We start from the raw sequence: 124,424 nt of genomic DNA on the forward strand, positions 1-124,424 counted from the left end.
AGTCAAATGGATTGCCTTGTAAATTTAAGTTTTATTTTTATAATAATTACATTAACTATTAAAATAGTGAACAATATTCAATTGTATGAAAGTTGATTACAGTGTAAATATTTATACAATGAATGTATTTAATTTAAATTCATAATAATAAAGAGTTTAATTTTCATATATTATTAGTATTTTTAACCAATTAAAAAGTATCCTAAAATGTGATTTTTTTTATAAAAAAAATCAACAATCTTATTAGTTACGGGAAATTGTGGCTGATACATTGCGGTTGCTTTAGGCTGAATCAGAAAACCTTTATATTGTGGGTGATTAGTTACGGGAAATTGTGGCTGATGACGTGCAGTTAAGGAGGGAGTATAACAAAAACTGCTTTAAACTTCCATCAACCGATCAAATAGTGTCCTTCATGAATTTCCCTTTTCATCATTCTCAGATTCTTTCTCTCAAAATGGCGATCCTAGCACGCACACTCATTTTTATTTCACTCTCCGCTCTCTCTTTCTTCCCAGTTTCATCTTCTGAACATCCAACTTCAGGTGTTATCAGAAAGCAAATGGTTTTAAATTGCGGGAAGTCAAAAAACTTTTACATTGTGGGAAAATAAGGTTGATGCAACCACAATTGCAGTTATGATGTGATTGTGGAGTGTCAAAATACATTACAATTGTGGACCGCAATTTAAAACCATGCAACACTTTTTCATCTTTTAAAAGAAAATAGACATAGTTTTGCTTGCGCAATCCTTACTTTGTTTTTGTTTCTTGCATTTGGGAACAGACAGATCAAAACTTCCCCTATTCGCTTTTAGTTGGTGGGATGACAAGGGCACATTCTTGGCCGGTGACACAGCAACCATCAAAGTCAAAGTGCTTGAGAATGCTGATAAGATTGACAGAAAAACCTTCAACCCCATACTAACCGTGAATGGAAAGGAAGGGAACAGTTCCTACGTGTCTACCGTGTTGTCAGATTTCAAAGGAGACCCAAATGAGTGGAAGATTTCCTTCACCCCCATCAGGGTTGGATTGTTTAATTTACTCATCAGCGATGACCGTTATAAAGTTGATGATTCTTCTTTGCATTTCCAAGTTGAGCCAGGTTTACTTTTTTAGACTTTTGTTTAATAGAATTGAATGATGCATAGGTACTTAGGTAGGTAGGTGTTAAGGGAATTAAAATTAACTACCCTTGTAAATCACTTGAAGGATTCCGCTGTTTTAAGAGCAAAAGAAAAATATGCTTAGAATTCAGATTTGAGTTTTAAAACTAGTTTATAAAGAATGGATTGATCCCAACTAATTTGGCCATATTACTAATTTATGTAAGATCTTTAACACACACGTCTCACATCGAAAATTGGACATAAGTTTGCAAGAATGAACATCTATGGAATGACTCCATAAATCCTCATGATAAAATTTAAGAAATTTAAAAATTTTAAGTCGAAAATCAAAGTTAAAGAAATTCATCTTTAACAGGTGGAAGCATCAAGATAATGTGTCTAAAAACACAATACTTTTTTCTTTATTTCATAGTGAGAACAAAATTATGTTTCTTCTAGACACATTTTCTATAGGTCTTCCAACAATTGGTAAGATATACTTTAATATCATCTCACAATTTTAGTTTGAACTTAACTCCATCTTAAAAATTAATTTATAGGATAAAAGTTATCCTCTATTTACATACACTATTTTATCCATGTCGCTAGACTAGTCAAGGTGGGTTCTCGAACAAACACCATTGTTTTGGAAAATGGTAGTGCAGATCATTTTATCCATTCTAGTTTATACCTAGGTTACTTTGGTTTTTAATGTGCCACATAATAATGCTTGATAGTTGATACTATTTTCCTAATGAAGGGAACATGTACCCATCTCTATGTGTTGCATCATGGAAGGGTGTGAGACATGAATTTGAAGCTGGTTCAAAAGCAACAATCATGGTACTCCTTAAAGATGCATTTGGGAACAGTATCTCTCAGACGGCTGAAGTTTCTTATTTGCCTGATTTTAAGTTGTATGTGCTGCATGAAAATGGTTCTGTTGCAAGTGCTCCAGATATCTCAAACATAGGGTGGAATGAGTTTGATTATGTAGTCATTGAGTTTGTTGTGACGATAGCGGGAAAGTTCTCCTTGAGCTTAGAAGGAGGAAATCAAACCTTGAATGGTTCTCCATTGCCATTGAAGGTTAATCCAGGTTGTGTGCTTTTGTTTCAATGATAATTACTTTATACCGTATTTGGACTAATGGACTACTTGATATATCCTATATGTACATGCTTGAGCTTGATTGATACACACAATGTTCTGACATAATTAATGATGAGTATATTGTAATTCATAGTGTTGCATTCAATTTATTATTACAACTTCATACGTGCATGGGGATTGCTTCTTCTATATATTATTTCATTACTTCTTGAAAATCTACAATAGCTTGACTTCTCTCTCCCTCAAATAACAGGAACTATAGATGTCTCTAACTGTATCGCCAAATGGAACATTGAATCACATGCATGGCAATTGGCTTCCAAGATGGAAATCTTTATACATCAGTTAGATCAATATGGAAATTTGGTTTCTGGACTGTATCCTTTTGATTCTGAAGTTGTTGAAAGAGATACAAACTTGTCAATACCGATATCAGATCTTCACTTTGAGGAAGTGGATGCTGGAATTCAGTTGTTTTCGTTTAGCAATTTGGAGCCAGGGAACTTCCTGCTGACAATATATGATTCCAAGCATGATAAAAGCATTTCCAATATGCCATATGTTTATACTGTATTTATTGGTAAAGTTTCATGTCAAATCTCTTAGAAACTTTATTAGATCTTGTGACATTATTTCTTCCATTTTGTTCTTGCATAATCATTTCATCCTTTGATTTTTATCATTTTCTTCGTTTAAATGTAATTTCAGTTTCATGTTCCTTTCCAAATAGGTTATTGTGATGGTGTTAAAAGTGTTGTTAATGGATCCGGTTTAAATGATTCAGTAGCTGGTGTAAAGGCAGAATTCTCTGTTTATTTGAATGACATTTATCAATATCCTTCCCCTATTGAAGCAAACATACTTCAAGTACAAATTTTAAGAGAAAATGACTCCTACAGCGCTTCACCAATCATATATCCTATGCTAAACAATAATGGTACTTTCGAAGATAAACTTTGTTATATTCTTTTATGTATTTGGTTATTGTAATTTTATTGTTATAATTGTATCTTTATATCAGCGAGCACAATAGCTTCAAGAGTGAGATATGATGGAATTAGTCACATGGAAGCCGCCCCGTCACCTTCAATAGAGCTTGGCAACAATGTAAGGAAGACAAACATTAATTTTTGGTGCACAATTTAATACTTGAGACTCTTACTAAGATCTCACCATGGTTTCAGCCTAATGGGAGCGAGAGCTTTGTCATGGCCAGTGCTTTTCATGTGAAATACATACTAGAAAAAAGTGGCTTTTATGATATTAACATACATTGTGGGAACATATTATTGAACGAGGGACATTCATTCAGGAAAGAGGTAAAAGCAGGTACTATGATGCATGAAATGATAAAAAAAAAATGATTTCATAAGGTTTGCATAATCTTAGATTTAAAAAAGCTTAAATATTTTTTTTGTTCTATAATTTAGTATTTTTTCATTTTTGTTCCCGAAAAAAATTATTTTAGTCAATGTAAAATGTGTTTCTTTTTTACTTTTTTTTCTTAAAGAGTTTTAAATGATATTTTTTTATTGTTCAATATATTTTATTTTTATTATTCAAAGTGTTATTTAAAGTATTTTAAAGATAAAAAATAAAACAAAAAATATTTACTGTGACGAAAATAAAAAAAACACTAAATTACCTAAAAAACATATTTAAACCTTAAAAATACATTTTTTTGCACTTGATCTCATGGTATGCCCTCCTTTTTTTGTGAATTAAATAAGGAGGATTTACTTATTTGCACGGTAATCAGATTAAGTGTGTTGGAAAGTCTACACCAAATACTAGAGTGAAGTTTATATACCTAATAGGGTGTTAGGAAGTTCCACATCATCTGTCTCAGTTCTTGGGGTGTAGTTGACATATCTGTTGGACAACTTCACTTAGTGTTAATTGATTTTAAGTTGAAATCTAATATAGGGAACATCAGTTAATCCTATAATCAAGTGGGATAGAGTTCGATTGGTGTTGTCCTCATTCTTTTAAATAAAAACTGAATTTTCAGCACAAAGTATCATGCATTGCATTATCCATACTTCAAGCCTAGAAGATTCCTGCATAAAGGAGTAGGTTAAATATAAAAAGATTCATGAGTGCTTAACTCAAGTTCAAAATATTTCCATAGGATATATTTTTATTGCATAGTTTATCTCAGTTTTGCTCGGTAATTTTCACATATATTTATAGTTTTGCTCACAAACACTTCTCATGAGTTTGCCTCTGGCTTGCTGCAGGTGAAGTAAATGTTTCCCTGTCAAGTGTTGTGAGGTTTTCTTCAAAGGTGCCAAAGCTGTCGAAAAATGAAATAGTTGTGCAGCTTGTGGATTCATATTTAAATCCTGTCCTCTCACAGCAATCAAGGTTGAAATTGGAGATTGCTGCTTCTACCAATAGTTCTGGCTTTTTAACTTTGGACATTAAGGATAATAAGGATGGATCATACAGCTGCAGCTATATGGCCAAAGATGTTGGCACTTACGAGATTTGTGCTTCCTTTGATGGCAAGCGTTTCTTGTCATGTCCCTTCAGTATCAATGTGTATAGCAGTAAGTTCAAACAACATGCAGCTTATGATTTTATCATTGTTATTATTTTGGTATGTATGCTGCTTAATGTTAAAAAGTTACATATATGCTTCATAATTATATTGGTATAGATGAATATACTGTTGTCAAAGGGGCTATTGCTTTGTCTAAGATCAAGTTGTCAATCTTTTTTGTGTTCTTTTCTAAGATTAAAGGGGAGGACAAATTTTTCATTTGAAGTAAACATTTTCCTTATTTCCGAATTTTCTAAAATGAGAAATAAATTATCTTATAATCTTTCGGTCATCAATTCAGTTTTTAAAGCATTTATAATTCTTGAAATTTAAAAAATAAAAATTAACCATGATTTCTGCTATCCTCCAAACTCCTGATTCCAAACATAAACAGGGGAGATAATCAATATTTTTCAAATAGTTATTTTCTATACCCCTTCTATTATCTGACCGATTTTCAGACTTAGTCAAAATATGTCGATTTAACCATTTGTAAGTTTTAAAAACTTACTATAGTGACTGTAGGTGGATGGCCAAAATGGAGAAATTACAGTATGATCCAAAACCACCGCATGATTATGGTCGTGGCTAATTTCCATGACACATAGTCGAATTGAATTAACTCTTTCTCGTAAATTAAAATTTTTGACTGTCACATGAAGATTGGCATTTGGCAGAAACCACATACTTGTGGTGGTTCATGTCCAAGCAATAATTTCTTATCAAAATACATATTTCTATTTTATTATTTATTTTTTAAAGAATATGATTTAAGGATTCTTTTTCTTGATAACTTACAGGTGAATATTTTCCAAAGGCTAACAATGATACAATATCTCTTTGGGAGGATCAGTCCATTGCCCTTGATGCCTTAGCAAATGATTATTTTGCGGGTGATAAAGCAAGTATAGTTGAATTCTCGAAAGTAAGATATGTTGTCATTTCATTCTGAAACCTCCTCTTAGCCTTCTTTTTCATGTTATTCTATGTTGATTCTAACTTTTCCCAGTTGAAAGATCCTAATCATAATTATCCTTTGATGTTCTAGCAATACAGTCAATATGAACCTCAATATTTATTTACTGCATGATGAATAATTAATAGTAACTTGCTTATACTTGTGACAAGCTGTTTAAGCATTACAGTTCTCAGTCTTTTTTATAGAGATATGCTTGAAGTCCTTAATAATTAGTAATTTAAATCACGTTATTTACTACTTTCATCTTTGTCTTCATATGCATCAGGAATATGATAAATCACTGTTTCTTTTGTATTTTTTCAGCCAGATCATGGTTCACTTATGCAGAATGGAAGGATCTTTCGTTACACTCCTTATAAAGGGTATTATGGAAACGATTCCTTTTGGTATACAATTTCTGATATAAATGGAAATCTTGCTACTGCTTTCATGTACATATCTGTTCTCAATGTTCCACCTCAGTTTGTTTCTGTTCCAAATCAACTGCAAGCAACAGAAGATTTGATAAGCCCTAGATTTGGGTATGTATAAGCAGCATATATATAAATATTTTTTATGAACTTTATAATTGGAATGTCCTTATGTGTATGATCTTATTGTGCCATTCTTGCAGTGGTTTCACTGGGTTTGAGTTAACTTATTCAAATCCAAAGGAGAATATTTCTGTCAATCTTAGTGCACAATCTGGATGTATACTTCTGTCTCCAGTGGCAATGCAATTTGGGCAAGTAATGTGGAGCAAACTTACAATTTATTCAGGAAATGAAACAACAACCAGTTTAATAATAGAAGGCTCTGTGGAAGTAATTAATTTTGCGCTTCAGTCAATTCAATATCTAGGGTATTTTCTTTTATATATATATATATATATATATATATATATATATATATTTGTTATGTTTAAATTTATTGAAGCAATGCTCTTGTTTGGAAAATTTTGTTCATTCCAGTGATACAGAAAGTATCTATAAATTGATAATGTATATCTGCCTCATGGAACTGTACTGCACTTTGATGATGACACTTGGCAACATGTTTAATGTTTACAGAGTATTTTGTCACAAATAATTTATTATCTGCTTATAGATTCAAAATACTATCAACACCATCAAAATCTTTTCTTAATACATGGTACCAGTTAGGCAGTTACATAAATCAAACAATATCACTCACGAACCAAATCCTAGGAAATTCCAATTCAATTTATCTTTTTCCTTCCCTCTCTTACCTCTAACTTGATAAATCTATCCTCCATCTAATCTGCCCTTTCTACTTTGGTTTTTATTAGTCTTCTCTGTCCAACTCTGTTTGGTCTAAGAAGTAACTTGACATGAGTGAGTTGTAGAAAGTAAATGAATCCTTTGGTATCAACAATGTGGCAAGTTTCAAGGCATTTTTGTGCCATAAATTTGATTTTCAATTATATATGTTATTCTTATTAATCCTGATATTTTTTGTTCTTCAGAAATGAAAATTTTTATGGTGGAGATACCATTCAAGTCTCTGCCAGGAATAAGAATGGGGTGAATTCATTAGGTGTTCCAATATTTGTTGATCCTATTAATGACCCTCCATTTATTAGAGTCCCATACTTCATCATATTGAAGAGTAATGAAGATGAGACCCTTATCTTTGACCAAGAGAAAGACAAGTTTGACTTTTTCATTGGAGATCCCGATCTTCTTACCTTCCCTGGTATATACTTCCACCGTTCTTAATTATAAGGCATTGTTGACTTAAGCTTATTAATAAAGTTGTTAAATTTTATTGTTTGGTCATTTAATGCATGGATAATCAAATCCAGAGGCTTGTGATGTCAAGTCATAAATATATAGACATCAGATGCAAAAGCTGTTAAAGCAAAAAACTGGTAGAGTGGTAGTGGTCGTTATACTGTCGAGATTTAGTAATTGTTTGTTTAGGTCTAACTCAACCCCAAAATGTAACTCACTTATATATTTTATCTTGACTTTATTTTTAGTCAATGTGAAACTTGGATTTTTTCCAATAAATATGCCTTTATAAGGATAGCAACTATTTAATTTTAAGTTTATTTTGTACTCTAATTTAGCTAGTGAGACTAGTAAGGGGTTAGTAGCTTTTTACTCTCTTGGAAAAGCAAGGGAGTTTTTTATTGTCCATTTTCAGATCCTAAAGTTTGGGTCTGAGTTTTTCATCATGACATAAATTATAAATATCTTGAATATTTTGGAATCTAATAAAGTAAATGCCTCTCCATATAACATTCTGCTGATGGGTCTTATCAGGTGGTCAGGCTCATTTTTTTGTGACGTTCTCTATGGAAGTAAATGATGGATTCTTAGTAACAAACCTACCAGTTCATTTGATCAACACAACTGAATTGAAGCACAGATATAATTATCAGTGGCAGCCTCTTCAGACATATGTTACTATCTCAAAGCACTTTATTGTCAAAGCTCATGGAATCAGATTTCTGGGCACAGTCAATGACTGCAATAGTGTTATGCAGCAACTGTTCTATCATGTGAGTGGTGTTTTTTAGTTTTTTACCCTGAAGTTTGAGAACCAATCACGGTCTTCAATATAATGTTCCCATCACCAGTTATATGTAAAATCATAGACAAAAGCTTATGGCTAGCAGAAGCACTACCTTCCGTTCCTTCATCACGAATTCATGAAAAAATAAATTCCACACACTGCTCAGTAGATTGGTGCACAGGTTTGGATACATTGATAAAAAGGATTATAAGTTGTATATAAATACAGTATTTTAATTAATGTAATTTTGGAAATACTGTAATTTGACTAAGAAACATATTTTTTTAAGAAAAAAGTGGCACTGACCAGTATCTACTTTCCAAAGCACCCTAAAGAATAAACAATAAGAAAAGGTTGCATAGAAGTTTATTAAATGCCTAAAACTGTTATTACATAAATCGTGACTGTGTAAATATAACACCTTTTTTAATTCAAGACCAAATTTAGTGAAATTGGAAAGAAATAAATTTGTAGTTTCCAATTTGCAGAGTGTTATGGCAATAATACTAATATATTGGTAGAATGTATCAAGGAAACCAGAGATTTTTTCTTGTCACTTTTTTTTTTCTTATTTCATACAGGGAGGTGAGCGTGGAGCTGTGTTAACATTGACACTAAATGACATGGGGAACTATGGATGTTATCCAGATTGTGCAGAGGGAATGTCAATGCCATTATATACTGAAGCTATAGTTAATTTGATGAGAAAACAGCCAATGAGTTCATTTCTTGCTCACAGTAAGTTACAGATTTCATAAGCTTAGTTGAGTTTGAAGGATTTATCAAAATTCAAAACTTATTGGCTTTAGGGTTCACAGCAAGGATTTGATAAAATTTATCAATATTATTTCTAGAAACAAATAGAAACATTTAGTTTCCAATTCATGGGCACTTAAAAGAATTAGAGTCCATCTTATCATAATGTATAGTTACATGATTTCCATAATCAGTTTATCAGAAATAGAAGCATACATGCAGGTATTTTATTTCTATGACTTACAAGCTCATTCTATTTGTGGCAAACAGCCTTAGGATCAATCATTGTCATTGAATTTGTCATCATGTCCTCTCTTGGAGTGCTGCTTCTGTACTTCACCTGTAAATGTGCAATTCTTCTTGCACAGGAAAGAAGAAACCACGAGAAAAGGTCTTCAGAGCTATCTACTGCACAAAGTTCCCACAGAGAAACTGTAAGAGTACAAATATAGCAGATGAATTACAATTTGCACATAACAACATGACAATGATTTTGTTCATTGTTTTTTCTGCTCTAAGGAAATTGTTAAAAAGATCAATTCAATTGTATTGGCACAGATACATCTTACATAACAAGGGTGTGTTTGGAAACACGTTGAATGGAAGAATTGCGTGTTCCAATGCAAAAATAAGACGGACACAAACACATACTAAATGATCCGCTCCCAAATAATAGACATTAGACACACAATATTCACATAACAAAACATGTGAAAACTTAACTCTGAGGATTCATTTTTTCTTACATTCTTTTGGATAAAGCTATATTTGACTCATTTGTTTTCTCTTTTGCTTTTGTTACAATTACATGAAATCTGACGATGTTGCTACCTATGTCACTGGCTGTTGATCAAGTACTTCCTTGCGTTGCTTTGGTATGCAATCCTCAAACTTTCGCCAACGTTAAGTTAGTGTGCTGCAGAATTGTTATGATTGTTGTGAGATTAGGAGGATAATTATTTTGAAAATTACACATACAAGCAAAATACAAAAAGCTTTTAAGAGACTTAGAAGAAACACAGCTGGACAAATCAATCAAGTTTGAGCATATAAAACACGTTGGCAGAATTTATTTCATGATTTATAAACTATGCATGGAAAAGTGAAGGAGGAAATGGTTAATGATTTTTTATAGTAGAATTTGTGTGCAAAATTGAGCTTACTACTCTTTACTTTACCTTCAATATTAATGACTTCAAAGATGGAACTTTCAGGTGCTTTCGTCTATTTCAAGTTGGAGAATCTAGAAAAGCAAGAAACCAATGCTCTCCAACAAGTGCAGCTCAGCATACAGTTGTGCCTACTTCTACAACTCTTGATTTTGAGAGAAAGTGAGAAACCATACCTTAAAGTAAAGCTTTTACGCCTTTTTGTTTGGCCTAACTGCAAGATATTGTATTGCATATTTATATTAATACTGTGAAGATATAGATTAAATGTTTTTAAGCCTATTTTAAATCGTAGTTGAAGCTTATTTAAAGAATCTTTACTTAAGTACTTACTATATATTTATGTTGGGACATCAAACTATAACATTGAAGTTTTTGAAAAATTTATATTTTGATAATTTGGTTTATGAAAGATAAACTTTAGTTATTTAACTATTAAATTATTTGTTATTATTTTTTAAAGATTATATATATGTGGGGGGAATAGGATCCGTTTACACTAGGTGTAAATTTAAAAACTCACCAAATCTTGTCCGTTAGTTTAATGAAATATGATAGTTTATATTATTTCACTTTCAAAATTAAATAAATAAATAAGTGAGTCAGGTGCAAATAAATTTTTGAGAAAACGTGTTTTTTTGCTTTAACAAAAAAATGTGTTTTTAGTTTTTATACTTTTCAAATATTAATTAAAGTTTATATAATTTTATATCAACAAATTTTGTCCTTAAAAAAAACATGTGAATTTTGTTTTTAATTTCCTCAAAGAATCCATCATTTTTTTAAGTTAGAAGGGACTAAATTCATATATATTTCTTAAAGTTAAAGAATCAATATGAAAAAGTACACATACCTTGACCAAATTTGACTGAAAAACACATTTTTCCCTAGATTTTTTCCTATACTTGCTTATTCAACATACTCACATAACAAATACTTGTACTAGTATAGTGTTGATTTTAACTCAACCTTCTCAACGCGCGAAGCAGTTGACAAGAGATTAGTATGTGTCCTTGTCATTCTCACTCTCAATTAAATATTTTTCATGTTCTATGTTTTTCCTTTTGTTTTGATGTACATTTCACACACTAAAAATTTATCTCTTAACCATCTTTTATCTCTATTTGTTTTTTTTAAACAGCCACTACTAGAAACTGGGATTTCAACATCGGTCAAAAAGGGATTCAACAACGGTGGATAACCGTTTTTGTATGTAACGTTGTTGAAATTACAAATTTTCAACAACGGTCCAAAATTGACCGTTGTAGAATTACATTCATTTCTACATCAGTGCCTACACCAGCACCGATGTAGTAACCTAAGCTTTCTACATCATTGCCTATGCCAGCGCTAATGTAGTAACCTGCACTTTCAACATCGTTTCTCGCCTTAACAACGATGTAGAAATATATTCGATTTCTACATCATTGCTTACATATATACCCATGTAAAAAAAATTAACAACCTATAGAGTAATTAATCAATATGCTTGATGTAATAATTGTTTATATATAAAAACTGAGAATGAGTGGTAAAAATTATCTATATTTTTAATAATCAATAAATATAATAAAATAATAATTAATTAATTAAAACCTAACAATGAGTAATAAAAATTATCTATATTACTAATAATGAATAAATATACTTATATAATATTAAATTAAGTAAAAGCTAACAATGAGTAATAAAAATTGTATATACAATGAGTAATGTAAAATGCTTTTATTTAGTAACTGGATTTAATTAAATTGATGTTAAAAGAGGGTTAATTAATTACCTCTGCATTTCGTTGCCGCACTAAAGTACTAAAAATGAATAATTGACTGAAGGTGATGGCTGAAAAATTCTCTGTTAGATTGATATAATTTCATCAAGCATCAATGCAGAGCCATAGACAAACTATAGAGTGGGTTCATTTGAGTCTTTCTTCCAGAAGAATCTTCGAATACCCATTCTTGAAAGCTGCAATCTGCAAGCATATACAGCTTGTCAAATTTATTAGGGTATATATGTATATATATATATCATTTGTCACCTTAACATTCATAATGTTTGAAGTGGACTTTTCCACCTTATTATATATACCAACAATAATTCACACGCCGCTCCCTGCTATAAATTCTATCAGCATTCCCTCCCATCTGCCATCAATTATCATCATATCATATAATATTAATATATGGATTTCCGTAGTTTTAAGCAGGTTGTGGCAAATTTCATGTTAGAAGTGAGAGGTGGGAGAGTGAGATTTGATCCTGACCGTATATTGATGAGTGGAGGGGCCACAGGAGCAAACCAGCTAATAATGTTCTGTTTGGTTAATGATGGAGATGTTTTTCTGGTTCCTAGTCCTTATTATCCAGCGTATGTGCCCTCTCTTTCATCACGCCTATTTTCATTCAATGAATCACACTATTTCACACCCATCAAAACGTTAAAAGTGAACACAAATTAAAGCAACCACAAAGAGCAATAACTATTTTGTCTTCATTAAAAGGGTATATACCTGGCGGTGGCTTCATTGAAGTGGTGCTCAGAATTGTAAATTATTCAACAAAATTTTAGTTTTTAACCATATTAAACCTTATTAATCGCGTGGATGAAAATAGTGAATCAACTAATCAAGCCAAAGTTCTGGCATGAATCCTTAACTATAGTACCTGATGTTTGGCTATTATGAACTTTGTTCCAAGCTACTCGCCATAACTGACAACTTGACTTGAAAGAATGTTACTGTTGCCCCCAGGATCACGAATTTCATTAGTGGTTATGCTTGATATGCCCTCTCTTTCATTAGCGGTTATGCTTGATATGCCCACCTTTCATAGCATATGTAATAATTAATACCATAATTTATAATAAAATGATGATATAAAATTATCATGTACATTAAATTCTTTAAATAATTTGTTTCGAAGTTTAGTTTGAAGCAATATTCTTTAGCTAAAAATTAGATTAGACAAAAAGAGTAAAAATTGTAACTACAAAACAACTAGCAAACTTTGTAACCAAAATAACTTAAATAAACACTTCAACATGCAAAAATTGCTTATATACCACATAAAAACACAAACTCAAAAAGAACTAGAGTGATATTAAAATAGTCCCATATAAAAGTTACTTTGTCTTCAGACTAAATGATGACCATCATATATCCAAATTCATTCATAGTATATATAAATGGTTAAAATAATTAGTTCAAAAAAATGTCATCGTGAGACATTGGCTGTTATCAAACAAGGATTCACCAAATTCATGAACATGAAGGCTAGGCAGTGATTAGAATCATCATCATTGAGGACTTTGCATAAGTGTTTCAAAATAGTCCTTCCGTTAAATTTTAAAGTAACGCTGTTAGTGAGGTCAATTTTAGTGCCACGTGAACTATCCAACGTGGCACTAAAGGATGACATGGCATGGCATATGGACGTGCCTCTTAAAAGATGCCACGTCATTTTATGATAACAAAACGAGTAAATAGACAATTTAGTCCCTGACTTTGTACCCTTGTTGCATATTAGTCCCTAACTTAATGAAAAATTCAAAATAGTCCTTATCTTTTGCATAAGTGTTGCAAAATAGTCCTTCCGTTAAATTTTAAAGTAACGCTATTAGTGAGGTCAATTTTAGTGCCACGTCATTTGATGATGATAGAATGAGTGGCTTCTTCAAATCTGATGGTTCTGAACCAATTGAGGCATATATACGAAAAAGAACCCACACACACTTGCACACCAATGGGCGAGGTCTGCATAACCATTCTCACAAGGAATCCAAGCAGAGGAAGAAGAAAAGAAAGAAGAAGAGAAAAGACCAGAGGAATCAAAAGATGACAAGGAATCCAAGGAGAAATCTGCGCCACCAGAAATCGTGCAAGACACAACCTTCGCAATGCATGGACACTTTAAGCACGATTTCTGGCATTTTTTAAGTTAGGGACTATTTTGCAACACGTATGCAAAAGATAAGAACTATTTTGAATTTTTCATTAAGTTAGGGACTAATATCCAATAGGGGTAAAAAGCCAGGGACTAAATTGCCTATTTACTCATTTTGTTATCATCAAATGACGTGTCATCTTTTAGGAGGCACGTCCACGTGCCATGCCACGTCATCCTTTAGTGCCACGTTGGATAGTCCACGTGGCACTAAAATTAACCTCACTAACAACGTTACTTTAAAATTTAACGGAAGGACTATTTTGCAACACTTATACAAAAATAGGGACTATTTTAAATTTAATATTAAGTTAGGGACTAATATGCAAAATGGGTACAATCTCAGAGACTAAATTGCCTATTCACTCCTAAAATAAGAAGTCAAAATTAATGAAAGACAAATCTGTAGCTTCTACAGATACATCGCGCTAAGGTAAGGGCCTTGGGCGATCCATACAATGACTTTGGCCTCAAAATTTTATCACACAACTATAACTAGGTTCACAAATATTACTAAATACTACTAAACACTTAACTATAATGTTCATACTTTTACAAAAAAGCAAAAGTATGACCAAGAGGTTCAGCATGGGTACAAAATACTACTAAATACTACTACATACTACTAAATACTTAACTATAATGTTCATAATTTTCTTCAAAATCACAAGTATGACCAATAGGTTCAGCATGGGTAGAAAATACTACTACATACTACTAAATACTTTGATAAAAGCATAAAGTGTTCTTCCTACAACTTCACATAGGTTCAGCATTGTTCAGAAATACTACTAATTAAATACTCAGGGAGATAGCATGCACCAATGCCACTATGACCAAGAGTCTAAGTAAGTTTCGAAAATCAAAATAGTTAGAAGAATGTAGATTATTCCAAATACTCAGAGGAGTGTAATACCGAGTTACTATTTGCTTGTCAAGGTCTATCTTCACCAGAAAAGCAGTTCCATACAAATTAGCACTAGCATAGACATTGCCTCTGCATCACTTCATTTCTCTTGCTTACCTAAAAATAACAAAGAAATGCAAAACTGTTGAAGGGTTGAGCGGAAAACAGACCCGAATTTGACTCCAAAACAGTTCGAATAAAAAAAATCAGCTTCACGAACATCAAATTTTAATAATTTCTTCAAAATCACAAAAAGTAGTTTGTTTGCTTGTTTGTCTATTTTCAAAAAAAGAATGAAAAGGGAAAATAGCTACAAATGTAAAAGAGGGGCCAAAAACAAAGCTTACAATAAAACATGGGTTCAGTCTACGGGTGAAATTGTAGGAAGAACACTGGAAGGGGTGTGCTGATTTACGAGAGTCTACGGGTGCGCTGCCGCGAATAGTGTGAGCTAAGTATGACCATCGTAAGTCGGGGTGAGCTGATTAAAGATGATGAAGGAGTCACAATGATTGAGGAAGGGAGAGCTGAGTGACAATGCGAACAGAGTGACAAAGGCTAGGGTGTGCAACTCAGTCTTTAGAGGTTACGAGAGTGTTGTTCGAGGCACGTGACTATAATGCTGCGCCAACCACGACGGTGTTCACCAAACGAACTTCGCTGAAGTAATGTTTCCGCAATTCAAAGACGGGTTTGTACATCACCGTCTTTGTTTGCTAACTTTATAATTATCAAATTGTCACTGCTTATTATACCACATCGGTTTAGTAGGACCGATGTGGTTAGTGTGTCGTAAAAACCAATATTTTTAGTAGTGAGCAAAAACCCATATATAATAAAATAGGTACCAAAAGAAATAATACAAAGTCGCTACATAGGTCCCATATATTATAATAATGGACACCAACAGAAAACTCCCTCCCTGGTAAGGTTTAATGATCAAAAGGGATAATTCTTTTTGGAATTTATCAAATGGGGATAAATTTTGAATTAATACCCAAATAAGTTATAGGATTTTTATGACTTTTGGTTATGAAGTTGTAAAAAATTGACGACTTTGCTTTCTTCTTTGACTGAAGTCGTAAAAACTGAATGACTTTAGTTTTTTATATGAAGTCGTAAAATCTTTTACGGCTTCAAAGTCACTACATTTTTTTAATTATTTATTTGAAGTTGTAAAACGTTTAATGGCTCAAGCTAAATTTTTTTAAAAAAATTAAAATTAATTTTGAACAACTCTAAATTAGTTTTAATTTATAATTTTGTATATTATTTTATTTAACATTTTTATATTTTTGTATATTATTTTATTTAATATATTTTCTATATTATTTTATTTTTTTATATTTTTTATGTTTTTGTTACTAAAGTTAAGGATTATTATTTATTTTTTAAATTAGAAAAATAATGTAAAACAAAAGACTTAAATTTAAATAAAAAATAAATGACTTGAATAGATGTTGAAAAATATTTGCAAAGTTTATCAGCAATAATCAGTTTCATCTTCTTGGGAGCGAAGATAAATAACCTCAATATTTGGGTCCGTGTTTTATATATGATCATTTGAAGCAACGAGACATAACAAGAAGGTCAACCACTAGTCGTATACATAATGAGAAGAACAAACAAATTTCAAATAGGCCTAAGAAACGTTCATTGTATAGAATGAAGGGCATAATTGTAGTAACTGTCCATACAAGCAAGTTGACGATTCATATTGTTTCTAATTTTCAATTTTATGTTTGTGTTTAATTTGTATTGTTCATTTTATATTAATGTTTTATGTTATTTTTATTTTAACAACTATTTTTATTACTAAATAATTTTATGTTATTTTTAATTTTTGTATGAAATTATTAGTTTACTTAATGATAAATGTAAAAAATAATTAAAAATAGTTTAGTAATATTTGATAAGTTTTAAGTTAATTTAATTTGTTAATATCAATAATTTAAAAATAAAAAATAGAACAAATTTGAAGTCATGGCATATAAAAAAATTGAAGTTGTTCAATTTTTACGACTTCAATAAAAAAACAAAATCAACAATTTTTTACGGAGTGAATAGGCATTTTGGTCCTTGCCTTTGTATCCATTTTGCAAATTAATCCCTATCTTTTTGAAATGTAAAAAATAGTTCCTATCTTAACATCCGTTATGCAATTAAGTCCCTACTGTTACAATCTAATTTCCACTGTTAGTCATATGTCTATGTAATAGTTGATACACCAATAGTTGATACAACAATAGTTTTTCTATTTATCTCTGTATCACATTACTCATCACTTCTCATACTTTTTTCTCCTTTCTCTCTCATAAAATATGTCATACAATTTCTTGTACAGATAACATTCTCTATAGAAAAGTGTAGCTAAAATATTTTTTTTTCTCTTCAAAGATCTAAAACCAGTTTTTTTCTTGCTTGTGCAAAACTGCAGCTATTGTTGTGGAAGTCTTAGTAAACTATCTTATACAAGAAAAACTATTGATGTTATTCATTTTGGAAGCCTCTTGGATGTTAAGTACAAGAAGACTGATATTTTTGGACTTGTGATCCCTACTGAAGAGGAGGGAGTCCCCTCGGAAATTCTAGAACCTAAGAACATAGTTATGGTCCTACAACACTCATTTTCAATCATTACAACTAATTTTTTGTCATTTTCAAAGTCTTTTAACATAAGTTGGTAATTTTCAAATTTTGTTTGATTGTAGTGGTCAAACAAGCCTACAAGGAGACACTATTGAATCTGGATGGATTGTTCAAGAACAATTTTGAAACATTCACCTATGGAGAGAACAACCAAGTGACAAAGGAGATTCTTGTTGCTGGATCAATCATTGATGATGCTTAATTGGAAGATCCCCCCCCCCCTTCGTTAATTTTTACTAATTTCTATTGGTTTTTCATTCTTTGGTTATTTGGATTTGAAAGAAAGATGATACCTAAGTACAAGATTGTCATCATGCCTTGAAACAAAGAAGAAAGTCTTGGAAGTCTTTTTATTGTAGCTTGCAAATCAAGTCTTGTCTTGTTCTGTTTGTTTCCTTTTTTGTTTTGAAGAGAAGTTACCTAGGAGATGAAATTACCACGACATGCTATAAAACCTAAGGTTGTTTCCTCTCTAAATGTTTGCTAGCTCGTGTAAAAATTTGTTGCTAACTTAGTTCATGAATGTGCAGATCGACATTTACTTGAATGTGACTATTTTGTTGGTTATTGTGAATGTTGGATGGCATCTCAGCTTGGCTAGGTGTTTTGGGACATACTTTAGTTTATTTTTGTGATTATGTGATTTTACTTGGATGTGGTTATTCTGTTGGCTATTGTAAATGTTAGATATCATCTCATCTTTGTTAGGTGTTTTGGGATACATAAATACTCTTATTTGTTTTTGTGATTATGTGACATTCCTAGGAAATGGAACTTTGTCCCCTTCATCCCTCAGATGGAGATCTAGAGGAGTTTAATTAGTCCATGCTTGTCAATTTTTCATGTTTGCTCCAATGTTTCCAAACTACTAGATCTTTTTTTATAAAATAAGGCAATTATTTTATTGAATAGACTAATTCTTTGAACTTGTAAAAACCTTAGACGATTAACTTACATATATACAATTGATATTCATTTTATCTAAATAACTAAATAATAATAATAATAATAATAATAATAATAATAATAATAATAATAATAATAATTTGGAAACATAAAACATCCCAATAGATAATGAGCAATGTGATTTTTTTTATTATGTGACTTTACCTACGATTAAAGCCTATAAGTACAAGTTAATGGTTTGTGTCTACTATCTTTCAATAATAGGCATAAGTTAATGACTTTTACCTACACACCATTGTGAATTGTAAAAATCACGTATAGTGAAAATTAAATGTAATTGTAAGTGAAAGTAAGTCCATAGATAAAACCTCTACTGACAGACTATAATTTGTCACTGTACACCCACTCAAAGTTGACAGCCAAAATGTCTTAAGGACAAAGTCTTTAATACATTTACCTATGCATTTTTAACATTTAGTGATGGTTTTTGTTTGTAGGCATAGATCATTTTTCTTTTAGTGTGAAGATGAGACCTGTTAATTTGGTTGGAGTTTATCATTGGCACCTTTTGTAAGTCAATATGATATTTGTTGTTTTAATTCTAATTATAAAATAGGAACAGAGAAAAAAATGATAATATTTCTTGTATGATCTTGATGTTATTTTGATTTTGAACATGAAAGTATATATATAACTTTATAGCTTTTATATTTGCTTTTGTTGATTCAATTAGTTTTTCGATAGTGTTCCATTCTAACCTCCCTCTCTTTCTCTCTTTCTCTCTCTATGTGTGTGTGTGTGTGTGTACATGATCTATATTTGTATTAGGATGTATACTGGATATGACTATGACATTCAATGAACAAGGTGTTATGTGTTGAAACTAATCCTCCTAGTTTGGGAAAAAGATTGAAGATTATAATTATTTCTTGTTGTGATTATTCATTCAAATGCTTGTACTTCTTACCATCACCAGAATCAATATCTTTTTCATCATGCTTGAGGCAAGGAACACTGTCATAGCCTGTCCATAAAAGTTAGAGCATGCTTCTTGATTGCCATGGAAGATTATGAAAGAGCCCTCAGTTATTTACTATGTAATGTGCCAAAAGATACTTACATTTTATACATAGTTTCATAAGTGTTAGTCCAGGAGGTGATTTTCAGTTATTACATCTTCTCTGCTTTCAGAATGAATGGAAACTGATAAGTACTTTGTCAAAAGCTACCTACATTTTATACATATCTATTTGTATTGACACACCCATTTATACACAAATACACACAAAAACACACCAACTTGTTGAACTTATCTACATAGTTGGATAGGATTTTTAGATTTGACCTATTTAGTTCTTCCACCACCAAAAAAATGTGTTTATATTTAACAACAAATATCTAGTTTCCAATGATTGAGTTGTCTTGCCTTAATTTAGGCAAGAATTTATGTTAACTAGTGAGGTTAAGTAGTACTCTAGTACTTAGTCTTCAAGATGAAGCCTACAGAAACCGATGTTGTAAACACACATTTTACATCGGTTTTAGCCAAAACTGATATGGTAAGCACATTCAATATCACTTTTTACTATATACGAATTTCAGCATTGGCTTTGAGAGAAAGCATTCCAGAATACACAATTTTGATCACCTTTCAACATCGATTTCAACCAGAACGGATGTAAATAATGATTTTCAGCATCAGTTTTTTAAAATCGATGCTCGAAATGCCAACTTTCAATGACAACCATTTTGACATTGGTACTTGAGCTGATGTTAAAGCCCTTTCATGTAGTGGCATTGTAATTATAAGTTGAATTCCAATTTAATAAAATCGGTGATAACACAAGTACTAAGGTATTATTTAATTAATTTAACTAATATATTATATGTATAAATATACTATATATAATTTATTTAGTAAAATACATTTGCATTTTGTGTTTTCTACAAATTACGTCTAATACCCCTCAGCTAATGGTAACGACTTAATGATTCTAGAACAAGAGTGTACAAGTAATTCAAATAGACTATGGCACAGTGGAAAAGTTATTTGTGTCCGTTGGATTACCAAGTTTAAAGATCTATTAATTTCAATTTTCTTCTTTTATTTTTGTCCTATTATTTTTTTTCTTTCCTTCTTTCCCAGAATACCCTTTAATCTTTATATCATTCTTCCCTACTTTTTTGTTTCTCCTCCATCCAATCTTCTTGATTGGAAAATGGTACCCTTACTACCCCTCCTCTTCGGGCACCACCCTAACCCCAAACCTAAATCTCCGTCGCACCATATTGTTTCGCAAGACATGTTGTTTGCTAAGGGGTAGCATGCTGGGCTGCAAGCACACTCCCCACATAGGAGTCACCAACCACCATTCTGGAGTCACTGGAACCGCCATGAAGGAGCCACCAGCCACCAAGAAAAAAACACATGTGTTGAAGGGTGAGACTCTTCCATTACTGTGTGTGACATTGGCACGTCACATGCCAAGACGAGTTATAGATCTACAAACGGAAACACTGATTGTCGGTGAGAAAAGCAACACAAACGAAAACTATGGATGGTGAACCCTTCAAAACCTTTGACTTTGACCTTGTCGACACAGATTTGAAGTTTCTATCACTTTGTTTTTCTGTTTCTGATTGAGATTTTTGTATTAGACTATTAGTTTCTTAAATTTGTAGATCTGGGACTGGATGTGAGTTTAATCAAGACTTGATCGAGAAATTATTTTCATTTTGCATTCTCATGTTGTTTATAGATCTGTAATATGTAATGTTTGTAGTTTAGCCTCACTTTCTATGTTCATATCAATGTGGGGGTGGTGGTGCATGGTGTTACCATCGTTGTCGCCGTGACAACCATTTGTGGTTGTGGGGTAAGGAAGAAGGAACTCGCTTTTAACAATGACATGCGGTGGTTGGAGATAAGTAGAGAAGAGGAAAAGGGAAAAGGAAACATTGTCCCTAGAAAGTTCTTGATTCTGATTTCATTCAATTCTTGATTCATAAACAATTTTCCCGATACAATAGTTGAATATTTGGATGGGGTGACATTCACGTTTGGTGGTGGCATCGGAGGAGTGGGAGCGGGAGAAGAAATTTATACCTATCCAACACTAAGGCTGGGGAGTTGGAAAGAGTTGAACTGTGGGTGAGAAGAGAGAATCATGGACAAATTGGGAAAACAAGAAAAATAACAAGAAAAGAAAAAAGAATAAGAACAAAATATCTGAGCCCTTTTATTAAATTGAACGATAATAATGAACTTTTGTATGGTGCCCAAGTTATTTCACTTGTTCACCGTATTATTTCTCAAATAATGTAGAGGCCGGTATCAGATGTAATAATTTGCATAAAACATAGATGGTGAGTGTAGTTTACTCAAGAAATGGTTTTGAGAATGGACGAATGACACTACCAATGTAGTGTTGCCATCTTACAACAAAGACATTACAATTTCAACCGATGTTCTAATAAAACCCTAATTGAGCTCATTTTTTTTTCTAATTTTCCAAAACTTTTTTTTGTAACCCTAAAATATACTCAATTTGACCTAAATAGAACAAAAGTCAAGTCTTAATTGACGAAAAGCACCTAACTGAATCTAGTTTAGCTTATTGAGTCTATTTACCCGATTCGGTTCCATTTAGGTTAAACTCAAACAAAATTAACTTGTGTTCATCCCTACTTCTCAACAAGTTTTGTGGAGTATGACCATCTGGCATCCTTGCATCCCTCTATCAAGGTCCTTTCCTTTTATTAGAGGCTGATTCATGCGAAGTTTCTTACTGATGAGAATTTACAACATAGGGGTTGTGTTGTAGTTTCTAGGTGTGATCATTGTGGCATTAACATTGAAATAACTCAACCTTTTTTTCTTTTCATGCTCTTTTGTTGATGAGATTGGGCACCACTGCTTAGGTCAAATGTTTGATTGTAGCCTTGACACACCAATGTCTTTATCTCTTCTGTTGTTCAGTAAGAGAGCAAGCATTACAGAAACTCTACCACTCTCGATGTGGTGAGGTTCATTTGGTCTAGCCGAAATCATTCTTGACTTCAGCAAGGTCTTTTTGTCAAGCATGAAATTTTGAACAAAAATTATTGCTGCAGTGGCACTCATTACTAGGAATCATTCATTAGGAACCATGAGAAACACTATGGCTGACTTTGAGTTCTCAAGCAATTCCATGTGGAAGTTCATGTGAATAAGGCTTCTAAAATCAAAGAAGTAGTTTGGTCACCTCCTCTCTCGGGATGGATAAAGTGTAACTCTATAGAGTAGCTAGAGAGTCGCATTCTCTTGTTGCGTCTTGTGACATTTTTAGGGACTCTTGTGGGATTATGGTTGAATGCTAAACTCTTGGTTGCTATGACTGCTATTGTAATGGTGTACAATAAATGTTGGCATCAATTGTGGCTTGAATGTGGCTAGCTTCATGATCTATGTGTTTAATTTTCTAGAGCTAATACGTTGGAAGCTGAGAACCACATGGATCAATTGTTTAACTCTTATGAAATCCTTGCAGTTTGTAGTCTCTCACATCTATAAGGATGGTGTTATTTGTGTGGATGGTCTTGCAAATTATGGGTTTATAAAATTGGTTTCACTTAGTGGAATTCTATTCGTGGATTTCTTAGGGAGGTTTCTTCCCAAGAAAGATTGTATTTGCATGGTTATGGGTTTTTGCTATTTTTGTTCGTAGGTTTGATTTTGTCCCCTATGATTCTTTGTATTTTTTTCTTTTTCCTTTGATAATAAGTTGGCATGTTGCATATGATCAGTGGAACCTTTCGTGCAAACCTATAGGTTGGATTTCAGTCTGATTGTGATGTTTAAGCATGTTCTTTTTGCTTAAAATATTTATGTTATACGGAAAAAAAGATAAAATCAGTTGATATTATATGCCATACAAATAGCATAGTGCCCAACAAAATTGTTAAGTGAATGACACACAACTTTGATACGAATTACAACTGCAAGCATTAATGGGCTAAAAAGATATGAAAAATAGCATGTCACTGAGATCATATCAAATAGTGATTACTTCTTGAATGAAGCATTTATTAAAAATAAGTATTTCTTCATAATCTTTCAGTTTCTAACTTCATTAATTCCTAGCATATATGCAGTTAAATACATGGTAGCTTCCTTTGAAGGGTTTTGTGATTTGCATTTGCAGGAGGCGTTAATAAGAAATGGATAATAGCAAGTCAGCTGCAATGAAAGGCGTCTGGAGGAACGATCTTTGGTCAACTGAGATTCTAATAACAATATTCATGAGCGTCAACATTGTGGACCTTGCAGTTGCCTCACTGGTCTGCAAAATGTGGAACACAGCTTGTCGTGACCCATCTCTTTGGGGAAAAATTGATTTATCCACACTCAACAACTCATACTTTTTCAACATACCAAATAATCAACCAGGAGCTTACAAGCGTACAAGTGGAAAAATTACTCAATTCTTAAAGTATGTTCTAAGTCTGAGTAATGGAAATACAAATTGCTTAGTATTTAACTACAATGTTTAGTTGACGGATGAGCAGTTCATCATAGCTGCTAAAAGGTAACATTTTTCTTATTCTTCATTACCCTTTAATTTGTACATGCATTTGGGCTATTAATAATACAACCTTCTAAAAAAAAACCCAATCAATATTAACTTTCAAATCTAAATTAAATACTACTTATATATATAAAAGATGTTTGGTATATATTATAAAGCATGCATGTCTTCTTATGTAGGACCCCAAATCTGAAACAACTAGTTCTACCAAGGAAAGGTGACTTTTCAAGAAAAGCAGTGCATATGGCAATGAAGTCATGGGGAGGCCTTGAGTCCATTAACATTAGCTCTGGTGTCCCCACTGATTACATATTTCCTGCAATTCACGAATACTGTAAGAGCGTCAATGGGATCAAATTCCATTGTGAATTTGAAGAAAAGCACGCAGAAGCCTTGATTGAATCTACCCCTAACTTGAAGGTGTTCAGCATTCGGTCCACGGTAGTGAGCATGAAGGCTTTGAGGAGTGTGCTCACTTCCGTGGAACATTTGGAGGCAGTGAATATCTATCACAGCTTCATTATGGATATGTCGCATGATGAATTCAGTATTTTTGCAATTCAAGATCTACGTAAGTATCTGCCCCCATCAAAAGGTTATCTATTGTGAAGAAGCATCATGCCTTAAGTGTCAGTATGAGCGTAGCATTGCACTTGGTTCTTTTCTCTACCGTGCACTAGATATCTGGCGGGAGGATGAGATCACCTCTTTGGCACATTAATTTATCAGAATATGCTTTGTTACTGTTGCATCAAACTTGTTACTTGAGCTTCAAATAACTATATTTCCTAGACATTTAATTACCTTTTGTTGATTCCTGTGCAAACATGTTTACTTGTGCTGTTAGCCTATCCATTTACTTGGATAAGACTTTGATTTTTAAATGTTAATTTTACTAAGGATGTCCTCCTATATAAGTACTTATATTTTGAAACTATTTTCATGTGATGGTTGTGCTGGAAATGGGTTTGGTAATTTATATTTAATTATTTTTTAGAAGGAGTAAGTTAGCAAATTATAACTATAAATTTTCTTAAAATACATTTGGATGTAACTTACTAAATTTTTCCTTTTAAAAAGTAAGTGTATGCTAGTAAATGCGTATAATACTTGTTAACTTACACTCAATTTTTAAAAGAAGTAAGTTAACAAGTTATAATTATAAATTTTCTTAAAATACGGTCAGGTACAACTTACTAATTTACTCCTTCTAAATAATCATTACTAATGTACATGGTGTTTATTATTCGTTTGTATTTTTTAACTAAATAATTTCTTTTTCGGCAATATTTTTTTTACAAATGTTAAATTCTTTATTTAGGTAAAATAAAATAATTTACATAAATATCATGAACTAGCAAGCCATATTGCTAATTTGAATTTTAAACATTCCAATTTCTCAATTTGGTGTGTATCTTTCACAATAACAAATTTTATATGTTACTATAAACAAAAATACCGAAATTTGAATAATCACTTATGCATTTCTAATTAAAAAAATCATGCATAATTTAATTTTTGAATAAAAAAGTAAATATTAATTATTTCCCAATAGCATTATCTTTGAGTTACTTTTTTATATGAATTTATAAGAAAATGTTTGCTTAAAAGAACACTGAATCTAATATTAAAAAAAATGAAAGACATTACAGAAAATTACACTCATACTCTCATTCTTTTAATAAATTACACTCGATATCCCTCCATTATTTGATGAACAAAAACCACCTAATAGTTTTCCACGTATAAAACTGATTACCTTTTCCCCCAAACATTATTGAAACTTTTATACTTGCATGGTTGCACCTGTATGTGTAATTTCTTACCATCCATTTTGTTTTATTGATATATTATTGTATTTATATAAATATATAAGTACATTGAATTTTTTTCTTATATAGTATTAATTATTATATTTGCAAAATATAATTATTTATTAAATTAAAAAAGGTAATGATAATATATATTAAATGTATAAAACTTGAATTGAATTTATATATATATATATATATATATATATATATATATATATTATTTATTTCATGATTTCTACTTAGCTAACTTATATTTTTATAAAAAAATATTTAATAACTATATTTCATTATGAAAAATGAAAGCACAAAATTGTAACTATATGTTGAATTCCAATTATTTATAAAATTTGTGATAACATAAGTATTAATATAGGATTTAATTAATTTTATTAATATATTATTTATATAAATATATTTCATATTATTGATCAAGTAAATCACATTTGCACATGTACTTTTTACGAATTTTGTCTAATATCCTTCAGTCAAGGGTACAATCTTTAGTGTTTTCTACGAATTGTAACTACTGCAAAAACAATTTATTACGACGCGCTAATAAAGACGGTCCACAAAAACCGTTTTTGAAAATAGTGCAACTATACAATTAGTTAATAACGAAGACGGGTTTTAAAAAATGCCTTAAAATGATAAGTTTAAGGACGGTTATTTAAAAAACCGTCTTTGAATGGTTGGCTTTTCAAATCCCCATTTTCCTCTCTCTTATCGAACAATGTGCGCGACCCTTCCTCTCTCTCTTATTCTCGCTTTCTCTGTTCATATTGAAACCCTAAATGAGTAAGCAGCATGACTCCTCCCTCTTCGACCAAGCGCCACAACAAGATCTCCATGATGGGTGTCGGCATCGTGGGAATGGCTATCGCGCATACCATCCTCACTCAGGACCTCACCGACGAGCTCGTCCTTGTCGACACCAATGCCAACAAGCTCCGCGACGAGATGCTCGATCTCCAACATGTCATTCTATTTTGGAATTCTTTTATGGGGTTCCCATGGTGGCATGGCCGCTTTACGCAGAGCAGAAAATGAACGTGTTTCTGCTGTCGGAGGAGCTTGGGGTGGCGTTGCGCATGGCGGAGGAGGATGGAGAAGTTGTGCAAAGAGAACATGGATGAGGGTTTTGATATTTGAAGCCTCAGCTAGTGGCAATCTAGAGGCAGAGCGTCTATACAAGCAAATGTGTTGTCACTGTGTTGATTCTCTTTTTCTTCTTATTCTTCTCTTTCTCATAAACACTATCTTTGTCTCTATTCCTGCAAGTGTTCCTCCACCGCCCCCGTGTCCACCACCACCTACAAGGTAACATCAACATCTTCCTTCTATTTCTCCGAACACAAACAAAACCAAAATATCTAAATAATTAAATTGAAATTTTAAGAAAATGGGTAATTAGTTGACTAGGACCTAATGATGGATAAATATGTCTCTAGATTGGTTAATAGTATCGTGAAGACACTTTTTTTCTTGTGTTGAAATACTCCTTTTTTTATCATTTGAGTTTGATAATATCTGATATTGGCTCTATTCTTTGGCTTCTTAGTTGATTTGTTTGACGCGGACAGGTATATAGATGATGATCAACTTGTTGTGAACTTTAAGAAACAGGACCCTTGTTGTTAAAATAATTTATGGCAAACCAAAAAAAATTACTGGCTGAGTCGCGGACAATGTCGCTTTCTTTAAGACGTTTCGTGGCACTGCCAAAAATTGTGCAAGAAGACTATCAACTACAAAGTCCCCAGGATAAAGCAGCCCAGATCACTGTATAAGATTCCCACTGTACTAAGGGAACTTTTCTAGAATTACACCCTCTTGTATGACTTGAAAAGTCACTCTAAAGCCACCTGAAAATATGACTTGAAAAGTCACTCTAATAGCCAACCGAAAATACGACTTGAAAAGTCACTCTAATAGCCAACCGAAAATTTAGTGCGATAGAAAGAAAGAGGGAGAAGTTTGCCGGAAATGCATCAGCTGAGATTTGGGAGGGAGAAAGAAAAGTTGAGGAAATGCTTCTCAATTGGGACAAGAAAAAATGAAGAAAGGGGCTCTCTATATATAGGGAGTGAAACACTATTCAAGGGTTTACCCTGAGCGATGTGGGACTTGAAGCTTTTTTTTTCTTTTTTTTTTCAAACTTTCACCCATTGTCACCTTTGTTCTAACAATCCCCCACTTGAAATTTGAAAAAAAAAATTCGAGGATTTCATAAAATTGTGCATAACCAAAGGTGTCATACAACTTGAACCTTTGCATAGTGAGTAAGATTCAGATTTTACTAGAGTGACTTGAAGTCTTAAACTCTATCTCCGACATCAAACCACACACAACCTTTTCATAGGTGTATTCTATAAAGCCCGTGCGTTAAACGTCATGCACGTCTATCCCGGTATAGTGAACGCTCTAGAAATTTTTGCCCAAAATTTCATATGAAGCGGCCCCCACTTCCACATTCACATAGGTGAGTCTATCAAGAGTACTCCTGTAGCCTAGGTATTCCACTCAACATAAAGTATAGATCTCATGAAGAATTAAGAATTTTTTCATAACTCATCCTCTTGTTACTTCAGGAATCATGCTACTTTCACTTATAACAGCATGTTCATCTCATATCACTTCATAACTTGTTATTACCCATTGAACCTAGTTCTTGGGATCTCCAGTCATTTAGGTCGGGTTACCATCATGAATGATCATCGTAGTAAGGGTAATAGTCCCATTCTTTTATAAGTGTTATGGACTTTCTCTCTAGCTAACCCTTTCGTCAAAGGATTTGCTAAATTATCATCAGTGCATACGTGATCCACTCTAACAGCTCCTATTGAGAGTAATTCTCTAACAGTGTTGTGCTTACGACATATCTGTCGTTTCTTATCATTGTAATAACGGTTCTCAATTTTTGCAATAGTCGCACTACTATCGCAATGGATCAACACAGCTGGTATCGGTCTTTCCCATAAAGGAATCTCTACAAGTAAGCTTCTTAGCCAACTTGCTTCCTCACTAGCAGTTTCTAGTGCTATCATCTCATATTCCATAGTGGACTAAGCTAAGATAGTCTGTTTCTTTGACTTCCAAGAAACAGCCTCACCAACTATGCTAAATATATAATCGTTGGTTGCTTTGGAATCATCTGAGAGAGTGTTCCAATCTCCATTGTTGTATCCTTCAAGTACAACGGGAAACCTTTTATAATGTAATCCAAGGTTTATGGTTCTTTTAAGGTACCTCATTACCCTTTCAATAGCGTGTCAATGCTCCATACTAGGTCTACTGGTAAATCTGCATAATAATCCCACAACATAGGCTATGTCAGGTCTAGTACAATCAGTGGCATACTTAAGGCTGCCAATGATACTTGTGTACTCAGTTTGTCGTATACCTTCACCAGTGTTCTTAAACAGTTTTACACTTGGATCATATGGTGTACTAGCAGGTTTACAGTCAAAGTAGTCATTAATCTTTAAGATCTTCTCAATGTAGTGAGATTGATCCAGAGAAATTCCCTCTTTTGACCTGGTAATCTTAATACCAAGGATTACACTTGCTTCTCCGAGGTCTTTCATATCAAAGTTGTTACACAACAATGATTTCACATCGTTCACTACATGAATATTTGAACCAAATATGAGAAGGCATCGACATATAGACATATGATAGTACAAATATTATTTACAGATTTGTAGTAAATGCATTTGTCACTTTCATTCACCTTAAACCCATTCGAGACTATTAAGTTATCAAACCTTTCATGCCACTGCTTAGGTGCTTGTTTTAGACCATACAAAGATTTATCTAACTTGCAGACTTTATCTTCTTGTCCATGAATCACAAACCTTTCAGGTTGCTCCATATAGATTTCCTCTTCCAATTCACCATTTAAAAAAACAGTTTTAACATCCATTTGGTGTACCACTAGACTATGAATAGCAACAAGAGATATTAGCACCCGAATAGATGTTATTCTAGTGACTGGTGAAAAGGTGTCGAAGAAATTCACATTCTCTCTTTGGCTAAAACCCTAGGCTACAAGGCGAGCCTTGTATTTATCCACAGTACCATCAGGTTTTAGTTTCTTTTTCAAGGTCCATTTACAACCAATTGGTTTGCAACCAGGAGGCAAGTCTACTAAATATCAGGTCTTGTTAGATTCTAAAGAATCCATCTCATCATTAATGGCTTCTTGCCAGAAGTCAGCATCCAAAGAAGACAAAGCTTCTTGGAGGTTTGATGGATCCTCCTCTAATGTATAGGCCATATAATCGGGCCCATAGTCTTTAGCAATTCTTGCTTTCTTACCTCTTCGAGGCTCTATTTTTGGTTCTGGTAGTGCAAGATTTTCACTACTAATAGTAGGAAGGCGACTGGATGAAGTACCACCACTATTCCTTAATTTAAAAGGAAATTTATTTTCATAAAAATCAGCATCATTTGACTCTATGATCACTTTTGTGTTTAGGTCATAAAACCTATACGCTTTGTTATTAATAGCATAACTAATGAACACACATTCATAGGCTCTACTTGTGAGTTTAACCCTCTTGGGGTCTGGGATCCTTACATAGGCCAGACATCCCCAAGTTCTCAAATAGGACAAATTTGGTTGTCTTTTCCTTAATATCTCATAGGGAGATGTCTTGCTTTTTGATTTGGGGATTCTATTTATCACATAACAAACATTTAATAAAATTTCACCCCACCAAAAAGATGTTGCACTAGAACTCAACATAGTAGCTACAACTAATTCTGTAAAAGTTTTGTTCTTTCTTTCAGCTTTATCGTTCATTTCAGGTGAATATGGAGCAATCGTCTCATGTATGATTCCATGCAAATTATAAAACTCATTAAACAATCTAGAATCATACTCTGTGCCTCTATCACTTTGAAGTTTCTTAATTTTCTTATTGAATTGATTTTCAATTTCTGTTACATATAACTTAAACATGTCAAGCGCTTCACTTTTATTTTTCATAAGATATACATAAGTATAATCAGAGCAGTCATCAATAAAAGTGATAAAATATCATTTTCCATTTCTGGTCAACGTTCCATCAAATTCACATATATCAGAATGTATTAAATCCAATGGCTCAGATTCTTTAACTACTGATTTATGTGATTTCTTAGTTATTTTAGACTGATTGCAAAAAACACATTTTTCAAAGTGATTTGAAGATAGCTTTGGAATAAAACCTAAGCTACTCATGTTAGATATGCAACAACTATTTATATGACAAAGTCTAGAATGCCAGATATTAAAATCACACAGAAAGTAAGCAGAAGGAGAAACTTTATTAATATCAAGATTCAATTTGAACATGTCATTAGTGGCGTACCCTTTCCCTACAAATACCCCATTCTTGGTCAAAGTAAATAAATCTACACCTATGGTCTGAGTAAACCCAGCCTTGTTTAAAAGAAAACCAGAAACCAGATTCTTTCTCATCTCTGGAGTATGCATCACATCTTTGAGGATCAAATTCTTTCTAGAGGTAAACTTCAGTTCAACATCTCCAATTCCAGCAACAATAGTGGTGTGGGAATCACCCAGCAGTACTTTCTTATTTTCAACATCTGTGTATGTTTTAAACATAGCACGATCATAGCAGACATGGCGGGAGGCACCAGCGTCTACCCACCATCCATCTGATCCTCCAATCATATTGATCTCAATTATCACAGCTATGTATGGCTCTTGAGTCATGTTAGCCTGGGGAGCACCTATCATTGAAGGATTTCTGCATTTACGTGCCATATGTCCTGGTTTGCCACAATTGTAGCAGAGGAATGGTTCACCAGGATTATTCTTGGCAGGTGGATGTTGTCTAGCATATTGGACCCTTGGGGGGTTCTTGTTGCGGTTGGAGGTATTGTTCACATTGCGGTTCTGATTCTTAAAGTTTTTGCCAGTAGGCTTCAGGACTGCACCTGTGTTCTTCCTTTTAGTGTTGTTGTGAGACACAACCAACACTTCATCTTTCTAATCTTGTATGTGTGCCTCTTCCTCAATGCGTAGACGTGTGATCAGAGACTCCAAAGAGAATTCTTTGGTCTTATGTTTTAGAAGGTTTTTGAAATCCTTCCAGCCAGGAGGCAGCTTGTCTATGATGACAACAACCTGAAATTACTCATCCAAAGTCATACCCTCTGATATGATATCATGAGCAATTTTCTGTATCTCATGGGATTGAGACTCTACTGATTTATCATCAGTCATTTGACACTTGAGGCAGCAGCTAACAACATACTTTTTAGTCCTAGCTTCCTCAGAATCATACTTCTTTTCCAGAGCCAGCCAAACTAACTTGGCAGACTTATATGGGCTATAATAATCATAGAGATCATCAGCTAACCCATTCAGAATGAAATTCTTGCATACGTAATCATTTTCATTCCAAAGAGCTAATTCCATAGTCATTTTATCCTTCACTTCCTTCTCAGCATCTTCAGGTACCACTGGAATATCAGTGTTCAAAACATAGGCAATTTTCCTCATAGTTAAAGAAAACATCATCTTTTGTTGCCAATGTTTGAAATGATACCCTTCAAACTTAAAAGGTTTGTTGAGGTCATTGTTGTTTGAGCCAGTAATATCTACGGTAGCCATGGAAGAACCGAAACTCGTCTTAAAATTGTTGTTAAAATAATTTATGGCAAACCGAAAAAATTATTGGCTGAGTCGCGAACAATGTCGTTTTCTTTAAGACGTTTCGTGGCACTGCAAAAAATTGTGCAAGCAGACTATCAACCAAGTCATCTTATAACCCACACTTCCTATATCAGAGAGCTTGCAATCAACAAGGGCACTGTTAAATTGTCGTGTTTGGTTTAAATCAACAATATCTCTACCCACCTTCTGCTCTTGAGATAAGACTACATTAAAGTCTCCAATCCAGAACCAAGGCATATTCCATTCAAGCTTCAGATTGCCCAGAAGATTCCATGAGAGGTGTCTATCTAAGCCCTTTAGATACCCATAGAACAACAAGATCACATATCAATATCCATGAGCCCCCAAACTTGTAGAAAGCATCTATAGGTCAAGAGACAAAGAGCAAATGTCTAAATTAATGGACTCCTTCCATAGAACTAGAAGGCCTCCAGCCCAAGACCTTCCACACCCCATACAATCTATACTAAACAACGTCAACAATCCTACTAAACCATGCAATGATTGAACCTCCACAAGCTTCTTTTAGGTTTCCATAAGGAACACCAAATCGGGAGCTTCCTTTTGGATGAGATTTTTTAGGGCTCGCACTACCCCTGGGTTCCCAAGCCAACGAAAGTTCCAGCTAAGGACTCTCATTGGTCCCGATGAGACTGGACACCAGCCCCCTCCAATAGCAAAAAATGAGATATCTTGTTTTGGTGGGTCTCTTCCACCTCTATTGCTCCTCCATGGCTAACTTCTTCTATTGATCTCTTTGTGCCTTATAAAATAAGGTAACTTTTAGAACTTGGGGACTATTCACGAGCAACCCTCTTCCACTTTCGAATTGAGGTATATTGTTCCCCCATTTTGGTAACTCTAGCTAAACAGAGAAACCCTCAAACACATTTGTTTCCTGCTTATTTTCCCCCTCATCCTCCTTTGTTCTTTCTATTTGTATCCTTCCTTTCTGCTCCTGCTTTTGTCTCTTTCCTCTCCTACCCTTGTAACATTTGTCTCTCCACACTATCGAGAATAAGCGAGACCTTTGGTCCCTCTGAATGGATCAAATTAAGGTTTTCTAGATAAGCCACTTTGGTTATGGATGATTCCTCTTCATTGACATTTTGGGGTCCACCTCCTTCATTATCACCAATATCCCTAAGCACATGGAGGACTATGCTACTTTCTTTATTCATAATGTTTAGTTTCTTTAGACTGCCAAATGAAACATCATGTTGGGTCCAAGCCACAATATTTGGCCTCATAAAAGTCGATCTTAGGTCAATGCCAATTGGTAAGCACTGGGTGTCATTCTCCTCCCCCTCTACACCTCCTTCTTCACAGTCTCTCAACAAATGGTCAATCCTACCATAGACATAACAAAAATTTGCCAACCTCTTGTATTTCAGGGGAATCCATCTTGCATCTTTCTCCCCAACTTTCACTCTAGTCCCCAGATGTAAGGGTTTAGAAACGTCAAGAAGGACCCAGATACGAAAGAAACTCCCAAATCTACTTTCTTCTTTCTCATCCCAATCCACAACTACCTAATTGCTGAACCTATGGCCTCAATAATTTGCTTGTTTCAAATGCAAATGGGGACATCATGCATTCTTACCGAAAAAGGGCAAGCCTTTAAAGAAACATCCTACAAGGTCTCATCGAGTTGTAACAATTTTAGAATGAAAAGCCTTTTGTCAAAGTTTTACAAGCTCCCTTTGAGGATAAGATCCTTGTCACAAGTTTTGAAGAACATAAAAGTAAACAAGTTTCATCAATGTCATGGATTTCAACCCCTCCCTTCACTCTCCAAGCATAGGCCATAGTCATCTTAAAGGCCTTTGCATTGAACGTTTCAATAAGGGCCAACCTCCCCATGTAACACCCTATTTTTTGTAAAATAAATTAAAAAGAGTTTTATTTAAAAATTAATAGAGTTTTAGAAAAATAATGAAGTTTTTGTAACTAAATAAATAAGGAGAAATAATTTTATTAATTAAAATAATGGTTTTAAGATAAATAAAATAAATATGTGTTTTTAGAAAATAAAAATGATGTTTTATTTGTTCGTTTGATAAGGAGTAAAATAGAGTTCATTTTTATAAAATAATAAAATAAAGAAAAATAGAGTAAATAATAGGCTCAGAGTACCCTATCTATAAATAGAGACATATTAGGTTAGTTTTTTTATTTACGATATGTTTCGACTCTCTCTCTTTCTCCCAAATTCGTTTTCCCTTCCTCCTCTCCCAAAACTCTCTCTTTTTCCTGCATACACCTAAACCTGTCTCCATAAAATTACAATCTGAGACTGGTTAACCGTTGGATTATCCTAAAATTTCAACATCACCTTTGAAACGCATTTTCACACATCCCCACCGTTAGGATTTACGAAATAATGTTTGTGTAAAGAGAAATTTCCCTCGCACAGAGATAGTAAAATTGAGAATTCAATCTCTTCTCCTTCTCTCTAACTCTTGGAAACCCTAGTAGAGAAACCAGAGTAAAAGCTTGAGGGATCTTAGGGAACCGCTATCACTGTCATATTACACGCGTGAGCCCGCTTAGAGGTAAGGGATTGATTTATCGCAATTGGGGTTAGAATGAACATGTGTATGGATTCTTAGAGGATCAAATTGAGGTTTATTTTGAGATGTTTAATGTATTGTTATTTTTCCTTTATGATTATAATCATGATATTGTAATGTATGATGGCCCAATTGATTCCTTAATGTGAATTGGTTGATAAAATTCAGTGATCTTGGTGTTTTTGTGTTTTTTAACTTATGATTTTGATTCTTTTAATTTTGATATGATTATGTGAAATTGTTTGAAGGGCTTAATCGTATGAACATAACATATTAATATTATTACTGTGTGACATGTATATGATGCATGAGGCATGATAATGTTTTGTCTTAAGATTATGCAAGGGTGATGAACTGCGTGTAAGTGACAAGTTGAGTATGTGTTAAATTATGAGATCACACGTATATTAAGATATTGTATGCATTAAGTTGTGAGCTATGAACTATACAATCACACAACTATAACACCATTTAAAGGCGACAAGTTAATACGCGATGAGTTTTATGATGAGCTCCACTGTAGGAACCCAATGACTCTAATCACTTTGAGGCGCGACAAGTTAAAATGATTTTGAAAACAATTGAGTAGTTGCGTGTATTGCATAGTTCATAGGTAAAGTCTATGTTTGTGCCATTTATATATTAATATTGTGTGATGTATATATATCCATAAGGTGTGATAACATGTTGTTTTGGGATTATAACATTTTGATTGAGATTGGGTATATTTGTTGCATAACGTCTGTGTAATAATCATTGTAACTTGTTACGTGATGGTGGGTAATGAATTGTGTGAGTGTGATGTTGTGTTGTACTTGAGATGTGTTTGTTTTGAACATGTGATTAATGTGAAGGTGTGGAATGTGATTTTGTGATTAAGTCCTTGGGACATGTGATGTTACGCAATGAGTGGTAAAATGATGCGAATTATGCTAAGTTGAGCTTGTTATACTTATATTATATAAGTATGTGTTTTCGTTTATCTCTACCTGTTTAGGAATGTGATAACTCACTTACTTTGTGTTGTTTGGGTTTGGATCCTATGATGATCTTGAACCTTGTGTTCGTGGGAGCAGATGGTTAGGTGGATGACTTTAAAGAACCTCGTACTAGAGGATCTTGGGACATAATGCTCTGATAGGATGGCATTGGGGCATGTGTTTCTATATTATTTGTATAATGTTTTGAAAATGTTACTTTATGTTGTTCCATTACTTAACTTGTTTTCTTTTTGTAAAAAATAAAATAAAATTGGGTAGCCTTGTTTTGGGCCAAAGATGTTTTCATACACTTATTTGATCAGTTTTTAATTTTATGATTAACTTATATGTGAACCTTTTACCCACGTGAATTCTTTTATGCTTAGAAAAATAAAATATTTTTCATGTAATTTCATATTTCCATATATTTTATTATATAAATATGTGTATTGGGGTAAAGGGTGTCACACCCCACCTCCCACGTTTCTCCTTGTTGATCATCACTGTTATGGACCAATGTCTCAGGTATCGTAATAACCAGATCATCGTCAATTAGGACAGCTAAGGCCATATCCTTATCCATAGCACTAAAGGGCAACAACCCTACAAAAGAGTAAGAACTTGGTCTTTGGCATAAACCTTCATAGCCACCACTAAGGAAAAACCCTAGCAGAGCAAGAGAGAGAAATTGCTAGTTTCTTAAATTCTAACACTATTTGGTAATTGGTACAAAATGTAGCTTTTTTAAAGGCTTAAATATGTTAGTGCTCCCTAAATATATACTCGAATTTCATTTTTGATTCCTGATAAACTTCTTCATTTTCGCTCTCTAATATTTGAAAAGTTTTGTTTTTAATCCCTACCATTAGGATTTTCTGTTAAATGATGATGTGGTCATTAACTTTTTGAAAATATAAGTTGTGACAGTTTCAAATCCACCTAAATTCATTTTGAAATTATAATTATAATTTATTGCTACTAAAAACCACCAAAATCAATTAAAGTAAAAATTACGTAAGTGAATGCATTGATTCACTCAAACGACACCATTCCCTGAGAAAACCCCATCAATTCCTCAAACCACACACACTCTCTAGTCTTTCTCTCACTTTCTCTATTTTTGCGATGGAGAAAGTTTAGAGCTTCGCCTCCACATTAGAATCAAACTCTGATGACAACCACAACTGCCACCTGACAAGCCACCACCTCCCGCTTCACCCCTCACGAGTTCATAACTCTCACCCCTCGCAACAAAACACCACACCTACCTCATCGGCCTCAGCCAATGCTCCTCATTCCTTGCCCGACACATCCACATGTCGCATGACACTGCCTTCTAACGACTTCTTTAGATCTATGCCACTCCAACCCTAACACCGCCCTCCTTGTAGGTTGCATGTACAATTTCATCAAATCTACACCACCCCAACCACTTTGTTATAAAACCCGACCTTGGAGGTATTGATAGTCAAGAGGAAGGATTTTGCAAAGTGAGGAAGGATGTTGTTGATTAAGAACTCCATGGTTGGGATAATGGATTTTGATTGTATAATTTCAAGTACATGGTGATTGAATGTTGTCATGTTGAGTAATTGTGTGATTGATGTTTTATGGGTTTTGAATGTTGAGTAATTGTGTTTGATGTTTACTAGGTTATGAATTTTTGTTTGTGAAGAGTGGTAGATGTTGGTCAATGGTGTTGGTGATCCGATTTGATGATGAATAGTATGGGTGGTGTTTGATCTATGTTTGCTTTGGACATTAGTTCTAGTGTTGTGTTTGTAATGAATAATTCGTAATGAGAAATAAAAACAACAAAATATTATATGGAATCAAACAAAATTTAAATGTGTCAAAGAGCACTAACATATTTAAGGCTAAAAAAAACTAAAATGAAAGTTAGTTTTTAAAAATACAAAATTAAAATATTTGAATCATGGGATAGGACAGCTAAGCAAGTAAATTAGTTGTGGCTAAATATTGCACTTCGATTTTAGACGACTTCCTTTCTTTTTCAAATAACCTTGATAATGAACACCCAGCTAGATTCCTCTATCTAAAGAAGTTATTCACACACCATTTGAGTTAATAATTGCCAAAGAACCTTTTTCCAATGAACTTTGCTCGTTGATCTAATTTGATGGTGTCCAGCATTGATAAAAGGAATGCAAGGTGTAATTCTATCAGGCATAATTCTGATAGATGCAAAAAGGGTCATCGTTGCAGACGGATCGCGTTTCCAGTACATCCAGAACCATTACTTTCGAATGCATTTGTTGATATGTAACTCTAACGCTAATCTATTGAGTAGATAGTACTTGGGTGATTCAAACCATGCACCAGGAACAATCATAATCCTTAGTTTCCCGTCAGTAGTGAACTGGTGCAGGTGTTTGGCTATGCTCGATTTAACAAGAAACAAGATTCTCAATAAATGATGGATTACAATTTGAATCCAAGATCAACATGTTTGCCGTGTCTAAAAACTACTCTCTAAAAAATAAAACAATATAAACAAGCCTAAACTTTAGCTCATCGATTCATGAATTTGCTTAATTCTACAACCCTACTAAAAAAATATTAAAGAAATTCTAACCAGACTGGTGATTTTGCTTAAATTTTAAGGCATTGAATAAGTACCATTGGCTTTAGATTAAAGACATTAAACAAATCCCCATTTCCTTAGTAGTCCTGGGTATGTTTTAACTCGAATACTATCATGCATGCAAACACAGCTAAGAAATCTAAATTCGCTAGCGAGCAAACTACAACATAATAAACCCTACTCATGTCTCACTAAATTGCATATCATTCAGACATCTAAAATATGCACGAAAATCTTAATGCAAAATATTTAAATGATCTTGCATTAAGCCACACACACAGATTTAGCAATCAATGGCCTGCAATGAACATGGCATTAAAAACTGTTCTTTTAATATAACAATACTTTTACACTCAGGACAAGCAAAATGTGAGAACTGGCCTCAACAACCCAGTTTCCCATATCAAATATGATGACTATACAATGCAAAGGAATTTATGCCTCTATCTTGAGAAGGGAATTGAGGGAAGTACTATTGAATCGCTGAGCAAGTCCTCGAATCACAAGAACAATAACATCCCGAATGTGTCGGGAGTGTACCATCAAATCTGCTTCATTCTCGCTGTCCACTACTATACGCAGACGGTGTTGATCATTCCTGAAAAGCTCCACCTGATACATTTAAAGATCAATAAAGAAAATCAAGCATATGATAACCCAAATTTAAAACTACATACATAATCGATAAAGGAAAATGAGTTTTCTGAGGAAACCAAACTTACATGAAAGGGAGGGGCATAACTACCACGAATTTCTGTAGCTGGAAAAGAAGTCTTAGTGGCAGGCTTTACCACCTTGACTCTTTTCCTGTTAATTTCGAGGATACGTCTCTCATATGTGCCCACTGATGAAATCTGAAATAGAAATTATGACAAAATTGGTACTAGTCCCTTTTAGACTTTTCCACCACTTAAAAAATGAATACATTAACATCAGAAGACTATAAGGTACCTTTTTTGAGGTTTGGTCTTTGTCACACAATACCTGTCACAGAAGACAAGTAATGAGCTTATGAAGGATAAAAACTAAGGTAAGAAGAGAGAAAGGTACAAAGCTTAAGAAGACCAAAGTTGAGATGGAGAGCTATCAAATTTTAGATGATATTATTCAATGAACTATATCTCAAACTCAAATACAATGAATCAATGAGATACAAGACTCCAAAGGGAAGAGACATGCCAGCCAATCTATCCAAAAAGTAGTTTTAACATTTCAGGTACTTGGACAAAATGGTTTATACAAGAAGGCTTCTTCTCCTAAAAATTATGAAAGGTTTCCTTCAGAAACCAGAACTCCAGTAGAGCTGCATCTTGGAGCATTTAACCAACCACGTGGCCACACTTGAGTAACCATCAAATTATTTTTCTTCCTGTATAATTAATTTTTAGACATTTGTCATAGCTATATAGGTGTCTTGTTCCGATAAGCACATATCAACTTAGTTGGACTAGAATCTCCAGACAGAACTTAATAACTAATCATCCACACAGATATATCACAGTTTTCATTTTATTGATATACCTTGGGATCTTTAATTTCTCAGAATTGGTTCAAACTGCATAGGGACCAATCCTGAGTTGTCTATGTATTTTCTAGTACCTCTGGTTCTTAATTAATATATATCTATTTTGGCTGATAAAAAAAAAATTTGATATACCTTGGGATGGGGGTAGCGAGAACATTTAATCAACAAGAATTGCTGACAATACACTCTTTAACACACTTTCTACTATTGATTGAAATTACTAAATCACAAATAGAGGTTTCCATTAAATAAGGAGAGTGAAACACACAATCTTTTGATTTCCAATAAATTTCAGCAAGTAATAAAATGTGTTTGAAAGTTTGTATTGTATTACAAACATTTCTCAATCAACAATACATTTTCAGACTATGCCAATGACAATAAAACCAAACTTTTATATACATATATATATATATATATATATCTCACCTCAAACTTCACTGATCCAAGTTCAAGGTTCTGCTTCACTTCTTTAAGAACATCAGGCTCTGCATTTAATTAAAGATCAGATACAATGTTAAGTTCAGTGTGGAAATTCCTAGAAAAATGCTAGAACTGAAGAATTCCAACTATCCATATCCACAAACCAAAGAAGCAAAACTGCAAAAGACGGTAGAAAATATAGAAAGATGAAAAGATATGCACAAAAAGAAACACCAGTGCATGTGGAATAGCTGCACTTGCAACTACAATAAATGGCAAGACTGGGTCCCACCCAATTATTTGTAATATACACATAATTTTAGATGTGTTGGGGAAGAATAAGAGGTGAACCCATTTGTTGGATTCATAAGAAGGGACTTGGGCTTTAAATCACGAGAGTAGGTTTGATCCTTCAAGGATTAATTGAATTAGCAAAGAACATTGAAGGTTTATGTTAGGACTGAGTCCAAGCAACAATCTGTAGCAGAAAAAAATTTGGGTTTGCAGGTTTAATATAGGAAAAGGAAAGGGTCAAAAAGTTGTAACAAACACTTAGAGGGATAGGAGAGTTAGTTAGTTCTGTTACTTGTAAAATTGTAACTCCTATAAATAAGAGTCCTATCTTTAGTAAGAGGGACAGAATTTGAACTATACAGTTACTGGGCTATTGCCAGTGTAAAAGGAGAAAGATTCTTCGGGGGATTTCTCGTATACCTTGGCTCTTGAGTTGTTCTCTCTCTATCACCAATAAGAAAGCTATTCCAGTTTTTCCTCTGTTGTGTGCAATTTTTACCTTGTGGATTCTATTTTTCCTACTTCAGAAAGAAGTTCCTAACAGTTGAATTGAATATAGCCACCAGGAGAGTGGTCAAGTTAAGTGATTAATCAAAAAGGAAATCATTGTGTGAAACCCCAATCCTAGGAATCTTCCTATCATTAATTTTATCCTTTTTAAATATTTGTTCAATTTTAATCTTATCTTTATGTTGAATTTAATCTTTTTCAACCTCAAATATTTTCTTGTTTAATTTTTACTCAATTTGCAATAATATTTAAGACAAACACGCAGTCAGTGAGAGCAACAAGACCCATACACAATCCCACTTGGTGTCTACTGTCTAGGAAGTAATATACATGAACATCTAAGTACAATAAATGTCATTATTTCCAACAAGAGGGATTGAAGGCTGACACCCATTAGTGCAATAGGACCACGGATTAAAGGTTGTAGTTGTGGGATCCACAAGAATAGGGTTTGATGGGAATAGTCCAACACCCATTTTTCTAAGGGTATCAATACTCTGGATGAATGCCTGTTAATCATATTTAATAAATTCATTAACATTTAGCTAAAACTAAAAATGAACAAAATTTTCAACACTCAACCTGGATTACTAATGTCAAAGATAATTTAATTATACACAGACTATGTCATTGATTAGATAAAGAATTTCAGCTTACCAACTGCAATTGGCTCTGTGGATACTGAAATTGATTGTCCTTCTACTCCATCCTCTCTTACAGGAGTATAGATGGCCACCAGCCTATAGCCAACATCATCAACATTCGCTTCATACATTCTGCCAGTTTCTCCTGTAGTTTAATCATTGAAAAGAAAAAGCAGTTGGATTAATGAAGATGCATAACAAGTAATATAAGCAATGGAAGATGTTTAAAGGAAGAGAAAAGAAGACAATGGAATTTGTGTGTATTACACAGCAGAGAATATTATCCTCTATATATATAAATTAGAAAAGTTATCTTGAATGAGTATTTCTAGGAATTATTCTTTAACAAGAGTGTGTTTAGAAGTCTTTCTTCAATGAAAACATTTTTAGAAATTTGTCTTAACCTCTTATCTCTTTCGATCTATCTTTTTCATCTTTATTTCTAAATTGAATTTCAATATTTTTTTTAAAAAACTATCAATAATTAAAAATAACCTTGTGTCACAATATAAATTGTTTATCATAAATCTAAAATACAATTTATATGTTTTAAAATACTTATATTTATCACAAACTTGAACTATAATATAATTTATATATTTAAAAGTATTTTTTTATAGATTTTAGTTATATAAAATAAACATTTAACATGTGCATTGCATAGGCTAAAATACAATGAGGGTATATATTTAAAGGACTTGAAAGAAATCTAAATTGTACTTTTGACTTGAGTTTTTAGAGAGATTACATATGGTATTTATTTTATTCACGGCATGTCACATAATTAAGGAAATAAAAAGGAATAAAAAAATACAAATCATATCAAATCTGCCTAATTCTAAGAAATGCAAATCAGTCTAATCATAGTAATAAATCTTCAGTTCAGCCTAATTTTAAAAATAACTTAAATTTCCATAATTATATTTCTAACATTTCCCCTCATCATGGTGAATGGATATATATTATTCCTAGCTTTATGTGGAAAGTCCTTTGGTGAATATAGGCTAAGCTCTCATTCGAAAATAACTTTGTATACCAGTACCTTCTAATAGTGGTTTCAGTTTATCAGAGGCACGACAATGAAGTCTACTACCAAGTGCTATAATGAAGGCAACCTATGAAGAAGGAAAATGCTACAATGAAGGCAGTGAAAACAAGGGGAACAATGAAAGTGCCAAAAGTTGCAACAAAGGCAGCAAAATGGGAAAATGAAGGTGACAAATGTTGCAATGAAGGAAAGTTAGACAAAGAGAAAAAGCACAATGTAGGTGCCAAATACTGCAATGACGGCAGCAAAAAAGGGGCACAATGAAGGTGTCAAATATTGCAATGGGGGCAATAAGAAAGAGACATATCAACAGAAACTAAGGCAGCAGCCAAACAACAAGTGAATCTTTTGAAAGAGAGATCCAAAGACTAAACAAGATCAAAACAAAACAGCAAGAGCCAAAATAGTTGTAAATGTCCATCAACAAACAAAACTAGATATACAATGTAGAAAAGGCAACAATGGCATGAAAGACAAGAAATTTGAAGATGGAAACATAAATATTCTTGATTAACTTAAAAGTTTTGTAGCTTTTCATAAATTTTGACGAACAATAGAAAGTGTATTGCTAGCACTCTTCATCAAACAATAGGACAAGGTAAAATTTCAAAATATGCAATATGTTCCCTGTATTGAAATTCAATCACGATACTTCTTGATTTCTTTAATTGGAAACATATTAGTTTTAACTAACTTTAAGCATTTAAAATACCTGGTATAGAGATAAGGTCAGGACTTCCAACCATTGATCTAAGCCATTGAACTCTACTTTTGCCTTCCTTCCCACCACTGTAAATGCCATGAACAGCATAGAGATTGGTATGAAATCCTCTTCCCTCAATCTCCAGCTTATGTATTCTAGGGATCCCTAAGAATGCACACATAATACTTACACAAAGGGATAATAAAAAACAAAAATTTTGAAGGAAAATCAATCACAAAAGAAATCGCAATAAGTTTAAAACACTACAATCTTTATTACATAGCAAGCTACAAGTATTTTAGTGGGAAATGATAGGACGAAGAATCACATGGCTGGGCATCAGGCAATCCAATTTCAATTTTCCATTTACAAAACCATTGTGTATTTCCTTTGAGAAAGGGAAGCAGGTCCTTGATGTGGGCAACATGAATGCCTATAAAGTATTTCAGAGACAAAATCCTAGTTGGAACTGTATGTGTAATAAGGAGTTTAAAGCACTAGCATAGTCACTATCAAAGTCTGAGATCATCATGCCATCAATTGACAACATACGAAAAATGTTCAAAACCAGGCATGTGGACATTCCAAAGGGGCAGTGCCCAGGGAATTGTGGTTTGACATTCAAGGAGCTATTCACATACTGCTACTAATCCAGTCTTAATTGAGAGGCAAAGCACTGAGGTTGTTTACCATTTTCATGTTGAGAAACTTTAGCAGAGACTGATTTCTATAGCATGTTCACTAAAGCTCCCGGTTGTAATCAGGTTAATTATATTTTTAACAAGTATATTTAGGTTTATTAGGAAGGGCATTGTTCATGCTACATTTGTAACTGGTCTTGTTCTTTTCATATAAATACATAGATAGGAAGCCTAACACATATCAAGTTAGTGCATTCCATTATCCCTCTATATACCTCTCCTCTACCCAACTGACTCTGTGTTGCTGTAGACAGGTCAAGAAGACCCAACTAAACAGGCAGACTAAAGACATTCTTGTGGGTAGAAAATGCAAAGAGGAATAAAATTTTAAAGCAAGACTGCTTCAGTATTCAAAGCAATTACCTGGCAATACAGGTTTTGTCTCAATGCATACCGCCTCACCTGACCTTCCAAACACATCAGTTACAATACACTCACATTTCAAATGATGGCCAATATCCTCTAGCCGCACCTTATAGGAGCAAGAACTCTGATTAGGTAATGGATCAAATGAAAAATTGTCTCCCACTTCTGATGAACAAAACCTGAAATGATGTTAATGTGATACATATAATCAGCATTGATTAGAAGCACTGTTGAGTTAATAACTAGCATTCTCCTGATAATAAAAAAGAACCACTCCAATAATTGTTAATTGTTAAATATTCATGCCATCACCCAACAGCTTCAGCATTTAGGAGAATAGATCATTGACATGGGAATATGAAACAAACTCTACTGACATGGTCAATAGTACGATCCTTGATACCCTCATACTCTTCTAAATTAAAAGGAACTAGATTTAGGCACATGCATTGCACAGAAGCAGTAAAAAAAGGTTAAATTTAGGGTGCATTTGATTTCCATTTTTAAAAACTGTTTCTAGTTTTCAAAAATTAAAAATAGAAAAAAAATTGATTGGTAAAAACAGTTTTTAGTTAGTTTAATATGTAAATAGTTGCAGGGATAGTGAGTGTCGCCTGCTACCATATTTCTGTTTCTTTTTGTTGGTAGATATTTGTTCCTCACATGATATCATTGAGCCTTGCTTGCTGCTGGCTGCTGAGTCACTCAGGCCCTGTACAAAGGAGCCTCACTGCTGTGTCACTCAAACCCAGTATATATTTTTACTCATGTGGTGCCATTGAGATGTAAAAAGGAAAACATCTTCCAGCTTTTTCTCTCTGTTAGAGTTACATGTAGAGGTATATATAGACCTCTGTTCTGTTATCCTAACAGAAAACACAGATTCTAACTAACTCTAACTGATTCTAACTAACAATAACAGAATATGCTGTTAGCAAAAGCTAACAGCCCTTACAATTAGCTTACAGAACTGTTTTCACAGTTGTACAATAACATACTCCAATACTATCTATGAATCTGGATTTAGACCTAACTCAAATTTAAAACCAGCTTGTAAGGCCCCCACATATATATACTCTATCTGGGTACTATTTCTAACCAATGTGAGGCTTGAGTTTTTCCAATAATTTTATTTTCTATTTTACCAAAAACTAGTATTTTCTAATTAGATAACTTATTAAAAAATGAAAAGACATCACTTCCCATAGTGATCATTTCTTTTACCTACTTATTTGGGTATGCTTTTAAACTACTTATCAGTACTTAAAGTTGCCTATTACATGTCAACTAATACAAATGATTTTTTTCATTTAATCTTGACTATTCAAAACAATTATTGGTCATTAGTTTTTGGTACAATATTTCAAAATTATTCAGATTATTAATTTTGTTGGTTGTTAAGATTTTTAAAGTATTTTCATTCTAGCTGTTATCTTTTGTGTAGCAGCCACTCCGTGGTCTGCTATCTAGTATAGCATTTAATTTTAAGGTTGGCTTCTCTACACTGCCATCTGAGATTACGTTTAGTGGTAAATGAATCTCCCCTGGGAAATAAACATTAAATTTGTTAATTGAGAAAAATATCAGCATGCTGCATCAGTATAAAGTATATCTGCATACCATTGGTATCTTATATCTTTCTTGTACTTGCTCCAAACATGTTGTTGAGTCTCACTATTTGGAATCACTTCAACAGCTGTAAGTACGTCACCTTCAACTGCCTTTCCAGTCAGAGCAAGCATCTCCACATATGGAAGCTCTAGAGGAAAATGCAAGAACCACACTTATTTTCCATGAACTTCAACATCTTGAAGGACAAGGTGATTCACTATTTAAAATAAATGCAATGTAAGAAAGCAAGACTTGCACAAACATGGGAAATGGACAATGATTACCTGGGAGAACAGTGTTAGTTGGATCCGATAAGACAAGTTCCCCCGCAACTGAATCTGAACGAATAGGTGTATATCTGGGGAAAATATGATGAAAAAGTTAACGTTGGTGATATTCCAGAGGTGATTTCGGTAGCTAACACTAAAGAGACTAAGTTTTTATGATGGACTATAGCTACTGAAAAATGTGCAGAAAATTTAGAAGAGGAAGAGTAGAAAAGAGACAAAGGACTGTCGCAATAATTAGATATTTGACTGATATGGCATGTAAAGATGTGATACAACACATTACAATCATCCTCTTTACACTAATAATAAGGTCAAGCACCATTTTAATAATACTAGCACAAGCCCAGCCCGCTAATAGAATAAGATTATTAACCCTAATTAAATTAAGTGGCAAATTAGGGAACTCTGAAAGTTGCTTCTTTCAGCAATCAATCATCCAATAATTTATACAATCTAAAGCAACAAGGACTTAAAAGATGAAAAACCATTTCTTCTTTCACACTTTCCAGTTGAAGTTCAGACAACCTAATATGTTTAACATGGCATACCATACACTATCTTCAAGGTCAAACATAAAAGGCTGAAAGATAATATAGAATAATTACCCAAACAACAAACGATAATTGTAATCCGAATCAGTAACTTCATAGATTTTAGAATTTGGCCGATTAATCAGTTCAATGGTTCCTTCATTATTTTCTCTATACCAGCTAAAGAGACTTTCGCCTTCATGTCCACCAAAATATTCACCTTCTCCAGAATAAATTCCCGAAGACAACTCTTTCACGCATACATTAGAAACTACTGGAGGAGCTGCAAATTATTAAAGGAGTCAGACAATAAAATGTGCTAAATACCACACACATTAGATGTCAGTAAGGCAAACAAAGGCTAGAAGAAATGAAAATCTAAAGCATAATACAGCTTATCACATGCACAAATAGCCAGATACACACAAATTACAGTGAGCACACCCTACATTAGATGTATAGGTACCAAGCTGTGCACACCACCCACAACAAAATAATTTTCAAACCATGTGATGAAAAGCTATCATCAGACAGTGAATAATGAACTTCCAGCAAAAAACCATAGATATACCAGGGGAAACTGGGGTACTGCAAATTGAAATCAATGGCTCCCCACATTTTCCATCTGCACGAGTAGGCACCCAATACAGAGCCAAATAAGCTCCAACGTCTTTAAGTAATGGTTTATATGTTCTGCCATAACAAGGAAAATATACACAAAATCCTCAACTTCAGGTACAGTTTCTCATAGAAAGCATGAACAACATATCAGTACTTACGGCTCTGTCCCACATATTACAACATCAAAAGCATTAGATATATCTAGTAGTTCAGATCCTTCAAGTTTATGCTTTGTCTGATACCAAATATACTCTCCAACCCCTTCATGTCCACCAAAATATTTTCTCGATGGCATAAGCTCTCTGTCCTCGCAACAGTCAGGAATTACAAGTTCCATTCCCTTAGGATCCGCTGTGCAAAGGGGATAATAAAGAAATTAGATTATAACTATCTCACAAAACATTATAGAATTAAAAAAAAAATATACCTGAAACAAACTGTTGAAAGACAGAGAAACGAGAGGAATTATGAGAAGCCATATTACAAAGAAGAAAACACTATTTATAAGGTGTGGGCTAGAAAGTAAAGGGCTGGGCACAATGACAATTGTTCTAAGTTTGATTTTAAAAATGGTTTTGGCCTTATGGAACAGCATAAAAGAAAGGATGTAGTAATAGAAAAAACTCAAATTCTGTTACTCAGGAAACTAAAGGACAACTTTTTGTCCCATGCTAAATATTACCAAACAAAAAGACAAGAATAACTGACCCACCTTGTCACTACTTTAACCCCCTCTCTCTGATCATATTATTGAATATCACAAAAGTTAATTACAGAGAGATATTTATAGGACTCTGAACTAAGAGACTACAGCTGTTAATAGCTAAGAGGGAGGTGCTGTTAGCAAAAGCTAACAGCTCTTACTAAACTGTTTTAACAGTTGCACATATATACACTCTAACATGCAGAGTGGTTACCAAGGAAAACCATAAATGCAGGGATTACCAAGGCTTGCATGGCATTTCCAGTAACCAAACAATCTAACATCAGAAACTACCTTGGCCTTGCCATCCACTGTGACCAACCTAAAATCATGACTAATGCCAAGGCTTTGCAAAAATAACAGCTTGGATTTTGGCTCTATTCCTAGGAACAGTGGCTAACAAGGATATAACTGGAGTTCCATGAAATCACCAAGGCACTCCAGCATCATAACCAAACCAAAGAACAAAAATCATCATTCACAATCAATCCAATATCAATTCATGCAATATACTTCCTCACATAATCCAACACGCCACCAGAAAGCTCCCCATGTGTATTTCTATACAATCTCTACAATCTTACCAGGAGAGGGGGGGGGGGTGGACAATCTTACCAGGAGAAATCAGATCAGACAATATGCTCTTCGGGCTGCCTCTGATTCCATCTTTGCGCACAGGAGTATAGATTATTTCAATGCACGCACCAACATCCTCGAGAGTCAAGTCCAAAAAATCTGCTAATGATAAACATTAAGCATTTACTTTTGCCATCACAAGTAGAGAACACTTAGCTGACAAAACAACAATAAAAAGGTCACCATTGCTACTTAATTTGTCTCGTAAACCATTGTCTTTTACCCTAAACCACTCATGGGTACAATCTCCTTGCTCCCTGAAAAGCAAGCAACAAAATTCCTCATTGGATAAAGTAACTATATAAATAAAACTAAAAGTATAGAGAACTTATAAGCAATGGATAACAGAATCCTGACCCTCCAGTATACACAGCATTAAAGTTCAAGCGCTGCCCTTCTATCATTGATCCAAGAAATTCAAGAGAATGACAAGTTGGGGAACCTAAATTTGCAAGTAAAAAATAGTTGATTCATTAAAATTGTCTATCCATGAAAACATAGATGTCTGAGAAAAATTTGTACGTCTTTTTGAACAATATAAAGCTTCAAGAGCACACTAAGAAAATAAGAAATGCTTAGTACCAGGCATTATAGGCCCAATTTGTTCAGACAAAACCATGGGTCCACGAGCCCAATCGCTTCGGACAGGCTCGCATGAAACAGAAATAAAGGAGCCAATGTCATCAATCGAGGGCATATACGATGCAACGGTGGCACCCGCAATTTCCTTTTTTGTGCCATCTGAACTGGTCTGCATATAGCCATAAAATAGTAAGTTGATCAACCAAATTATTAACTGACTAACTATAAATAGTATCATCAAGACAGTAACCACAATAAAACAAGATATGGAGGAATGTGCTATTAGGAAGTCTCACATCACCTGTCTTAGTTCTTAGGGTGCAGCTTATATATCTGTTAGGCAACTTCACTTAGTACCAATTGGTTTTAAGTTGAAATCTAACATGGTAGGTATCAGAGCCTATAACCCATCTTAGTTCTTGCCTATTCTAGTAGGCTTGCCTGTATTGGCAAGCATCTGTGGAGGGGGGTGTTAGGAAATCTCACATCGCCTGTCTTAGTTCTTTATTTTTTTTTGCTCAGCAAAAATAGATATATTTATATATATGAGGAGTACCAGTGGTACTAAAAGTACATGATGAAGATTAGGTAGACAGCTGGTTCCTTTGGTTGTTACAAGGAACCGAGCTAGTCCACTATAAAATATTACAAATGTCCAGCACCTACAATCCCTTTTTAAATACAAAAACCTTCTCTTAGATTAGTGGACCATTGGTTAAAGTGTAGTGCAAAATCTTTCTCCATAGATTTGAGCCATGTCCAAATTAGGAGTACTGCATCATCCAACACTTTGCTTCCACTGAAGGTTTCATTTTGAAAAACTATCCTATTTTTTGCTGCCAGATGGTCCATGTTAAAGCAACCCACCAACACTTCCATCTTGTGGATTTTATTCCACCAACATTCCCATTTCCATGTTACAGAAAATGATCCCTAGGATTTTGCAGGAATGCGCCCACTAAGTTAATCCAAGACAATGACTCCCACCATAAAGGTAGGATTTTGCTGCAATTGAAGAATAAGGGGGCTGCATCCTCCTCATTATTGCTGCAGAATGGGCACAACATGTCATTTACCATCACTTGTCTCCTCAAGTTTAACTTTGTTGGTAATCTATCTCTAATTAGCCTCCATGCAAACACTGATGATTTTGGTGGGATCCTAAGTCTCCATAGCTCCTCAAAAAACACCATTCTGGTTTTCCCCCATTGATTCTCCCCATAGCAGATCATACGCCTGTCTTAGTTCTTAAGGTGAAACTTATATATCTATTAGACAACTTCACTTAGTGCCAATTGGTTTTAAGTTGAAATCTAACATGTACTACTTATGCCACAATTATATGGCAACCACATGGAAATTTTTGTCTCCTGCTTTATTATTTTACAATATATTAAGGCAGTTTCTAGAACTTGAAACTAGAAAGATTTGAAAGGAGGAAACTGTAGTTAATTTTATTTCTAATTTTATGATTACAAAATGGAGGAAATCACTCATATATATAGACTTTATGACATTTAATCCAGGAACCTCAATGTAATATAACCTCCATTTGTGTAATTAACACGAGTCCTACCATAGTCACTTGTTTTCTTTTAACAATAACAACTACAAACATATGGTAAGAACCCAATAAAGGAGCAAACTCTTGACAAGTTGGTTAGGGACATTCCAATACCAAAGATTTATAAAATATCTAAGAGCAAGGAAAGTAAGAAAATCATCAGCAATTTAAAGTTTAATTAGAAAGATAAACGCAAGTTCACTATTGTCATTATCAATAAATGTAAGACAATACCTTACTAGTTCAAACATTCACAAAATAAAACCTAAGACTTTAATCATAATTAAAACTTATAAATTCATATCAAAGACTTTGACAACAAAAAGTTGAGGTTACAAGTACCCTAAGCCAGCGGTAAACTGAATCTCCCTCTTCACCACCCCAATACTTTTTTTCAATTCTTAGAATTGTTCCTTCAACAGCATTTCCAACTATGTGTAAAGAAAGCAATCTTGGGCTTCCTGATCACCAAAAAAAAAAAACTTCACTAAATGAGAATAAAAATATACAACAAATAAAATGACCTTAGATAAAGCAAAAAGGCATCAACAACTCATGCAACCAAAAAAGTTAAGCAAATCTTATCTATTACTATTATCATGCATACAGTGTGGATGAAATCATTCAGTGAGATGGAAGAGTTCAAAGTATCATATTCTTATTTACGTTTTGCAGATAATAGCTTACAATTAGAATATTTGAGAAAAAAACCATGTGACTAATCAGTCAAAACAAAAATATATATTTACACTACATACTATATTAATTAGATGAGAAATATTGCCTAAATTAGACATAATCCCTAATCATCTCTAAGTCAGTAACTGCTAATAATACTCAAATTCATGCACTTAATCTTGCATTTGGATCTTAGATTATTCAGGATCCTTTTTCACTTATTGTTTTTATCTGTTTCTTACTTATCACTGTTCATTACATTTTACCTGAATAGCTTTTTTCGAGGTCTAAGCTCCCTAGATGGTCAATGCTTTTGTTTGGACATTGGAATTTGATATATTAGGATTAACTCCATTGACTTGCACAGACTAACAAACCTAGAGCCATTTTCCCAATTTTGGCATTGTGCTTCAAAAACTCACTAGAAATAATGTAAATAGGGTAACTATGGGCTAAATGTGTTCAATACATGATTGTCAAACTCACAAAACTTGGGCAAGTTTACGAATTCAGGGTCACAAAAATGTGAGGCCTTATTAGGAAAATTGGACCTTGTCAAACTCAGGTAAACTCAGTTGGGATTGTACAAAATTGGTCAAACTTTCAATTCCACACCTAATTCAACGAGTTTGCTTCAAGTAGACTCAGGTGCAACCACAGGCACTAAAAGGCCAAAAATAACTATTTTGTAGGCTTTCTCCCATTTTTCTTAATTTGTTTCAGTCCTATGATTGCTTCCTCAATTCCTCTTTCCATGACACCATTTTCCAGTATTGTATGCCTTCACAATCAGCATCTAACCAGTGACCATTGTGCATTTATTTCTCTAACCAGACTATGGCAACACCAATCTCTCCTCCAAGCACCCACTCACGTGCTTCAACCCATCCCTGTGATCTGGGTGACAAACATGACAGCTTGGTTTCTTGCTTGGTTGTGAAAAGGCTGCAAGGGCTTCATTGCTTGGCAGCCAATCTGAGACAGAATATTATGAACAACGTATCCTTTGGCCTCAAGGTGAACAAGGTTCCTTTGTTCTTATTCTTCTTTTTTTCAGGAACTTACAGCGATAATTGAGAATTGAGAACATCAAAATTGTGAATCTGTCACTAATAGTTAATCAGTGTGTTTCATTAAGAAATTAGAATATTAATTATGGAAACATCAACAATGGATTTTTGTAATACTAGGTAACTAATTACATGTTGAGTCCACAAACCCTCCACCAGTGTAGGTAAGACTCTCAAGTTTGACTACCTTATTATACATTTATAGTAACTAGAGTAACTACAAATCCTTGTATTCAAGATCCACAGTATATGCAGTATCCTCCACAGTGTAATTGAGACACAATTTTCATTGTCTCTTGTTTTTGTCTTAATAGTTCTGAAATAAATGACTACCTCAGTTTGTTTTGCAAGGTAGGATGGCAGCTTTTGTGTAAATTATTCAGACATTTTAAAGAGTACTGGACATGTCTACCTAATTAATAAGGCCGATTTGTATATTTTTTTTTTGCTCAGCAAACATAGATAATATATATTAATAATGAGTACCAGTGGTACTAAAGTTACAGTATTTTGGGGGCCAGCTGGTTCCTATGGCTATTGGTAGGAACAAAGCTAGCACCGCAGCACCCTGCTACCTAACCCGTGCTACAAAAACCATCCCCCAAACTCCCAAGCTAAGTACAGAAACCTAGTGATAGGTTGGTAGTCCATTGGTTGAAATGAACTGTAAAATCTTTCCAATAACAATAATCATGAATAGGAGAAGAAAATAAGATGATAAATTAAGCTTCTCCCATAAGTTGAAATTAGCTTATGTAATCTAATTTATAGAAGTTATCTTGTTTAGCTTCTCCAAAAGCTGATTTTATCCATAAGTTAAATTTAAAGCTTAATTGATTTACCTTTTTATTATTTTCTACTATAAATGCTTGTTAAAAAGTTTATCCAAACAGAGCCCAAGTCATGTTCCTAATTCAATGTAAATGTTCTTTAGGTAGAAAGGATAGAGAGGCTTTGCAATATTTGCTTTAGCTATAGTTTGGTATACTTGGAAGAAGTATAATACCAGAATGTGTAGCAATATTAATCTCCCTCCACATATTTTATGGATAGACTTGTTTTTCTCCAAATAAATATTTAAATTTTTTCCTACATTATACTTGCAAAAGGAATGTACTTCTCTTCAAAGCTGGTAATTTTATGTATAATTTCTCTTGTTTGTAACTTATGAAAGATGGAGGATTCTTGATCCACCAGTTTATGTATCTTTTATCTCAGTAGGCACTTTTAATATTAAAAATCTCTGGTACCCATGTTAATGATGTGAGTTTCTTTATATATTATTCAAAAAAATAGACCAAATATGAATTCATATTCTGCAGCATAGTCCCATAAATCTGTTACCAGGGCGAACGCGCTCCTGGCCCATGCAAATTCTTAGGTCACCTACAACACCGTCATCACGTACTGGAGTACACTGGAATGAGATGAATTTTCCAATGGCTTCTTTGGTAATATGATACTGAAGTCCTGAAACCCCTGGTATCGAAGAACCTGAATCACCTTCAACCTGCACACACATACCAGAAGACATTTAGAACATAAATTTTAAATTTAAAGGAAATTTGTCACTAATAGGAATACATTTCTATTTATTTCAGTAGGTCAAACCTGCACCTATTTTCTGATCCTTTTTACTCGATTAAATTTTTCAATTTTTTTTTTTTGCTCAGCAAAAATAATAATATTATAGATGAGTACCAGAGGTACTAAAATATACAGATTTAGAGCCATATTACAAGTAGTTTTGGACAGACAATGATACAGTAGCTGAAATATCCCAAAAACTACTCAAATAAGACTTGGAGCTATACTCTAAACCTATGTTGCTGTCCTAAGAAAAGCATCTTTGAGATTTGAAGACCATTGATTGAAATGTAGAGAGAAATCTTTTTCAAAACATCTGAGCCATGTCCATAAATTAAACACTGCATCATCCATTAATTTATGAGCGTCAAAATTAGCATTGGAGAAAATGATGCTGTTCCTATGCTTCCAAATCGAGTAAGTGAGAGCGAACCACCACCACTGCCATCTTTTTCCCTGCAACCCTACGGAAGCTCCGAAGATATGCTGACTAAAATGTTGATCCGGCTGATAAGGGAAAACACCCATCATATTTACCCAAGACTGTGACTCCCACCATAGAGGACTAACATTACTGCAGTGGAAGAATAAGTGACTTGCAGTCTCTTCCACAGATCTGCATAAGGGACACAAGTACTCTTGTAACTCAACCCGCTTCTTTCTCAAATTGGCTTTAGTTGGCAGTTTGTCTTGACTCTTGAATCAACCTCCACGCGAAGATAGCCACTTTCAATGGGACCCTAAGCTTCCATAATTCCTTGAACTTTCCATCCTGCTCTTCTCCCACTGTGACATGATGAATTGCCTTATATGCACTCTTAGTCGAATAACAGCCACTAGGCTCTGCTGCCCACTTCCATTGGTCACTTAATTCCGGCCTGATTGTGAACCCTTCCAGCTGTTGGAGGAAAGCTACCGCCATATCTATCTCGCTATCAAACAAAGGTCTCCTCCATTGAAGATTCCATTCCCACCCACCTTCTTTCGCAGCACCTATTTGATGAATGAAATGATGTTTTTGAGCTGATATGGTATACAATCTAGGATATTTATCAGCCAAGCAATTGTCTCCGCCTATCCACCTATCCTCCCAAAACTTAAACTTGTCCCCACATCCGACCCTCCACAATATCAACCTATTCAGCTGTTGACCTTGATTCATGCTTTGATTTACTATCTTTAGATCCCTCCACCATGATGATTCAGTACTAGCCCTCGAAGCTCCATCAAGACTCCTCCATCCTCCATACTTCGATTCAAGGACTCTAGCCCAAGTTTCCTCCTGATTCTGAAACATCTCCCATTTCCATTTTCCTAATAATGATGTGTTGAACGAGATGATATCCTTGACTCCCAACCCACCTTGTTCCTTTGGCAAACACACCTTTTCCCACTTGATCCAAGGGATCTTATTTTGATCAGCTGCACCACCCCATAAGAAGTTCCTTTGTAATTTGGTTATCTTGCTAATCACCTGCCTAGGGACCCTGAAAAAAGATAGAAAATAAATTGGAATAGATGTTAGCACTGAATTTATGAGAATCACTCTCCCCCCGAAAGACAAGTGTCTCTGTTTCCATCCTGCCAGTTTTCTCTCACACTTATTAATTAAAGGTTCCCACGTCTGACATCTTCTAGGATTAGCACCAATAGGTATGCCAAGATATGTGAAAGGAAAAGACATCAATCCACAATTGAGATAACTGGATGCACCATAAGTCCACTGCTCAGGCACCCCAAAGGCCCCACAACTACTCTTGGCGAAATTTATCTTTAATCCCGATGACATCTCAAATGCACGAAGTATTGCTTTGATTGTTCTTACGTTCGCTAATGTTGCTTCTCCTAAAAATATAGTGTCATCTGCATACTGAAGCAGGCTAATCTCCACCTTCTTTGAGCCCACTAAAAATCCCTTATAGAATCCTCCCTCAATTGCTTTGGTCATTAGACCGCTCAAACCTTCTGCAACAATATTAAACAAAAGGGGTGATAATGGGTCACCCTGTCTAAGACTTTTCTGTGGATAGAACTCCTTCGTAGGGCTTCCATTTACCAAGACTGAGATGGAAGCTGATTTTAAACATCCCTGTATCCACTGAATCCACTTCGGTCCAAAACCCAATCTCCTCATCATGTATATCAAAAAATCCCAAGACACTGAGTCATACGCCTTCTCATAGTCCACCTTGAAAACCATGCATGGTTTTTGACATCTTTTGGCCTCTTCAACTACCTCGTTTGCAATCACCACACTATGAAGCATGTGCCTACCTTGTATGAATGCTGACTGACGATCACTAATTATGAGGGGCATAACTCTCTTCAGTCTATTAGCCAACACTTTCGCGAGGATTTTATAGGTACATCCGATGAGTGAAATAGGTCTATATTCATTCAACCCTTGAGGGTCCGCCACCTTCGGGATTAAAGCTATGAATGATGCGTTCAAGCCCCTCGGGAAGACTCCGTTGACATAGAACTCGTCAAAGAATCTAAGAAAATCTGGTTTGATGACCTCCCAAAATTGCTTGATGAATTTGAAATTGAACCCGTCCGGGCCCGGACTTTTATCACTTCCACAACTCCAAACAGCCCTCCTTATCTCCTCTTCTTGAAAGTGCTCCACTAACATGGCATTCTGATGGGAATCAATGGTATTGAAGCTGATCCCATTCAGAGTTGGCCTATCAAAATCTGTTTCCTGGAACCTCTGTGAAACGCATCAGACAAACTAATTTACCCAGAAAGTATATTAAGGAGCTTTCAATCAATCATAAGGAAAACACTGAATGTCCACCCAGGAATTTTACAACCAGCACCCACCCATACACTTGATTAACTACATATGTAAATATGGTTAACTTCACTTCACAATTAAGAATAAAGGAATATGATTGTATACAACTTTCAGAAAGTGGGTTTTTCATGAGTTTAGTTCAACCCTACAAAACCGGCTTGTAAGGTGAGGATTACTCCCCACTTATATAGTTTATCTCGACACTATCTTCATTTGATGTGAGACTTCAACATGTCCCATTTTTCCTCATGGCTCTTCCGCCATGTGGGACTATCACCACACCTCCCCTCACGCAACCCTACAAAATCGGCTTGTAAGGTGAGAATTGTGGGACTTTCACCACATCTCCCCTCACACTCAAGACTACCTGCCTAGAGAACCATAGGGATCCATTTAGGATAGACTCTGATACCATGTAGAAAGTAAGTTTTTCATCAGCTTAGCTCAACCCTACAAAACCGGTTTGTAAGGTGAGGATTACTCCCCACTTATATAGTTTATCTCGACACTATCTTCATTTGATGTGAAACTTCAACATGCCTCATTTTTCCTCATAGCTCTTCCGCCATGTGGGACTTTCACCACAACAACTACTGATGTGGTTAACATCAATCACTTCTAAGGCACAATTAACTACTATTAGTCATTTCAATAACCACATAACACAATAAACTGCTTTAGTAGAAATTTATTATAGGAGTTGAAAAAAAAATATAACTAATTCAAATAAATGCATAAGAAAAAAAATCATTATTAAGCTTTAGTAAATATTAACTCAGAAAAAGCAATCACTAAACGTCAAATATTCTAGTATACATAGCAAAAATGGTAGGGCTGGCATAGTGAATAGAAATAGAATCCTTGGTTTATAACTATATTTAGCTCAAAAGTCAAAGCAGGCAGTTCTCAGGCAATTACCGTTGAGTTTTGGTGCATATTGTGAAAAGTACCATACATGAGCAAGAATTTACATTGTTGCAAAGATAAGGATTGGACTCCCATAACATTAATTAAATAAACTAGACATAAACTGTGGAACATTAATGTAAGTACATACCTCGTGAATATACCAACTGTATATACTCTTTCCTTCATGACCTCCAACATATCCATATGAAGCTGTCAGTATTTCATCTTCACTGTAATCTCCAATGATAGATAAGAAATTCAAGCTTGGGGGAAGAGCTGTAAGAAATGCAGAAAGTTATGTTAGATGCTTATAGGAGTATACTTACTCGGTGTAGTGTAGTTTTTCTTTCTCTGTAAGCTAAAGCTGAGTCTAACTATAGTCTGTAGTTCGACTGCTGTTAGTTAGACTTGAAGCTGTGACTTATGTGTGGAAAAAACTATTCTCACACTAGCTTAACTTTAGTGAATTCAAAATAACATATTTATATACATCAAGGGGGAAAGAGACAGCTTGACATGACAAGTCATACTGCTGTCTTCTAGAACAAGATAAGCAGGAACTAAGTAAGCTAAGCAACATAAAATCTATCAAAAGATACACATAATTATAACAGTTAGGACAGCTGTGTTACAGCTGTCTCTAACTAACTTGGGTTAGATGACAGTTACAGTTGTATAACTGCTATATACACTAAAGTATAATCAGGTTCAAGCTGGATTGAATTTCCTCAATAAGAAATCTCTTACATTTTCTCTCTTCCCTCTTAAATCATTTAACGCTGGTTTGAAAAGAAATAAATGTGAAATTTGAGGGAAAAAACAGTTAATGTAGATTATGGGATTTATTTTCCTGTTACCAAAAGGATTTATATTCTCAACAGATCAAGAACAAATGGGAGTGAGAAGAAACAAGTACACCTACTCTCAACTGCTTTATCAGATATTACAAATGCTGGTTCACCGGAATCACCATCAGGAGTCATGGGCGTAAATTTTGCCACAATGTAATAGCCAACAGCTCCAAGAGGTATGCGGAATGCCTGAATAGATCAAAACCCAACAAAAAATTGAAACTAGATGTATAGGGGGAAAATGGTGCCACGAATTTGAAGAATCATTTGTATCACTATAGGATCCCCCCCCCCCCCCCAAAAAAAAAAAAAGAAAATAAAAACCTACTTTAGCAATTTTGGAAGTACTTAATGCTTCAAGACTGTTTTCATCCAAAGTTGACAAACTTGTTTTATACCACTGAACTCTGCTGGATCCTTCAGTTCCTCCAGTTACAATACCAGTTGCAGTGATCTTGCTATTCTCTCGTAGATCACCAATTATTTTGACATTCATTACTTTTGGGGGTGCTGAAAACAAAACAAAGCATTATAGCCATTCTAACAGTCAGTATAAATCAGCAGCATTTGAATATTTTAAATCGTCACCGGAAAACATTTCATCATGTTACCAAAAGAATGGAAAAGAACTAAACACATAAGCAATAGAGTATAAACATAATACATTAAAATTCTTAGAAAAATGAATGCTGCTGCCTCAAATGTATAAAAATTATTGTCAGAATGCAAAGTGGGAAAGGTTGAAGCTTTCTTTTGTAGGATGGAAACAGGAAAAATCCATAGAGGAAGATATGAAATTGAGGACAATCAATATAAAGCAAGACGAGCACAGAGAAGAAAATACTAATAATTCCCTTACAATAGAAGGATCAAGCATATCAATATGCTGAGATCAAAGCAAGATGAATAACTCAAACCTATCAGAGTAACAGTAGCATTAGATTGTCCAGAGCCAACAATCACACATTAATTGAAGATGAGTGTCAAAGACTAACTCTCCCAATGGCTTAAATTAATACGTGGAGGCTCGGGATGGTTTTATAAATCCATTACACCCCATCATGTGAGAGTTGATTGTGCTTGATACGTTGACAATCCATAGGCTCTTTGCACGTTGTATAGATATTTAAGATTGAGTCAACAAGGAATGACCTCCTGACTACTGTACACAGAAGCTTTCATATAATTCCGAAGGCCAATTCTCCTAAAAGCTTAGGAGAATTGGTATATGACAACGAACTTAATACCATTCTGAGACCAAAAAATGGCACCAGCTACTAGTAAAACATTATGTAATGGCACTGACAGAAAAAACAGAACCAAAGTACAGGAGACATTGCTAATACTCATCAAGGTACCTTGTTTCACAACAGGAGACATTACTGAGATAGATTTTCCTTCCTGACCTGAAAGATACACCATTATATTACAAAAACACACCACAAGTATTTGGAAAAGATTCATCAAGTCTGGATGCTAACCTTCAAAGTTAATGGGTATGTACACAAAAGCTAAACAACAACCAACATCTTCTTTGGTCAAGGTATACTCAGATGTACCCGCTGACACTAACAAAAAACCTCTGCAGAGATTTGTCACAATTAAACAAGAGAAAAGAGCTTAGTAAAGAACAATAAGGGACTAAAGAAAATAAAATTATAAACTAAATAAAAGAAGAAAGGATCCCCAAAGCATTGTAATAAATGCAACAACACACTTTCAAATATGCAAAAGCACAAATCAAAAGTTTAGAATAAGAGAATTTATTTTTTAACTTGATACTTCCATGCCCTTCAGTGAAGAGAATACTGACCCAGAATCCCTGTTTTCCCGCAACCATTCAAACTTGCTAGGACCTTCCCTTCCACCAAAATAATCACCAACTCCTTTAATGGTACTTCCCTCAACAGCATCTCCAACTATTTTCACATTACTGACAGAAGGAGGAGCTGCCATATGAGAAAAATATGACAATCAGAAAGCAATTAGACAGTACCATGAGAATTGTGAGGTTCAAGAATATTAGTGACTCCATGATCTCACTTATCTATTTTTGAATCATTGCCAACTTTATACTTCCCTGTCATATAATTAATCCGTTCAGTTTGGACTATGAGCAATTTTTTATTTATATTCCCCAATTTATTTTCAACTCAATTAACTCTCTAGTTTAAAAATTAATGCAATTCAATCCCTTAAGTCAATTTTCTTTTACCTAAAACACTCCAACTCTCATTTTGTATGCTACATCAGGTTTAAGAACTTTAACAACTTTCCACTCCATTGGTGCAATTATCTAAGAACTTAAAATGGGCCTCAAATTATCACACAAAATGATTTTTCAATCATAACTCATAAGAACCTGTTGTTTATATAAGAATTGGTTCTTACAGCAGGAAGCCGTGTCAGCCCCCACCAATAGTGATTCTCAGTATCAACAGATTCTTAAACTTAACAACCTAACAAGAACTGCCATTGAAGATGCTCTAATGTAATAATAATCAAACCAAAGAGGAAGTAACTCGAGCCTGTAGCAGAAGAGCCAAACATGTTAAATGAAGGTATTGATCAGCAACATGTAAGTGAGTTCCAAGACAGAGGCCCAAAACACAGAGTCTCTGAAGCATATGACGAATTAAAAAGTATAGAAGAAAGCAATTCCCAAGTCATGGAAGAAGCCAAACAGCAATGGCACCTTGCAAAAATTATAGGCATACAGGCTGATATAGAACAAGATGAAGGTATTCACAGCTTTGCTAATATGGAGTCTCGGGACAGGAAAGAAGCTATGGAGCTGGGGAATAGGAATATTCATAGATGAATATCCTTTCCTACAACATTAGAGGGTTGGGTAGAGGCATTAAATGGGCCTCTATCAGGAATTTGGTGGGGAAATTCAAAATTGATCTTCTCTGTCTTCAAGAAACTAAGAGGGAAGCTATGGATAAAGCTTGCTGCCAATCTCTGTGGGGTCAACCTGATGTGGCTTGGGAATGGCAGCCTGCTGTGAATGCTGCTGGGGGGCTTCTTTTTGCTTGGAATAATAATACCTTTCAGGTTGACTTTCGTTTTTCTGACAAGGATTTCATTATGCTAGGTGGAGTCTGGCTGCCTAAAATGCAAAGGGTGGTTGTGGTTAATATTTATGCACCTTGTGGCCTTCTGGGAAAGAGACAGTTCTGGCAGAATCTAAGGAGTAAAAAGATCCAATCCCAAGACACATGTTGGTGTCTTGTAGGGGATTTCAATTGTATTAGGCACCCTTTAGAAAGAATGGGGAGTAATCACAGCAGTTCTAATACCAGCACTATAGCTGAATTTAATGATTGGATTGCTGAGTTGGAGGTTGATGATATACCTTGCATGGGAAAGCCTTTTACTTGGGTTAGGCCAAATGGAACCTATAAAAGCAAGCTTGATAGAGTGTTGGTCACTGATGGGTGGTTAGCTAAATGGCCAAATAGTTCTCAATTTAATTTGGAGAGAAACTACTCTGACCATTGCCCTATTATTTTGAAATCTAAGAGTATCGACTGGGGCCCTAAGCCCTTTAAGGTTTATGATGCTTGGCTAAAGATCAAGGAGTACCAGAAGGTGGTGAGGGATTGCTGGTCTGCCAATCAGCCCATTGGATGGGGTGGATTTGTTTTAAAAAACAAGCTCAAGATCCTCAAAGCTAGATTGAAATTGTGGAGTAAAGAGAATACAGCAGACTTGTGTAACAAGATGAAGCAACTTCAGCAGAATCTGAATGACCTGGACTATGTCATCCCAGCCTTCTGTCCAACAAGTCCAGCAGCTGAAGAAACTTCAAGCTGAGCTTTGGGAAAAGGCTAACCTCTATGAATCCACCATGAGACAGAAGTCTAGAAGCAAATGGATTAAGGAGGGGGACAACAACAGCATGTATTTTCACAAGTTAATCAACCACAGCAGGAGGAGAAATACCTTGAGAGGGTTGATGATTGATGACTCTTGGGTTGAAGATCCTAACCTCATTAAGGCTGAAATCTTACAGCATTTTCAGAGTAGATTCCATGAATCCCAGCTTCATAGACCTACCCTGGATGGGGTCTCCTTCAATGCTTTAACTCTTATTCAGAGGGATATTTTGGTTGAACCTTTTAAAGAAGAGGAGGTGAGATGTGCTGTGTGGAGCTGTGGGAATGATAAAAGTCCGGGGCCAGACGGGTTCAATTTCAAATTTATTAAGCATTTTTGGAAGGAACTAAAACCTGAATTTCTTAGGTTTATTGCAGAATTCTTTGTTAATGCTTCTTTCCCTAAAGGAAGTAACTCCTCCTTTATTGCTCTTATACCTAAGCTAAAGGATCCCCAGGTTATTAGTGATTTCAGGCCTATCTCCCTCATAGGCTACATCTACAAAGTTATTGCTAAAATACTGGCTAACAGGCTGAGAAAGGTATTGCTAAAATGCTGGCTAACAGGCTGAGAAAGGTCATGCCTCAGCTTATTGATGAAAGGCAGTCAGCTTTTGTTAAAGGGAGACAATTGTTGCATGGAGTTTTGGTGGCTAATGAAGTGGTTGAGGAGGCTAGGAGGTCTAAGAGGTCTTGCATGGTTTTCAAAGTGGACTTTGAGAAGGCCTATGACTCCGTGTCTTGGCAATTTCTTTTTTACATGATGAGAAGAATGGGATTTCATGAGAGATGGATAAGGTGGATCAGGCGCTGTCTCACCTCAGCTACTATGTCTATCCTTGTGAGTGGCAGCCCCACTACTGAATTCAAGCCTCAAAGAGGGTTGAGACAAGGGGATCCATTGGCCCCTCTCCTATTTGATTTAGTGGCTAAAGGCTTGACAGGTTTGATGAGAGAAGCGGTATCAAAACACTGCTTTACAAGTTTCTTGGTGGGGAGCAATAAGGTGCCTGTGGACGTTCTTCAATATGTTGATGATACTACATTCTTTGGAGAAGCATCCATGGACAATGTCAAAGCTGTGAAGGTTATTCTCAGGAGTTTTGAGAGGGTCTCTGGATTGAGAATTAATTTTGCTAAGAGCAAATTTGGAGCTATAGGTCAGTCTGAGGAGTGGTGCCTTCATGCTGCAGATTACCTCAATTGTGCTCTGCTCCAATTTCCTTTCTGCTATTTAGGTATTCCTATTGGAGTTAACCCCAAAAGAAAGGTGGTGTGGGATCCTATAATTAGGAAATTTGAGGCTAGGCTGAACAGGTGGAATCAGAGAAACATCTCCATGGCTGGCAGACTCACTCTTATTAATGTTGTCCTAACAGCATTACCTCTGTTCTACTTGTCTTTTTTTCAGGGACCCTAAAGCAGTGATCAATAGGTTATCTGTCATTCAAAGACTTTTTCTTTGGCGTGGTAACCGAGAAGGGAAGAAGATTGCCTGGGTATCTTGGAGACAATGTTGTGCTTCTAGAGATGTGGGAGGTCTGGGGATCTAAGATCTTAACATCCTAAATAATGCTCTCCTAATCAAGTGGAAATGACTGATGTTTCATCAACCACACCAGCTTTGGAATAGGATTTTGATCTCTAAATATAAAGGCTGGAGAGGATTGGATCAGGGGCCTCAAAAATATTATTTTTCTCCCTGGTGGGCTGACCTAAGGGCTATTAATCAACACCAGAATATGATTGCTACCTCTAATCAATTCTGCTGGAAGGTGGGTAGGGGTGACCAAATTCTGTTTTGGGAAGATGCTTTGGCTGATGATGGGATTCCCCTCAAAGACCAATTTCCAGAATTATACCGAATTTCCTCCCAAAAAAACCTCATTATGGCTGATATGGGATCCTTCTCCGAAAGTGGGTGGGAATGGAATCTCCTTTGGAGAAGAACCTGTTTGATAATGAGATGGGAATAGCTTCAAAATTCATTGACCAAATCTCAGCAATCAGGTTAAATAGCAACTTGAAGGACACCTGGGTTTGGAGAGCTGACATTAATCGAATCTTCTCTACCAAATCTGCTTACCAAGTTTTAAAAGATGAGCAGCCTTCTGAAGTTCAGTATTTGGCATTCCATCAACTCTGGGATATTAAAATCCCTCCGAGAGCCTTGTCCTTTGCATGAAGATTGTTATGGGATAGACTTCCTACTAAGGATAACCTAGCTAGGAGACAAATTCAAACAGACAGTGACCTTTGTCCATTCTGCCACAGCAAGCCTGAGTCTGCATCCCATTTTTATTTTTTTTTTTGGTCAGCAAAGATAATATATTATATATAGGAGTACCAGAGGTACTGAAATACATAAGGGGGGTAACCATGGTAATGGTTCCATAATCAGACAAAATAGTCTGAAAAGGAACCACTCTATAGAACCCAAAGAAAAACATAAGTAATAGCTAAAGTAAACCTCTAGTAGTACAAAAAAATTGTCTAATATTGCTGGACCAGTAATTAAAATGTTCTGTGAAGCCTTTCTCATAATTCCTAAGCCAGGTCCAAAGAATGAAAATTGCATCTTCAAACACTTTGTTTGCATCGAAAGATGCATTAGAGAACACTATGCTATTCCTTGTCTTCCAAATGGACCAGGTTAGGGCCAGCCACCAGCCCCTGTGGTGGGAATTCTTATCCTGGGCGAAGGAAGTCAGAATCATCCATTGTAGACCAATGGATAATTTCCTCCAGCATTCACCTACTGCAGGAACATTGGCTACTGATAGAAGATGGAAAATCCGGTGGTTGGCAGCTACAAACTCAATCTGGAAGCTCAGAAATGATATGATCTTCCATAGTCAATCCTTTGATATTTCTAAGCTGGCAGATAGTACTCTTTTCCTTATGTGGACCTGGTTGAAGGGGTGGGAAAGGGATTTCAATGTCCCTTTTCTTCATCGGTCCTCAGCAATGCCATTAGCTTTTAATTAATGCTTCTAGGAAGGGCAGGGTTTGTGGTTTGTTATTGTGATGGTTGTTTGTTTGTTTTGTTCCTTCAGAAGTCAAACTTTCTTTGTATCATGTAGTACCACTGGTACTTTTATTCATTAATATAAATTATCTTTGCAGTTCAAAAAAAAACAATAAGAAATCATAATTATTATTGACCATATATTCTAACAAGAGCTAAATCTGTTAATGAATCTAGATTAGTATTTTGGCAAAGGCTACCAAGCATATTCTAAACAGACCTACATGAAAAGCAAAGAACACAAAAATAAAAAAAGCAATCCTTACCAGCTTTTACAAAATCTGTATATTTGTATTGAGGTTCTCCTTTAGCACCTTCTTCTGTTACTGGCGTGAACATGAAAACTAAACTTGAATCAACATCATCAATGGTTAACTGATATTCTTCATCTTCTGCCCCAACAATGACCACAGGACTGCTATTCCACTTCCTCCGTAACCAACTAAAGCAAGAAACAAAACAAGATAAATGGAATAGTTGCATCACACCATTTTTATAAGGAAAAATATTTTGTACATAGTCTTATGGTATACAAATGATACAAACAGACACATGTACAAATACAAGAAATGTAATCTCACCTAGCAACACCTTTTCCTGGAGTTCCACCGCACCATGCAACCTTAGCACAACCCCTAATGATACTTCCTTCTACCAGTTCCCCATACACTTCAAGATTTACAACCTTCGGAATTCCATTCCCTGGAGAAAATAGAAGTGCAAAATTATTCATGATGCATGAAGAATGTACATATTAAGAAATTATTAAAAGAACAGGACATTGATATGGAACCCTGAAATCAGGAAGTTCCTTGTTCTTTGAGTCTTTGACCAGTAAGAACGACACATCAGTCAACAATAATTCAATAAACTTTGAACAGTGTAATAGAATACATCATAAATTAATAGACAGCTCATATTTTCTCTGCATTTAATGATAGGGAAATTAATTAGGAAATCACACACTTAATACAAGTAGGATAGATACAATGGAGAAAAGCATCAGGATTATTTGTGATCACAATGTACATACCAAGCTCAAAGGCAAGTTTGATTGTACAGCTATATGTCTACTACACTCTATGGTAGGCAATGTTGTTGGGCTTTGAAGGAGCAATGTGAGAAAGAGGTAGCAATAACAAAAATTAGTGTTAAGAAGGATGTGTAGAGAGTAGACACGAGAAAGGACAAGATATGACATGATTGTAAACGAGATCTTGGTATAACACCAATTGAGGGAAAGATGACAAAAAATTAGTTAAGGTGGTCTGGACCATAGAAAAAAGGCCACTAGAAGCACTAGTGAGAAAAACATATTGCATGGTTTTTAGTCTTGTGAAAAGAGAGGAGACCAAGAACAATAGGAAACTTATTACAGATCTCATAATAAATAATATCTCTAAAGATTTGGTCTTTACCAAGCCAAATGTCATTCTGTGATTCATGCAACCAACTTAATATAGTGGAGAAAGGGTTTTGTTGATGTATATTTTTCTATACATTAAATTTTGATACATAAACAATGTAGTGTTTCACACTACCAATTTTTAAAATATTTTACCAAAAGTAAAAAATTATGGTTGCTACAATGAGCCTTCTAATCTATCTGCTCCCTTTTAGTCTCTACTATTTCTCATGTCATATAACCTCCCCACTTCACCTCTTATTTCAACTCTTGCTTCCTCTCCATCCCTTTCTGTCTTACCCCTGCTCAATACCAATCCACTCCAACTCATCTAACTCCTCTAAGGTAGTATTTTGATAACGGATTTCATATTTAAGGAATTTAAAATGCATGGAAATTTAATTATTTCAATTAAGTTCTTTCATTTTTAAAATAATTAATTTGAATACATCAATTTAAATTTCCTATATTTAAAATTATTTGTTTATATAAAATATTTTAATTTACATCATTTGTAAATATTAAAAAAGATCTCTTTTATTATCCAATTGCAATCATACATGTTGGAAAGCCACCTTAATTGTGGTCCCCCTTAGCTCACCTTAGTTGTTGGAGGTAGACCTAGGCATAATGGGGGTGTTGGAAATCTCACATCGATTAGTGATACGGTCGAGTTATAAGTAGGTCTCACCTTCTTACATGACCTTATTACATCCACAGCTTCTCTGAATTTTTCAATACCCTTGCATGTGCTCTTTAAACAATTCCCTGATTACAGTTTTCTAAAAACATTTGTTGTTCTTGTTTTCCCTTACTCAGACCCTATAATAATCACAAACTGGACTTTAGGTCTCATGAGTGTCTCTTCTTGGGTTATTCTACTTCCCATCAGGGATACAAATGTCTTTCCCCTTCTGGTAGGATCTTTGTCTCTAAAGATATTGTATTATTTAATGAATTTAAATTTCCCTATGCTACTTTATTTGAGTCGCTTCTTCTCTTAATAAACTATCTTCATCCTCTTCCACTTATCAATTTCCATCCATACCAATCATAGCTACTAATCCTCAGCCTGATCAATCAGAATCTGCGGCTGTTCCTCTTCAGTCAGAAACTGATACTGCCCCTGTTTCAGTCAGTAACTGATGGTATATCAGATCAATCAGAAACTGATACTGTTCCTGTTCAGTCTTCTGATACTGAGCAAACAGATTCACCAGTGACTGATAATGCTGTCATACCCTATCTTTCTGTTCCTTCATCATCAAACATTAATACAACAGAACCTTCATCTTCAAACACTCCCCCTTCTCCACCTAGACCAGCCAATACTCGACCTATACGAACTAGATCCAAATCTAGTATTCACTTACCAAGAATAAATCCTTCCCTTCTTTTAACTCATTGTGAACCAAAGAGTGTGAAACTGGCCTTGACTGATCCAAATTGGCTTTCAGCCATGCAACTAGAATATGAGGCTTTGATGAAGAATCACACTTGGGATTCAGTGCCTCTTCCATCAAACAGAAAAGCTATTGGTTGTAAATGGGTTTTCAGGGTCAAGGAAAATGCAGATGGCTCTATCAATAAGTTTTAATCAAGTTCAAGGCTTTGATTTTTCAGAAACCTTTTCGCCAGTAGTGAAACCAGTCACTATTAGGCTTATTTTAACTCTAGCAATCAGAAATCAAGGGATTCTTGCTCAGCTAGATGTAAATAATGTCTTTCTTAATGACTTGCTTAATGAGACTGTCTACATGTCTCAACCCCCTGGTTTCCAACAATCAAATCCATCTTTTTTTTTTTTGGAAGGCAAAAGATATATATATTATTAATAATAGAAAAACTAGTACCAGTGGTACTAGAGATAGATACAAAGCACCAGAGTGCTGCCCTCCAAAAAACCCATCCTAAACCATGAGATTAAGGAAACCCAACAAATCTATCCAAAGAACTTCGAAATATTGGAAGACCAGTGGGTGAAGCTAGTATTGAAATCTTTATCTTTAGCCTTGAACCAGGACCAAAGAAGGTAAATGGCATGATCCATGACTTTATAGGGGTCGAATGGGCTTCCTTGGAAAATCAGATTGTTTCTATGGTGCCAAATAGAACTATTCAAGGCAATCCACCAACCACCCCTAATATCCTGATTTACAGGATCCCCAAAGCCTTCACAGAATTGAGTAAAGTGGCACTTTGGATGACTTGGCAGGGGGCCTACTACCCGGATCCATCTCATGGATTCCCACCATAAACCTTTTGTCAAATTACAATTGAAGAAAAGGTGAGCCACATCCTCCAGTGCAGTACCACACAAAGGACAGTTTTGGTCCTGGATATTAATGTCTCTTCTTAGGAGATTTTCCTTGGTGGGGAGTCTATTTTTAAGGAGTCTCCAACAGAAAACTGTTGCCCGAGGGGGAATTTTCAATTACCGAATAAAGCCTAGTATGGGCTCAAACAAGCCCCAAGACAGTGGTTTGAGAGGCTGCAATCTACTCTAATTCAGTTTGGTTTTGTGGCTAGTAAGTGTAACCCCTCTCTTTGTTTACAAGACTGCATCTCACTGTATATTTTAGTTTATGTGGATGATATCATCCTTACTCACAGTTCCACTCGGCTGATTCAGCACCTGACATCTCAGCTTAATTCTAAATTTTCTCTTAAACAACTTGGTCTGCTAGACTACTGTCTGGGAATTGAAGTTAAGACTCTTCCTAACAAGTCATTGCTCCTCACTCAGAGTAAATACAACAGAGATTTTTAGCATAAAACAAATATGGCAGAGGCTCAACTACTTCTTCTCCTATGGCTTCCAACTGCAAGCTCACTAAAACAAGCTCAGATCTCTTTTCTGATTCTACATTATACAGGTCTGTAGTGGGTTCTTTACAATATTTGATTATCACTAGGCTGAGATAAGCTACTCAGTCAACAAAGTTTGCCAATCCTTTAGATTCCCACTGGATTACAGTGAAAAGAATCCTAAGATACTTGAAAGGTACAGTGCTGCATGGTCTTCATCTTTATTAAAGATATGTTTTGTAATTAGGAAATATCCATAGCTGATTATTAGGGATTATATCATTATTAGGGAATATTATGTTTCCATATATTGTAAATCAATGTCACTATAAATAAAGGATCATTTGTATGATACAAACACACAATTACAGAAACCAATTCAATATTGATGTAAACCCATTTGCACAAGGGTTGAAGATGGATCTTCAAAGGTTTTTCTTTTTTTCTTTTTTATGAAATTTATTGAATGAGAGAGAAAGTGACGAGTTTATGGAGGGTTGAATGCAAGGTATTTGATTCAAAGTTTGAATGCGTTTGGATGAAAAATGAAGACGATAACAATGGTGTTCAAGTGAGATTAAAGAATGAAGGTTTAGAAAGATGAAGAAGGAGAACGAAGAAGGGGGTTGGAAGAATCACTCCTCCGGAATTGGTGTCACACACAAGGTGGTGTTCCTTGATAAACTAATTTCTTGAATCACTCAAGTAACTAAGGAGATTCACTCTCACACTTTAAAAGGTAATTAAAAACTCAAATTCAAGGTCTATCTCTTTATTAAAAAATGTGCAGCCTATAAATAGGAATGACATCAAGTTGGTTACACAAGTGAAATGATCACCAATAATAGCAATTGATGATGTCATTAAACCTAATTAAAACTAGAATTGATAACAACAATTGATGGTGTCAAATATGGTATCAGATTTTTAGAGTGATTTTCCCTTTTTTCCTTTCTGCCGCAGCCCCACCTTTTCGCGTGGTAGTGACATTGAATACCACATCCTCCACTACGTCCACCACCACTACATCCTCCACAGTGAAAGGAGTAAGAGACAAGGGCAAAGGAATTCCCAGTAGACATGGAAGAGGGTCCAACGATACGTGGAACAGAGAGACGCAACAACTACTCTTTCGTTTTCCTCCACCGTTGAAAATGTTTCTCTAGAGGTTCCACCTATTGTTCCAATGCCAACCGTTGCTCCTAATCCACCTCCATTGCAGGTCTACTATCGTCGGACACAGGCACCACTGACAACGCCACCTATTGATCCTCCAACATCATCTCCTACTACAAATGCCCTTCTACCACTGCTGCCTACACATAAATATCCCATTGCACTATGCAAAAGTATTTGGTTCACTCGTAATGATAATCCTAAGTATGCCTTTACTCTTAAATGTGACCATTTAACTCCTTCCTATTTCTCTTTCATCTCTTCTTTGGATTTTGTGCCTATACCTAAGTCTCAGGTGAAGCCATGGCTGACCACAATTGGCAACAGGGATGTTGGCAGAAATGGTTGCTTTGGATGCCAGCAACACATGGGAGCTCGTTCTCTTGCCTCCCAATAAATCCATTATTGGGTGTCGTTGGGTGTATATAATGAAGATCACAGCCGATGGCACAATTGATCACTACAAAGTTCGCCTGGTAGCTAAGGTCTATACTCAAATTTCTTGTCTTGATTATGGTGACACTTTTTCTCCTATGGCCAATATCACCTCTGTTCGTCTTTTTCTTGCTACAGCTGCCATCCGACATTGCTCTCTTCACCAGTTGGACATCAAAAATGTCTTCCTACATGGTGACTTGCAAGAAAAGGTGTACATGGATCAATCCCCTGATTTTACAGTTTCAAGCGACTCACGCCTTGTCTGTCGACTTCGACATTCTCTTTATGGCTTGAAGCAATCTCCTCGTGCCTGGTTTGGTTGTTTCAGCTCCACTCTGCTAGAGTTTGGTATGACTCATTGTTAAGTTGATCACTTGGTATTTTCCCTCCATTCACCATCTAGCATGTGCATCTCTAGTTGTATATGTCGATGGAATCTTCATCACTGGTGATGAATCTGATGACATTCTCTGCCACAAGTTTCACCTCCACAGTCAATTTCAAACCAAGAACTTAGGTCCGCTCAGGTACTTCCTCGGAATCAAAGTTGTCCAATCCTCATCTGGCATAGTCATTTCTCAACAGAAGTATGTTGTAGACATTCTAATCAAGACCAGTATGCTTGATTGTCGTTCGAGCAACACTCCTATGGATCCTAATGTGAAGCTTCTTCAGAGTCAAAGGGAGCCATTGAAAGACCCCAAAAGATATTGTCGTCTAGTCAGCAAACTTAATTACCTCACTATCACTAAACCAGATATCACATTTGCAGTTAGTGTGGTTAGCCAATTCCTAAAGGAACCATGTGAGTCATTGGAATGTTCCCATACGTATCCTTTGATATCTCGAGAATGCACTAGGTTACGGATTAATATTTGAAGATAAAGGCAATGTCAAAATTGTTTGCTATTCTTATGCTGATTGGCCAGGATCACCATCAGATAGGAAGTCCACTTCTAGATATTGTGTTCTCATTGGAGAAAACATGATCTCCTGGAGAAGCAATAAGCAAAAAGGCTAAATCTAGTGTTGAAGCCATGTACCATGCTATGGCAATATCTGCATGTGAGATTACATGGCTCAGGCAGCATCTCCAACAGTTAAAATTTGGAGACACTCAATACTAAACTAATATGTGACAATCAAGTTGTTATTCACATTGCGTCAAATCCGATCTTCCATGAACAGACTAAACACAAAGATTGACTGTCACTTTGTGAGAGAAGGTGCTTTCAGGAGAAAGCATCACCGACTTTATGAGCTCTAGTGACCAACTTGCAGATATGTTCACTAAATCCCTCAAGGGTTCTTGTGTTGACAACATTTGTAACAAGTTTGGATCATATGCATATGCTCCAGCTTGAGGGGGAGTACTAAAGATATGTTTTGTAATTAGGAAATATCAGTAACTGATTATTAGGGATTATATCATTATTAGCAAATATTATGTTTCCATATATTGTAAGGTTTCGACATTTTGTTCAATTTTGTGATGATTTTGGGACAAACATAAATCAGAGTAGATGGAGTGCTTGGTGGGTTGCCCTAACTAGCACTATATGGCAGCACAGGAATCTTTTGATATTTCAAGAAAAACCTTTTGACTCATATAAAGTCATGGACGAGGCTTTGTACTTACTTTGGTCTTGGCTTAAATCTAAAGAGAAAGGTTTCGACATTAGTTTTAACCACTGGTCTTCCAACATATCGGAATCCTTTGGTTAAGCTAAGTCGGATTGCCTTTTATCGGGTTAGCTTGGGGTTTTTTGGAGGGCAGCACCAGAGGTGCTTGTATGTCTGTTTTTCAGTACCACTTGTACTGCTTTGATCAGATTAATAATATATATATATTTTGTGCCTTCCAAAAAAAATATATTGTAAATCAATCTCACCGTAAATAAAGGATCATTTGTGTGATACAATCACAATTACTGAAACCCATTCTACAATCTTAAACCTGCTGTTTTGGGACAACCATATCCTCTTAGAGCCTTATGTGATGCAGATTGGGCTTCTGATATCGAAGACAGAAGATCTACTTTTGGTTCAACTATCCACTTTGGTCCTAATCTCATATCATGGCGGTCCCAAAAGCAGCAAGTTGTTGCAAGGTCTAGTACAAAGGCAGAATATCAAAGTTTAGCCCAGACTACTACAAAAATATCTTGGATTGAGACTCTTATGACTGAATTGAAAGTTTCCTTCAGCATACCCATGATCTTCTGTGATAATCAGAGTGCAGTTGCTATAGCTCACAATCATGTCCTTCATGCACGAACCAAGCATATGGAAATCGATATCTTCTTTATTAGGGAAAAAGTTTCGACCATGGTAGTCAAAATCAAGATTTTACTCAAGATTGGGAAAGGGAGTATGGATCATAAATCGAAGGATCGTAACATGAATTGTAAGATCCTACAAAATTTATGAAATTTATATATATCACATATAATCATATTGTTAAGAAATCCCACATCACCTGTCTCAGTTCTAGGGATGCAGCTTATATATCTATTGAACCACTTCACTTAGTGTCAATTGGTTTTAATTTGAAATCTAACATGGAATCAGAGCCTATAGCCCATCTTAGTTCTTGCCTATTCTAGTAGGCTATCCTGTATTGGAAGGCCTCTATGAAGGAGAGGGGTGTTATCCAACATCCCATTTTTCGTAAAATATATTTGATTTATTCATTTGATAGAGAATAAAATAAAGTTTATTTTTTATAAAATGATAAAAATAAATAATAGAATAAATGATAGGCTGAGTACCATAGCTATAAATAGAGACATGTGAGATCAATTTTCAAACTGATGATAGTTTCTACACCTCATCTTCACGTCAATTTCGTTTTCTCTTTTTCCCTCCCAAAACCCTCTCTTTTTCCCGCAGACCACCAAACCTATCTCAGAAAAATGACGATCCCGGACTCGTTCACCGTTGGATCATTGTGAAATCTAAGCATCATGTTCACAACTCAATTTTGAGCATTCTCACTGTTGGGAATTACAAACAGATGTCGGACCTAAGAAAAAAACCCTTTTTATCACAACTTTTTCTTTTCCTGCAGAAACCCAAAACTATCTCAGTAAAACTACGATCCCGGATTCGTTAACTGTTGGATTGTTGTAAAATTTTAATGTGGTTCGAGATTCAATTCCACACACCTTCACCTTTGGGATTTGCAAAATAATATCCATGGAAAGAGGAAACAGTATCGCACGAAAACAGTACAAAATGAGAGCTTCAATCTCTTCTCATCTCTAACGTTTGAGAACTCTATCAAAGCAATCAAAGGGAAAAATTGAGGAATTTCAGGAAATTGCTAGAGGTGCCGCTATCGCTGTCGGAACACACATAAACCCGCTTAGAGGTAAGGAATGAGTTTATCGCAATTGGGGATTAGAATACACATGTGTAGGGATCCCCTTAGAGGATTAAATTGGGTTTATTTTGGAATGTTTATTGAATTATAATTTTTTCCTTTATGAATATAAATACAATATTGATGTCTTGATACAAATTGGTTGATAAAATTGAGTGTTATTGGTGTTTTTATTTTTATACCTATGATTTAGATTAATTGATTTTAATATAATTGTGTAAAATTATTTAAGGGCTTATACTCATGTTGTGATAAACCTTTTGTACAAATTGTTATATTGAAATTATGAAATGGTGATTCAAATTATAAATATGTGATAAATTGAATCTATGATGAATGGTGAAATACATGTGTATTGAGATGTGTGTATTGAGTTGTGAGCTATGAATTGTGTAATCACACAATTGTAAGATCATTTAAAGGCGACGAGTATTGTGATAGAATCCATTGTGGGAATCCGATAAGTTAAAATAATTTTGATAACAATTGAGTGGTTGTGTGTATTGCATGGTTCATAGATAAGTGTATATGATTCATGAAATATGATAACGTGTTAAATTGATATTATACCATTGTAATTGAGATCGAGTGTATGTGATAAATTGAGTATGCATGTGATTGAGATGTTGTGTGCATTGAATTATGAACTATGAATTGTACAATCACACGACTATAAAACCCTTTAAGGACGACGAGTTAATGCTAAGTCCCTTTAAGGGCGACGAGTTAAAACTATTTTGATGACAATTAAAGAGTCATGTGTTTTATACTGTTCATAGATAGAGTCTGTGTGTTAAAATATTTTCTAAGTTGAACCTGAATCATGAGGGAGAGGCCCTGACGGACTCTTTGGAATGTAAGCCTTGGGAGTAAATACACCTAGTTTGAGTGCTCCTTTAAGCCTATGTTGATCCCATATGGTTGAAACATTCTCACAAATCAGCGTGATCCTAACTAATCTCCCTATGATTTTACTTAGTGAGAGTGGCCTAACTTACTAGTGTGTAGTTTATCTTGTCATGTACTCTTAGGCGCCCAACGTGATTTTTCACTGACATGATATCACATTACATATAGAACTAAGTCTTAGTGTATATGTTGTATAACACTTGTGTATTGATTGATATTGATTGAGTTGATGACATTGTGTTTTAATCCTTGAGTATGTGAATGTTGTGAAAATGAATGAAATGTGTTGTGTTGTGATTTGATGTTGGGCGACAAGATGGTGAAATGACGTAAGCTATGTTTAAGTAAGTTTTGTTTTGTTTATATGATATTTATACCTACATGTTATCTTGTTTCTCACTATTAGTTAGGAATGTGATAACTCACTCTCTGTGTGTTGTTTGTATTTGAATCATGTGATGATCTTGAACTTTGTGTTCGGGAGAGCAGATGACTAGATGAATTGCTTTAAAAAATCTTGTGCTGAAGGACATCGGAACACAATGCTCTGATAGAATATGACATTGGGGGCATAAGTTTCTATATTAATTGCATGATGTTAGTTTATTTTATTTTACCTCACTGATTTAGCAAAACATTTTTTTTGTAAATTTTGACGGCCTTGTTTGGAGTCGAATATATTTTATTAAGTTTTATTTGGTAATAGTGAAATGAATGTGAACCTTTTATCCACATGAATTTATTTACCAATATATTTTTTATATATTTTATTTATTTACATATATCTCGAAGTAGAGAGTGTCACACGCATGTTGAAAGAGATGAAAGGGAGTGTTGAAAGAGATGAGAGGGACACTGAAAGTGGTGAGAGGGAGTGAACAGAAAAAGAAAAGAGAGAATTGGGGATAGGATAACGTTTAATGAAAGAGAACAAAGGGGAATTGAAGCTATGAATGAAAGGACCATGGGAAGAATGAGGGTAGGAGTAATTTTGTTGATTGAAAGAGAGACTTAGATTTTGTAGTAGTGAGGAAATTATCACTCACACAGCTTAACTTTTATTACATTCAAACAACATATATATACAATGAGGGGAGAGACAACTTGACAAGACTTGACAAGACAAGACACTGTTGTCTTCTACACCAAGCTAAAACAGAGAAATCTACTCTAGAGATACACATAATTATAACCCATAAGACAAGACATTGTTGATTTCAAAAACTTTTAACTGAATTTGCAACGTTCCAATTGATTTTTAAAATGGTGTAATCGATTACAATATATTGATAATCAAATACCAATGTATTTGAATGTTGAAATTCAAGTTAAATTGTGAAGAGTCACATCTTTTCATAAAATGTTGTGTAATCGATTACATAATTTTGGTAATCGATTACCAGTAACAAGTTTTGAATAAAAAGTCAAGAGATGTAACTCTTCTAATGATTTTCAGGTTTTTCTCAAGGTTATAAATCTTCCAATGGTTTTCTTGACCAGACATAAAAAGTCTATAAAAACAAGATCTTAACTTGCATTTCAAGAACTTTTTCAACTGCAATCTCAGCTAAGTGTGTTAGTTAGAGTTAGTTAGTAGGTTAGTTATTGACAGCTGACTTTGAAAGAAGTGTAATAAGCCTTGTTTGATGTTCAAAGCTGACTTTGAAAGAGCACATGACTCGGTGTCCTGGGACTTCCTATCATATATGATGAGGAGATTGGGTTTTTGTGCCAAGTGGATTGGCTGGATTGAGGGTTGTCTTTGCTCAGCCTCGGTGTCTATTTTGGTCAATGACAGTCCAACTACATAATTTATCCCACAGAGGGGCCTTAGACAAGGTGACCCCCTAGCCCCGCTTCTCTTCAATATAGTGGCGAAAGGACTTACGGGTCTGATGAGGGAAGCTTTGGACAAAAGACTGTTTTCCAGCTTTATGGTGGGGAAAAATAATGAGTCAGTCAACATTCTGCAATACGCTGATGATACCATACTCTTTGGCGAAGCAAATATGCATAACGTGAAGACTATTAAGGCTGTCTTGAGAAGTTTTGAGCTGGTTTCAGGTCTAAAGATTAATTATGCCAAAAGCTGTGTTGGTGCAATTGGGAAATCAGAACTATGGCAGAGGGAGGCAGCTGATTATCTTAATTGCAACATGTTGTCCATGCCTTTTATGTATCTGGGTATCCCCATAGGGGCAAACCCGAGGCGTAGTGAGGTCTAGGATCCCATAGTTAGGAAATGTGAGAGAAAACTAGCCAGATGAAAAGAGAGACACATATCCTTTGGGGGGAGAGTCACACTCATCAATGCAATCCTAACCTCTGTCCCTATCTTTTTTTTTTGGAAGGCAAACATAGATATATATATTATTAATGATATCAGATCAGTACCAGAAGTACTGATAATTACACGTAATTACATGACACTAAGAGTGTCGCCTCCCAACCAAAACAAACCCTCCAAAAGTCACTACAAAGGATAAAACATCCAACCCAATACAGATATCCAGCTGATTTCTATGCTTCCATATAGAGTTAGTCAGAGCTACCCACCATCCATATCGACAAGATTGATTATGCCCTACTGCATAGCCCTCACAAAATTGAATAAAGTGTGCTGCTGGAGATGATGCAATGGGGCCAACCATCTGATTCCAGCTCATAGATTCCCACCACAGCCCTATGGTCATTTCACAATTGAAGAACAAGTGATCCACCTCCTCTTGAGCATTCCCACACAGAGGGCAAGAAGTGTCCTGCATCTGCACAATTCTTCAAAGGAGATTTCCTCTAGTGGGCAGTCTATCTAGGATAAGTCTCCAAGAGAAAATCGCAGCCCTTGGGGGTACATTCAGATTCCATACAATCTTCAAGATGTTGGCCTCCATAATTGGGGTGCTGGTCTTCAAAAGTCTGTAAGCAGACTTAGTAGAATATATACCATTGGGATCAGCTTTCCAAACTCGAGTATCCTGCATATGAGGCTGAATTTGAATGTCAGTAATTGCTTCCATGAATGTGACAGCTGTATGCTGCTCATAGTCAAATAAATTCCTTCTCCACTTCAAGTCCCAACACCACTTGCCTTGGGAAAAGATTCCCATGTTGGATATGGTATTGTTCTGCTGCTCACTAATCAGGAATAGCTGATTGAATTGCTGTTCAAGTTTATAATCTTCCCCCAACCAATTATCTTTCCAGAATTTTATTTTTTCCCCTCCTCCCACCTTCCATACCATCTGCTGCTGGATAATTCTGAACTCAGGCTGTTGATATAACTTTCGAAGGTCCCTCCACCAATGAGACTGCCAGGATTTATCCCTCCCACTGCTAAGATCTGACCATCCACCATATTTAGACAATAAGATTCTAACCCACAGCTGATTATGATTAGAAGATAAAGCCCATATCCATCTACCCATCAGAGCTGTATTGAATTTAGAAATATCTTTGATTCCTAGACCCCCATCCTCTTAGAGAGACAAACTACTTCCCATTTCACCCAAGGGATTTTTTTATGCCCTTGAACACCCCCCCATAGGAAGTTCCTTTGCAAGGAGACAAGCTTGAGAGCTATTCTTCGAGGAAGCTTGAAAAAAGATAAAGTATAAATAGGGAGGGCAGTGAGGACAGAATTGATGAGAGTAACCTTTCCAGCCATAGATAAAATTTTCTGGTTCCATTTAGACAGTTTATCTTCATATTTCCTGATTAGCGGTTCCCACACCAAGCTGCTGGTGGATTTTGCCCCAATGGGAATGCCCAAATAATAGAAAGGAATCTCCATAAGTCTACAGTTCAAAAATTCTGCTGCCTCATGAATCCAGTTGACCTCAGCTCCAAAGATCCCAACTTGACTTTTTGCAAAGTTAATCTTCAATCCAGATGCCAATTCAAAACCCCTCAGCATAGACTTCAAAGCAATAACATTATCCCATGAAGCATGCCCCACAAATACTGTATCATCTGCATATTACAGAATATTAACTTGCTCATTTTGCTTCCCTACTTGAAAACTTGTGTACAAATTCTTCTCTATTGCAACCCTCATCATTCCAGTTAAGCCTTCAGCCACTATGTTGAAGAGCAAGGGGGCTAGGGGATCCCCTTGTCTCAAACCTCTAGTGGGAGCAAACTCCTTTGTGGGGCTGCCATTTATTAGGATAGATATAGTGGCAGATTGTAAACAGGCATTGATCCATTTTCTCCATGTAGAATTGAAACCCATCCTATCCAACATGTAATCCAGAAAAGACCATGAAACAGAATCATACGCTTTCTCGAAGTCTACCTTAAAAATCAAAGCTGGCTTCTTACATCTTTTAGCTTCCTCCACAACCTCATTGAGAATCAAGGTTCCATGAAGGATATGTCTATCCTTTATGAAAGTTGATTGTCTTTCATCAATAAGGTTAGGCACCACCATCCTCAGTCTATTTGCCAATAATTTGGCTATTACTTTATACATGCATCCTATAAGGGATATAGGTCTGTAGTCGTTGAAAGTCTGAGGTTGATTTGATTTTGGAATTAAGGCCAGAAAAGAGGCGTTACTGCCTTTAGGGAAGCTACCATGCACATGGAATTCGTCCACGAATCTCCTAAATTCTGGTTTTATCACCCCCCAAAACTCCTTGATAAAATTGAAATTAAATCCATCCGGTCCAGGAGATTTATCTCCTCCACAGCTCCAAACAGCAGCTTGAAGTTCTTGATTTGAAAAAGAAGCAATCAGTTCCTTTGGCTGTGAGTGATCCTATTGAAGTGAACCCCATCCAAAGTAGGTCGACAAAAATTTTCCTCAGAGAATCTTCTAACAAAAAATTTGACAGCTTCATCCTTGACCAGTTTAGGTTGCTGGACCCATATTCCTTCACTGAAAATTCCATGTATATTGTTATGATGTCTTCTGAAATTGATTGTTTTGTGGAAAAAGGCTGTGTTACTGTCTCCTTCCTTGAACCACTTAGCCCTGGACTTCTGCCTTAAGATGGATTCGTATGCATTTGAAGCCATCCACAGGTCATATTGAATAGATTTCTTAGACATAAGTTCAGCCTCAATCAAGCTTCTATCACAAGCGATATTATCAATATCATTTAACTGCTGTCTCAGCTGCTGAATTTTCTTGAATTTGACATCCCCAAACTCTCTGCTCCACTGCTTTAAGCTGGATTTTAAGTTCCTCAGCTTATTTTTAAGCACAAATCCCCCCCAACCAGCCTGCTGATCTCTGGTCCATGATTCCTTCACCAATGTTTGATATTCTTTATTTTTGAGCCACCAATCCAGCACCCTAAAGGGCTTAGGGCCCCAATCCACCATATCTGTTTTCAATAATATTGGGCAGTGGTCTGAAAAGTCCCTTGGAATTACATGTTGAGAGGAATCCGGCCAATGGGTCAGCCACTGATCTGAAACCAAACATCTATATAATATGTTCTTCACAGATCCATTGGGTCTGAACCAAGTAAATCTGCTACCATAAGATTTGATCTCCTGCAATTCCATATCAGAGATCCAGTTATTGAATTCAAAGATATCAGAGCTATTTCCCATTCTTTGAGATGTGCCTATTCTTTCCTCCTGACTTCTAATGCTATTGAAGTCCCCAAGGAGACACCAAAGACCATCAGTATGAGAGATTCTTAGCTGTCTCAACTCTTCCCACAAGGTTCTCTTCCCCTGTAGGTCACAAGGAGCATATATATTAACAATGTATAACCTCTGATCATCCTTCATCCATCTACCTGCAAGCATTAGGAAGTTGCTGCCTTTCACCCTGCTGTCTACTTCAAAAATAGAATTATTCCATAAGCATAGTAATCCCTCAGAAGTGTGAACTGAGGGAACACTATCCCATGAGACATTAGAGTCCCCCCATATGCTCTGGCAGGTAAGCTTGTTGAAGTATTCCTTCTTAGTTTCCTGGATGCACACAAGGTCCACCTTGTATTTTAGATTGAGCTTTTTAATAGCAGCCCATTTGATCCCCCTGCCCAAACCTCTGCAATTATATGACAGAATTATCATTATCAGTAAAGTTTACTCCCTTCTCAACTGCCATTGTTTTATCTCTGTATTCCATATCAGCCAGCACCTCTTTGATCTGATGAATATTGCCCTCATAAGTCAGCCCCATTTGATTTATAAGCTCCCATTGTTTTTCAGAATTGAATGGTTTCTCCGTGTCTGCAAATTCTTTATCCAAGTCTTCCATAACCTCCATTTGGGCTTCTTTCTTTCTGCCCAATTTTTTTCTTCTGTACACTTGCAAAGTATTACTTAGCTCCTGCTGTTGCACTTTAGAGTTAGCAAAGGTGTTATTTTGGGCCTCGGGGGAGGTATATGAGGAAAAGTCCAAGCTGGTTTCAGGCCCAATAAGTTTTGGGTTATGAGGTGGTGCGGTCTCTGGGGCAATTAGACCGTTGGAGCTATTAAAGATATTAACATTTCTCCCCAGCTTTGACACATGCTCAAAATGGACATTTTCAGAAGCTCCTACTGCTGAGCTGGCCTCAAACTCTCTTTTCTCATCTAAGTTGACCTGTAACTCTGCTCTGGGAATTTCCTCTTCCTCGTCAACTGGCAGGTGTGGTATGTGTTGACCAGAGATGGATTCAAATCCTTTCCTCTTTAGGTCCGGTGTGCTTTTCAGAATCTGAACTAGACAAAGGTCCCTTGCATGGTGGTCTTCACCCACTGGGTCAACAGCTATGTCGAGACCAGTGGGTAAAAGGGTAGAAAGCGGTTCGCGCCTCTCGCCTTCACAGTTTCCGTCCGGTGATGACGGCGCCGCCACGACTCTCCAAGATCGGACACTGACAGTATAGTCGTCGTCCGATAGAATCTCCTCCGAAGACTCCCATGTACTCCTCTCACGACACCTATTACTCAGCCCGTCGCCGCCGTTCTCTTCCACCATGTGAACGCGGTAAGTTTCTCCTCCGGCGTGAACTTTTACTACCTGTTGTATTAGCGGTGGTCAAGGAGTCCTAACCAAGACTCTAGCACGGTCGAGTCTCTGCATGTGTTCGACGTCGTCGTCTACCTCCACCAAGTCACCTACCACCGCCACCATCTTACGGATGTTGTCTATCGACCACGTGACTAATGGGATACCCCAGCATCGGAGCCATATCAGCCTGTTTCCGGTATGGAGCTGTGGTTTCCATTTCGTCAACGAGTAAAACAAGGATGAACCCTGTTCGATTTCTTCTGCCATGATCTTCGCTGCTCTCGTGTCGGAGAGACCGAGAAGAAGGACCATGTCATCACCCAAGTATTTGGGCGACACACCTGGTCCCAGTTTCCATAATACCTCGTCTTCTAAAAGCTCGAAGATTTCTAACTGCTTCAGTCTTCCCACCCACATATTTTCGTATCGCCGTATATCTCCCTCCGATATATCTAAGGTTATCTGAGGTTGTGGTCCCCCATAACTAACCAGCTTAGCATCTGCAATTGTCCCAGGTGTGTTTCTGTCAGACGATACGGCCATTGCTTCTACATATGTCTTCTGAAATACCTTGTTCCTCGTTGTCCTGAGCGGTGCTTCTTTTTGACCATGAACAGCCACTCCCTTCCCCTTCTTCGTAGGAACGATCTTGTAATGTTCCATCATCGTCTGTCCTCTTCCATATTTCGGAGCGTTAACATGCTTTTCAATTCTTCTTTTATCAGAGATCCCTTTGTAGCGTACAAAACCGTACCTCCTCCCTTCTCTGTTTCTCCTCTTAGGAATGAAAATCTCTTTTACGTCTCCCCACTTACGAAAATGAGTCCACAGCTCCGTTTCTGTTACCTCATCATGAAATCGAGTGAAGTAAAATGAAGTAATGTCTGTTCTATCTCTCCAGTTCCTTCGTTGAGGGTGGTCTTCGTCGCATTTCCCACTCCTGCCATGACGACATGGTGGGAAGTTCCGATGCTTCCTATGACTCACAGTCGTCCACTCAGACTCCTTCACCTCCTCATGCACTCTCTCAGAGTTTGGTTCTCTCCCTATGTTCCACTCTCTCCCAGTTTTGGATTCTTTCACTACGTATCTCTCTCTCACAGTGTTTGGGTCTCTCTCTGGGTGACGCTCTCTCTCTGGGTGTCTCTCTCTCACTCATCTCAGTGCATACCAAGTCAACACATTCTGAGAGAGATCAAATCAAAAAGTCAGCTTGCAACCGGATCTACTGCCAACGGCTACTCCACCAATCAAAATGAAAGATCTTTCAGCAGCTTGGAGGGCCTAGGAAGGTTTGCCTTGAGTGATGAGCTGACGAGCCAATGTGAGCAAATCGCGAACGACGCCGTTTTGGCCGGAACTCGATGCCTGCGGCTGAGGCTGCGATGATGATGCCTCTTCTATCCCTATCTATTTTCTTTCTTTTTTCAGGGTACCCTTAAAAGTGGCTGATAAACTGGTGACCATTCAACGGAGGTTCCTATGGGGTGGCGGCTCAGACCATAGAAAGATTGCCTGGGTCAAATGGAGAATGGTGTGCTTACCTAAGGATAAAGGTGGGCTTGGTATAAAAGACATCAAAACTTTCAACACTGCTTTGTTAGCAAAATGGAGATGGGAGATGTTCCAGCAGCCTGGCGAACCATGGGCCAGGATTCTAGTCTCTAAGTATGGTGGCTGGAGGTCTTTGGAAGAAGGGAAAACAGGGGGCCATGACTCAATATGGTGGAAGGACATCATCAGCACTCACAATCTGCAACAAAACAGGGCACTTATGAGGGAAACTGAATGGAGGTTGGGTTGTGGTGACAAGTGTCGATTCTGGGAGGATTGCTGGGTTGACAATGATGTACCATTGAAGCTAAAATACCCTCGGTTATACCAGATTTCTTCTCAGCAGCAGCAGACTATTATGCAGATGGGGAGTTTTTCGGGTGCAGTTTGGGAATGGCAGCTTAATTGGAGGCGTCCTTTGTTCGACAATGAGATAGCAATGGCGGATGATTTTATCGGGAAGATAGCACAGCAGGAAATTCTTCCACACAGACCTGATTTCTGGTGGTGGAAACCTGACCCAGGAGGCAAATTCTCATCTAAAAGTGCATATGGACTGTTGTGGGGAGATATAATGGAGTCTAATCAGGAGGTTGTTTTTAAGGAACTTTGGAAACTCAAAATTCCACCTAAAGCATCAGTGTTCGCATGGCGGTTAATTAAGGATCGATTACCAACAAAGCTGAACCTCAATAGGAGACAAGTGGCGGTGAGTGACACGATGTGCCCATTCTGCCGCAGTCATGAAGAGGACGCTGCCCACTTGTTTTTTAACTGCAGTAAGATCCTACCTCTTTGGTGGGAATCATTATCTTGGATCGGAATACTGACTGCACCTCCACAAAACCCAAGGGAGCACTTTATGCAGCATGGGCAGCAGGTTGTTGGGATCACAAAGTCTACAAGGTGGAAGTGCTGGTGGGTTGCAGTAACGTGGACTATTTGGCAACAAAGAAACAGAATAGTCTTTCAAAATCAAGGTTTCAACGGTAGCAAAGTTATGGATGATGCCCTACTATTACTTTGGTCATGGCTCAAGTCCAACGAGAAAGATTTTACAGTTCATTTCAACCAATGGACTACCAACCTATCACTAGGTTTCTGTACTTAGCTTGGGAGTTTGGGGGATGGTTTTTGTAGCACGGGTTAGGTAGCAGGGTGCTGTGGTGCTAGCTTTGTTCCTACCAATAGCCATAGGAACCAGCTGGCCCCTAAAATACTGTAACTTTAGTACCACTGGTACTCATTATTAATATATATTATCTATGTTTGCTGAGCAAAAAAAAAAAGTTATTGACAGCTGAATAGCTGTCATAACTAACTATCTAAGCCTATATATACCAAGTTGTAACACACCTCAGTGGTCAATAATATTTTTTACTTGTCTTTTCTAAAGATTTTCTCTCTCAAAACATCTTTTATGTTATGTTAGAATTCTATTAGATGTTAGGAAGTCCCACATCGTCTGCCACAATTCTTGGGATACAGCATATATATCTTTTAAGATTGAATCTAACAGATTCAGACTCTAGTTCAAGAGCTCAAGGTGTTGGTTTTCACTCCTATCCTCTACTCTGATAACCTTAGCATTGTTTCCCCCTCATATAATGCAGATCTTCACTCAAGGAAGAAACATATGGAACTGGATCTGTTCTCTCAGAGAGAATATCATTGAAAAGAGCATCAAAGTCTACTGCATCCCTGTTCAAGATGAGTATCCAAGGATCTATCTTCATACAGATTCTGTGAACAGCCTGACAAATTGTGTTCTTGATCAACTTTTATGGACAAATCCACACACACAAATTTTATCCACAACTATTTTCTCTCACTTTCTTACCCTTTTTCTCTCATGGTTTCTAACGGGCACATTTTCCCCTTCTTTGAGTGTATCTCACACACACACACACACAAATCCATTAAGTTCAGCACAAATTTTATCCACAACTATTTTCTCTCACTTTCTTACCCTTTTTCTCTCATGGTTTCTAACGGGCACATTTTCCCCTTCTTTGAGTGTATCTCACACACACACACACAAATCCATTAAGTTCAGAAATTTGACAAAAGGAAACAAGTTATTTGATACTATTTCACACATCCTGATGCCTACAAAGTGCAGTGCACAATAAAGCTTCAGCTCCCTCATACAAACAATAACATAAAGAGAATATAAATGTTGTTGCTTCAAACAACAATAAAAGCAAACAGGGATATGAAGAATACAAACAAAAAAATAAGAAAGGAATCCACAGTACATCATTTTTAAGTAAATATCATGTGCACTTCCACAGGTTCATGATAATAAGTATGTGGGAGAAGGGATTCCAAACTCATTTTAACCTTTGGTCAACTAACTTGAAGGATGAACTCTCTTAGAGGGGTTTGACATATCTTGTCAGCTGTATTGTATTGTACTTGTCTTTTAGTTGGGTTTCGCTTTTCATTGCCTATGTTTTCTGTTGTACACTTCAGTACACCTAGTACTGATTCTTATTTATAATATATAATATAAATTTTTGCTGTGCAAAAAAAAAAAGTATGTGGGTCACTTTATTCCTATAGTTAGCTGTTCATCTAAATTATACATTATATACAGAAACAAGACAAACCTACCTCGTGAAATACGAGAAGAGATGGCAAATATAGGAGGATACACCATTTCTCCTAAAGTGAGAGAGCATTCCACTTTCAGAACTTTACCAATGTCATCATGCTTTGGCCAGTAAACCTAAAAATCATACAAATGTCATGAACACAAATAACATGAACAAATATACAAGAGAAGCAAAAATATGAAGCAGTGATAATGATGTAATCAACTCATTACCTCATCAGTAGCCTCTGGAATAGGGATAAAATTTGAAAGTGATATATCACCACAAAACCATTGATATTTTAAAACTAATGGTGGGTCTGTACTAGCTGCACCATCATGAATAATTGTGAAATGACAACGACACATATCTTCTTCCACAGGTTTATCTATGGAGGCTTCTTTGAGAAAAAAATCCAGAGGAATATGGTCCTTCCATTTCTCAACTAAAAAGCAGAAAGTTGACTCTGCAGCATGCTCAGGGCGATTAAACTCCCAACCATCTCTAATGCACAAAGCTGTATGTGCAGGATAACGCTTTGCTAGTGCCACTTCCTCACGAGAGAGATCTGCAAAACTTTTCATATTCAATAAATAAACTATCTTAATACATGATATAAGAGCTCAATGATGCCAGTAGAGATCACTTAAAGAAACATATATGGCAGGTACTCCTTAACCTATGGTAAAAATTATTTGTCTATCGGTTCAACCAAAAAATATAGATACCAAAGGCTAAAAACCTTACTATTCATACCTCTATCATTGAATTTTTTCAAAGTAGGCCCAACTAGTAATATTGAGGCTGCTTCCAAATGAGGCATCTTAAGTATAGGATTCTCCTCTACTCGCAAATGCTACAGTGCATAAAAAATCAAAGAAAGTAACATTAATTTAAGTCTCTGAAAGTTACTTGAAATTGAAACATGCAGGTTAACTACCGTGTTTATCCAATTTTAAACTAGTACCTATATTGTGAAAGTTTCCAACTAGATTGCATAAGTACCAAATGTTTCTCACATGACTAAATTAATGCATAAATAACGGCCAAGGTGCAAATCCAATTAGAAACATTTTGGTAATAGTAAGAATACAAAATAAAATGAGTTTATTTTTGATAAATTATTAGTATAACGATTTTTCATTGTAAGCCAATTAGAAATCACCCTAAATATGACTTTTAAAACAATTATTATAAGTCAACAATTTTCAAATATATGACAATCCATGATTAGATGACAATGTAAAAAATCTTTACATTACCAATGTATTCCAGTTAAATTCATAAAAAAAAAATTAAAATGTAAGGAGGGACTAATTTAAAAACTTGGTGAGAGAAACCCTTGGCCAAAAACACAACTTTAGTCACCCCTGCATAACAGAAATATTTATAATTTTATTTTAAGAAAATAATATTCTATACTAAACTAATGTTTACAATCTATATAATGGTTACCATCATGCCCACAATGGTTGGTTAACATCAGTCAATAATCAAGCAAGGTCAACAAGTTGGATCCCAATAACTCTGATATCTACCTATATTATATATAGACAAGGAGCCTTGAAGTTCTTATAGTCATTGAACTAAATTTTAACTTTACAATGTATTTAATGAACTAAATTACTGAGAATAATACTATTTATATATAATTTTAATAATAACATATTAATTTTAATAATTTTAATATTAAAAAGTAACATTTTACTTATTATACAATTTTTTAAAAATTAATAATTAAGGATAGAAATTATTATATAAATTATGTGTGGATATATATATATATATATATATATATATATATATCAATATATATATCAATATACTTTATATTTTTATTTAATTTTATTCAAATCTTACATACTATAATAATAATAATAATAATGATAATAATATACTATTAGTTTTTCCTATCAAAAAAATATATTAAAAAAATTAGTAACACAAATAATAATTCTTATAAATAGAAATTACTTTTTTCTTTTTTTTTTTTTGCTCAGCAAAAATAATATATTAATAACTGTTAAATTACTTATAATAGTTAAATGATAAGATTAAAACTTGAAATATATTAACTGTTATGGTTAACAAACTTTATTCGAAATTATATATTAATAACTTTAAAAATATCCTTTAAAAAAATTTACAATAAATACACTTAAAAATTATTAATTAATTACTTGTTGAAAAAAACAGGCAGTCTAGAGTGCCTTGTGCCTTAATCGTCTTCTTTTTATTTTTTTGAGTTAGATGTAGTTGTAATAACTATCATGTTGGAAAGATATTTGTGGGTGCTTTTCAAAAGTAATTGAAGGGTAAATTAGGAATAGTAAATGTGTACACGAAATTGTTTATTGCCTTTATTAATAGTTATAGATGACACACAAAAATTAACCAAAAAAAAATAAACACACAAAATTTAAGTACATGTAAACATTGTATTCACAATAACAAAAATGATCTTCCACAATTTTAATGTAATTATAATTAATATGCTACTAATTTTTTTTAAATTGATAATTTTAATAGTATACATATATTTTTTTAAGAAAATACTAAATACAAATATAAAAAATGTATAATTTAAATGAATTTGTGCAATGCATGGGTTTAAAATATAGTTAATAATCAAAATCAAAGTGAACTTCAACACAAGGCAGGCATGTATTTCTACACCCTCCAAAACCAAAAGGGCTTTCATGTGAAGTGGAGTATTAGACATGTTAACAAGAACAATTGACCATATGAAAACATAGGTTCCTAGACAAAGGGAACCAATGATAAAATTCTTGACAATCATAGCCAAAATAATGAAACATAGAACCTAACCACACATCACATCGACCCATACAGTTTACTTGGTGCTTTTTATCTAAAAAAACCAGCAATTCACCCAAACAGAAAAACACAATCCATAAATTAAATAAAGATTAGTGTCCAAAACTCACTAAAGTAATATATGTTTTCAAGAGATTACTAGGCATTTCCCATGTTGATCTCATGAAGACTTAGTTTTTAGTTTTGGTTTTTGATATATTTTTGCAATGCCAAACAAGTTTAAATAGATGCAGCATTTGTATTAATTGTTTTAGTCTAGGCATGTATGTTGTAGAATAGTTTAAGTTTCTTTCAACATGCTTAGATGGTTATCAAGTGTGATATAAGATTGAATTATTCACTATGCTTTTAGAGCAATTCATGTTCAACATAAGTTAATCGATTACAAGTTTGTGTAATCAATTACATTGTGTTAGAACAAGTATATGAACTGACTTTATTGAAATTTAGCTAAGTTCCATCGGGATAATCGATTACAACATATAGTTCTCTATTACAATGCTTGTTTTAAGGAGAAGGAAGTCTATGTACATTGAGATAATTGATTACCACTTTTCATAATCAATTACATTGTGTCTAAAACACTTAGGAATCCCTCTAGAAGTCAAAATAATTGATTACCAGATTTCATAATCGACTGCGACTGCTTCTAAAGAGTAATGTTTGCTATCTGTTGATCGAGATAATCGATTACCAGTTGGTGTAATCGATTACCACAATTCTAGAAATGCAGAACAAAAGGTATTTAATCGATTGCAAGATTTGGTAATTGATTATTACGGTTTTATCAGTTAAATCTATAAATACCCTCTCTTTTGACTCTTTTTGCATAGGAAATCCTTTTGCATTCCCCATGAGAGACAATGATGCCTAAGGATCATGCAATCTTCATCATGGATTAATCATCATGGTTAAAGCTTTAAGAGTTTCAATCTGCACTATTAAGTGTATTCTATCCTTTATATGATTTCTTTTCTTCAAGGTTAATCTTGGTTGGGTTACCAAGCATAGAGTTGATAGTGTTTCAACTGTTAGGGTTTCCACTTGTAGGGTTCAAGTTGGAAGGGAGTTTTTGAATTTCTTTGTGTGTGCATAGTCTTTGTAATACATTGAAATTCATAATTGAAACATCCAACTAGGGTTGACGGGTATAACTGGATATAGGTCCATAATGACTGAACCAGTATAAATCTTGTTGTGATTCTCTCTTTCTCTTATCCTAGTTTTGCAATCAATGATGTTAATTGGAATTGTAATAAGTTTTTATTCAAAATGCTGCTTTTTAAAGGTTTTGTGTTAACTGGTTTTCTTGGTTCATAAACTATTTTGAGAAAACATTGATTCACACAAAGGGGCTTATTGGTTTAATTGAATATTAAAAAGATGCGGTAAATTTTCAAGGAATCTATTCAATCCCCACCCCCCCCCCCCCCCTTTTTTAAAGATTTCCAACTCATCCAACATCCCAGACTCCCACAAAGGCTAAAGATAATTTATCAAACAATAACACAGAATGATAAACTATGTCCAATAGAAAGTCTACTAGAATAAAAGTGGGATGATGTCTGATCACTAAGTTAGATTAGGCCAAATAAAAATGGTTTCCTACTAACCTCAAGAACCGGTAAATATGGGAAACCCTTAAGAGTAGAAATTTTGTTTTTGCTGGCAGCTAAGACCTGCACCAAATTATTTCATTCAAAGAGAATTCAGTTATACACATGCATACACAAAAACACAACAAATACATATTGACAATACTCCATACAACTGAACAACCTGGAGTCGAGGTTGGCTAGCCATAGTAAGAGACTTCAACTTATTCTGAGCTACTGACAGGAACTGCAAAAATGAAAGATATATAAAAAAAAAAAAGATGAACACTGAAGTTGAAGACCACAATAAGATCTGAATTAAATTTAAATCACAAAGATAGCAGAGTTTTTTAAGCTTGCCTCCAAATTAGGAAGTTGAGGGAGACTTGCCAATGATGTGATTTGATTTCCAGCAAGATAGAGTTGCTGCATACAAAGTTAAGGATTTCACACTGCTATTATTAAATAAAAATTCACATCTTTCAACTTTCCTATCTCAGCCATAAGACAACATCATCCACACATAAAAAGGTAAAATTAAATTAAATACAATACAACATACCTGCAGTACTTTGCAATTTTCAAGAGGCTCAAATCCAGGTCCCTTAAATTCATTAAAACTCAAATCAAGAACCTGAAAGAAAATAGTTTCTTTCAATCAGTCTGTAACAATTATATTTGAGATTATTCAAACGTAACACCCCAAATGTAAATTATTATATAAAACCTTCACTCTCGTCAATACTTCTACTCCTTCCAGTGTAGACAAGAGATTATCTCGGAGATAAACAAACTGCCAATAAGAATCATAAGTTAAGTGCTATGAATTATGAAAAATCCTCAAAACAGAAACAAACCAGGTACAACAAAATACAACTTGAAATTCTGTCCTTTACACTCTGAATGCTTGAGCTAAACTATGGAAAATCAGAAATTTTGTTTTATAATCTTAAAGAACAAAACCTAAAGCCATTGACAGAAACAATTGCAGTTGAACCAACAACTAACTCATTCTAGTATTTCAAAGAGGGCAAACATTTGGGGAAATGGTATGTATTCGGCTAAACCAATCTGACCACAATAAAATCATAGTTATCAACTGTAGATAGCAGTGCATAACAGCTTGCTCTGAAAATACTATAGCAGGAGGAAGAATGACTGCTATTTTAAATATCATAATACAAACTATATAATCTATGCGGCACATATAAATACTCAAAAAACATATAAATACTAAAAACCAAAAAAAAATAAAGAAATTCATGATAAATATAAATATTAAGTCACAATTTATACACACAATCACCATCAATCTAGGAGTAGTAAGAACATAGTAATGAAATAAAGTAAAATAAAAACTTAAAGATGGTGAAAATTGAAATTAATATAAAAGGAACATAACAAATTAAACAAAAATTAGCAAAATGAAAACTGGGAAGTCTAAAGGAAGAAGAAAGAATGAAACACAAGAAAAATATTACTGTTGTAAAGTGTGAAGGAATTGAGATCAAAACAAAGGTAATATTTTATTGAATGGTCAAGGAAGGAGGGTTTCAAATCCAACTATTTCTAAAACAAAAATGCATTAACAAATGGGAGAGAAAATACATTTTACCCAAAAAACAGAACTAAACAACATTGTTTCAGGGGTAAAACTAGGTTTCATAAGCCTATATGACGTTATAGCACATGAAAAACTGCCATTTTGGCCACTATTGAGGCTACAATTGCTGCTATTTGAATCCCATAGCAGACACTCCACTCAGCTACTCTGCTATAGAGTGCTAATGACTACTAGAAATAACATACAAATAATGCACTATGATGCACAGACACTTTTTGCTTATGGAGTTAGAGTGTTGAACACACCAACACCTGTATAATAAGTGTCAAACACTCCTCATCAAGTGCCCACTTAAAAATTAAAAAAATTATGTTCATTGGTTCGAACACTGGAATCAACTCCATATGGATGGACACTGCTAAAATTTTTATTAAAACATTTAAAGTAGTCACCTTGAAAAGTGACAATATTAAAAAAATAATGTCTATCTGCTGGAAAGTCATCTTAGTTGCAGTCACCCCTAAGCCACAATGTCTCAAAAAAGGCTACCTACAAAGGGGCTGACTAGAAAGATTGAGTTAAGCTTCATGACGTGGAGCCACAGAGATATCAACTTTTAACAGGTTGAGATCTCCCATCAACTAAAGATTGGCCTAAGCAATGCCTACAAGGCTTGAGCAATCCTCACCTTATAAACTGGTTTTTTGTGGGGTTGAGTTAGGTCCTTAATCCAAAATTCTAAAATAGTATAAAGAGAAAAGAAAAATGACTAAAATAATCACAGCGACAAATAGAGAGCATATTCATATAAATCTATTCATGTGACGATGCTCATTTGCCATATAGGACTTTAATAAAATATGGCCATTACCTGGCATAAAATAATTATTTTACAACACTGCTATAAACAACTTTGAACATGTTCTCTAAAATAAATAGTGGGCTAAACAGAAGAAGATACATTTACCTCTAGGTGTGAGGATAAGTTTAATCCACTGGCATTGAGACTACGAACTCTGTGTCCTCTAAGATCCAGTCTCTAATATAATATCAAGATGAATGAGAATTAGATAATGACTGCATCTGAAAACTACATCATAGTTGCTCACAATATAATAGAAGTTTAGCTTCAAATAAAACATGAGATACCCACAACTGCACCCCCACCCCCCAAAATGGAAGGAGGCAACAAGGTAGGGTGAGCCCATTTCATGCTACCTAAACCACTCAAATACACTTAACACCGACTAGTAATAGTTACTCAACAGGAATAAAATATACAACCCGGTCAATCAAACTAACTTCAACAAGCATGATTGTGCACGCTACTATATTAACTCCAAAATGGAGCCTTTGCCCTACTCACATTCCAAAAAAATCATTCAACTAGTATGCATAATTCCTTCTTTTTTCAGCAATTATTTCACCTCCATTGTTCCACACCTATGCAGCTATAATTCCTTCTTCCTATTCCTTCCCCAATCATTCCACTTTCACATGAAACTCAACAGTAACTCACTAATAACATCCTAAACAGAAAACTAAAAGTGCCACCATAATCTCAAAACTTACCAAATCATCATTGGCCTTAATCTCAACTTGCGGAAGAACAATAAACCGAGAATCCCTGCTATCAGCAGTGCTTCCCTTCCTCCTCCCAGACATCGCCGACGTCCTATCCTGCGACGTCGACAGATACCCTGCCTTCAACCCGCTCGAAACTGTCGGCGACGAAACCCTTGAAACCGTCCTCCGAGCAGAACCGCTGCTGCTGGCAGTGCTATCCACCGACGAAGAACCAATCCTTCTCGACAACGACGAAGCCGAAGTCAAAGCCGACAATGCCGGCTTACTCACCGGCTTCTTCGCCACCTCCACCTTACTCGCAACGGAAGTTCTCGAAGCCGAAGCCGGAGCCGCCGGCGAGGCCACAGCCGGCTTCACAGCAACGCGTGAAGAAGTCACCGAACTTCGCCGGAGCTCCGGTAGCGACCTCCGCACAGGCTCGCTCCCCGACGAAGCACCGCTCCTAGCTCCGGCGGCAGATTCCGCACCGGTTTTTCTCCTTCCATCGGAGATCGACGCTTTCTGAGACAATCCTCCGGTGCTGTTCCGTCTCGGCGCAGAACCCGCACTCGCAGAACCTCCGATTGAACCTGATCTCTTCGTCGCAGCCGTGACCGAACCGGTCCGCGGTTCAACCTTCCTCTTCGCCGAAACCGGACCGTCAGCAACCGTTTTCGCAGCTCTTCTGGAAGCTTCTGGAACATTCTTCTTCGGAGAACTCTGAAGCATTTCCGGCGCCACGTCTTCGCCGGATTTCTCCGACGACACTTCCATTGAACCGCAAAAGCTTCTAGAAGCTGAAAACCAAAAAAAGGAAAGCACCGAGTTAAGGAACTGAACTTAAAACTACTATACGCAGCGTTTTAAACTAAACGGCTTGGATCTAAGTGAGGAGAAAAGAAAAAAAAAAAGTGAAGTGAGAAGCGCAATGTGAGTGAGTAATTAAAGAGTGGTTGTTTCACGGGCTCTACTTAGAAAGTGTAGAGATCTGGAAACTGGAAGTGAGTGTGAGTGAGCTAGAGCTTAGTTAGATAACATTTGATTTGATTTGAAGAAGAGAAAGAGGATGCAAAGAAGAGGGGTAGTGGGTAGTGGGTAGCAAAAAGCGAAAGCCGGGTGTGAGAGGGACAGAGGAGCTGGAGGCAATAAACGTGAATATAGAAATGGGAGCAAAAGTGGAAAGGGACACCCTAGTGGGGTAGGGTAGGGTAACTTGAAAATTTTAAAAAAAAATTGTCGATGAGACCCGCGAAGGAAAGGGCGGGTTCGGACAGAGGAGCGTAATTTGATCTCAAATTTAGCAAGGAAAAAAGGCTACTAATAAAGTACTATTTTTTGTCTTTCTCAATTCATTAATTTTCTTCGCTGTATGATTAAACTTTGAATTTAATACTACAAAACTTCATCAATTTTGGTTATATGTAATAATAAAGACAAAACATTAGTACCTGGCTTATGTCTTAACTCATTTTATAACTGTCTTGGTTTTTGGTAGATATTGTGTGTGGCTTACTAAAAGTTACACTTAAATTAAAGTACGTATCAGGAAATTGAAAAGTTTTTTTTTTGCCCACAAAAAAATTAAAGTTATAACTTTGTATAACAGGGTAACATAATTTTTTTAAAAAAAATATTAAATGAGTGTAAACTAGGAAATCTTTAAAATAAATATCACTTAATTAAGTTTTTCATATTTGAAATATAAATTATTTTTCACGTTTTTCATCAAATAATGACGTGACAAATGAAGTGTCACATCATTATGTCTTTATCATAAATATCTCATTGTCACGTCATCATCTTTAATAACGTATCAATAATTACGTGTGATAACATAACACTTAATTTCTTACGTCATTACTTAACAGAGGGAAATTAACAAATGAAATTGAAAAAATTTTGAGGTAGCTATATGATAAAAAATGAATTTCTTAAGTAGTAATCTTAACAAATTTTTCATGCACTTGGTTAAAAAAATAAATATTAGGTAATAATTTGAAAATGACTTATAAATATGAAAAACTTAATTAAGTCAATAAAGATTATAAATTTATATTTGAAATATATGAATTTATATTTATATATATACAATTTGTTTAAATTAACTTATTTTTAAAATAAGCAAAAAGGTTTGTTTTCTAAAGAAAGTTATTAAGTATTTAAGTCACGTATAAGAATACATTTTAGTTTTGTATGTACGGATAGATTGTTATAACATCTAAAAATTTACTACAACCTATATTAGCCCACTTTTTTCCCCAATTTTGTATGTACGGATAGATTGTTATAACATCTAAAAATTTACTACAACCTATATTAGCCCACTTTTTTCCCCATAAAAACTTTATACAGGAAATTAATTAGATACTTCATTTATCCAATTTAGACTTGAAATATATATATATATATATATATATATATATATATATATATATATATATATATTATTGTTTTTACAAACTCAATTGCCAACTTCTAAAGTTAAAATATTTGTGAAAATATTGTAATTTCACTTTGAAGACTTTTGGGAAATTACATCATTTGGATTTTAACTTTTCCACTCCACCAATCTTACTTCAATCCATTTAAAAAAAAAAACACGATTTCCTCGCCCTTTTTTTTACTTAGTAACAGTAACTTTGATTTGAATTTCAAACCTAATTTAATAAGGGAGTTGCTAGGTGCACCCATCATTATTGCTGGTCCACCCAGCAACTTTTGAAATTTCCAAAAGTATCCCCGTTGCTCCTTCTTTCTCCCTTTTCCATGAACAGTGCTTCCATTTACTGCACCCAGCTTTTAAAAACGGCACAATGCTTCCATTTGCGCATTCTCTCCTTTTCTCTCTTCGGTACGCAGTGTTTCCCCGTATTTTGTTTGTTCCCTTGCTATCGGTTTGGTTCGCTGAACGGTTAGGTTCCGTGAAGGTGAAGGTACCGGTGTTCGGTGTTGTGGTGCTCGTCGGCGACATACGAGGTACACAGTGTTGGGTGTGTTCTGGTGTATGGCAGATCGCGCGGATCAAGTTGATTCGTAAGAAGTTTACGGATCAACTTGATCCGCATGTAGATTTCATTGCTTCGGATCAAGTTGATCCGTAAGTCTTTTACGGATCAACTTGATCCGTAAAAGACTTACGAATCAACTTGATCCGTAACAGACTCTATTTTTTGAATTTTTAAAGTTTAATTTTGTTTTTAAATTATTACTTTGTTTGTATTGTCATTTTTTATTTGAATTTTTTATACGTGTAGAATGAAATAGGGTTTTGGCTTTTTACTAATGATGAGTTATTATGTATAGTTTTTGTATGTTATGTGTAGTTCGGTTATGTGTTGTATGTCTGTGTTGAAATTTTAGATTTATTGTTAAGATGGATGAAGATCAGTGGATGCATGAAGGTATAATGCCTAAAGAAGTTGATATGGATGAAAATGAAGAAGAATGTGGTGTGAATGAACCACATGTTGATTGTTCGGATGCGTTCAATACTTCTCAGGTAATAATATTCATGATTGTGAGTGATTTAATAAAATGAATATGTTGTAGGAAACTGAAATTATTTGGATTGGTTTGTAGGTGTTTGACAACCGAGATGATGTTTTGCGGTTGGCTCGATCCGTTACTTATGAAAATGGATTTGTGACGGTGATTTTAAGGTCTGACACAAAAACAGGTAGTAGAGGAAGGACTTCGTTTGTGTTAATTGGTTGTGAAAGGAGTGGAGTGGCGAGTATAGGTGTAGGAAGAAAGAATTTGTTAGAAGAGACACTGAGACTAGGAAATGTGGGTGTCTTTTCAAGCTTCGTGGCAAGCCAATGGTTGGAGGACAAGGCTGGATGGTGAAGTTGATTTGTGGGATTCATAATCATGAATTGGCCAAGTCATTATTTGGACATCCATATGTCAGGCGATTGACTAAAGCTGAAAAGACACTTATTGTTGATATGACGAAGTCAATGGTGAAACCAAGAAACATTCTGCAGACTCTGAAGGAGCACAATGCCAATAGTTGCACGACCATCAAACAAATATACAATACAAGAAGTGCATACCATTCTTCCATAAGAGGAAGTGATACTGAAATGCACATCTAATGAAACTTCTTGAACGGGATCAGTATATTCATTGACACAGATTAAAGGATGAAGACGTGGTTCGTGATATCTTTTGGTGTCACCTTGATGTAGTGAAGTTAGTCAACGCATGTAATTTAGTGTTTTTGATAGGCAATACCTACAAAATAAACAGGTACAGACTCTCACTACTCGATTTTGTTGGGGTGACACCAACTGGGATGACATTCTCTGCCGGTTTTGCATATCTGGAGGGTGAACGTCTTAATAATGTGGTTTGGGCTTTAGAACGCTTCTGAGGTATATTTTTAAGACGTGATGTCCTCCTTGGAGTTATTGTCACTGACAGAGACCTAGCATTGATGAATGCAGTGAAAATTATATTTCCTGAGTGTAAAAATTTGTTGTGCAGCTTTCACATAAACAAGAATGTGAAGGCCAAATGTAAATCGTTAATTGGTCAAAGAAATGCTTGGGAATATGTCATGGATGCTTGGGGAACTCTTGTTGATTGTCCTTCGGAGCAACATTTTGATAAGTGCCTAAAGAGGTTTGAAATGGTTTGTTCACCTTGGCCAATGTTTGTTGATTATGTCAAGGATACATGGATAATCTCACACAAGGAAAAATTTGTTACCGCGTGGACGAATAAGGTGATGCACTTAGGGAACACAACAACAAACAGGTATGAAATTGTTCACTTATTTCTATTAACGTTGATGAATTGATGGATTTTTATTGTTGTATATGTTTATTGTTATTTGTGTATTTGAAATGTAGGGTTGAATCTGCTCACTGGCTTTAAAAAGAGTGCTACAAAATAGCCTTGGAGACTTATGCGGTGTCTAGGATGCAATGAACAACATGATGATGCTACAGCACACGGAAATTAAAGCATCATTTGAAACAAGTACACATGTCGTTGTACATGTCTTAAAAAAAACCTTATACAAGAGGCTACTTAGAATGGTTTCAAGGTATGCTTAAATCAGATTGCTGCTGAATTTAAGCATGTTCACTATGCTGGCAAGAATCCTTCCACTTGTGGTTGTGTGATGAGAACCATGCACGGTCTTCCTTGTGCTTGTGAGCTATCCAAATATGTTGTTGGTTGCATCCCACTGGATTCAATCCATATGTTCTGGAGGAGACTCAGTTTTTCAGACCAAGGGTTATCTAAGCCTGAAGTGAGCATCAAGGAAGTAATGGAAACAATATCCAAAAGATTTGAAGAACTTGATGTTTGTGGTAAGTTTACTTTGAAGACTAAGCTTTGCGAAATTGCATACCCTAATCAAAATTCGATGTGTCCTCCTCCAGCAAAGGTTAACACAAAAGGTGCACCGAAGAAACCGAAGAAAAAAAACCCAAGGTCAACAAAGCGCGATCCATCTTACTGGAAGTATGTAGATGTTTTTCATTCTCAACAAAATAACAATCCATCAGTGAGGTGTAGTTCATCATCTTCTGACCAACTCAATCCAAGAAGGATGATGCCTATGTTGGATTTAATTCAGCCATTTATCCATGACTTCATTGATAATATTATTGATGTCGAAGCTGATGGAAATTGTGGATGTCAGTCAGTTGCTGGTTTATTAGGTATGGGTGAAGACTATTGGTCTTTGGTACACACCCATCTGCTTATAGAACTTGGCAAATTCTCAAAAGACTATATCAAGCTCTTTGGTGGCACGGACAGATTTGAGGATTTAAGGATGTCACTACATGTTGATGGGTTAACCAAGGTATTTAATTTATGTTTTTGTTTTTTAAGACTTAACTTTAAAATTAACTTTAACGTCTATATTTGTTTCATTCAGGTCACTATGGATAAGTGGATGGATAAAACCGACATGGGATATGTGATTGCATCAAGGTATAATGTAATCCTTGTATCATTGTCTTACCAACAAAGCATGACGTTCTTTCCTATTAGAAGTCAACCACTGAGAGATTCTTTGGTGCATCACATAATTTGTATCGGTCACGTCTATGGCAATCATTTTGTTTAGGTACATTGTAGATATCAAGTTTTTTTAAAAAAATTATGAAATCAGTTGTGTATGATTGAGTTAATATTTATTTTTTATGCATGTACCACAGATTTATTTAAAAGACCGTTGTCCTTTACCTCCGGTAGCATTGTTATGGTCTAGCAATTGTCATCCTAAGGTGAAGTAGTTGCCAACTCCATATATTAGTATAATGCAGCATTATAGAAGCTTCACGATGTACAAAAGAGACTATGTTGACTTAAATGATGATTGAAAATGTACATTTGTTTAGTTGTTATGTTAACATAAAAATTATTAGTTAATTGTTTCTTTTTCGAAAAAAATCATAATTGGTGCAACTAAAATAAAGTACGCATGTATGATAAATTGTTGTTTGAGTTGACAATACATTGGAAAATGCAAGCGTGTTAACATAAAGCGTGACAGGACACTGTAAGACTTAACTACACATTGGAAAATGCAAGCGTGTTAACATAAAGTGTGTTAGCATGTCAGGTCATTGGTGTGGTTGACAACACAGACAGAAACCATGTGCACGCGTATGTATTTATTTTTAAAAATTGAATCAATGATACTGAAACTCATCTATATATATCACACAGTCGAACATTGTAAAAAAATCAAACTATCATTCCTAACTCAACTCTTTGAATAAAGTATGACATTCTTGGGAGAAACAAGCAGTCAGACAATTGTGAACTCCACATTAGGTTTTATTTTTCCAAATGGTTCAATTGTTCACAACAATAGTGGTGTTTATTTTCAAACCTCTGTTGGATCGAGTGGCCTCAGAATAATTAAGAAGGGGGGTGAATTAATTATTCCTAAACCTTTACTAATTAAAAAATTACTCTTTTAAGGCTTTTACTAAATTGTTAAGAGAATGAGGAGTAGAAGAGAAACTTAATAGAAAGTAAAAGAGTAGGGAAGAAGGAAACAAACACACAAGAGTTTTCATACTGGTTCGGCAACAACCCGTGCCTACCTCCAGTCCCTAAGCGACCTGCGGTCCTTGAGATTTCTTTCAACCTTGTAAAAATCCTTTTACAAGCAAAGATCCACAAGGGATGTACCCTCCCTTGTTCTCTTTGAAACCCTAGTGGATGTACCCTCCACTAGAACTGATCCACAAGAGATGTACCTTCTCTTGTTCTCAATCAAACCCAAGTAGATGTACCCTCTACTTGAACCACAAAGGATGTACCCTCCAATGTGTTAAGACAAAGATCTCAGGCTTTTACACCTTTGATACTTTGTGAATGGGGATACAAAAGAATTCTCAGGCGGTTAAACCTTTGAATGCTTTTGTATTAGGGAATGGGAAGAATCAAAAGAATTCTCAGACTGTGTCGTTTTGAATTCTTTGACAAGGGAGAAGGGAGACACAAAAGAATTCAGGCGGTTAGTCCTTTGTTCTTTTGGAAAAGAGAGAAGAGAGACACAAAAAGAATTCAGGCGATTAGTCCTTGGCAAATTCTTTTTGGCAAAGGGAGATGAGAATAAAAAGGATGAATAGCACAAGTTTTCAAGGTTTAGAAAACTAGAGAACTTCAGAAAGCTTTTGGTACAAAGAAGAAGAAGAAGAACTTCAAAGAGATTTCAAGGCTTGTAAAGGATTGATTGGAAAGGCAAAAGTATTCAAGATTGTTGTTAGAAAGATTGATTAAAAATGCAAAACAAAGCCTTGCTTTTATAGACTCTTCATGTCTGGTCAAGAAGGTCATTCAGAAGAGTTATAACTTTTAGAAAAACATAAAACCCATTCGAAAAAGTCAAAAGCTTTTTGAAGAGTTACATCTTTTGATTTTTCAGAAACAGTCACTGGTAATCGATTACCAAATAAGTGTAATCGGTTACACGAAGCTTTTGAGTGAAAGGATGTGACTCTTCATATTTAAATTTGAATTTCAACGTTCAAGGGCACTGGTAATCGAATACCAAAACATTGTAATCGATTACAGCCTTTTGAAAATATTTGGAACGTTGTAAATTCAGTTTGAAAACTTTTTCAAACTCATTTTGCTACTGGTAATCGATTACAACAATATGGTAATCGATTACCAGAGAGTAAAAACTCTTTCGTAAAGGTTTTGTCAAAAACTCATGTGCTATTCAAAGTTTTGAAAAAAACTTTTTAATACTTGTCTTGATTGAGTCTTTTCTTCATTCTTGAATCTTGAGTCTTGATTCTTGATTCTAGGCTTTCTTCTTGAGTCTTGAATTCTCCTTGATTCTTGAACTCTTGACTTGTTATTGATTTACTTGAGATGTTCTTTGATTCACTTGAGTTGTTCTTTGATCTTTTGAGCTTTTTGTTCATCACCTTTGTTATCATCTTTTGTTGTCATCATTGTTATAATCAAAACACCTTTGAATCATTGTTGATTCATCATGAAGCTTTGCTTCCACAACCTCCACTCTAGTACCTTTTCGAGTACCTAACGCTTGTGATTTTCAAACGTTAAAAACCAGAATACACAATATCCTTCAACTAACCGACAAACAATATTTGGATGAAATTTACTACCAGCGGTCATTCACAGATATAGGTAACCATCTTTGCTTTCAATGTATGCAACTAAAAAATGATGATGATGTTAACACAATGTTAATGTGTAATCATCAGTTTTCAGGTGTTGATCCAATTGAGTTATTATGCATCATTGGTAGAACACCGGTTGGTATATTAAACATACTTGAAGCCACTATGACCCCTACTCATGATGCCCTGCTATATTACAATGGGGGGTGGAACATGCCACGCCAAAATGAGTTTGTTGGTTACTCGTTCACAGGAAAAAATCCCAAAAAGTTTGACATTCCTTCCGGATGTATCATGGATGAACTGGAGGATTTGATCAAGCAAGTTGCACCTCATGGATTCCCCCTTATGGTATTCATGAAACACAAACGGTACGATGATTATTTTTTCAACAACCAAGTCACTATGAGTATTCAGATAAAAATATCAAATTCGAAATTATTGAACTAAAAACGAACAATGACGTGTTGAAGGTGTTAGTGCATACTAACTACTAGAAAAAATTTGGGCCAATAAAAATTTTAGTTGTTTTTAGTAAGTATGTAATTGAAATGGAAGATAATATGTCCTTATCGCAAAATTAGCATGACTTAATTGTCGTATTTGATGCTAATTTTATTTCTTTCGACTTTGTTTAAGTTAATGTAATGTTTGAAGTTAATGTAATGTTATTTTATGTTTGGAATGATTTAACATTTGAATTTGTGCAAATTTTATGTTATTCGTATTCAAAAATACAATAAAATCCCCTTCTAAAATAAAAAAAATAAAGATACAAGCTTCTTGCGGATCAAGTTGATCCGTAAGTAACTTGCGGATCAACTTGATCCACGATTGGCTTACGGATCAACTTCATCCGTAACCAACTTGTGGATCATCTATGTCAACTACGGATCAAATATAGCTTCTACGGATCAATAAAAACCTATGTGGATCACGTCATAGCATACTCGGATCAAGCTGAATAAGCTGGGTGCACCTAGCAACAACCATTTAATAATTATTGATTTGAAGACTTAGTAATCTATAATCTATAATACTAACATTTGATAACTCACAAATTGTATTTTATGGCAAAAAAAAATACACATGTCCATACCTGGTGCATCAGACTAAAAATTGCTTTTCAAAAAATTGGCTATTTGAGGAAAAATAAAAATGCTATATACGAACCACCCATATCATTCAAAGTCTTTTGGTTGCGTAATACATGGACAACAATGGCGTTCTCATTCATTTTCAATAGCCACAAGCAAACAAAGTTGTATTCCAATTTTGCATTCCTTTGCAGACATATAAGTCTTTGTGTGTAGCAGACTAACAACACACAGCAAATACAAATTTTTGGGAGGAGGACCCAAAAATATTATCTGCATACACCTAGAATTTTGCACCTATAAGGCATTTTTGGAGATCAGCATAGGTTAATCTTTTTTCTGATTAGATTATATGTGTGATTGAATAAATCTGCTCCATTTTGAATTTGAATTTGAATTTTGTTTGTCTTCCCTCCAAAGGCTTAGACTCTCCTTCTCTACTATGTTCATCTATAAATAACTCAGAACTAAGGGATGAGTTATGATACATTTGCTGAAAAACAATTTGCATTAGAAATACACTTTGTTGTTGTTTTTTTATTTTGAAAAAATGGCTCACAAATACAACTTTGTTGCTGAAAAGGATTGCTAGAAGATATTGGTTATGGTCATATGAACGTGGTTGGTGTCTGATGTATCCGATTAGAGGGAAAACTCAACCCCTAAATTGTCTTTTTCCATGGAAATAGTCTTTGTGGACTCTAAGGTTTGCATTTGTGTTTTTTTTTTTTAATTTGTGTTTCTAAATTTCAAAAGGTTTTATTTTGTTTACTCGTTTCTAGTTTCCTGAAAGATTAACCCATTGTGATTGGTTGTAAGGGGATAGAATTCATGGTTCTGTTAAAAGGACTTTAATCTACAAATTTTAGAAAGCATTAAAGGAAGGCAAAGTTTATTCAATCCAGTTTTTCAGGATTGCAGAAAATGGTGGTATTTATAGAACATCCCACCATAAATATAAGATTTCTTTTCAATACTCTACTAAGGTTACACTGGTGGAAAATGTTGATGTTTTTTATAAGCTTGTTAGGTGACGTGGGTCATTTAGTTTTTTTTTATGTTTCTGTTATTGATATTGTTATTGCTGTTAGGTGACGTGGGGTATTTCAATGGATTCTGTTATTGCTGGATAATGTTTTCCTAGTCTTTCGGTTTGTTTCATTTGCACGTTGGGCACCTAGGAGTTAGTGGCTAGTGTAGTGGCTTAATTTCTTTTATAAATAGAGCAGATTGTCATTGAGTAATTGTATTCTTGCAGGAAGCAATAAAAGCCTTCTCTTTCCTTATATAATTTATCCTGTGTATTTTTTATTTAACAGTGGTACCAAGAGCAAGGTTGATTTTTGAGTGTAAAAAGGGAAGTGTGGGAGTGTAAACACGTAAAGGTTAAGTCCAAGGGAAACACTAGGAAGTGAGGCAGAGAGTCTAAAAAAATTCATTATGATTCAAATTTAGCAGCAGCAATAAAGGACAATGGCCACAGATAATTTCGTGCAACCTGCTATTCCTTGATTTGATGGTCATTATGACCACTAGAGCATGCTAATGGAAAACATCTTAAGGTCCAAGGAGTATTGGCAAGTTGTATCGAATGGAATTCCTATACCAGAGGCCGGCATGGAAATGACAAATGCACAAAAAACTGAAATAGAAGGGTTGCGTTTGAAGGATCTCAAGGCAAAGAATTGTCTTTTCCAAGCAATTGATCGCCCAATCTTGGAAACTATCCTTTGCAAGGATACATCAAAGGACATTTGGGATTTTGTGAAGAAGAAATACCAAGGTTCTGCATGGGCAAAGAGGCAGTAGCTTCAAACACTTCGTTCGGAGTTTAAAACACTACGAATGAGGCTGAATTCGTTGCTGCAACTTCATGTGCCTGCCAAGCTATTTGGGTGAGAAAAATTCTTGAAGAGCTTTGTTTCAAGCAACAAGGACCAACTCCAATATATTGTGATAACAATTCAGTAATTAAGCTCTCTAAGAATCCAGTTTTACATGGCCACATTAAACATATAGATGTGAAGTATCACTTCTTGAGGAATCTCTCAAATGATGGAATCATAAATCTGATTTTCTGCAGAAGTAAAGATCAAGTTGCTGATATACTTACTAAACCTCTCAAAGCACCTTTATTTCAGAAGCTACAAAATTGCTTGGTGTGTGCAGTTTTGAATAATTAGTTTTAGAGATAATGTTCTGTTGCTTAAACTGAGTATTGATTTTCAATTTACGGGATGGAATGTTAGGTGACGTGGGTCATTTAGTTATTTTTATGTTTCTGTTATTGATATTGTTATTGTTGTTAGGTGACGTGGGGTATTTCAATGGATTCTGTTATTGCTGGATAATGTTTTCTTAGTCTTTCGGTTTGTTTCATTTGCACGTTGGGCACCTAGGAGTTAGTGGCTAGTGTAATGGCTCAATTTCTTTTATAAATAGAGCAAATTGTCATTGAGTAATTGTATTCCTGCAAGAAGCAATAAAAGTCTTCTCTTATATAATTTCTCTTGTGCATTTTTTATTTAACAAAGCCATATGATTTTGTACCTATAAGTGATATTGTTGGTGGTTGTAACATCCCAATTTTTGTAAACTAGATTAAAAAGGATTGTTATTTATAAATAAATAGAATTTTTTAAAAAATGATGAGATTTTATAAATAAATAAATAAGGAGATATAATTATTAATTAAAATAATGATTTGAGAGAAAATAAAAAGGGTATTTTTTATTTGTTTGATAGAGAATAAAATAAAGTTTATTTTTATAAAATAATAAATAATAAATAAATAAATAGAGTAAATAATAGGTCGTAAATGCCCCTAGCTATAAATTGCAACATGCTAGGTCAGTTTTCAGACTGACTCCTCAGCCTCCTCTGCCTCACAATTTCGTTTTTTCTCTCTTCTCTCAACACCCTCTTTTTTTCCCGCAGGCCACCTAACTTGTCTCAGAAAAATGACGATCTCGGACTCATTCACCCTTGGATCTTCGTGAAATTTGAGCACCACGTTTGCAACCCAACTACGAGCATTCTCCCCGTTGGGAATTTCGATATTATGTCTGAGCTAAGAGAAATACCCCTCGCATTGTAGCATTTTCTTTTCCCGCAGAAACCCAGAGCTGTCTCGGTAAAATTATGATCCCGGTATCGTTAACCGTTGGATGTTCATGAAATTTGGGTATGTTGTTAGAAATTAAGTTTCGCACGCTTTCACCGTTGGGATTTGTGAGATAATATTTGTAGTGGGAGAAAAATAAATCGCATGATGACAGTACAAGTGGAGGCTTCAATCCCTTCTTTGTCTCTTTGACGTTTGGGAACTCTATCGCAACAGTTAGAGGAAAAAAATTGGAGGAATCTCAGGGAACCGCTAGAGATGCTGCTATCGCTGGCTGAAGACACGTGAGCCCGCTTAGAGGTAAGGGATGAGTTATTCACAATTGGAGATTAGTGAGAACATGTGTAGGGATTCTTAAAGATATCAATTGGAATGAGTTTTTGGGTGTTTTTGTAATTTTCATTTTATCCTTATAATTATTACAGTGAATTATATATGTTTGATAAACCAATTGTTGTGAAATTGATATGCTATTGTGTTGAGCGTGAACCCTTTAAATCGAGCATTTTTCTAATTAATATGAATTGATGAAATAAAGTAAGAAAAAATTTAGAGAGAGATATTGATTTTGTATTTTCTCTTTTTCTTGCTTTTTTTTTTGGTTTTTATATATAATTTAAAAAATTAATATCATAATTGAAATTGACCAAAGTGTTCATATAATTATTTTGAATTTGTGCATTGAATGCTTACTTTGATATTTGTGATTCAATATGATGTATGCTAGCTTATATATATAGAGGTAGTTATTTATATTAATAATTTATGTAAATAATATTGTAGTGTTATAGTATGATTCCAAAAATTATTAAGTGTTGGAGTTTGAAAATATTATGGTTAAATTTGATGAACATGTGTGTGTTGTACCTTATGAATATCATTAGGAATGTTATGAGATGGTTGATGTGATATTAAAGTGTGGACATGATATTCGATTGTGAATAAGTGGATGTGTTTAACACTTGATGTTACATTAATTATATTGTGAGCTATGAATTATACAATAACCCGACCAATGTTTATGCGCAGTGTTAAAGAGAAAGTGTAGGTTCCTAGTTAGGAACCAGTGTTAAATTGTAGTGCAATTGTGTTAAACATGTTTGAAACATGAGCGTGAGGTCGTGATATTGTATAATTCATGAGCAGTGTTTATAAATGAAATATGTGATGAATTATGGAATAATATGTTGCCTTGAGATTATAATATTGTTATTGAGATTGAGTAAAAGTGTAAAGTAGAACATGTGTTGAATTGTGAGATACGTGAAAGCATGTGATGGTGGATTGTGACATTATGAGATGTGAAATTGTGAATGAGTTTTGGTTGTAAATAAGTGTGTGATTAGCTCTTGATGTGACATTATTTATGTTGTAAGCTGTGAATTGTACAATAACCCGACCAGTGTTATCTTGAGAAAAGTGTAAATGCGCAGTGTTAAAGAGAAAGTGTAGGTTTCCTATTTAGGAACAAGTGTTAAATTGTAGCGCAATATGTTGTACGTGTTTAACATACGAGTGTGAGGTTATGGATATTGTATAATTCACGAGCAGTGCCAGTGTGCTAAAATGATTTTAGGGGTTGGACCTGAATCAGGAGGGAGAGGCTTTGACAGACTCTTCGGAGTGTAGGCCTTGGGGGTCACCGGGTTTGAGTGCTCCTTTAAGCCTATGCTGATCCCATATGGTTGGAGCATTCTCGCAAAACATCGTGACCCTCACTGGTCTCCCTATGATCTTACTTAGTGAGAGTGACCTGACAAACCCATTGTGTGGTGTGTCTTGTTATGTACTCCTAAGCGCCCCAGGGTGGTTTTTCACTGACATGGTACCACATTGCATATAGGCTTGAGTCTTAGTATAACTGTCTCATGTGCTTGCTAATTGTTCATTATGAAATTGATGTGTTATTATGTCTTGATCGAAGTGTGTGATTCTTGTGTATTGTGATTGATGATTGAAAGGTTTGATTGATGATTGAAAAATGAATTTTGAATGACAAAGTGATGAAATAATGTGAGATATGCTAAGTAAATTGTATTTGGCTACTATATGTTTGATCGAGGCCGTACCCGAATCAAATAAACATGAAAATGCAGTAACTAGGAAGTGATCCTAGGTCGTTTCCCAACGAGCAGTGACAAGCCAAATGTTCATAATATACTTGCAGTAACAGTAACGATGGGGGGGGTTTGGTTGTTTGGTAATTAAAGAGCAGAACAAATAAAATGGAATACGAAATTACTAATATTAAAAACGGGTTGTTTCCTCTGATTCAGAAGCCACTCTCTTATCCTGGGTTATGGAGAATTCGTCCCTAACAGTCAACCACTTAATCCAACCCTATTTCAATTTACTAAGCGAAAATCAACTTAGGGTTTTCAATACGTGATTAGGCACCACATACACCAGTTAACCCTTCGTCCATTAAGCATGAACACAAGTTAGGCTCAGAGGCAATTAATCGAACACGAAGTGTGCACTGATTAATATTCACGAAATTGGGATAACTGGTGAAGGGAAAACTGCCAGGAAACCACATTACAAACGAAACCTCAAAGAGAGTTGGGCTTCGTCCTCAAAAGGAAACAACACCAGAAAATCTAGCCTTCCATGGATTCAAACAGAAAACGCAAATGAAACATGAAGCAGAAACGTAAATTAACAAGAACGTAAATGAACAGAAACGTAAATGAAAGTAGACGAAGAAGCAAGAATGAACTCGTAATTAGAAGCGGAAAACGGAAATTTGCATTAAGAACGAAAACTGTAACAAGGGCACAGAAAAACGTGAAAACCTAAAACCAAAGCTCTAAATAATGAAAATAGCATAGCAGAATAGAATGCCCTGCACGAATCCCAAGGCAGCTATTTAAAAAGAGTCACTCAAAGTCACTGGGCCCTATTACAATACTCTGGCCCAAAACGAAATAAACACTGAACAACATAAAATAAAATTGTGAAATTTCCTAATTAGAAATTAACTAAGGTAAGCGCTTCTTTATTTGCCCTCTTCACGTCCACAACCAAAATCCGGATTAAGCCCAATGTTTCATTAATTCCTGAAATTAGATTAAAAACATCAAATTAGCTAAATGAGCCCAAATAATAAAACTGCCTAATTAATTGACAATTAAGACCAATCAATAATTAAAATGGTGCAAAAAGGGTTTAGAAAATAGAAGAAAATGATGGCACATCAATGTTGTTTTGTTTCTCTCTAGTAGTTAGGAATGTGATAACTCACTCCCGGTTTGTTGTTTGTGTTTGGATCATGTGATGATCTTGAACCTTGTGTTCGGGGGAGCAGATGGCTAGGTGAAGTGCTTAAAGGAAACTTGAGCTGAAGGACGTCGGGACACAATACTCTGATAGGATGTGACAGTGGGGCATAAGTTTTATATTAATTGTATAATGTTAGTCTATTTTATTTTATCTCATTGATTTAACAAAATATTTTTGTAAATTTTGAAAGCCTTGTTTCGAGTCGAATATAATTTTTAATAAATTTTAATTGATAATAGTGAAGTGAATGTGAACCTTTTACCCGTGTGAATTTGGTTGCCGATATTTTTTATATATTTTATTTACTTATATGTCAGGGTAGAGGGTGTCACAGTGGTGGTTATGATAGTGACTACTAAGTGGGTAAGTTATTTAATTCAATTAATAATTTATTTCATAAAAATATAGTTTGTCTTCTGTGTCAGTATTCAACCGACAAAAGTTTTTAGCTAATGTCTTTACTTCTACTTAGATGTGATGAGGATGCTGACTAGTGTGGTCACTTAACGTGAAAATGAAAGAAATGGTAGAAGGAGCAAGATGAATGTTATCCAACTAGAGGCTAACGGGTATGGATATCAATTTTCCATATTTCATTTTTATTTCCTTATTTTATCTGTTTTAAAGTTTTGGAACTGATGAATGACTTTTAAATTAGTGCTCGAATTGAGTGTACTATTTTTGGTTCATTTGTGGATGAACTAAATGCTTTTTTGGCATCTTAAGAAGTTGACAATGTTGTGGTCATTGTTCAATTTTCTAAAGTCAAGAGTTTTCAAGGTATTACAAATAGTTATAGTTGTAGTTATTTATTCTATTATTGTGGTGTGATTTAGTGTATAAAGGTATTAAACTAAAGTGATGATGTATTTGTGTATAGACAAAATACATCTCCAGAACTGTATCTATGGTACAAAAGTGGTGTACAATGCAGATTTTGAGGCTACCAAGGTTCTAGCAAAGAGGTTCGATATTTGTTTGGTATTGCTTGAACATGTATATGTTTTTTTATTCTAAAAAATGTGTGTAAGAGTAGTAGATTCTAAAATTGGAATATTAAAATGCAGTTTTGTATTGATCGTGATGTGATTTGTATTAACCAGCCTTATGTTGCAGGATGCTTCAAAATATGGATTCACCATTTGTAAGTTTGAATCAACTTAGTGATGGTGTAGTCAATGCGGATGTAACATCTCATTTTTCGTAAATAAATTAAAAAGGCTTTTTAGTAAAAAAAAGAGATTTTTAGAAAATGGTGATATTTTATAATTAAAAAAATAAGGAGAAATAAATGTATTAAATTAATGGTTTGAAGAAAAAGAAAGAAAGAAATTTTATTTTTTTATTTGATAGGAAATAAAATAGAGTATTTGTTTATAAAATAATAATCAAAGAAAAATAAAGTAAAGAATAGACTGTGAGTATCCTAACTATAAATATAAGTATCTTAGGTCTGTTTTCAGAGTGACGATACTTCCTACGCCTCCTCTTCCTTTCTATTTCCTTTTCCCTTCTCCTTCTTCTTCTCCCAAAACCCTGTCTTTTTCCCACATACCATCAAACCTGTCTCGGAAAAATGATGATCTCGAACTCATTCACCGTTGGATCGTTGTAAAATTTGAGCACCAAATTTGGAACTAATTTCCAAACATTCTCACCATTGGGAATTATGAAAACATGTCAAAGCTGAGAGAAATACCCTTTTCATTGTAGCTTTTTCTTTTCCCGCAGAAACCCAAAACTGTCTCATTAAAACCGCTGGATTGTTGTGAAATATTTATATCGGGTTGGATATTCATTTCCACACCTCTTCGCCATTGGGATTTGCAAAATAATGTTTGTGAAGGGAGAAATACTCATCGCACATAGACAGTAAAATGGAGGCTTTAATCCCTTCTCCTCTCTCTAACGCTTGGAAACCTTATCAGAACAATTAGAGGAAAAGCTTGAAGAATCTCAGGAAACTCTTAGAGATGTCGCTATTACTGTCAGAATATCCATGTGAGCCCGCTTAGATTTAAGGGATGAGTGTATCGAAATTTGAGTTAGAATGAACATGTGTAGGGGTTCTTAAAGGATCAAATTGGGGTTTATGTTGGGATGTTTATTGTATTGAAATTCTTCTTGTATGATTATGTGAAATTGTTTGAGGGATTTTACTCCCCGTGGATTGAGAAATAATTTTGTATAATTTGTTTTTGTTTTAAATAAGATTAGCATAATAAATAATTATATTGGGATTATGAAATTATGATTGAAATTGTATATAAGTGATAAATTGAATATATGATAAATTGTAGAATAATATACTACTTTGCGATTATAATATTATCATGGAGATTCAGTATAAGTGCAAAGTTGAATGCGTTAAATTGCGAGATACACGTAAACATGAGATGATTGATTGTGACATAATGAGATGTGAAGTTGTGAACATGAGTTTTAGTTGTGAATAAGTGTATGGTTAACACTTGATGTGACATTACTTGTGTTGTGAGTTATGAATTATACAATAACTCGATCAGTGTTTATCTTGAGAAAAATGTTGATGCGCAATGTTAAAGGAAAAATATAGTTTTCCTAGTTAGGAACCAGTGCTAAATTGTAGCGCAATGTGTTAAACGTGTTTGAAAGACGAGTGTGAGGTTGTGTGTATTGTATAATTCATGAGCAGTGCCTGCTTATAATATTATTGTTAACATCAAGTATAAGTATTAAGTTGAATATGTGTTAATTTGTGAGATACATGTAAACCTGTGATGGTAGATTGTGACATTATGGGATGTTAAATTGTGGGCAAGATATTTAGTTGTGAACAAGTGTGTGTGTTTAACACTTGATGTGATAATAATTGTGTTGTGAGCTGTGAATTATACAATAAGCCGACCAGTGTTTATATTGAGAAAAGTGTTTGTGTAGTGTTAAAGAGAAAGTGTAGATTCCTAGTTAGGAACCAATGTTAAATTATAACGCAATGTGTTAAATGTGTTTGAATCATGAGTGTGAGGTCATGTGTATTCTATAATTCATGAGCAGTGTCTGCTTGCAAAAAAATTGTTTTAGGGGTTGGACCTGAAATAGGAAGGTGGGGCCATAACGGTTTGAGTGTTCCTTTAAGCTTATGTTGATCCCATATGACTGGAGCATTCTCGCAAAATAGAGTGACCCTGACTGGTCACCTTACGATTTTACTTAGTGAGAGTGTCCTGACATACCCATTGTGTGGTGTGGCTTGTTATGTACTCCTAAGCGCCCCATGGTGGTTTGTTACTGACATGGTACCACATTGCATGTAGGCTTGAGTCTTAGTATAATTATTGCATAACGCTTGCTAATTGTTTATTATGAAATTGATGAGTGTTATTGCGTCTTGACTCGAGTGTGTGATTCATGTGTATTGTGATTAGTGATTGAAAAACAAATTTAAAGATAAAGTGGTGAAGTGACGTGGGTTGTATTAAGTTGAGTTATGTTATAAATATTTCCATAATTTATTTTGATTACTTCTTGTTTATTTGTTTTGTTATTTTTTTTGTGATAACTCACTCCCTGTGTACTATTTGTGTTTGAATCCTGTGTTGATCTCAAACCTTATGTTCGTGGGAGCAGATGACTAGGTGGATGACGTTAAAGAACCTCGTTCCAGAGGATGTTGGGACACAATGTTCTAATAAGAGGTGACATTGGGGATGAGTTTTATTTTAATTGCATTATGCTATTTTATTTTATTTTACCTCATTGATTTAACAAAAAAATAATTGTAAACTTTGACGGCTTTGTTTTGAGCCGAATATGTTTCTAATAAATTTTATTTGGTAATAATGAAGTGAATGTGAACCTTTTATCCACGTGAATTTGTTGATCAATATTTTTATATGTTTTATTTATTTATATGTATGTCTGGGTAGAGGTTGTCACAATGGAGGTTGATTTTCTTGAAGTTACATCAAAGAAAAAGATTGAATGGATTAAAGATTGCAAGGAGGTAATAATATGATATAATATGCAGTATATGCATAATATAATATGCATAAACATTTGAAAGTTATTGTTATATTAGATAATTTTTTTAATAGTTTGGTTTTGTATTGTTGGTGTTGTAGGACTGTTTTGCTGCGATTTTATATATTTTCAAACATATTAGATGATGAAGAATGGTGGTACACAATCTATACCTATATTAAGGTCGTGTATTCGGATTCAAACATGTTCTTTTGTCATAAATGTAACAAACATGTTGTTAATGTGGTCTTAAGGTGACTTTGTATCACTGTTATGGACTGTGTAACATATACAATCGTGTTACTTATATTCTAAGCTAACTTTTAGTTAATTATGCAATGTGATATTTAGGTATAAAATCAAGGTTAGGCTAAGTGATGACACAGACTTGACAACTTTTGTCATTTGGAATCATGAAGCCACAATTCTATTCAACAAGTCCTATAACATGTTTGAAATGCAACAAAAGGTATGATTATCATCTAAATTCATGCATTATACAAATTGTATTTGATTATTTGGGAATATTTGGTTATATGGTTATTGTTAGCCGTCATTTAGGATTAACTTTTATATTGAATAGTTATATGAAATTAGCATCTTTCCCTCAATTTATGGTTCTTTCTGTAGGAATTGTACATATTTTCATGTTTAGTTTGATTTTGCTCAGCAGATACTCCCATTTGTGTGAATTAATGTGATTCAACTTCAGTTTCAGGCCAAATGAAGAGAAGGTCAAGCAGCTGGTGTCTCGCTAAGCAAGGCATATGCGCTTAGCGAGTTACATCCGCTAAGCGAGGCACTCAACCCAATTAACGCGTGGGGAAACTCTAGAAGAGGATCAGTCACAGATGCCCGCGTCCAGTGTGCCACAAGCTCGCCAAGTGAGTCGTTTGTCCCTTCTCGCGCTCAGTGCGCCCAGTTCGCTAAGCAAGAATTAACTAACTCGCACTTAGCGAGAAAATGGTGTTAAGCGAGCCTTCAGAATCTGAAACGTCAAGGAGCCTTTAAAACACTGAAGTTGGCGTAAAGAGAAAAAAAAAACAGAGGGAGGAAACAAAGAGACACACCCAGAGAGACGAAAAACAGAGCAAAGTGTTGGATCAAGTGGCCTCGGAATAATTAAGAAGGGGGGGTTGAATTAATTATTAATGAACCTTTACTAATTAAAAAACTTATCCTTCTTAATGTTACTAGATTCAATTAGGCTTTTACTATAATGTTAAGAAAGTAAAGAACAAAAATAGAAACTTAACCAAAAGTAAAAGCGATAATTAAAGTGCACAACGAAAATTAAAGAGTGTAGGGAAGAAGAAGATAAACACAAGAGTTTTATACTGGTTCGACAACAACCCATGCCTACATCCAGTCCCCAAGCGACCTACGGTCCTTGAGATTTCTTTTCAACTTTGTAAAGTCCTTTACAAGCAAAGATCCATAAGGGATGTACCCTCCATTTTTCTCTTTGAACAACCTAGTGGATGTACCTTCCACTAGAATTGATCCACAAGAGATGTACCCTCTCATGTTCTCAGTCACAACAACCCAAGTAGATGTACCATCTACTTATACCACAAAGGATGTACCCTCCAATGTGTTAACACAAAGTTCTCAGGCGGTTAGTCCTTTGAAACTTTGTGAATGGGGAAACAAAAGAATTCTCAGGCGGTTAGTCCTTTGAAATCTTTTGTTTATGGGAAAGGGAAGAATCAAAAGAATTCTCAAACTGTGTCGTTTTGAATTCTTTGAAAAGGGAGAAGGGAGACACAAAAGAATTCAGGCGGTTAGTCCTTCGTTCTTTTGGAAAAAGGAGAAGAGAGACACAAAAAGAATTCAGGCGGTTAGTCCTTGGCAAATTCTTTTTTGCAAAGGGAGAAGGGAATGAAAAAGATGAATAGCACACTTTTGTTTTCTGTGAAAGAACAAGGTTTAGAAACCAGAAAACTTTGAAAGCTTTTGGCAAAGGAAGAAGAAGAAGTAGAAGTTCAAGGAAATGTTCAAAAGTTAATTGGAAAAGTTGTAAATAATTGTTCTTCAAATGCAAGTCAAGGTCTTGGTTTTATCGACTCTTCATGTCTGGTCAAGAAAACCATTAGAAGAGTTATAACCTTTAGAAAAACTTGAAAACCATTGGAACAGTTACATCTTTTGATTTTTATTCAAAACTTGTCACTAGTAATCGATTACCAAATCATTGTAATCGATTACACAAAGCATTTTTGTGAAAGGATGTGACTCTACACAATTGAATTTGAATTTCAATGTTCAAACACACTAGTAATCGATTACCAAAATCTTGTAATCGATTACAACATTTTGAAATTAATTGGAACGTTGTAAATTCAGTTTGAAAGCTTTTGAAAACAAACTTTGCTACTGGTAATTGATTACAGTAAACTGGTAATCGATTACAATAAACTGGTAATTGATTACCAGAGAGTAAAAACTCTTTGGTAAAAGCTTTTGTGAAAACTTCATGTGCTACTCAATGTTTTGAAAAAAAAAATTAGTACTTATCTTGATTGAGTCTTCTCTTGATTCTTGAATCTTGAATCTTGAGTCTTGAAACTTGAAACATTATTCTTGAATCTTGAAATCTAATTTCTCTTGATTCTTGAATTGTTCTTGACTCAATCTTGAAATCATTCTCTTGGGAATTTTTTTTGCTTCAATCTTGAAATCATTCTCTTGGGCTTTTTGTCATCATCTTTGTTATCATCAAAACAACTTGAATCAATCTTGATTCATCATCATCATGAAGCTTGCTTCTACACAAAGCTCCAGCCTTCAAGAGAGTTTAATTTTTAAGAGTGATTTTATGGTTCTAGGGGTGGAGGAGACATCCTCATCCATTTGTAACCTTAGTTTTTCTTCGAAAATCTATCCTTTGTGTTGAAAGTTACTAACTAGCAATGGAAGGCTAAACCTCTTGTTTGGGTTTTCTGCTGAACATTTGATGTAATATTCTTTCATTATCTATTTAAAGTTATTTTTACGTGTTCATTGCTTATATCTGCACTTATTTCTTGCATGCTTGTGGCTTGATCACCCATTTGTATGTAAAGTTAGGATTTTTAGTACTGGGAAGTGCTTTCAAACCTTAGAACTTGATAGAGTAGGCGAGAAAACTGTATGTTTGGGGACAGAGTGCAGTGATTTAGTTCATATTATGCTATAATTTTAATGCAACTCATTTAAACCAAGTTTGTTGAGGGATCAAGGACGAAGTTTAAATAGAGTTAGGCCTATTCACTCGAGGGATCTTGGTTTGGGTAGTTGTTTTCAGCATAAGAACACCAAAACAACGTTAAATAGAGAAAAATATTTAGTAACATCAAAGTAGGTTTAGTAGAATGACCCAACGCTTTTACTTGATTGTTTTACCTCTCGCTTTTAGACATTTTAAATTTGTAGTTTTTTAGAATTGTAGACAAAACCCTCTTTTGATTATTTACTTTTTTTTACACAAATGTTTACTTATTGAATGCACATTTTTGAATGAAACAAGTCCCCTATGATTCGATACTCGGTTCTTACCGTTTTATATTACTTGTGCGACTCAATACACTTGCTGATTAGCATTCGCGGATCATTATTCCCGTACAATTTTTTGCCGCGAAACAGTTACTAATCTTTGTACACTAAATTTTATCAAATGTAGGATGGTGTTGTTGGAAGCTTTCCTAAAGAAATTATTGATTTGAAAGACAATTTCATTTTATTCAAAGTGTATGTCAGGAGGACAGAAAGTTCCAAAATTAATCAATCATTTAGGGTACAAAAAATTTGTACTAAGATTGCAATCATGAAACAGTTCAAGGAATCAATGGAAGATGAATCTTCTGAAATCATGTCATTGGTTTGTCATACTTACTCATTAAGTTTTGAATAAGCAAATATAAAATATAAGAAAATAGTATAGTCTTTCATTCATTTAAATTCATTTTCACTGTTGGTATAGGATCTTATGTAAAAGTATGAACATGTTGTAGTGGAAACTGTTTCTAAAACTCACGAGAATGAAGCAACTGACCTTTCAAAGGATTTAGAGGATTTCATTTTGATTAAGGTGAAAGATGCTAGCAATGAGAATCAAGATATTGTTTTGCCAAAGGTGTTAACAATTAGTCCTATGGAAAGTGGTTCTACCACTCAAACCAAAATAATTGCGCCTGAATTGAAGGATTCATAGGAATTAACTCTTATTGGGACAATTTTTGGAACTCAGATAACTACACAAGCCGAAAAGATGGAAGGCGCAAATAATATCAACCAAGTGAGAGGTGACTCTTTTGAAAAGAAGGACAAAAGTATTGAAAATTCCAACATGATAGGGAAGACAGTTGGTCTTGGTAGGGATGTTGAACTCGTATAGAGTCAACCAAAAATGCATTTGCCAATGAAAGCTTTGAAGAAAAACATCAAGGTTGAGAAAATTTGATGACAAGTTAGTAGTTTGTACTTGCTGAAGTAGTGGAGTTATGTAGTTAGGGATGTTTTGTTTTGTTATGTTTGTCTGTTGTCTTTTGATAACAAAGAAAAGATCATTATGTTGTGAAGATTTGGACAGTGGTTGTACCACAATAGGTTCCAAACAAGATTTGGTGATGGTTCAGACGCATGTACTATGTTCATGTTAAGTTACATTTTAACTTTTGGCCTTTAAGTTGTGATTGGAGACTTAATGTTGTTGTTGACGAATGTATTTGTATTTTAACCCTTAATTCGTAGTGAGTGGCATAATTAGAATGGAATTTGGACACCACTTCTTTATTTTGTAATCTGCATCATTTTTTAAATTTCCATCCAACAAGTGTAGTTATTAAATTTGCAGTGTTGAATTGATTATAGGTTAAATATAGGCTAATAGGCTAAATATACAAATCGGGATATAACATGAGTCTTAATAATCAATTAACACAATTATTATTGTTTCAGTCTAAATATACAAGTAGTTGGACTAGAACTGGTAGAACATATGTTTAAAACATGGATATAAATTAGTAGTTAATTGTTTTTTGTCATCAGGTTGACTTGGATAAGTATCATTTCAACAAATAAATTCAAAAAAATGGAACTAAAAACATAAAAAAACTATTTATAAAGAAGTTAAAAAACTAGACAATTCCTTTTAAGAGTATAATAAATCAAAATTGATTTAAACTAACTCCTTCATTAGTAGAATTAGAGATGAAATAGGAATATATTGATAACAATAAAATATTATAGTGTAATTAGTGTCATCTGTAAAATTGCATGCCTAGGGACAAAGGTTAAACAAAACATGATAATTTGATGTGATAAATAAACAATTGAATGAAAGGGAATAAACATAATATTTATTTTAACAATTGGACATGTTAAGTGATGCAGCTCCATTGGAGCTTCTAGGCCTTGGATCTTCTTCATTAATGGAGACATTTGCTTCTTGAATTTTAATGGCAGCAAAATGGAGAAGAAGAAGAGTTGAGAGGAGGCACTAATCACTAGGGGATAAGCCTTGGAAGAAGGAGCTTCATCACCAAGAATGTGCCTTGGATAAGAAGCTTGGAGAGGATGCTTCAATGGAGGAAAAAAAAGAGAGAGATAAAGAGAGAGGGGGGAGCACGAAAATGAAGGAGGAAAAGGGAGTGAGAAGTTGAACTTTGAGTTGTGCCTCACAAGACTCTCATTCATCAAAGTTACAACAAGTGTTACACATGCTTCTAGTTATAGCCTAGGTACCTTCCTTGAAAAGCTTCCTTGAGAAGCTTCCTTGAAAAGCTTCTTTGAGAAGCTAGAACTTAGCTACACACACCCTTCTAATAACTAAGTTCACTTCCTTGAGAAGCTTCCTTGAGAAATTTCTTTTAGAAGATTATTAGAAAAGCTAGAGCTTAGCTGCACATACCCTTCTAATAGCTAAGCTCATCTCCTTGAGATGAGAAGCTAGAGCTTAACTACACATAACCCCTATAGTAGCTAAACTCACCCACATGCCAAAACACACGAAAATACAAAAAAAGACCCTACTACAAAGACTACTCAAAATGCCCTGAAATACAAGGCTAAAACCCTATACTACTAGAATGGCCAAAATACACGACCCAAAAGAAGGAAAAACCTATTCTAATACTTATAAAGAAGAGTGGACCCAACCTTGGCCCATGGGCTCAAAAATCTATCCTGAGGTTCATGAGAACCTTAGGGCCTTCTTTAGTAGCTCTAGCCTAATCCTCTTGGAGTCTTCTATCCAATATCCTTGGGGGGTAAGATTGCATCATTAAGTTTTAAGTCAATACCTTTGGAATGCATGTTTTGAAGTTTATATGGAAATGGAAGTTGACTATGCATAAAACATAGTATATTTGCCTTAACATACTAATCAGGTTTGAACCTTACAAAAGCCAAATAACAGTTGTTATTTTAACCATTCCAAAAAGCATGTCTATTGTGAAAACACACCAAGGAACATATACTGCTAAGTGATAAGAAGAGAAGTTTTACAAGCTACACCAAAACGTTAGCAGAGAAAAAATACACTGTCATACCCTCCTATCAAACTCCATTGTTGGTTAACACAAACCGAAATATTGTAGAAGAGTAATCTCAGCCCATGGAGATGAAGTTAAGCTCCTCTCAAAAAGAAAGAATGAGAAGGAAGACACTAATGAGGAATATTTGACTTATTTCGTTAAGTTTTAGACAAATTGAATTATTAATTTGCATTTTTTGGGTGTAAGCACAAAAAATTTAAATGAAATAAATACAAAAGCAGAATTTGTATCTAATATGTATAAGGAAGCTAAAATTCAAGGTAATATATCAAATATGAAATGAAATAATATGTCTTTAATGCATTTTTTTTCACCATACCCACCCTTTAAAGTTATTTCTTACTTTCAGAATGTGTGAAACATGGACCACCATCTAGACAATGTGCATTTTACAAAGTTGAATTGTGGTTTCAAAAGACTGTTGACAAATCAACAACGACCAACAAAATATTTTTCTCACTATGTTGTTAAAAGGGAAAAGTTCAACTACCATTTTTACATAAGCCTCTAGAGTTGTTATACTCTTTGGTACACATATGATGCAATAAGCATTCATTTCAAGAACAATATAACAACATACAATAGTATGTTCTCTTTTACTTCAATCAATGATGGATGTGGTCCTCCACAATTTATACTTAGCAGTCAAAATTACCATTGTATTGGGAGTTTACTGCCTGAAGAGGGTTGTAAACCTAAATTTGCACAACCATATATATATATATATATATATATATATATATATATATATATATATATAATACTCAAAATGAGCTACAAAACTGAATGTGTCACTTTTGGTATGTATATTGTAACTAAGTTGTTTTAATTAGAATTTTTCACTTACTCATTGCAAATTTAAATTGCCCTTATATGTTTCCAGGGGTGAAAAAGGTTCATAAATTTTTGATAAAACATTGGTTGAGGACCTAACTAAAATGGTTGATCATTTTAATTGTCATGCTAAACATTTTAGGAATGTTAGAGATTTTGTTGAAGGTAACGCAACTAAAACATTTTGTTTGAGGTTGTATCGAGATCGAAGCAAGGATCCACATGTTTATAATATCTCTGATGCTAATGAGATTGCTACTTTGATAGTAGGCGACTTAGACAATATGGAATTTGGGAGAAACATTGTTATCAAGAGCATTTCTAGTTAACTACAACGGCTTCACAAGACATATACCTCTTTTATTTCATTACAATATTCACTATTGCTTCCTTATGGTGAATATGGTTTTCAAGAGGATATTTCAATAAGCCAATTGACAAATGAAAGTGAAAATCATAGGATAGTGCGTATAACTTTGAGGGAGTGGGTTACATTTAGAATTCAAGATAGAAGGGTAGAATTCGGTCACATCTTGAATGCACGAAGACTATTTCAAAAGTTTTTGGTTGAGTCCCAACGTTTAACATGGATAAGATTCAATCAAAAGTCAATCAGATCTGATGTCCTAAATGGATTACAAGAAGCGATTTCAAGAGGAGAAACAAATCCTTCTATTATTGGCAAATGTGTTATCTTACCATCATCCTTTACTGATGGAATGAGATAAATGTTCAATCATTGTCAAGATGCAATGACAATTTGTAAGTTTGGATATCTGGATTTGTTCATAACAATTACATGCAACACAAACTGAAGTGAGATATGTGATTTTCTGCATGAAAAAGGTCTCATGCCATCCGATAGACCTGTTATTGTTTGTAGGGTCTTTAGGATGAAGCTAGATGAGTTGATGATGGATTTTAAGAAAAAAACTTATTTGGAAAAGTTACTGCAAGTAATTATTCACCTACAATTTGGTCATTCAATGTGTTTTTAATTTCAAATTCCATACTTTACTTTATTATTACTAATAATTTATCTTCATTATATTCGGGCATGTACACTGTTGAATTCCAAAAAAGAGGACTTCCACATGCACACATATTACTATGGTTGGATGGTGAAAACTAGTTGCATAATGGAAACGATATTTATAAAATCATCTCAGTCGAGTTGCCTAATCCTGATTTATATCCCAAATTGTCCAAAGCAGTTCCAACTTATACGATGCATAGGTCATGTGGCTTAGGTAACTTGAAGTTTCTAAGCATGAAAGAGAGGAAATGTTCTAAATATTTTCCTAAGAAATTCCAAAACTCCACCACAATTGATGAGGATGAATATTCATGTTACCGACGTCAAGACATGAGAATGTCTGTGCACAAAAATGGTATAAATTTGGATAATAGGAATGTTGTTCCTTATAGTCCATTGCTACTTATGAGGTATGAAGGCCATATCAATACAAAATATTACAAAAAATCAAACTCAATAAAGTACCTCTTCAAATTGTAACCAAGTGTCCAGATCGGGCTACAATTGAGATAAGAAATTCAGAAGGTAATATTGAAATCTGTAATTTGGTTGATGAGATCAAGAGGTACTATGATTGCAAATATCTATCACCATGCGAAGCTACCTGGAGAACTTTTGCATATGATATTCATGAGAGGTGGCTAGTAGTTCAACAATTAAATTTTCATCTTCCCAATTAACAATTGGTTTTTTTCAAAGACGA

General features: G+C 35.0%; 3 protein-coding genes across 3 annotated transcripts; 2 read left to right on the forward strand and 1 right to left on the reverse strand.

The window, feature by feature from the left end:
• Positions 1-457: 457 nt before the first annotated feature.
• Positions 458-9,476, forward strand: LOC114385949 (protein GAMETE EXPRESSED 2-like). The gene is made up of 15 exons (XM_028345975.1): positions 458-545; positions 787-1,107; positions 1,872-2,210; positions 2,478-2,804; positions 2,955-3,161; positions 3,246-3,331; positions 3,409-3,553; positions 4,465-4,776; positions 5,570-5,694; positions 6,052-6,269; positions 6,362-6,589; positions 7,214-7,443; positions 8,016-8,254; positions 8,850-9,006; positions 9,295-9,476. The coding sequence occupies exons 1-15, from the start codon at positions 458-460 to the stop codon at positions 9,474-9,476; spliced, it is 3,204 nt and encodes a 1,067-aa protein (XP_028201776.1).
• A 14,319-nt stretch (positions 9,477-23,795) lies between these two features.
• LOC114385950 (F-box/LRR-repeat protein At3g48880-like) lies at positions 23,796-24,772 on the forward strand. The gene is made up of 2 exons (XM_028345977.1): positions 23,796-24,067; positions 24,343-24,772. The coding sequence occupies exons 1-2, from the start codon at positions 23,796-23,798 to the stop codon at positions 24,770-24,772; spliced, it is 702 nt and encodes a 233-aa protein (XP_028201778.1).
• A 14,286-nt stretch (positions 24,773-39,058) lies between these two features.
• LOC114388408 (187-kDa microtubule-associated protein AIR9-like) lies at positions 39,059-96,327 on the reverse strand. The gene is made up of 37 exons (XM_028348887.1): positions 96,146-96,327; positions 95,181-95,971; positions 94,576-94,647; positions 92,772-92,837; positions 92,607-92,678; positions 92,405-92,470; positions 92,229-92,291; positions 92,063-92,128; positions 88,368-88,467; positions 87,845-88,179; positions 87,631-87,745; positions 66,960-67,080; positions 66,645-66,820; positions 61,283-61,418; positions 60,951-61,051; positions 60,828-60,875; positions 59,798-59,979; positions 59,541-59,658; positions 58,767-58,894; positions 54,667-54,832; positions 51,917-52,035; positions 50,011-50,179; positions 49,786-49,870; positions 49,612-49,685; positions 49,408-49,527; positions 48,248-48,440; positions 48,040-48,161; positions 47,544-47,751; positions 46,933-47,006; positions 46,658-46,796; positions 45,035-45,216; positions 43,980-44,135; positions 42,233-42,364; positions 40,778-40,836; positions 39,775-39,807; positions 39,546-39,677; positions 39,059-39,435 (listed from the first exon to the last, which is right to left on the reverse strand). The coding sequence occupies exons 2-37, from the start codon at positions 95,946-95,948 to the stop codon at positions 39,259-39,261; spliced, it is 5,073 nt and encodes a 1,690-aa protein (XP_028204688.1). The 5' UTR covers positions 95,949-95,971; positions 96,146-96,327; the 3' UTR covers positions 39,059-39,258.
• Positions 96,328-124,424: the final 28,097 nt, after the last annotated feature.

Source organism: Glycine soja, chromosome 15 (assembly GCF_004193775.1).
Source record: "Glycine soja cultivar W05 chromosome 15, ASM419377v2, whole genome shotgun sequence".
In the NCBI taxonomy this organism is placed as follows: Eukaryota; Viridiplantae; Streptophyta; class Magnoliopsida; order Fabales; family Fabaceae; genus Glycine; species Glycine soja.

What these genes read in the sequence shown, in the direction of transcription:
- LOC114385950 (XM_028345977.1), top strand. Translation starts at nt 23,796, where the DNA reads ATGGATAATAGCAAGTCAGCTGCAATGAAAGGCGTCTGGAGGAACGAT. An exon ending in AAAATTACTCAATTCTTAAA is followed by an intron (nt 24,068 to 24,342) that starts GTATGTTCTAAG and finishes CTTCTTATGTAG; the next exon opens with GACCCCAAATCTGAAACAAC.
- LOC114385949 (XM_028345975.1), top strand. Translation starts at nt 458, where the DNA reads ATGGCGATCCTAGCACGCACACTCATTTTTATTTCACTCTCCGCTCTC. An exon ending in TGTTTATACTGTATTTATTG is followed by an intron (nt 2,805 to 2,954) that starts GTAAAGTTTCAT and finishes CTTTCCAAATAG; the next exon opens with GTTATTGTGATGGTGTTAAA. An exon ending in CAGTATCAATGTGTATAGCA is followed by an intron (nt 4,777 to 5,569) that starts GTAAGTTCAAAC and finishes GATAACTTACAG; the next exon opens with GTGAATATTTTCCAAAGGCT.
- LOC114388408 (XM_028348887.1), bottom strand. Translation starts at nt 95,948, where the DNA reads ATGGAAGTGTCGTCGGAGAAATCCGGCGAAGACGTGGCGCCGGAAATG. An exon ending in CCAGGAGCGCGTTCGCCCTG is followed by an intron (nt 52,036 to 54,666) that starts GTAACAGATTTA and finishes TTTGGTGATCAG; the next exon opens with GAAGCCCAAGATTGCTTTCT. An exon ending in GTCTGATCTGATTTCTCCTG is followed by an intron (nt 48,441 to 49,407) that starts GTAAGATTGTCC and finishes CCCTTTGCACAG; the next exon opens with CGGATCCTAAGGGAATGGAA.